This window comes from Cyprinodon tularosa, unplaced genomic scaffold (assembly GCF_016077235.1).
Source record: "Cyprinodon tularosa strain WSP-4 unplaced genomic scaffold, ASM1607723v1 ctg946, whole genome shotgun sequence".
In the NCBI taxonomy this organism is placed as follows: Eukaryota; Metazoa; Chordata; class Actinopteri; order Cyprinodontiformes; family Cyprinodontidae; genus Cyprinodon; species Cyprinodon tularosa.
In genome coordinates, this window is record NW_024039725.1 from 33,851 (window position 1) to 142,611 (window position 108,761).

The 108,761-nt window shown below is 37.1% G+C and overlaps 1 protein-coding gene across 1 annotated transcript; it reads left to right on the forward strand.

Moving 5' to 3' along the window:
* Positions 1-34,112: 34,112 nt before the first annotated feature.
* LOC119776622 (matrix metalloproteinase-17-like) lies at positions 34,113-96,475 on the forward strand (the record flags this gene model as incomplete). Its single annotated transcript, XM_038275163.1, has 9 exons — positions 34,113-34,245; positions 35,549-35,684; positions 53,718-54,004; positions 69,006-69,182; positions 69,635-69,737; positions 77,753-77,835; positions 81,220-81,372; positions 81,492-81,749; positions 95,156-96,475. Coding segments are annotated over 9 exons (1,656 nt in total), but the record flags the coding sequence as incomplete, so codon positions are not given.
* Positions 96,476-108,761: the final 12,286 nt, after the last annotated feature.

Sequence of the window (108,761 nt, forward strand, 5' to 3'; positions counted from 1 at the left end):
GTATTTTAATGTCATTTTAAATGAGATGCATACACAACCGTATTTATTGCATATTGTAAAATGATTAAGGCATTTTTTTATATATAAAATTCTAAAAAGTCTGTTTTTTATATTTATTCAGCCCTCGTTACTATTATACCGAAAGTATCCATCAGTTAATCCATCATCTTGACTCGCTTATCTGTAGGGTCGTGGGAGAGCTGGCCCCTAGCTCCAATGTTCAGTGGGCATGATGTGTGCAGGGATGTACCCAAGACAGACCACTAGTCCATTACAAGGGAACTCAACGACACTCAGAATAGACAACAATGCACACAAATTCTCATGAAGCAGGAAGAATCTGGGCTGGAGTTTCAACCTGAGAAATTCTTGCCGCAAGACAAATGAACCTGACTAAATGCTGCAATGTTCACTTGTAATAATGTCCCGTATATTAGACTTAAAAAACAATTTGATACGTAATCAACAAGACTATAATGAGACATATGACAAATTATGAAATGCAGCTTAGAAAGTAAACCTTGACGGGTTTTTTCTGTTTAATTATAGATTTAGACATTTAAGTATGCACAATTAAAATTATTTAACAGTTGAGCAGTTATTCTATACTTTTAATTAATAATATATGGAAAGCAAATTTTCCTTAAAAAAATGTTTGTATGATTTATTTATTGATATAGAATTTAAGTATAAATGTGAAAGAAAAAAAATCTGGGGTATGAATAAATTTGAGGTATTGTAAGGTTTGTTTTTTAAAGTCAAGTGGAATATTTATAACAAACCAAATATTAAACAAATATAAGTTTTTTTTTTTTTAAAGTCAAGTGGAATATTTTAAAAGACACAACTATGGTCCAGCACAATCACCCTTTCTTGTCTGTTTGTTTTTCCACATTGACATGACTTCTATGTAATAGGCCAATTTACTTCTTTTTTCTTTCCCAAGGATATTGTATCGGCATAGGTAGTGTTTGGTGTAAAGGGAAAACCTCACAGGCATAGGAAAGACAGTGAACACTATGTTCTGCAAGGAGATGTGTTTTATGTGTATTTTGGGTTATCATGCACAGATGCTTCAGCCAGTTCTGTTGCACCACAAGGGTTGTTTACTTTTGCTTCTTCCTGTACTTAGGCAGTGTTTGCTGATGACACAATCCTGCCAGCATCATAGATGTGAATCCAGCATAGAGATACTGCGCTTTGATAAAACTCAAAGCCCAAAACACTTAAACAATATTTTTTTGCGCTCTGTTTGGTGCTCTTGCTCTTACATTTTTAAATACAAGCATTTCTTGATGTATCCACCAGTCCAGTTGGGTCAACATGCTTTATGCTATGGTTAGGATATACAGTGAAACCCAGCCCAGAGCCTTAGTGTATTGTTATATATTGCTACAAAGGTGGAAATTTACTTTTTGTTTCTTTTAAAAAAATGTCTCAACACACATACCTGGTAGAACGATGGTGACCAAAAAATAGTTCTTATTGATATTAAGGTCTGACGCAGAGCAGAGATGTTTTAAAATTGTTAAAATAGTCTAACAAAAAACATGCATACATTTTCTTTGATTATTTGCACCCCTGTACCTTACCAAAATTATGGTAAGGTGGACGTTTCACAAAAATTCATGTTCAAAAACCTGAACTAAGCCTTTAAGACTTAGGGGGAGATGCAGCATTTAGATAGTAGATATAAGTGAAAATCCAGATATATTAAAGTGGTTTAGATAGAAGCACTATGTTTTAGTACTGGGTTAGACTTCACGATGGAGCAATTCTGCTTGGTGCCTGCATGTTGGGTTCTCTTTTGAAACCTCCTTTGAAAAAATGCACAATAATTTTATTGGACACTCTCAATATAAAGTAAGTGGAAATAAAACTAACCCCTTCCCTAACTGCCTGGACAACCAAATGGTTGACCATTTACTCAGTGAAATGCAGGTTGGAGGTTGACAAGGCAGTTGAAGGGATAAGGGGTATCGTAGTTGTTTACCTATTTACGTATAAACATATAATTTGTTTTCTGTGGAAGATATTGCTGAATATGCAATGACAAATCTTGTTATTTTTCCTTAAAAATGATTGTTTTTGGTTGGGGTTATTATGTTACGAAAACGAAAAAATCAAAGTGGTGAGAATTTGAAAGTTCTACTGATTTGTATAATAATAATCATCTTTTAGTCTCTATTTATACTAAGAGAAACTCTTTTTTTTTAAAATGTCAGATTTTAAAGTGCTTGTATGGCAAAAACCTATGAATGTTTTATACTGATCAGTGTAGTTAGCATAGAAACGAAAAATACGTTTGGGTGTCACCTTCCTCTCTGGGATTTCCCTCTTCTGTTTAATAGTACTGTAATTTGCAGGAGGACGAAAATGACAAAAATGCTTCTGATGATCTTTTAAGATTTAAAGTGAAAAAGATGTAATACCGATGTGTTTTATAGATATCCACTCCCATATTACAGTTTACAGTTAACACCATGTTGGATAAGGACTTTGCAGTGAGGTAGCAGGTGGTCAATAATAGCTTGTCCCACGCACACAGATAATTGCTTTCCTCCTCTGTTTTCTGTTTAAGTTACTGAAACGCTGAGATAAAGTGGAAGTGCAGATTCTGTGATTATTTGTTCTCTGGTGACCACTTTTAAAAGCACAATAGAACTCATATGTGCCTTCTTTGATGCCAACTTTTTATGAGATAATGACTGCAATATATCAAAATTGGACAGAGGGAGCACTATCATCAATACGATGCTTACAATCAGGTTTCTCTTTAGGTTCTCCCCAGAGTATATGCGAACCAGCTTACATGGAGGAAAATGTATTTCAAACCTATACTATTCCTTCCAGAAATGTACTTGACATGTATATGGGTTTATGTAAATGGTGCAGCTAAAGGAGGTTAAAACCCTGTAACACAATGGACCCATGTTCCCAAATGCTTTGTAAGACCAGGCAACATCAGCAGATCTCATCAGCTTGCAAAATATGTAGATCTTTAAGAAGAAAAATATATTTAGAATATATATTTTTTTTATTTGATTCAAAGTTAGGACCTTACAGTACATAACATGTACCTTTAACAAAGATGATGTAAAGGAGTATTATCTGTTATAAATAATGCATATCTTGGGAGTAACTCAAAGAAAAAGAAATTATCTAATAAATAGTTTGTTCAAATTGCTGATAATTATTTAAATGGATATTTTAAGGTTACACATCAAACTAAATGGCCTTCAGTAATACAAGCCTAATGTTATGTCTGAATCCTGTCCAAGGTTACAAATTCTATGCTTTTTAAGGTCCAGAAAATACTTAACACGTTCAATTTCAGTTAAAGTTAAGTTAAAGATTCATAAAAAGCTATGTTCTGCTAGTCTTCTTTTATTCTGCACAGTTTGAACGTATTGTATGTGACAAGCTGAAAATGCCTAAAGCATATGCCAGATTTGAACTTTTTTTAAATGAAATAATTCATGACATTGCAAGCCATTACCCATCATTCCCCCATTGTTGCTTCTTTTTTTAAGTGCTAGAAGTGGCTTGCTCTCAATTTGTGGCCCAGAGGCAAGAGTTACTTATTTGTATTCCAGTACCCCTTTGTTTCATATCAAATGTTTTCTTTTTCTGAGTTTATCTACTATACTGAGTTTATCCAAAGCTTTGTGCAGCTTTAAATATTTGTATATGTAAAAAACCACCACTATGTTGTGTAACTACGAGCATCCCTTCCTTACATGCACTGAAGGGTTTGTTTTGGAGCTTAGTTTACCTAATCCTTGCTTTTTGTTTATCTGCTACCTTTAATTTTGGTACTTCTTTTTCTGTGCACAAATTTAGCTAAAACTTTTAAAACCCTGAAGTTCTACGGGTGCACTGCTCTAGAGAATAAATAAAACGGGACAATTTATTTCCCTTTAAGTTCTAAATGTCAACTTCAAACACATTAACATTTTTTTGACAAATGTTTTAAACAAAATCCACATGATAGATGAACAATCAACTTCAGTAGGTGTTCCAGGTATGTCCCCTTTGTAGGAGGCATAGGGAATGGCCAAGGACCACTGGAGTGACTCTGTCTCTCGGCTGGCCTGGGAGGGCCTCAGGCTTCCCTAAGAGGTGCTGACGAAAGTGTCTTTGCTGATAGGGAATTCTTGGAGTCTCTTCTGAGAGTGCTGGCCCCACTAACCTGTCCCAGAAAAAGAACAAGATGATGAGTATGAGTACAAATGCAAGTACATTTAACCATTCTGCTAGATATGATGAATGTGGAACTCTTATCCTAGTGAGCAATCTGGGGATAAGGGGCTAAGTTTGAATCAGTTTCATGCTTGCCTCCTCAGAGTACATGCCTCTTCTCTAAACCACTAGGCCACCCCTCCACCATCGTTGTCTGCCTGGCACTATGGAGCATTTGTAATCCTTGACTTTTTAGACTAATGTAAACATAATCATTCATCAATAATTCACACACACCATTAAAGTGCTATTGACCACAGTTTCAGAGATGGTGTCTTTGAGCCTGATATACTGTGGCCTGTCTGTGAGGTAGCTGGAGATCCTACCACCAGGCAGGGCTCGATTCCCATTCTATTCAGTTTGTCTCGAGCAGGGAGGGCTGGATGGTGTTGAATAGACTTGCGAAGTCCAGGAAGAGAATCCTTGCTTTGGCACTTCCCTTATCCAGGTGGGAGTGGACTTGGTGTAGTAGGTAGAGGATGGCGTCCTCCACTCCTACACCTGGCTGATATGCAAACTGCAGGCGTACATGGTGTGTTGTACTTGAGGTCTTAGGAGATTGAGGATGATGTGCTCCATTGTCTTCATCAGATGTGAAGTGAGTGCCACGGGGCGGAAAAGAGTAGGATGGCGGTGCTGTGATAGCTAAGGTGGGGGGGACTTGTTCAGTTCATTTGCCCTCCCCATTGTCCCTTCAACGGCCCTGGTCTTTGTGTTGTGGCCTGTGATAGTTCCCACACCTTCCCAGATGGCTCTCATGTTATTCTCCCTCAGTTTCTGCTCCACCTTTCTCCTGTAGATGTCTTTGGCTTCCCTCACAGTGTTTTACCTCCTGCTGTGCTGACTTCATGGCCTCCTTGTCTCTGCTCCTGAAGACATCCTTCTTCCTGTTTAGGCAGCTTTGACTTCCCTTGTTATTCAAGGCTTGTTATTCGAGTAGTAGCAGACTATTAACAGGTGAGACCATGTCAGTGCAGAAGTTCAAATAGTCCGTCAGACAGTGTATTATCCCCACTCCTCACCATGCGGCTCAATCAGCACATCCCGCTCTGTGGTATTAAAGCAGTCTCTTGGGGCACTTCCCATCTCAGTGGACCACCTACTGATGCTGTGAGTTGTAACCGGCTGCTTTTGAACAAGGGGGGTCTACTATGGCTGTAGATGAACCAGGTTGTGGTCTGGGGGGAGGGGTGTGGCTCTGTATGCATCCCTCACATTAGTATTCAGGGAGATTATTTGCAACCAATTATGTGTACTAATTTCTAAGAGTCTGAGATATAATTTACTATAAATAATAATGAAATGGCTCAGTGCAACTGTTGCAACAACACTATATGATGCAAAAGAGCTCTTGTGATGTAAAAGTAACACATGCACCTTACTATGGACGATGGTCTAAGCTGGTGTTCTGCTAACTGAGGTATTGTAGGAGGCACCACAGCATAGCGTTACACTCAGAATATGTGAAACCTAGTGATTTTAGGCCAAAACATGACAAAATCATTAAAACTCACAGATACAAATTTTATTTCAGTTTTTTATGCCAAGCTCAATGTTTCTTTAAGGCTATAATACTAATAACAACTACAGAGTTAACAGATCAACAATCAGACTGGATGTTGTAATTTACTGGATTTTATTCCAGTAAATGACCACTTATGTCATTTACTGGAAGCAAGTACATTACATACATACTGTACATAAATATATACACACGAACAATTGTTGGTACCCTGCATTTAATGAAAGAATAACCCACAAAGTTCACAGAAATAACTTGAATCTGAAAAAAGAATTAATAGCAAAAAATTTCTATAAAAACTAACAAATTAATTAAAGACATTGTTTTTTAACCATGCTTTACAGAAAGGTTAACAAATTAAAATATTAAACAGGCCTGGTCAAAAAATGGTGGTAGCTCTAGAAACTACTAAAATAATGTGACCAAAAGGACGTGTCAAAACACAATTTTTGAAAAGAAAATCATAAAATTACAAAAAAAATACTTTGACATTATGTTTTATACTTTGCAACTCTTATTTTGTAGTTCTTAGAAAAAAATCAGTTATGTCTGATATCTTACAGCAATTAGTTTGGTGAACAAAAAACAAGTATAACACGATGTATTATAAACATGTGTTTTCACACTTGTTAATAAATTCCTTCCTCAGTTGCAGCATGTTATATCTTCCAGATCCTTTTTTCTTTAAGGAAAACTGTTTTGTCAATATACCCATTGTGTCTGCAAGACAGCTTCTCTATCTTACTTGCCATCATTCTTAAATTTGTCTAGATTTCCAAAGACAATGGAAAGATGGAGGGTTTCAATCTTTTGTTAGTTCCTATTCCCCTCACATATTCTCGGTTCTATTTTGGCCTTTAGTCTTTATCAAGTTGACATCCCAAGCAGCACAATTCTGAGCTCATATATCAGGCATCTAAACCTGGAGAAAGGACAAAGAAGATTAAAGAAATGTTGTTGGTTTCAGTGATCAATATATTTGGCCTGCTAAAGTATAAGACCCTCTACAACAAAGTTGCCTCACATTGTAAAATAAATGTCACATCGTTGTCTGCTTCCTCTCCAAAACAGCAACTTCATCACCCAATGCAGTGTTTTTGTTGTTTCGGCTAACGTTTTGCTCCCTGTGAGATTAGCAATTCTCATTTTAAGCAAGTTTATTGAACATTAAAAAATGTCAACTTGAAACATAACAGCAAATGTTAACACATGTTTTAAACCAAATCATTTTTCTTTTGGATTGTTGACACTCGACAAAAAGAGTTTTTAAAAAAATATTTGACTATTAATCCTTATCTAATTGTAGTGTTTGGGTATTTTTCTTTTTTTTTTATTGAATTTCATTGGGCAAGTGGTCTTAATAAAGGGTCAGAAAGCAAAGATAAGTGTGTTGGCAATAATTTTTGAAATAAAGATACATCACCAAAAAATGTGGTGGAAGGCTAGAATCATATTAAAGATTGGCCATAAATAATTAGTAAAATGTTTTTACAAATTAAAATGAAATCTGGAATATTAATCCAGTCTCTCAATACCTCTTTGTTAAACAACACAAGGTGGTATGACTGGTTTATGACTCAAATCTGTATCCCAGCAGCTCACTCAGGATGCATGCAAAGTTTGTCTGAAAAATGATTACCTCCTGCTGGCATTTTATTTGTTATTTTTGTATTTTAGACTTTCTGTTTTACCCAATTTGTTAGTAAATAAAGTCCCTCTGTGTACATTTACCATAACAAGACAATGTGACCAGGTATAACATTGCATATGCTTGTAACTGGTAAAAAAAAAACTAAGCAAGACTCCGGAGTGTGGGACTCCCAGTGGAGTTTTATAAATTATGAAGAAAAGGCTAAGATCCAGTGAGAAAATACGCAGGAAAAAAGATGTATTGCAATAGGGATAAGACTTCAATGAATGATGGTGTTCACTGAAGCATGACGTAAAGCTGCGAAGGCATTCAGATGTTGCTGCAAAGTTGATGGACGTGTGAGAAAACATCCATAGTAGACAAAACTGAAGTAATAGTATCTGGACCAAAAGAAGGGTGTTCAAAAGTTTGCAGTTTCATTAAATACAGTTAGAAACCATAAATCAGGCTTTTAATCTGGGTGTTGATGGATTCCGGCCGGATCCTTTAGAGCAGGGCCGTGCAGAGACCACTAAAGGGGCAGGTGCTCAAAAAAAAAAAAAGGGCACATCTTATCGCATTTTAGGACAGAATATTAACAAAGTCACATAGCTTTCAGAGTTTAATGAACAATGATAAATGACAAAATTGTGAGACATACAATCAAAGCTAAGGTAAACACAAGAACAACAGCCTAATGTCTGTATGATAAAAATACTGAATCGATAGATAAGAACAGCTTTTCCTCACCTGGCTGTCTCCTCCCGCTCAGTAGTTCTTCAGAGAAAGGCGCGCCGCGTCCTATACTTTCCTCCGTTTAAACCGCTACTCTTTGCTAAAGTAGAGAAATTATACAACGTTCAAAGTTTTCCGTTGTCTGACAAGTAGCAAGCCTACTCCAGTATTTTCACCAAAAATTATGTTTTTTAATTCACAAAAAAACTGTTCTGTAATCATTACAGAACAGTTTTTTGTGAATTAAAAAACATAATTTTCAATGAAAAAGACTAAAAGCCCTGAGTAAACAGTGTTTTAGATCAAACAATACTGCATCATCCATGGGGCTCATTTGGTTTCACTTACATCTCTATTCAGGTTGACATTGGAGAGGCGATGCAGACTGAAGACATAGCCATCCGTCCGATCATGGTTGATCTTGCTTAGGGCCAAATGAGCAGCGGCCACAGTGTAATGTGGAATGTTCGCTACCTTTAGCTCCGCAGTTAGCCGCCTTATCTGACTGTGCGGCACCGGCAAAAGGTCAAAGGTAACAATGTGACCGGAGGGCTTATTGTATTGCTTTTCTTGCCAAAAAAAAAGATAATAATAATAATTTCAGTACATGTGTCAAATAAAAAAAATTAAGATAAAAAAAAAAAAAAAAAAAAAGGGACCAAAAGGGCACATTGGGATCATGGAGCAAAAGGGGCAGGTGCTCAAGCCCCCTTAGCCCCCCCCTCTGCACGTGCCTGCTTTAGAGGTACATGAAGGGGATAGAAGTCAGCCTTCTATCACCTAAAGAACATCTCTGGGATTAAGGACGAATCTCTCAACAGGACCTTGAAAAACAAATTAATGTGTTCATCTTTAGTAGAATTGTTTATTTCAGTGGTGTTTTCATATGTCTACCTAATAAGTTGATCAGAAAGCTGCAGTAATACCGAATGCTTCTGCCCATGTCTTCACCTAAACAAATAAAGTAGATACATAACCCCAGATCTAAGATTGATACTCTATTTCCCAGTAGAGTACCTCAAAGAATAGATTTTTGAAAACTTCTGTTTATCTATAAATAACTAAATGGCTGAGCTCTAAAATGCATTACAAACTTTCCATCAGTGTGTCTACAACACGAACTTCTCAGGTATTCTGTCTCTAATCTACTTTCTACCTGCAACCATAACCAAACATGGAGAAGCAGCATTTGGTTCTTATGCTCAACAGATCTAGAATAAACTCCCAGAACGCTGTGAAAGTGCTGAAACCCTCAGTTGCTTAGAATTGATATTAGAAAAAAATGTGTTTAGAATTGCCTTTGACTATGCAAACAAAACATAATTAGTTATGTTTCCAGCATAACTTTCATTCCATTGTCTTAAAAGTTTGATATTTGTTTAAGAAAAAAAATATTAATCATTTAATAATCATTTTTTTTTACATATTTATGCTTCTATAACTTTTTTATGTGTCACTTTTGTTCTCTTGAACTACTTGTCTTACCTCCATGCCATTGGACTCTACTTTGATTTGCCTTGCCATTAAAATGTGCTATATAAATTTACTTTCCTTACCTTGCATTGCTTAGTATTTTTGATATTTGTGATGGTGATGCTATGTTAACTTCTCAGTCTAAGTATAAATTATAACATACATAGATTGAGTGAATGACAAATTTAAAAACCAGAGCGGGGGAAACCTTTCACAATGGCTGGAAACCAGGAGACTGGCATTTATTTTTGACTTTAGACATAGCAAGTTTAATTTTCACTCAATTCAATGAAAAGGTTTGAGCTAATACCTTTTTTTTATTTCATTGAAATAACATTGATACTTGTTTCGTGGATGCATTTGGTAGGAAGAGGAATTTTCTTTATTTTTTTTCTTTATTCTTTATTTTTTTTTTTCTGTTTGGAGGCTCTTGGGAGAATTCATTAGAACTTGAAGTTGCTTTAGATTAGGTTGGTCTTCGACATTTCGAAGTCTGTCATTTTACCACAAGGCATTGCAGGACTGTTAGGCTTTATTATTTAAGTAGCTACATCAATTGTCACCATCTGGCTTTCTGATAGTTCTGCATTCTGTCTGTGAATTGCAAGCACATCTGCTTATGCCTGCTCATTGTGCAGGAATGCTATTTAGGTTCCAAAAGGGGCTTGATCTTCAAATGTTTCAAATAAGAGGTTTTAAGTTGAGCAAGCGCAATTGCACTTTTTTAGTGTTTTAGTAAACGCACTAAGTGGATGTGTTTCAGGTGAGCTACAAAGATTGCTGAGCAATGTTAAGATGTCCATTCCATGGTTCCGCCCATTAAACTGAGCAGATCTTGTGTTCTACATGCATATTAAGAGTTGCCGTAAACAAAAGATGAGCTTTAAAGCTATGGATATGGTGGAAAAAGTAATTCTAAAAAAGTTAATCATAATGATAATACTAAATTATCATAGTCCACCTCGTAGCCTATCGCAGAGCGATGCAAACAAAAGTAAAAGAAAATAAAACATAACCATGTTCTGTGTTTGGTGAGGGAGAAAAAACATCCCTGTTGAGAAGAAATGTGCACTCTGTCTCTGTCTTGCATGTTCTCTAAAGTCGCAATTGTATTCTCTTTTCCCAATAAAAGAAAATCTGTGTTGTGCACCAAAGACCTTTTGTAACCTGTGCTGTGCTTAATTTCAAAGGGACAAATTTGTGGGCGCTCTCGTGTAGCGTCCATAAGTTAAATTTTCTCATGTATGTTTTCAGTACTGCAAGGATCTGCTTTTAGTCCGGGGTCATTCATCACATTGCTCTTAGTTATGTATTTTACATCATCTGTGTTTTACAGAGCGTCAGCCAACACCAGTGTTAAGTAAAAAGGCTTGCAGCATATGTTCATGCTCATTCACCATTAGTGGAGTTCTGCACAACTTCCTGTGGTGTTACTATACCTCTGCCTAAAGCAGGGCTTACAATGTGCGATTTTTTTGCCCTTTTGGGGGCAACTTTCCAGTTTTGCAAGAATTTTCCGATTGGCCCGCCTTTCACCCGGGTTTCGTCGTACAGGGAAAACATTCCCGTTCTTTAAATTCTGTGCTAATTTTTCCTGCCGAGGTCTGAGTGCCAACAACTAATTAGGTCAATAAAATTCTTTTAATTGTCTTTTCTTTCTGTGTGAGTTTTTCAAATTCAACAGAAAATACTACCTACCAGTATGGGCTGCCGAAATGGCACCACAAGGCATGAATCAAAGAAAATTGCCCAAGTAAATTAAAGTATCAACTGCAACTTTACTCTAGTATATATGGTATGTGTCAAGGTAGTCTTTCCATTTACAATTTAGGCTTGTTGTTGGAAAACTGTAAGCTTAGTTTTAACTTTTGATTCTACTATCCTTACGTAAAATCAATATAATAAAAGTTAAAAAGTCAATAACAATTTGTAGTTCAAAGCTTGAGGGTTTTATGCAAACTTTACATGGAATCTTATTCTACTAATCAAAATACACTACTTCGCAAGTGATACTTGTTGAATTCAGTTTTTTTTGTACCTCACTGTGCATCAAGTCTGCAAGTGTTAAAATCACACTAGCGTCACAGAGTGACACACTTAGAGGCTCATATGGCTGGAACATTGCAGATTAAAAGTGACCCAGGGATCAACATATGCTGCTGGTGTTGTGCACTTATGGCATCAGTGTCTGAGTTACACTCTATATCTCTCACTGAAACCATTTATACTCTATACGGTTAATGCTGACATATTTTTTTAGCTGGAAGCTAAATATATATACATCTGGATAGTATCTCTCCCTCCTCATATGCCTCAGTCCATGGCTTCTTGGCTCTTTTGGTTTTTTTGTTATTGCCTCCTTTATTATTTTGTGATTGACTGTGTGTTCATATAGAGTATGTTGACAGATCAATATTATAAATAAGCAAAAAACTTGCAACTAGCTCTACAAATGCAATCTAAAGGCACACAAATAATTCAATTAAATCTAGTTTTTGATAAACCCTTATTTACATGAATGGCATTAATTTACAAAAAGTTTTGTTTATTTTCATAATAATTTTGTTATGATTTCTCACCCTCTCTCTTAGTCATATCCCCCTGCTCTAGTCTTTATTTATGGTGTTCTCTTTGTTAATTGAAGTTTGGTTTATTTTGCACTCCTCATCTTTAGTAAAAACTAAACAGATTCTCAGCCCTGTTTTTTTTTTCTACCTGGGCACAGTGAGCATTCACAGTGCTAGTAACATTTTGAACCAAACCTCTTATAAAGAGCAAATTTCAGGTTTGTCTAGTCAACATTTGTCAAATGGATCATTTTTGCCACAGTAGCAAAGTAATTTACCAATATAACTGACATTTCTAAGCAGTCTCTCTAAAGACTGATATTTTTTTAACAAACACATGATTTGACTGCACCTCAGAGAGTCAGCGCTGCTTCAGCTCTCTGTGCAGAGTAGTTACTGTAGTTGTTTGAGTTTGGTAGAAGGTTGAGATTGTTTTTTATTATAAACATGGTTAAATATTGTGTTTGTGAGGGCTGAACCAACTCTGCTGAATGATGCTGAAATGAATGAAACTTGTTCCCTCAGTGGGGCTGAGATACAATTGCTGTTCCAGTCCAAAACAAATCTTCCTGGAGCAGACGGGTCAGTAAACAGGAGATCCCACACGCACTCACTGGATGGCTGATTGGGATCAACATGAATGCTGGAGAACCTTTAAATGAAGGGAAGAAAACCGGAACTATTTTCTATAGCGGCACAGCCTGCACACATGCAGAACAGCCAACATCGCCCGAACCGACGGCTTCTGTTTCTCACTCCCTACCTCCCGAAATTTTGCCCAAACTTCTATTTCCAAGTTCTTTAAATAGATCACAGTGCAAATCTCTCAGAATAAATGGTTCAGAAAAACAGCAGGCTGTTGCTCAACTAAACTATCATGATTAAATTGCCAATAAGGACAAGCTGCGACACTACTATGACACTCATAGTTATTTTGTAATAAAAATAGGAAAAATACGGTAGTGAATTAATTCTTTCCCCCGTTCTCTCTCTGTTCTCTTTGATGTGCTGCAGACTCATGAGTACAGGGTTGTGGTCCATCATATGTGTGCTTGTACACATTTAAAGTGAATTAGCATTGGTATCCATTGTTTACCGCTGTAAAGTGGACTGCCTGACCCTGCCCTATTTCTGATGTCCCATTTAAAATATGGAAGTAAAATATTTTCGCAAATTAACCCAAAAGCCTATTTCATTTAAATATAAGTACATTTTGATTCAAAAAACAATTCCTATTTTTCTAAACACTGATGAATGTGGGGCTCTCACCTGCTTTATGCTCTTTAAGGATCCACTCAATCAGGACAAATGAATCAATTCACACATCCCATAATATCAATATAATGTTAGTAGTGAAAAGCTAGTGCTTTCCTTTTATTTAATGGCTGTGCTTAGCTCTTCGCCACTGACTGCAACTTTAAGCTGTGTGACCAGCTGTTGCTTTACAAGCAACATGCTTTCTACATGGTCTGCAAACAGCAATGTTTTTCTCATTCGTCAAATGCTGAATTAAGAGACATTTGCGGGAAAGCTCACTGAAAGCAGGAACGTTTGGTCACGCTTTCATGGGCGGTCCTTTCCTGCATTGAAGCAGAGCATAAGCTTACTGTCTCTGGTGTACGTCTTCGCTCACGTAGTGAGCTGCAGGTCTTTCTGTGTGTGTAACAGCAGTAAGGGACACATGCTGTAACGACGGACTGCAGCGTATATCGAAATACCAGGATTCTGTTCAAATTTTATATCAGCGTTATTGAATACAATTATAGTGCAATATGAATTTAGATTGAATTATTGTCCAGCCCTACCTCAACCAGAACTCTGTGAATTGTGAGGCTGATATGCGGGAGTGAAGTTTCATTCAGTTTTCTAGGAAAGTCACAGTGCTAATTTCAAGACGCCAGTTGTGTTCTATGACCAAGCTAGATTAATGGAGATCTATTTATCCGGAAATGTAATTATATCAAACCTCTCTACTGCTCTATTTATTCACTTTTGTACTAACTAAATATAGCCACATTATCAAACTTCATATCGTAATTTAGTAGCTGAAACCTTTATTTTATGTATTATTAATCAGTCTTTTTTGAGGCAGTAAGAAAGTCCAACATCTGGTGGCATCACTTCTGTTGTAAACTTTTTAATTTTTTTTAGCTTTGTTCTAAGAATTAATGGAAATATGTTACTATACTGCTATATTTATGACGGCTGTTTTCCAGCTTGCTGGATGGGTTTGAATAAATTGCTACATTTTTTGCAATTTCATTGGTGTTGGTTTTTAGTATCAGACCCTTTGGAGCCAAAGTCTGGAAAGAGTCTACTGAAACACTTTTCCATCCCCTTGAAAACATGCTGCTGTTGTCACACTCAAGCCTAACCCCTCCTCCACTCTCTTCATGTTAGGTTATAGTTCAACCAACCATGGTTCTTACATCGTAAAGAGTATTACACTGCTTAGAGCCCCTATGAGATCTGGACAGATAGGACTTGCCTGATCCCTCCAAACCACATTCATTCTAGTGACAAGACAGAAAACCTAGTAGCCTGAAGCCATCTGTTTCCTATCCACCACTCGCTAACAGTGGCTCCTATCCTCCTACATCAGCACTTGTTAGTTGGATCAAACAAGGTTTTAGTGGCTAAAAAGCCCAGAGGGTGGTGTTTGACTTTCCAAAAAAGCTAACCTCTTAACATCCTTCTAATTTTGGGTAATCTTCACCAATTTTGCATACCAAAATGGAAAAGCAAATAACTTATGAACTATAAGCCCAAATTACATGTGCAATACATTATTTGAAAGCTAACACCCTCTAGTTTCATAATATGTAAAATTGGATGAGTAGGACACATACCAACCTGCATCAGTTCAAACATGACTCAAAGTTTTTGTTTTTTATTCTTGGAAATGATGGGTCTTTTTTGAACAGCAGTAATAAAGACATTCTTGAGAAAAAGCTGGTTTTATTGTAATAAATTTGTTCTACATCATGTCAACCACTAATGCAGAAAATGTCAGACCTCTAGCTATAACAGTTCCAGAGCTATGGGGCTTTGAACCTGTGGTGTCAGCTTGGAGCTGCGCACAATGGCTCCACCTGCTGGTAAAATTTTTACCGGTGTAATTTTATGCGTTCTGAATTATTACCCCCCACTTAAGGTCCACCAGGTCGCCGGCGACCCAGTGGGTTTTAAGAGGTTAAGAAACAATCCATTTTGTTTCCAAGTTTGGACTACGTTTCCAAGTTTGGAGATGCTTCGCTTCCCATCCAAGAAGTTAGCGTGGAGTTTCCAGCTTTATAGAGTAGCCCAAAACAAAGCCTTTTTTTGGCTTAGAAAACATGCAAATTGAACCGAAAGAAGCCTTAGGAATGGGGAGATGTTGGGATCTTTTGTTAGCCTACCATACCAAATATTGCCTCTTTGCCTCTTGTTTAAGACTCCAATTTTGCTACAGACAACCTTTAAAGACATCCCAATATTTATGAACCATGCTCTGAGACTATTTTACAAAAATCTAAATATATAGGGAAAATGTCACTCAGTAAAGCTATTTCCCAGACATTTACTAAAATGCTTTATTCTTCCATAATTATTATGCTTTTAACAAGGAATTACTAATAGCCAAATTAAGCAAATTAAAAATAAAATATAAAATCCAACTAAATATTGTAACCCTTTCCTAGGCTAACTACTAAGGTCTCAAGGGGAGGCTTTGGATTTTTTTGAGCTGACTTGTATCACAGATGCATGGTAGTTTTGAGGCCAAGGGATTTTTTGATTGATGAGGTTCCTTTTTCAAAGTCCAGCATGATGTCTCAACAGTACAGCTCACCACTTGCACGTCTCTCCCAGCTGTGTGAGTTAAGGGTTTGGTCCTTCTGACTCTACAGGGAGGTTCAGCATCAGCTTATTCTTTTTGACAGGTTGGATCAACCTCTCTGGTATGATCAGGCAGTTACCACCAACCGGTTCAGAGTCTCAACAGACTTTACGAGCTTTTAGCCCCAGATTGGAGCGACCAACAGGGTTGGGCAATGGATATTTACCTTGCTGGTTCACAGAGCCACAGTGGTTCAGGGTTTAACCACCGCCTCGCTCATTGGTCCTCTGCTGTCGTCTGTGATGAGACTAAGCCACAATCTGCTTGTCTTGTCTCCTAAAATACTAATCTACTCAATGCAGAGGTACCTTTTCATTGGACCTCCCCGACCTTTCCTAGCTGCTGATTACATGTAATTAGTCAAGTATAGCCCCTAATTACCTAGACCTCAGTAAAAAAAGGAAATATTTCCAGTATAAATATCTACATCCATATTCATATTACTCATATACCACGGGTCATTTTCAATTGTTTATTTTGCTACTGTCTTGGCATATTTTAAAAAGAAACTCACCTTATTGTCTTTAACTTTATTAATAAATAACACTTGGAAGACTTTTTCCACTATAAAAGAAGGAAGAGTTCAGGAATTGTTTAATGAGGTGCTTTTTGAAGAGGCCTTAGCATTCTTCATATGAACAGAGAAAACTAACATGAGGCTTCGGTCAATTACTACAGCTTTGGGGTGCTAATATTTCGTTCTCTTTCATGATCCCAGTGACTCTTGCAGGCAAGCAGGGTGTATCTTTGATCAGTTTCTTCATAAAGGTTTATTTCTCCTTTTTCTCCCCTTCATGCCCTAAAAAACCTTCGTCTTTGCACTATCCTTCGCTCAGAGTTGAGATGAGTCATGTTACTTTGCCGCCAGAGTTTGTCGTGCTTGGGTGTATGCTCTCTAAAGTTCAGCCCCAGTTTAGCCCTAGAATATCTATCTTAGCCGGATTAACACAAAGGTTACGTTTTATATTTTTTCTTATAGATTCATTATAACGGTGTATACATTTTATTTGATTTTAAAGGTGCTTAATACTGTTTGGGCAAATAGTTATTATTTCCAAAGCTTCTAAAATGGAAAAACAATAGAGATAATTCATTCTAACCCTCATTATCATCAATTAAAGTACTTTTTAAGTCAATTAATCTATTTGGCCAACATTTTAACTAATTACTCTAATTGAACATGACACATTGTGTGATCTTACAGCATGTAGACTTGTGGTAATTTGACAACGCCAAGCTTAACTTTTCCATGTATCCTCCCTTTCACTATTAGATGATAACTCCCACTAAGGCCCCTAATTGGACATTAGTTATGAAATCAATACTGCACTTTTGCAAACAAATCAAGTTCTCTCAGGAAACCCAATATTGAACCCGTCTTCTAAATTTCCTCTCAGTTGGTATAGTCAGGCAAGACACAGTGAATTTGGAGTGGTAATTTTCACAGCACTGCATGATTTATGGGATTTTGAGTGACTTTCAATTTGCAGGTAATGATAAAGTTAGAGTAAGGAAGCCAGGTTCTTGTTCTTTTTTATCTGACCTCAGCTCTCACAAGAAAACTCTTATGTGATGGGAAGTCCTGAGACGGAGTATGAGGATCATTTATTACAGAAAACGGATAATCTCGTGGCTCAGCTGATTCTCATTTTTTTTTTGCCCTCTCTTGCAACTAAAGCCTTTCAAGCATACCTCTAAAGGATGTGTAAAGATCACTGTATGTCAGCTGCAATACCTCTCTCCAGCTTTTTTTGCTTATAGTCGTTTCTGTCAGAAGCTCTGTAAAGGTGAGACAAAATCCTTCATTTCTGCTGCACATATATTTACTTAAGGGTCTGCCTGTGGCTCTCCTTTTATGAGGTCTTCAGTCAAACACACAAGCTGTCATCATCTGGCTGTTATATCATCCCAGTGTAATGCTTTAAGTAAATGATTTCACAAAATAAGATGGTGATATAAAATGGAAAGGCACTTGAACTGATTAGAGAATCATAGTATCGCTTCTGTTTTTGCATACACTCCCCGGCAGTAATGGAAATCTGCTTTGCTGAAAGCCCTTGCTTCATGGGCAAATTCACAGTATTTTGTGTGCTGTTCTTCCTTATTTCACACAACATTTACTGAGAAAACTTTAATTTAACCAAACCTTCCCTCCTAAATAAACAAGTCATATTGCATTAAGTCTTGGAATGCAGTAAGATCCGTTTTAAGAAACAGCAAACATATTCAGATGTTACATCATCTTCAGAGAAATGTGTTTTTATTAGCTGAAAAGTTTGGAAGTTTTTAACTTGTTTCTATGTTTACGCGATCAATACACGATTGTGGACATTTACCTAAACATCATCAATCTGAATGCTATTTAATCTGCTTCTGGCTAAAAATCTCTTTGAGAATTTCTTTTTTAAATTAGTTTTTATGTCAGTTACATGTATTAACAATAAAGCCAGTGAAGTGTTCTCATAATTGCATGTAGTATAGCAAAAAATATACATGGAGGCTCAAAAAAATCCCTACTTTTATATAGAGAAATGTCTATTAGCTAATTCTCAAATAAACCATATTTTATGTTTAATTGTGTTGTTATTACATAATTTCTATCTTTCTTTTATATTTAAACAATAAAGCACATCTTAAATGATTGGTTTCATTATAGTTACCAGCATTACAATCTCCAACTAACGATTATTTTGCAAAGTGATTAATCTGTCAATTATTCTTTCGATTAATCAATTAATAATCAGATAGCCAAAGGTTCTTTAAAGGGTATTTCATTAGGAAGTTAAACCAGTTAAAGCTAAAAATTTTACACTTGAGAAGTTCCGGATAAAGAATATTTACAGACGAAATATATATATTTTTTTTATCTTAAATGCAACTTTGATATAATTGCTGCTCCAAGTGGATTTCTCTGTCAGATAAAGGCATGTTTTAGAGTCTCTATACTCCTCTTAATGATTAACTGATTACTAAATTAAAGATTAAGATAAGATTATTTCAATAATTGATTAAACACGATTCATTCAATTAATTGTTTCAGCCCAAATTCATACATTAGTAATGGGTTATAAGCCTGCAAAACCCGTAAAAATCAATAAACTGTTGGAGAAGCCAGTTATCACCATGTTTCTAGATCTGGCACAAGCTGTCAACCTCTTGTGAAAGTAAGCTGAGGATTTTAATAAAAACTTGGTTCATCAATAAAAAAAGCAAAAGCTCCATATTGAAAACTATCTTTATTGGCTAAAGTAATCACATAGATGTCTTTCTTTACAGCACTGTATTCCAACACTAGGCAACAACATTAAAACATTCTAAATAGCATACAGTATACCTGAAAAAACAAAATAAGAACAGCGCAACACTATCCAGTCTTCATAAGCAACTTGGTATGAGTATTACCGCACATTGTCACAACTAACTGAACCAGAAGCAGTAGGAGAGGAAAAATAAGGCTTATTTCATTAATTCAAAAACTTCAATTTAGTCTAAGAGTTGCTATGTCATTATCATAATCTGTAAGAGTATACACTCACCGGCCACTTTATTAGGTACCCCATGCTAGTAATGGGTTGGACCCCCTTTTGCCTTCAGAACTGCCTCAATTTTTCGTGGCATAGATTCAACAAGGTGCTGGAAGCATTTCCCAGGGAGTTTGGTCCATATTGACATGATGGCATCACACAGTTGCCGCACATTTGTCGGATGCACATCCACCATGCGAATCTCCCGTTCCACCGCATCCCAAAGATGCTCAATTGGATTGAGATCTGGTGACTGTGGAGGCCATTTGAGTACAGTGAACTCATTGTCATGTTCAAGAAACCAGTCTGAGATTATTCCAGCTTTATGACATGGCGCATTGTGCTTCTGAAAGTAGCCATCAGAAGTTGGGTACATTGTGGTCATAAAGGGATGGACATGGTCAGCAACAATACTCAGGTAGGCTGTGGCGTTGCAACGATGCTCAATTGGTACCAAGGGGCCCAAAGAGTGCCAAGAAAATATTCCCCACACCATGACACCACCACCACCAGCCTGAACCGTTGATACAAGGCAGGATGGATCCATGCTTTCATGTTGTAGACGCCAAATTCTGACCCAACCATCCGAATGTCGCAGCAGAAATCGAGACTCATCAGACCAGGCAACGTTTTTCCAATCTTCTATTGTCCAATTTCAATGAGTTTGAGCAAATTGTAGCCTCAGTTTCCTCTTCTTAACTGAAAGGAGTGGCACCCTGTGTGGTCTTCTGCTGCTGTAGCCCATCTGCCTCAAAGTTTGACGTACTGTGCGTTCAGAGATGCTCTTCTGCCCACCTTGGTTGTACCGGGTGGTTATTTGAGTCACTGTTGCCCTTCTATCAGCTCGAACCAGTCTGGCCATTCTCCTCTGACATCTGGCATCAACAAGGCATTTCCGCCCACAGAACTGCCGCTCACTGGATGTTTTTTCTTTTTCGGACCATTCTCTGTAAACCCTAGAGATGGTTGTGCGTGAAAATCCCAGTAGATCAGCAGTTTCTGAAATACTCAGACCAGCCCTTCTGGCACCAACAATCATGCCACGTTCAAAGTCACTCAAATCACCTTTCTTCCCCATACTGATCCTCGGTTCGAACTGCAGGAGATTGTCTTGACCATGTCTATATGCCTAAATGCACTGAGTTGCCGCCATGTGATTGGCTACTTAGAAATTAAGTGTTAACGAGCATTTGGACAGGTGTACCTAATAAAGTGGCCGGTGAGTGTATATCTCAACTTGCCTTTGCATCACAGTGTCAGAGTTCTGGCCTTTTTTGTCTCTGGAGGACTGGTGCTATATTCCCTCACTTAACAAAAAATGTATTCCCCTGTATTATTGGAAAATCATGTTGGCTACATTATTTTTGTAAACAAATTGGCAAATTTAGATGATTGGGTTTCTAGGGAAATCAATTGTTATTAGTTGTAATGTTCTTCTATGATGATATTTGATTAAAAAATGATTAAAAAACTTTCTAATACTTGACTTTTGGTGGCTTGCTTAGATTGGTATAAACTACTAATTCTATAAACTGTGGGCTTCACCTTTTTTTGCATAAGTTTTGATACAACTAATGGACAGATTTCATATGAATTTGTTATATTTCTAGGTGTTTTGAATTGCACCATTAGACTTTCAAAAGAACATTTAGCTTATAAAGTAGTTTTTTTTTTTTTTTTTTACATTTAGTCCTTGACCACATCCCCTAATTACTCTGCAAAACTGGCACTGTTATGTTATTCAATTATTAAACGGATGCAGTTTTGCAACAACCTGGGATCAACTAAGATTCAAGTGCAGAACGCAGAAAACTACTAAATAATTAGTGTTTTTAACTCCAGTGAAGCTAGTATCACATCAAAATGGAAAAGGGTCGGGTAAAAATCAGAGACACTTCCTCCTAAATCAACACATTCAAGCTTAACTATTATTTTTGTCTACCCACAAAGACAAGCAAATATTGCAACGCTTACATTCAGACATAGCGACTGTGTTTACATATAAAGTATGCTGGCGGATTTAAGCTGTATAAGCTTTACATAAAAGTTTTGTTGTCATATTAACCGTGGCACAAGACAGTAGGAAAATAAGCACACAAAAAAATAATCCTTGTAATTTTTGGGTTAGCGTAAATTTATATTGTTTGATTTATGGAAAAAAAGAAAAACTAAAATTACACCAACATGTTCATCATAGTTTATACCCCCTCCTGTTGTGTAACATTCCTGAATGGTCTTAATACATACTTTCTGCCTGGTGTTGTTTTACATGGAGCTCCCCCGCATTTTCACCTTGTGGGACAATAAGAGATATTTCTATTCTAGGAAAGTTATACATATAGCTTAGATCCATGATACATAGCATGCATTTGAAAATAAACAGTTACAGTATACACCTGACAAAACTGAAGTGATCCTTTTTTTCAGCAAACTTATAAGAAGCGTTAAATGTCCTGCATTAGTCAGGTACTGAGCACCGTCACGCTGGAAAATCAGCTGTGTGTTGCTTTGGTTTCCCTGCTTCCTCTAATCCATTTCAAACACTGTTTTCTTCATCGTGCATGTAAACGCTCAAAGAGAGTTTCTGTTTAGCCAAAGGAAATGGGAAGTTTGAAAAGATTAACATGGAAAATTGAAAGATTATATGATATGAAAGGTTAAATATAATATAAGCAAACCATGATGTGGTTCATGATGGACACAATTGCTGAGCAGCACTGTGAAAAAAAATTTTAAGCAAAAAAAGGGGAACTTAAAAAAGTAATTGTGGGAGGAAAAGGTAATTGAAGGCAACTGGCATTAAAAAGCAGTGAAACTAGCTGGTAACGAAGTAAGGCTGAGGAATGTTGGAATTATGCTGTGAACAAAGAGAATTGGTAATCTTATATACTGGACAGAGTTGGAGAGTGAGAGAAAACCCCTAATCAAAGGGATGTGGAGCAGCTGAGATGTAATGAAGGCAGAGCAACTGGAGGAGAGTGACTGCTTAACAAAGTGGCACCTAGAGCATGGATAAACAGATATGATATCGAAGTAAAGCCCAAGACACAACAGGGGCAGAATGCATTAATTAACAAAGAAACGACATGCACAAGCATTAACTGTTAAGGAAAGACCAAAATGAACATAAAGAAAAATTTAGGAATAATGAACAGATGCACCCAACAAGACAATTTGAAGACAAAGTGCAGTTATTGTTTTTTTTTTTTTTTTTTTTTTTTTTAAAAGGGAATCAAGTTGTCTTATTAATTGTCAGAATAAACCATACGTTTTGAAACACACTCCACTACAGATGCAGGGAATCTGGTGGAGGTTCGTTCCACGAACATCCATCTCAATTCTTAATTTCCCCGCTGCTTTAGTAAAAGATCTTCTGTTTCTTTTCTTTATGTTGACCTGGGGGTGGTAAGAAGGTCCAGCTGTCTCTCAGTTGCTCACTGTTGTGTTCCTACCGTCTAACCCTCTTTCCAGCCCGTTTATTTTCTTCCCCCCCTGCGCCTCCGTTTAATGGGAAACTGATTCAAATCAGGTGTCTGCTGACTGACCCCATGTCAAAATGTGAAGGACCAACACTGAGCCATGGCACAAATGGGAGAGGTGAAATGGGCGAGGGAAAAAAATGTTGAATGGATGTGGACCAAAACACTTTGAGATTTTGCTGATATTTAATGTTGTGCTTGTTTTTTATTCTGTGTAAAATATGTTTAAAACAAAAAGTTGCATTTAACAGCCTGAATGTAAGCTTGTTCTAAGCTTAACCTCATTCATGTTTTGATGCTATAGCCTGCTGACTTAGCAGAAATATTTAATAGGCATAAGTTTGTGCCTTTTCGCCTTATTGGATTGAGAAGCTATCAATACGCGAAGGAATTGAAGTCTGTCCTTCAGATGGTTTTTCTTTTTTTTTCTTCTAAACAACTAGGGGTGCAACAACGAATCGATAAAATCGATAGAAATCGACTTTTAAAAGCGTTTTTCATCATCGATTAGTTGTGTCGCGCGATTATTGCGTCATCCGCCGCGCCGTCATCACTGCCTCTTGACTGAAAGAGGAAGAAAAAAAATATGGCAGAGCGAGTCAGCGCCGCAGGTGCAGTGTTGCCAACTCAGCGACTTTTCAGACCCCTCCAGCGACTATTTTTCAAAAAAGCGACTAGTGACGAATCTGGCGACTTTTTTCGGTGTCACTGGCGGCTTTTGGAGACTCTTACGTGAAAGCATGTATTGTTCCTACTCTGCCGTGGGGCGCCTCCCCCCACTCCCGCAGGAGTCCCTCTCAGCTGCAGTCAGAGCCTCAGCGTCCAGACTGCAAATGAAGCGCGCATGCACCGGGATTGACGGCGCAAATTGATCACAATAATTAAAATAGCCTGCGCTTTGTAAAGTGAAAAAAGTGATAACATGCAACTTTTTTCAAAAGAAATTAACATGGCACGGAACCACCATGTTTGTTTGGTTTTAAAGTGGGGAAACGTAACGTTAGTTTCTCAGGTAGCTCATCTGATGCTTTCCTTACCGTGTTAGTAGGTTACAGACAGTGATAAGGCTACTTATTTTACTTTTAATTTCATTTGAATTAGCTTAAGCAGCGTTTACATTTACTTTATAAATAAATTAACTTGCAAATTATGAGGGCAAGGCTTGTAAAGTTTAAATCTTCTGTCAAAGATAAAGTAAAGAAGATCCTGCAATTTATGGAAGTAAAGCAGAATAAAATCCAGCAAGATCAGTAATATGTCAATTAATTATATGCCACATTCCCATGTAAATTGGAGTCTTTGGAGGATGTGTTTTTTAGCACCCCTAGTTCTCTCATTTTTATTCCAAATACAATTTATAATTTGAATCACAGGGCTATTTTTATCTCTATGGTTCAGTATTTTCTCAAGTAGCAACTTTAACTGCTATACTTTCCTGTCTTAAAAGGCAGAACTCTTCTAGTCTAAAAAAACTCATTTGTTGAAATGGGGGGGCCTATTGTTTGAACCCCTTAGGGGCTTTCAAAAACAAAAATGTCTTTTTTTGCGCTTTATGAAACAAAGTAGCCTATATTTTGTGGATGTACAGCTACATTTCTCATGTAAGTTTGCGTAGTTTTAACACAAACATTTATTTTTCATATTGCACCAGTTAATTAGCAACCTGTACTTGTGTGCTTGTTTGTTCTGTCTAAAATGTTTATTTTGGAATAAAGAGGTTAATATAAAAATATTTTTTGTCCGATTCATCGATTAATCGAAAAAATAATCGTCCGATTCATCGATTTTTAAAATAATCGTTAGTTGCAGCCCTATAAACAACATAAAAATCCTAAATACAGCAATCAGGCTTCTGTAGAAAATATTTTCTTTACATGCTGAGCACAAATAAACACATTTACAGTAGCTTTTCCCCTTTTACTGCTTTGGTGTACCAAGAACTTGTATTCTCTGTAGGGTCTAGCAATGATTTAGTGAAGCTGTTATCATTTGATTGCAGAGGCCATGTGATATTTTGTTCTTAATTTGAAATAAAAATAGGGACAAGAAAATGTGTGTTTGTTTTTTTTCCTGAAGCTCTAGTTTTTGATTCCCAATCACTGTAGGAGTTATGTTCTTATTGAATTCCTCTAAATCTTAGCCTAATAAACGGGACTCAATTCTGAGAGTATATGTGTAATTTAGTCTGGCCCCGATAAATGACACATCGGAAGATTGTTGATGGGAACAACCCGTTATTTTTCAAACCATATCTGTATCTACTAGCCAACACACTGACCAATGAGCGCAACTGACTGTGACGTAGGAAGCGCGACAGAAAGCTGAGGGAAGAGTGTAAACAAACAGCGTGTCGGAAAAACGACGAATACCTCCTTCTCAAAAATGAATGAGCGTAGAGCCTCCTTCTGCTCATGTTTCAACAAAACCCCCAAGTCTAATCCTTGCAAAACTGATTCCAAAGCTGAGTCAGAAATCGCCATCATAGCCAGGGTTCCTTCACCCACGACTATGCTGAGAGAGGGCCGCTGCAGACGGGCTGCGATTAGCCCTGGCTGCCGTTAGCCTCAGGGGTCCACTGGTTGCCGCGGTCCTCTGAACTTCGGAAATAGTTTTTTTAATTATGCATGAAATCTGTAAATGGACCATATAGTGACACTTTAAATTATAATATTCTCGTCTTAAATTATCTTAAAACATACTTTTATTTAACAGCTGCAACAGAAAAAAAAACTTTTAACTTTAAATGGCGCTCCATTGAAAGCTGCTGCTGCCGCAGTGCATGCTACTATTCAATAGTTGTTGGCATCTTCCTTGTTGTGTTTTCTCCAGCGTCGTGCAGCTTTGTCGCCACACCTTAAAAACCCCGCCCGCTTTGCATTCAAAAATTAAAAACATCTCTGCGTTGTTTTTGACCTCGCAGGCAAAAATGATTTTGGCCGCTGGCGAGTGGGGCTAGTTTACAAGGCTACTAAATCCTATACCTTCACAGAATTATTTAAGACATAAAGGTAAACATTTAAGGTGCTTCAAAGAAAACTCGTAAAATATATCTGTGAGAAAATAGGAGTGCTGTTATTTACCTTTTTCAATACGGATTTTTGTCTTTTAAGTTATTTAAATAGAATAAAACATTTTAGTCTCTATGTAATTTAATAAGATGGAAAGTTTCCCTCATTTCACCCTACTATGTTGTTTTTATTAAGTAAATGGCAAGTTGACTAGACAATAAAATACAAAAAAAAAAAAAAGTATAGCCATATCCTGAGTTTGTTGGCTAGAAAAAAGGCTGTTAAGGATGTTTTATGGTAAAAGAAAGTGGTTGCATTAAAATTTTTATTAGTTTTTTGAATAGGAAACATGTTTTAATGACGGAAAAAAGCAATAAAAAGGCCAGAGGAACTTTCTAAAGCTGTCTGGCAGTAGATTTTTTGGGTAGACCCTCTCAGCTGGCATCATGATCCCCCTCTGGTGGTTCAGCTACTGCCTCATCGCCGACCTGCTGTTCCTCCCTTCTCTTCAACACCACATGTATTTTAGGTAGTTCATATAGAGAGAAATCAATAGAAAACATGTAATGGCCTGTGTTTCTAAGTGTGTGATAACAGCATCTTTTCTTTCTTCTTTTCCAGCGTTATTGATGTTCCCCATGCATGACTTGCATTTACACCCTCCCATTCTCTCTTGTGGTGTGTGAAATCATAGTCTGTGGTCTGGTTTGATGTTTACAAGGCCATAAAAGAGAAAGTTCCCTTAAGCATACGCTGATGTTGAGATGCAAGATATCTTGTTTCTCAATGCCTTTCCATTCTAACTTCTTTTTCTGTGTTTCCTTCGTCTGCTTTTACCTTTGGTTGTTTTAATGTGGGCAGAGTTTTCTCAAGTAAACTTTTGGCAGTTCGATTGATGAGAGACAGAATTTTTTTAGTGTAAAACAACAACTTTGCTTTTAAAATGCAAACACGCATCACAGTAAGGCACCACTTTCCAATAAACAGCCTCAAGGCCAAACATTTATTGGTCAGTTCTCAAAAATGTAAGTTTTTTTTGTTTTTTTTTTTGTTTTCAGAGAATTTAGAAAAGGCACACTTCAGAACTTGCATATGTTTGATTTTTATTTGTTGAATTTTTTTTTTTTCACATTCATTTATTATAATTGGGTTTTTTACCCGTCCATAGCACTACATCAACAAAACAAACTCCTTGAATGACTAAAAACCCTGCTTAGGAACAAATATTTAACTCAATTTCCATTTCTAAAAGTTTTTTTATTTTTATTAGCTGGTATTTATTTTAAAGTTTTTGATAATAAAACAAAGATAAAAGTTTATTATGCTTTGCTGTTGACCAGATGTGTGTTTCCAGACTTTGAATTAACACAAATTTACTTTTGTATTTTTTTGTGTATTTCTGTTTTACATTCTTGGGTCTTATGGATTTGCCTAAGACAGTGAATATAAGTAGGTTTTTTTTTTTTTCCATTTTAAGCCAGTAGTATAGAATTCAACATCTGCATGATAGCGAGCCAACAAGGCGGCACTCGGCACCACTGAAGCTGTTAGGCTGGATCTGATATCAGAAATTGGGCCATGCTCGGAGCATGCACGAGAAAGTGGTACATCTGCTCATTTCGGTTTCTGTGTAAATTTGGAAAAGGTACAAAGCAAATCTCCATGTTCAGGAGGGCTTATTAGTGGCATTGTAGTGCAATTACTGTAAAAAAAATTTTTTTTTTCCTGCAGTGCAGTGAAACCAATACCATCATATTAATTAAGACATGAGAGCTTGCAATGAATGCCTTGTTTTGTGCCTTGTTAAATTATTGGAAATTGTTCACATCATTTTTATATTACAATAAACCTTAATTTTCTTTTTTAGATTTGATCCAGTGCATTGGCATAACGAGTTCATTACTCTGAAGAAAAACAACATTATTTATTTTTTTTTTTTTATAAATTAAAACTCTTAGAAGTGCATTTGGACCTTTGACAGATAAGGATTTCTACATGCAAATGTTAAAACATAAAAAATTGATATCTATTGTAACTTTATAAACTAAAAAACCTTTTTACTCACGAATCTATACAAATCATTGAATTACGCAATTTTAATGTTTATCAAAAGATCCTTTTGGCAAAAGTCAGATAATACCAACCGCCTAAAGCTTTGTAGGACTACAAATTATAGGCAAATTTTTAAGCACCAGCAATGGTTGTACAACCATCTAACATAAAAAAATATATAAACTTTCTGTCCTTGGAAATATTTGAAAATAAAAGAGATTATTCGATGGTTGCAAAACATAATATTTCATAAAATGGGAATGATTGGACAAAATACTACAGTTGATATTATTGCTATAGAAATGGAACTTGTTCTGCATCTGTCCAAAGCCGAACCAAAATAAATTTGGGAGCGCAGGAATAAACTTTTTTTTTTTGTCTTCAGGTTACATTATTTCATCTTTGAACCCGAAACAATAAGAGCTTAAAAGCATAAGTTGTTGTGGTTTCTTATGGAGTCTGCTGCTATTTTACCGTAATTGTCTAAAACTAAACATTGGTGGCTGGACTCATGTGTTACCTTCTGCAATAAGATTGATGGGAAACATTTAATGAAAATCTTGCAACACTTCAACTCGAATGTAATGTAAACTTTGCGCACGGAACTTCTCAAAAACCTGGATGAGGCTTATCCTCACAGACTTCCTCTGCCGTTCTGCACACGCTGTCACTCCTACTCTCACCCTTCAGCTCTGCAATTTTTTGGCAAGCTTTTCTTTTGCTGTTCGCATTTTTTCCAGTTCTTTTGAACATGCCATCTTCTGACTCAAATCAAGTGCAACTCCATATTTTTCGGCTGCCTGACGATTTGATGCCTCCGCTGCATTGACCATCATTATTTTAAACTTGGCGTCATAACTCTGCTGCAAATGTCTGCAAACTTGTGCGACTTTTGATCCACTTTGTTCTTGGCAGCGACTCGCCATTTGTAGGATCCTGGTTAGTTCTTCTCTGTTGTGACAGAAAATTTACCCCAGCCACAGCGAGGTCACTGGCTTTACAAAAAACTGGCGCCCTTTGATGTTTTATTGATATATATATATATATATATATATATATATATATATATATATATATATATATATATATATATATATATATATATATATATGGCAGGCTAGTGGTTCAGCGTATCCCACAGACTGCCACTCTGGGTCCCTGAGCAAGACCCTTAACCCCCCACTGCTTCCCAAGGGCGTGGGTTAAATGCAGAGAGTTAATTTTGCTGCTCTGTACTTGTGACAATGTAATGACAATAAAAATGCTGGAATTTGTCCCGGGCCAGGTAGTATTGTCCTAACCTTGCCAGATTAGGACAATGCTAGAATTAGAAAAAGCATTGCATTAGTTGGAGGAATCTGTAGACAAGAACATTTTTCATCAGAAACATGCCACAAAAACACTGATAATGAAAGAAGGGGAATACCAAAACCATTATTGGTAGTTCAAATTTTCAGCCACATGCAAAATGGTGTGAGGCAGAAAGCGAATACTGCACATCATCTCAAAACAAAGTATTTTTACAGTAAAATGTTATATTAGTAAATTAGTCTATAAACGGGATTTGGGAAGCTGTTCCCCATTAATCATGAACTAAATAAAAAGCAATCTCAGAATAAAACAGTATAATCAGAAAGCATATTGCCAGAGCTACATTGGAATGGTGTAGAATGCTCCTGTCAAAGCCGAGATGTAAATTCAATAAAGAATTTAAAGTAAGCTTTAAATATTGATGTTCACTGAGGCTTCCTTTTACCTCTTACTGCTATCATTTTGCAAAGAAGAATAGGAAAAAAATGTCCTGGGCTGGTAAAGACGATGCCCAAAAGGCATTAACTCAGGCAGACTGAATACTAATGCCACACATAATTTTAGAGGATTTTCCTTATGAAAAATATTAGAAAACATTTATCCATCTACATGATCTTCAGAGTAATATGTAAAATTTTGCATATAGAATAAAAATAGAATTGTTTTATTTTTGAAAAAAGTTTTTTTTGTGTGTGTGTTATTTTCAATCAAGCATTATCTTTTAACATGTTTAACAAAACTCTTGAAAACCACCTATATGGTAACTGCTAAAATATTTTCTTTAGCTTTGCATTCTAACCCTGACAAGAAATTTAAAAAAAATCCATACTTTTTTGCCGAGCCTCTGCAAGATTTTATATAAATAGTTTTTTCTGATGAACAGAGGCACCATGCTTGACAGTTTATTATAAATGCTGCTTCCTCGTTTGAGAGAAAAGAATATTAGAATTAAGACACTGCTTTGTCTTGTCATTTATAGTGCCTGTATTTCTAGAAGGATGTGTCTTTTTTATTAGGTTGACACAGTTTCTGGAGGTCGCACAACTCTATTTTTTGCAGCCAGCTCTAGTGAGCTACTCCAATCAGCCCTACTCCATTCTGCTGCAAAATGCCTCTTTTGATATTATTAGCACAGCTGTGCTGCATTGCGAATGGGAACTAGGACACAAATTAGACTGATTCACTTCTGAAAAATGTTATTATAATAAGAGTAGCAAACAATATGTCGCTTGAGAGCTCACACTTACATTAAAAACTGAGATTGTGTTGCAACATACCAAACTGATCCATAGAGATAATCCTGTTATCACACTTTCAGGATGAATGATTCATTGCATTGTTTGATAAACTAACTCACACCAGATAGCAATGCAGAAAATAGACTAGTCCAATTATGGCAATTCCTACTCGTTGGCCCCTTATTTTGTTCAAATAATAGATCTACAACTTCCCTAATGCTTGTGAAAAATATAACACATTGATTTATGTATGGTAATGTTAAATTGAACCTTTTCATCATTTTGGTTCCTATTTGGATACATAGACTTTGGTCAAACATCTCTCCAGAATAATATATTTGGTCTTAACAGAATAGCATTGTCAGAACAGCATGCTAGTATTAGCTGGTCAATTAGTTTGGCTATCTGCACCTGTAGCCAGCCTGCAGTTAGCTCCTGAATGCAGGCGTTGCTCCTAGTTAAATAACATTAAAAAAGTGTGTTACTTTAATAAGAATGATAGATGGACACTGGCCATTTAGTTTACATATCTTGTATATCTATTTGTTTCTATTATCAGAAATATTTTCAAACAACCAGATTAACTTTTCTGTTCAGCCACAAAAAAATTGTAGTGTCCTTCTTTCAGCAAGCTGATGGGAAGAAAAACATCTTTTACACGTTTTTCTTTCTTCTTTTTTTTTTTTTTGGTCTGGCATTAGTGGACCTTTTTTTTTTTAGACGTTATAGCCCCCTAAAGTTAAGCTGCTGTGAAGTTGTTTCCTATCAAATATGATACATCCCATGTACCTTGCATCAGTCAAAACCAGAAGGAATGAAACCGGTGCACTTGTGATGTCCTTCGCTTTTTGCAGTGTGGCTATTAAGAACAAGGTACAGAGTACTGCTGTGTTTGGAAAAAGTCTGTTTCTCTTGCTGTGACATCCTCTTCTATTTTCTTCTCTTTTCTTATTGTTCACTTGACCACCCTGGGCTGAAAGTTCAATGCTATATGGACTATAGATGATTTAGAGGCATGATTTGTAGTTGAATGAATCAGAAAATGTGGTGTCCTTGTTGTGGATATTGTCCTTGCTGTGGTGTCACTGTTCATATAATGTAAGTTAGTCTCCATCATTGCAGAATGATCATTTTTGTACAATAGCATGAGATTGAGTTCATTTATTAATATGGTTGCATGGCATTATGTAAATTTCCTTGCAGAGGAGCGTGTGTGGTGTTTATATGGCGTTTCTGTCTTTGTATGTGTCATACATGATTTTTATGTATTCATAGCAAAGTTGATGCTGTAGCTATTTACTTAAAACTGCATATTGTCATAGATTATCAATCGAAAGGCATTTATTTTTTATTAGAGTTAAAATGAGTTCCCCCTCAATCAAAACAAAGTGTTACACATGGTTTATGCCACTTTAAAAATACTAATATTGTAAAAAAGAAAAGGTTTCTCACATCATTTGAATAATAGTAGTGCACTTGTATTCCCCTTCCAATTTATTTACTTAGAGTTGCCAATAAAAACGTGACCTTTGGTGTCATTCAATTTACATGTAATTATTTGTTTCAAGGCAACATTTCCATCGCAACTCACAGCCCCCGACTGATCTTTGACTTTAGACATTAACATTGCTTAATTCCTGTGATCAACTGCTGTAATGTGCCTTCTGGCACAATATACTCTACATGCTCAATTGTTATTGGGATAACTGGAGCTGGAGCTTTTCTTGGAATATATTTAACGAGTGAAAAAGAAGAAAAGGTCTTTATACACACCTGACTAAACTGAAATATTTTTAACTTTTCTTTTTCTACAGTTACACTTCCCAACATATATTAAGAAATCCCAAAAGACAATCAACATTTCATATAAAAGATGTATGCTATAAGTTTATTTTTAATCACAAAATGGGAGAGTAAATTATTTTATTCTGTAAGTTTTGTGTATTTGTGTGTTGTGTATTGGTTTGTGTATTTAAATTTTAGCCTCGACATTGAAATTAAGAGAGCTACTATTCTATGACCTTTTGCTGTGGTTTCCCAGGGAGAAGAATTTCAGACCCAAACCACAGCTGGAGTATGTTAAATAAAAACAGATTTAGTTGGGCTCTGCTTGTCTATAGTACTCTTAATTCATTTCTACAGCTTTCAAATAAATTTAAATCACCAAAAAAGCAGATGCTAACCGCACTGAATGCATTCTGACACTTTTTTAATGTCAAAAAGGTTGAGGGATACCTCTGTAATAATTATTTAGCTATGAATACATGTGGTACTGCATACAAAGAACCTAACAGTTTAATGTACAGAAAGGGTACAAAGAGGAGTTATTCTGAATATATCAACTTACATTTGAAACCAAGAGTTTGAATGCCAAAATAAAAAACCTAAACCTTACAGATCTTGTAATGTAATGTAATGTAATGTAATGTAAATCTAATTTCTGCAGTGGTTGTGCCCACAAAATTGGCATTTATCTAATGACAGATAATAGGAAGTCAATGAAATTAAATTTGATTGACACACTGCAAAATGTGAAATAAAAGTAAGGAACATTTTCATAATAGGTGTATTTGAACTTGATTTGAGTCAGTAAATAAAGCAACCTGCTAGTAAGAGTTTTGCACTTTAAGAAACAGCATCTCCATTATCTTATTTAAAGTGCCTTGCTCTCTGCTTTGCCAATAGTTGGCAACAGTGTTGGATGAGAGTAAGTTTGGTAAACATGTGACCAAAATAAAAGTCTACATGTAACATCCAAAGGGGCTATATACTGGGATTAGGTACCCATTGCTATTTACATTAATGCAAAGCTGCAGCACAATAGCTTTAAACCAGCAACCCCAAACCTTTTTTGTTTATGCAACATGCACCGGTTTCATTCCAGACAATGTTTTCACGGACCGGTCTGTAGCTCTAGTACTGACTAATGATTATGGTAATGTTAAACATGCCTTCTCAATAAAAGACAATAACATGGATGAAAACAGCCTGCTAACTGCTCATAACAGCAGCAAATCATTGGGCATTGAGTTTTGCTGCAGCTAGATGGCAGGGGTTTAAAGTGGGAGGTATCACATGACCTTTGGTGTTGTGGTGACGTTTCTCAAGAGTGAGTCAAAGATGGATGTAATGGAGAGAATCCAGTCATTTTTCAAAAAAAAAATTATACTTAGAAAATAAATCTGCTGGAAATAATGGACTTTAACAACAGTATTCACTTTAGAGCAACCTTCATCTTGTGATTAATATTCATCTCTGCTTTTGACTTGTTTAATTAAAGCTCAATTTATATTGTTTTTTCTTGTTTCTGTTCAGCACCCAACTATGTTAAGCTTGAAAATAAAACAACTGCATCTGGATTCAGACACATAAACGCCCAGAATCCTTTCCACCCACAGTGAACATGAAAAGCTGACTGTTTCTTGAAGTGTGTCTGCTTCTGTTTCTCTTCCAGGACTGGCTGAGTAGGTTTGGATACCTCCCGCCCCCCGACCCAGTGACCGGCCAGCTGCAGACCAAAGAGGCGTTGACCAAGGCCATCAAAGCCATGCAGAAGTTTGGAGGGCTGAAGGAAACTGGTGTATTAGGTAGGGATTCATCTATTCTACTTTGAAACTGCAGATTATATAAAACAAAAGTAAGAGTGGAAGAGAATACAAGAGGTATAATATAATGGAGTCCCACAAACAAAAAGCATGCAGTGGCAGCTTTAGAAGGGACTGAATCAATGTCTCTCAGACATAACACTGAGAGGTAATATTTATTTGGGTTCTATTTACTGGGAAGTATTACATTGCACAGCTTTCTACCCACCACAGGACAGCTTGTAAACATAAATCACACTTGCCGTCACAGAGAGGGAGAGAAGAGAATGACAATACCTCCATGTGCCTACTGTATGTGATTGATGATGCCTGTACTTCTGAACCCGAACAGTATATTGATTAAGGTGCATACTCCTATTCTCTCCATGCTGTACACTCATAATTTCCTTCAGCTCACTTTGGCAGTCTTTCTCAGTTATAGGCATCACAAGCAGCATCATTTTTTATCTCCACCAGATATAGTAAAAGACGGTAGGTATAAGTAATTTTGAGCTGTAACAGTCTGCAGAGATCTTTAGAACTGTCATTAAACATGTAAGCAGGTATCTTACAAAGCTTGTGTAGTTTGTCGTGTTCAAAATGCTTTTTATGGATGCACATTTGGTATGATTGCATACGACGACCTAGATAACCATCATTACTGGTGCAGTCATTTGTAAAAGGATGCTGAGCCACTGTAGTAAATAGAATGCATCTGTCTTAACACTTAAAGGTATAGAGGAGTGTTTTCGCAAATTTTTGAAAAGACCAGGGAGAGAACGACTATTATGCACGTGTTAGAGCATGCAGGAGACCATTTCTCCTCGTGCACGCTCTGTTTAAAAGTTGCTGTTTGCATCGCTCATACAAGCTTACATTCCGAAACAAGATAAGCAGTTTTCCACTACGTATGTCAGATTCACAACAGAGCACGTAGGATGGCCTTATGTAAACACATAACCGGAATGATTGACAATTAAGAGGACCAATTTATTTAATGATCCACCCGGAAATAGAAGATCCTCCACTATGCCTTTAAGCATTACATCTTTTTCTGTGCCATTATAAAAGTATTCCTTTGGGATAAAGGTTGCTATTACATGTATTTTATTGGGATTTTTTTATTTAGATATTAAGGTTTATTTTTAAGTTTATTTAAAGCATACACGATTTTAGTGACAACTCTTGAGTTCACATATTAATACACATAAACTCTTTTCTTCTAATCAAAGGTGGTTACAGCAGCTTGATCACAGCATGTCGTTTAAGTTTTAACAATTTTCTCTCACCCTTTGCTGCCCTTCAGACCAAGCCACACTAGGTCTAATGAAAACACCCAGATGCTCTCTGCCAGATGTCTCCGATCCCAATGTGACGACAGGGCGCAGGAAACGAAGCTTGAACTCACAGAACAAATGGAATAAGAGACATCTGTCATGGAGGTAGGAACATTTTAAATCATACCTGCATATTTAGCTAATGCTAAGTTGTGTATCCAGTAATTCTTAGATGAAAACTGAAAGGTTGCAAAGCTTTCAAGCAGAGAAAACCTTTTTCTCACAAAAATAGAATTATCTTTGTGTAATTTTGAACTGATGGTGTTGCTGTTGTTTAGACATTTGCTGGAAATCTATTCACATATTTTCCCCCAACTTTCAGCAAGCACTCAAAAACATACACATTGCAAACTCTTATCAAAACAAAGCATGGCAGCTCGTTATGCCTTTTACAGTGGGCGTTTATTTACTTTACTCAGACAATGATAATTACTAAGGATCAAAAGATAATAGAGAAATTAAGAATTCCCTCACTCATTAATTTCTGAAGATAAAAGCTTAGCTTAATCAAAAATAGCTTAGCTTTCACTTTTCATTCTTTTTAAACAAGACTTTGACATGCAGAGACAGGTTTAAAATCTGATTTTATTCCTTTCTTTCTTTTCATTTTGTTTGCTTTATGGTTTTCCCCTATAAAGTACAATTTCCTCAAAAAGTCTAGTGGTGGTTTCCAAAAGTTTTATTTTACTGCTACCTTGGGGTGATGTCAGCAAAATTCTGTGTCAGTGGAAAAACACACATATAGAAACAGAGACTGATTAAGTGGATTAGAATTTGAATGCCTAAAGTTTATTCTCCACTCCTGCTTTCCTTTCCATATCTGTTAATTTTCTCGTCCCTGTACTTTGACTCATCCCAATAAACAAAGAGAGGTTTAAGGTCTTCATTAGATCAACATAATGTAATGTTTACACAGCAGATATATGTTAGGTCTTCTGTGGAAGCTCAAATGCAAACTTGTCAAACTTGTCTGTGTGTCCTCTGTCAGTAAACCTGAAGATGTTTTTGGTTCACTGGGTTTATTGTCATCCTGAGTGCTCGTTTGTGTAGTCCCTAAATAACACATGTACTAAATACCTGGAAAAAGACCATCAATATGGGTCGTCTCATCGGATTGCGTAAGTGTGAAGCAATGTAATGGAGACATAATCTTGATTAAAAATAGAAGTAGTGGCATAACTATAACAGCAAACCGCTCTACACACAACCTCTTCCATTGTAATGTTGAAGGCAGCCTCATCTGTAGAGACACTTTATTCAGCAGAGACTGTAGAGCTGATCATAGCTGATGGGACGATAGATGGAGCTAAATGCAGGGAAATCCTAGAAGAACATATGAGAAAGGCCAAGTTGAGAGGTTAATCTAACTGTTCTGCTGTCACAACACCCGTTTGACCAATAAGTGTGAGCTATTTTACAAAGAATTGGCAAAAATATCAGTGCAAGTGTGGTTATAGAGAAATATGGTTCTGTGAACATTATTTTAAGTTTTTATTCCTAACAAATTAAATACAATGACATTTCCTTTAATCTCCACTTTGCAGTCATGCTTGTCTATTTCACAATTTTTTTTAAATTTACAAAATAAACATGTGCTTCTTCCAGATTTGTGTGTGGTATTTCTCCTTTATAACTTCAGTGGGCTAATGTTTTCAGTAAACACAGTAATATGTGCCTAGACTTAAAACTTTTAGGGGAGAAAATAACCAAGTAATAAAAATAAAAATCATGTTTTTGAAAAGCAAGTGATTATTCTGGTCTTCCTCTGCTGGTGGTTGTGTAAATTCTTGGTAGTTTGTGGCAAATCCTATATTTGTGGAATCTGTGCAGACAGTACAGTGTTTTTCTTTTTTTCTTTTTTTTCTTTTTTTTTTTTTAAGTTAATTTACTTTTTTACACTGCTTATGGTTTTAACTGTGTTTGGTGATCGCAGAATGGTTTTATGGTTTAACTCAGCTTTAAGCAAGATTCTAATGTATCTTTGAATAGCAAAACTGTCCGTGTATATCCCAGGAAACTAACAAAAACCAAGTGAAAAACATTTAAATTTCTCCCTGGTACTGGGTTAATGCTTAACTTACCTGTGTCTGCTCAATTTTAATTGGCTAGTCTTCTTTAAGCTTGTCTTCACGAAAAGAAATGAAAAAGAATGCACAGCCTTCAGTGGTTTCCTCAAATTAAAAACTTTTAACCAAAGGTGAAGATATGCGTTCATGCAAACAAGAATGATGCAACTCAAGTTCATCATTTATGTATACGTGTTCTTGGGCAAAGCAATGTGAAGGACTTATTTTTAACAATGTGAATGGAGCGATTCGGGGCAAAGAGAAAAGAAAGCGAAATCTGTTGTTGATGATAACGAATCAGCCAATAAGCCTTTTTTTTTTTTTCAAACATTCTGTTATTCTCAGAAATCAAGCCAGCAGAAAATTTGACCCTTAACTTAAACAAAAGGAGACCTGTTAAAGAAGAGAATAGGTTTTAAAGCAATAAGACGTTTTCAGATATTGTTATTCACATATTAAATATATATAATTGACAGGCCCAACATTCTTTCTTAACCCTTCCCTTTATGTGCTCCAGAGCGGTGTTATATCTTAATGTGTGTGCGGTCTAGTGCATCACTACAAAAGTAGTCCAACTGCTCTTAAGTTTATTTTGTATTATGTAGTCTAAATCTTTTTAAGTGCAATATTGTAGAATTCCTCCTTGATGTAGTTCATACTTCTGTGGGATGTTTTTGAAAATCTGTCTGCCCAGCCTCTTGTTTTGATCCCCTGTTGTCCTCCTTTGTCCTCATGTCACCGATCAGAAACCAGAAAACGTGGTTTCTAATCATCATCAGAGTGAGCAGATACAGCACTCAGATTAGAGTAAGACTGTTAGCCTGGTCGAGAGCAGGAAAGTGCACAGAATAAATTACCACTGTAACAACGTGTTGCTGCTTTGGTGAAACCGAGCTGTGGCTTTATTTGGCACGAGAACAGAAAGTACCCACTTAATCCTTTATCCTGGTTTTATAAAATATGGCCCTAAACAGACAGAAGGTCCATGGGAAGTGACCGTGATCCAGCCGTAGCTCCCTTGACCCCCTGAACCTCAGAACGCCACCACCGTTGTTCAGCTTTCTATATTATTTACAGCATTGTGACTCGCTCCATATAACCCAGGTATATCATATTGAGTTGAACAGAAAACAGGCAAGTGGATAGAAGCTCCTTTCACTTGATGAAGCGATAGTGTTGTCATACTAATGGGCAAAATGTCAAGAAGGAGCAACAACATGCGAATGAGGTGAAAAGTTTGCTTTAACCGCTTTCATTCTCAACATTTTACAGTTGCATTGTATCCATATCCAGCTCTTGTACAATCCTGCTCCAAGTGAACCTTTCTATTGTACCAATTGTTATGACAACCTCTAGTCTTCCCCTAAGCCATAACAATGAGTTAGTTGTTAGGAAGAGCTGCTGTATTAGTTTAATGTCTATGAATGCTATGGTGAAAACGTCAGCAGGCTGCCCTGATTTTGTTCGAAAATAAATTGGATCGTTTGGGTTGGTCTATAATTTAAATGCCAACATATACACTGGTGACAAAATATGAAGCTGTTCAATTGCTTTGAATTCCTTGGCAAGGTAGTGTAAATATTTTGACACTTAGGTTCATGACCAACTTAAATGTTTATGTAAAACTGTAGCTGAACAGTCTGGCTGATTAACATGCACACTGTCAGGGGAGACTAAACCTAGATGGGTTGCTCTAAGTTTATCCATCTTCCAGGTTGTAGAAAATGTGTGCTCTTGTGGAACACAAATCAGTAAAGTGTATAGAAATACATTTGTGCACCAAAATCAAACATATAAGAAAAAAGGTTTTTAAACTCTATTGCATACATCTACACACACATATAGAAAGAAAGTGAAATACAAAGACATGTAGGTAACCGTCCAAGTGAGGATAGATTCTCTAGGTGACCAAAACTCTGATTCATTTAGTTAAATAAGCAGAAGACTGTTTAAGGATAGGGTGGAAATACAGTATAAAGAGTTTATCTTTTTGTGATACCCTGACTTTCCTGTCTTAAACAGGACCTCCTGTCTCCATCCTTATGGTGATCCAGGAGTTATAGGGGTGGCTGAGTCCTCAAATGAGATTTTTTTATGTCATGAACCGGGGAAGGTTTTTCTGCTGTCACTGTAGGGGAGAAATAACATAGCACAACTTTTTTTTTTTTTTTTTTTTTGACTCCACAAAGGTATTTATCTCAGCTTGGACCTCACTGATGACCTTTCACCTTTCGCTTGTGACATTTCCTCTTCTGGCTAGACAATTCAGAAATAAGATCGTCAAGTTTGGAAAAAATAGAAAACTGAGATAAAATGTTAACCTTGCATAAACCGGATTGATACTGTGCAGAATTTAAATTGAACTGCACACTATCAATCTTCCAAGACTCCTTTAGAAAGGGTTCCCTACACGGAGGGAAACTCAGTAGAATTCCTTGAGCTGATTGGGTACAGTAGTGGAGGTTTAAAAGCTCCCTTTTCAGTGATGGGACTCTGACTTGGAGGCTTTTATGCTTGGCTGATCTTGGCTGGTAACCAGCCGTCATTTGGCTGTCTTTTAGTTTGAAGGGGAACTTTTAAACCACTACTACTCTACCAGCCTCCCATGTCCCAGCTTTTAGCCAATCACAGCAGTGGTAGCAGCTTTGAAATGTCATATGCTTGATTTTTTTCACAGAGTTAACTGATAAATCAAGCTGTTTTCCAATCCATTTGGGAGAATTGTGCAAACATCTTACCATCCACAAAGGCAAAAATTGTTTTTTTTTTTTTTTTGCTTATTTTTCATAAAGAAAATAAAGAGTATTCCTGCTAAAAATGGAGCCGCCATGTTTGTTTTGCTTCAGTCTTCAGCTTCTGGTTGACGCTTTGATGTCATACACGTCATTGCATTTCACTGACACGAAACCTTTCCGTATTGATGATAATTTATCCGTTGGCTTCTGGCAAGATGTATTTTCGTGAGTTTGTGAATTTACACATCTCACGACAGTTCATCTTGCTTGCAAGGGAAACGAGGTTTGCCAAATTTGGAAACATTTTATGGCATCAGAGGAGCGTTTATGTGGTTTCCATCATCCGTCTCCTTGTGCATTCAGAACTGCTGCAGTACAGTTTGCCCCAAATTAGCAGTATAGACTTTATTTTTATATCATATCAAGCCCAAACAATTAAAAAAGTGTTTTCCTTCACCCACATGTCGATCACACACAGTTTATCCAAACATTAAATTGCTTCTACTATTCAGTATCTTCCTATCTGTAAAAGTACATCATAATATATCATTTAATAGTTTTCCTTCTTTAATGTTATTTGTTGTGTTCATTTTAGGAATAAGATAAGAGTTGAAAAATAAATAAAATTATGAAAATCTAGTTAAATCATGTAGATCCACTGGGGGGGGGCTTACAGAGAATGGCATGTTGTGAGGTGTTTGTTTTAAATGTCATCAAAGTCTGACCATATTCTGACCCTTTGGAAGGTAAAGGAAAGAAAAGAAAAGGAAAGCATGAGTTAAGCCTGCTATATTTAACTACATAATGGCGTAACACAACAGCAGCACAAACAGTTCAATACCAGTACATCAAACTAGGCAAGAAATAAATATTGGCAGTACATTTAAAAAAAAAAAAACTCAACTGGATCTAACCAGATCAGCGTAAAGTGATATAACACGAAACATGAATTTTTAAAGGCCAATCCACCAAACCAAGAGATAATGAAATGAAGAGGCTTAATAGATCCAAGGTAGGACAGAAAGAAAGCAAAGTCGAGCACAACGAGGCAAGAAAGCAGGACATCAGGGCGCTGGAGGATTGAAGAAACAGGTCGATGAGCAGGAACCTTCAGCTGTAGGGAAGGCTGTTGGAACAAGGCTGGACGGCTTGTGCTGGTTAAAATCGGAACAAACAACATTAAAGTAGAGCTCGATAATGGTTACAAAGCTGTAGGAATAACCTAATGCATGGTGTATACGTACATAAGTTGTTACTTGGAAAATATGCCATAACGTTTTAGAACAATTGCCACATCTGTATAGTGTAAGGTTTTCAAGTGTCAGTTTATTAACAAACATATGAAAAGAAAGCAAGTAGTTTTTTTTTCAGAAGAAAGAATTAAAAGATAGATATGTTTTTTATTTAATTGCATCATATGTGTGGCTTAAGGAGGTGGTGTAATGGATTCAATTTTCATTTAGAAACTTATGTTTCCAATTAGAATAAATAAGCAGTCTCCCCGAATTTAGAAATCTAAGCTGGAGAGTCTGTTCCAACATCCCTGACCTCAAAATCCAATACGGCTGCCATGTATGCAATTTATACTGATAGCTGCAGACTTCTGATAACTTTTTTCTCATTAAATGCAAAGAATGGACTTCAACATTATTAGCTAGTGTTATTAGTGGTTAGCAGAAAAGAGTATCCCATTGGTTTTCTGATTTGCAATCAGAAGAGGAACTATGGTTTCTTATACCCACGTTCTGACTTCAGACTCACTTCATTATGCAGCAATGGCTCATAAAAATCAAGGTAGGCACCATGGCTCTGTGAAACAGCACAGTAGCTGATGTGTTTGATAGGCCACCCCCTGTAGCTGCAGTGGACATAAATTGAGGAAAATCATCCACCACTGATTCCCAGGGATACATGTCGGGCTCATCCAGCTGGAATGCGCTGAGCAGCGCAAGCGTTTTCAGCAGCTGCTCAGGCTGTGAGAGTGATGAGCTCAGAGGGATGAATCACCTGTCACCAGGGGCAAGGATAGTCATGGCTTATTGAAAACAAATTACCTGGAGACTCTGTCCCTGCAGGCGGGCCTTGTTGAAATAATCCCACCACATCTCTGAAGGCTCTCAGTCAGAAGTTCAAACTGTTTCTGAGGGCATCATGATGTGAGTGTTGTGTCAGTTGACCTGAAAAAAAGGGGCAACCATCCGTCGCTGCTCACTGTACTGGAGCTATGAAGTCAACATCTGCTAAAGGCGACCAGCATGGAGACTACTATGAGGTTTGCTGCTAAATAACTGCAGCGTTTAGCTAATAATCGACACCCTTCTATCAACTAACTACATCCAATATCCTAACCTAAACCACCTGCAACTTGGCTCCTGGAAAAAAAAAAAGGCTTTTCTTTTTTTATTGTAGAAGAAATAACCTGTCTACTTCTTGTTAGAGAACACAGAGCAGGCATGATTGGTTGAAAGAAAAGATATGTTTTCTTTAGTCTTTAAAAGGTGAAAATATGGGTTTTGCTAAGAAGGGAATTAAACATTTTAATTTAAATTATTATTACTATTAGTATTATGAGCATGTGAATCAACTGGAGTGTAAAACGTTGTTGTGAAGTTTCTTCACTGTACTATACAGCAGCTTACATGCAATACCCAAATCTATAATACAAAATGCTTGGTTAGGAAAGAAAAGTGTTGGACGATTTTTAAAAGTTTTTTTTTTTTTTTTTCTTTAATGGTTAAGAATAACAAGGTTAAAAAAAGTGGAATTTATAGGCAATTATAGTCTCAGATGCCCCCCGAACCCGTTGATCGTTAATCTCAATTTACATGCACTCATTATGGTTTACAGCATAATAGTTTTTCTCTGATGTTTTTTTGACTACACACTAGAACGATGTTTCCACTGAGTGCTGCATTTGGATCTTTGGTTCATACATCCCAACTACTCAGTGAAAAACCTTTCCGTAAACATCTGTAATAAGGGATTTATTTCTATAATCACTGTCATCCAATAGAGCTCATGAGCAGGAAAATTGTTCTCAAGAGTATATTTAGATTTTTCTTTATTATTTGGGGCAATTTAAAAGCATTAATGCCAGAATCAACCTTAGCTGATTATCTTGAATTTATAGCAAATTCATTTAGCACTACACCTCTCCTATGGTCCAAATATTATAGAATAACACCAGCATTGACTTTAAAGGCAAAGTGGAGGATTTTCACAAGTTTTTCAAAAGACCTGCCCTCTCCACAAAAAAAAAGCACACCCACAACACTGTACCCACTACTGAGATGCAGTAGTACTGAAATGCACATGCACAACTCTGTACCCTATTAAACACGTGCGAGAGCATGCACAAGCCCATTTCTCCTCGTGCACGCTCTGTTTAAAAGTTGCTGTTTGCATCACTCATACAAGCTTACTTTCCAAAAGAAGAAAATGCTTTCCACTATGTCGGACTCACCGCCGGTAAGTCAAAATGGGAACGTAGGACGGCCGTACCTAAACATATCACCAGAATGATTGACAATTAAGAGGACCACTTATTTTAATGATCCACCTGGAAAAAGAGAATCCTCCACTATACTCTTAAGATAGTAGTTGTTCATTCTTTAAAATGTTTCTTCAGCTGCTCTGCTTTGTCAATCCACTGGCATACAATGTTTAACCCCATTAAAAATTTCAACTCCGCCTTTTATGTCAGTTTTCTTCTGTAAAAAAAAGTTCATTAAATTGTTTTGTCTGTACCGTTTCAGAATTATTTGTACAGCCTGATTTTGGTTTATTTTCTAATCTCTATTTATTTTTCCTGCAGGAAGTACTGGAGTAATTTAATGCGCTCCACACTCAGAAAAAATATGTGCCAGTAAGGGGAACTTTTAGCCCTTTAACACAGATTGGATCAGGTTGTAAAAGGTGAACAAAATGTTCCTCTAAAGAGTAACAAAGGACAGAAGATTGTCCTCATCATGTAATGGTAGGGGGGAAAGTAAACTCTTTTAAGCTCTAACTTCTGAAACTTTCAGTGAAATATGGATGAAAATCTTTACCAAAAGTCCAGTTCATATTTAAAACAGCTGAAATAAAGATCTCCACCCAATTTACTTTTATAATGAACACAAAAAGGACCATGTTTGTGATTTCTGAATGCATTAGTATCAAGCTGCTGCTTAGAGTTTTGAAATAAATGCATAAATAACTGCAACTGCCTCCGGATTCACACTGTTACTTGCATATTTTATCTCTTTTCTTGCTTTTACCTCCAGCATTCCCCCCCAGGCTCTAACAATACTCCTATCTCTTTCCTCTCGCTCTTTTTCATCTGGCTCCTCTTCTTCCCTCTTTGCCTGTTAAGCTCCATAGCAAATGATCCTGGGTCCGTCCAGGACTGCGTGCGCTGTAGTGTCAGGGTGTTCTTTGATGTAAGCACTTCTTTATGTAGGTATTAAATTTGATTGATGTGGAAGAGTCTGACAGCACACTCTGTCCTCAGATATTTATTTGTAAGTCAATGATGCACTCTCTGAAGCTCTATTGCTGCTAAACAGCCCTCCAGCCACCGAGCAGCTGATGAGTCCTGCTTTGTGCTGGAGCCAAAAACTCTGGCGTCTGCACTTTTGACTAAACCATGCTTGCTAATGCGTTTATCACTATATAAGTTTGCATAAGTCATGATTAGAATAATACCAAGAAAACAGGCATTCAATTCTGTGATTAATCCACAGGCTTATTCTTGGAGAGCTGAATAGCAGCTGTCAGTGTAATGTACCATTAATGCTGCCCTCAGAAACTGACCGTATTTTATGGATTTTTAGTCATTCGGGTCACACTATGCTAAGTTTTTTTCTGTAGATATATTTCTTCATAACCAAACAAGATTATTCAGACAGCTCCCCAGGAAAATAACGTTTAATGGGAATATGCACAAATGTTTGAATGTGACCTTGTTTTTCCTCATGTGGTAAACTAGAGCAGATAGTGGCCAGTGATGATAATAACTCTTCCTTAGGGAAAATGGATTCTTTGCAGATGGATGTGAGAATTAAAGCAGGGTTTAATTAGCAGCAGCAACGACAGCAGTTTTGGTAAGTGTTAGTATGGCTCTGAGGGCAATGTTTGCAGCGATGAAACACCAGAGATCCAAGGAAAAAAGTAAGCAAACTGCTCATTGCTTAAAATATTGTCCATTTGTGAGAGTGACAATGCCTTTGTGGGTTCCAAACACTCAGACCAGAGATAATTTGCAACTTGCACAAATGTGCATGTCTACTGAAAGTAAGAAACTAATCTCAGACTCAGGAAGCTGAGGTTTTCTCTAAACTGTATACTTTTTTTATTAATCAATCAGTAAATGAGAAAACCCTATATTAAAAGTATTTTCTTCTGATTCTCTAACTTAAAAGTGCAAAGTCAGTGCAAAACCTACATTTAAACAGTTCAAATGTCAGAAATTTCTTGTTGCTTTGTTCGTCACATTTTTCCTCTCTTTAGCTACAGACTCAGCACAGCAACATCTGACTGCATCAGGAATAAACCACATTTAAAAGGCCACTTCTACATAAATAAGTGAAGTGGTTGTTTTAAATGAGTCACAGCAGAAATTACAAAATGCTGTTTTCCCTTTCATTCATTTGTTCTACCGTAAGTAAGTAGTTGCTGAAGTTATCTTGTATTTAATAGTAGGATTAACACTCTCCTTAGTCTCTAATAATGTTTGGCCCTAATTTTTTTTCAAAATAAAACACTTTGTTTTTCTTGACATTTGTATTAACCGTTTTTCATGTAATAAATAAAAAATAGGTTTTAAATTTGTATCACAGGATGTTGACTATTCTCCCATTCCTTGATGAGGACAGATCGTTATTACAAATAACTCTTATGTCTCACAGTTCTGTTTGAAGAAGCTCTCTGTTTGGAATAATATATATTGGAACATCGATTGATACAACGGTTTTATTTATTTATTTTTTCTTCTAAAGACATAAAATAATCTTAAATACTGTGTAAAAATATATATTTGATTTAAGGGTTTACTCATCCATCTTCTCCAGCTGATATTGTCAGGGCCGCAAAGGGGCCGGTGCCTATCTCTGGCAGTCTATGGGCGAGAGGCGGGGTACACCCTGGACACGTCGCCTGTCTGTCACAGAGCAGTTAAAGGATTATTAACAAAAAAACATTCCATCCAGAGATGGTTTATTCTGCTTTCTGGGACATCCCTACTCTGTTTTAGCTTAAATCCACAGCATAATAAGTAGTTTTGTCTCTCTATTTTTTTTTCTCTTCAACCAATATTACCACCATCGTTCACATTGCAGTATTTTTTCTCAAAATCTGTGTCATACAAAAGGTTTATTCAGCTATAACTAACATAAACATTTCTCATTTTTTTCTGTTTTGCATAAAATCCATGTGCAAAGAGATGCATTTTTTCTTTGTGTGACTTTTATTAGAAGCAGATGTGCAGAGCAAATGAGCATAGTCTCACACTGACAAGTCACATAGTTCACAAAGATTCAGCAAATGTGCATCGTTTTGTGTCACTTTACCATCTTTCATTTGGTCCCATTTCTATTTTTTCTTAACTTCCTCTTTTTTCTCTAAATATCCTAAATACAAATGAAAAAATATAACAATTATAAAACTCTTTGTGATGTATTTATTACATGTATTTCCTCAGATACCATTCTGAATCAAAATCCCAGTCCGACTCTTTTTTTTTTTTTATTATGATTATTTTCCCTCTATCATTTGGGCTTTATGCAACAACATAAAGTTGGCATTTTATCATCACTGTATTTGCTTGGAGCTCCTTTTTTTCTGAATCAGAATCAGGTTTAATGCCATTGTTAGTGAAGGAGTTCACAAAGGAATTTTTTGTGGTACAATCGTGCAACATGAAACATATAATATGGAATAGGTAAATAAAATGATATAAATATCTAAAGCACTTAGGTATAAGGCATGCATGAAAATAGACTAATATATACACTTAAGATAAATCACAAAGTGGCCATTTCTGAAGGCACAAGGTGTATTTAGCAGGACAATTATGGCACCATATCTACAGCAGTGATTTTACAGGAACCTCTTAGTAAATCAGTATACTTTAATTAATTACATACAGACTCATGTTTTCAAGCCTCTATTTCAGTTAATTATGATTTCTTCTTAAACCTAATTAAAACCACAAAATTAACTTTTCATAAATTAGAATATAACATTAAACCCATGAGAAATCCATGGGAATGAATAAAAATTATGTTTAATACTTGTTTTGAAGGCTGTTCTTTCTAAAGTATCCTCTAGCTTAAAAACAAGCCCAATCTGAATTAACGGTCTAATTTGTTGAATTATATCTGTATGTGTTTTCCATTTTTAGAAATAAATACATTTTATCATAGAAAGCAGATCTTTTGACTCGGGTTACATCGTGCAGGAAAAACAGGCAATGAAATAATTTTAAATATTCTTAATTAAAATGATATAATGTTGTTGTTTAAACTCTCATTAAAGCTCAATGGAAACAATCAGGCCATAAATACACAGTGGTGAGGACTTAATTAAAACTATCTGTTTAATAAAGATCAGATCTGAATGCATTTGGTTGCCTGATTAAATGTAATCAATAAGGCAGTTTGAATCAAGGTGTTTGACACACTGGTGAGTCCCCACTCTGAAAAGATAATCAAATTTAAAGAAGGCACTGTGGGGAAAGATGCTTACTTTAATTTTCATGCGAGGGTTGTCTCTGCATGTGAGCAGTGGCAGTTCACAGAGACTCCATAGTTCATCTAAGATGCAGAGCAGGAGTGCTCTAACCTTGGCAGTCTTACCTGTAATTGCGTTCACACACACACACTTTTGCACACTTATGCACACGGCATTTAGATGCACATACATGCCTATATCTGTCAAAACCATCCACTCTGTCTTTCCATTTTTCTCCAGCAAACATTCTCTTGAAACACACAGACATACACAATCAGCCTCCCTCGTCGATTTGAATTAAGACTAATCAGCAGGTGAATTGTCTGTGGAGGCGCTGATCCGTTTGCAGTGACCTTGTCTAACTGTAGTTAGCAGCGGCGGTCAAACACTCAGGCGGTACTGTATGAATAAATGGACTATGCAGTCCCATTTTGGCAAACAAATAAAGACAAAAGTTTTGTCACACTGTACTCTACAAGTCTCCCTCCAAACAAATGGTCCGATTACATTTAGCTGCAACTCGCTGACTACATTTGCATATTAATGGAAAAAACCCAATTTTCAAGTGCCCATTTCATTTTTGCTTTAAGCCAACATTGCATTCAAGCTACTCGCTTCCATCTGTTTTGTGACATGTTGATACAGACATGTTTGCTAATTAATGCATTAATTAGCTGCACTAATGAACTCATTTGCATCACTAGATGGGTTAAAAACGTTCTGGGAGCAGAACAACAGGCTTTAGACATGAAGTGAAACTATGGGTGTTGGCAAACTTTCATGATCTCTGAAGAGCTTAAGTGGAACAATTAGGAATAAAATTGTTGGATCTTTTTCTAAGTAAACATACTCCTACTCTCAATATCTCCTGCAGTGCGTTAGTGAAGTGCTTTTGCCAATTAAAATTTTTATTTTTTCACACAATCTGAATGGTGTCACACATTTGTACTTTGTAGATCCATATTTCACTGCTATTAGAGCTACTAGTATTTCAGATAATGTATCTCAGTTTTTCACATATACAGGCCGATATTTTAGCCATTCCTTTGCACAAAATTACCAATTTAAACAGAGCGTGCATGAGGAGAAATGGGCTCATGCATGCTTTTGCACGCGTGGTACAAGGTCGTGCATGTGCATTTTTTTTTTAAGGGGAGACAGCGGGTCTTTTCAAAAATTCATGAAAATCCTCCACTTTACCTTTAATTCAGAGCATATGTAAAGATCAGCTCTAGCTCAAACCCTGTGATGGATTTTGACTTTGGATCATTCTAACCTATAATTGAATCTAAATCATCCTGTTATAGCTGTTGGTCTAGGGCAGGAAGCTGAACATAAGATCGCTTTCCTCTAAAAGTCTACTAGTTAATGACTTGATTTGTGATAATCACATTGACTTGTTTTGCCTTACAGAAACCTGGCTGCAGCAAGAGGATTATGTGAGCATAAATGAGGCAACTCCTTCAAGCTATTTAAATTTTCACATCCCCAGAAGTTCTGGGCGAGGAGGAGGAGTAGCAACAATCTTCCAGTCTGACTTACTGATTACTCCCAAAACAATTAATACCTACAACTCTTTTGAACATTTAACCCTTAATTTCCCTGATCCAAATTTCAAGGCAAGAAAACCTCTTCTTTTTGTAACTTTGTATCGTCCACCAGGTCCTTACTCTGAATTTTTAGATGAGTTTTCAGAGTTCCTTTCTGATTTGGTATTAAATACTGACAGGGTCATCATAGTGGGAGATTTTAACATCCATGCTGACATTGAAGGCGATAGCTTAAGAGCAGCCTTTAATGCTATCTTAGACACTATTGGCTTTGTTCAAAATGTGAATAGTCCCACGCATTCTTATCTTCATACTTTGGATCTTGTGCTAACATACGGCATAGAATGTGAAGAAATAACAGTATTTCCTCACAACCCTGTCCTCTCTGACCACTTTCCAATAACCTTCAGGATTACTTTAACAGAGTTCTCCTCCCCCAAAAGAAGGTTAAATTTTAGTAGATCTTTATCAGATAGTGCAGTTATAAATTTTTAAGAATCTGCTTCACTTTCTCTCTCCTCTGTGTCACTGAGCAGTGCTGCAGAGTGCAAAAGCTTAGCTTATTCCCCTTCACAGGTTGATGATTTTGTAAATGGGGTTGCTAGTTCTCTGCGTATTGCCTTAGACAACGCAGCTCCTTTGAAAATGAAAACCGTTAAAAATAGAAAGCTTGCTCCTTGGTTTAATGCAGAGCTGCGTACTTTGAAGCAAAATGCTAGGAAACTGGAGAGAAAATATCGCTCCACAGGCCTGCGAGAGTCCTTCCTAGTCTGGAAAAATGGTTTACTGCTGTATAAGAGGACTCTTTGTAAAGCAAGAGCAGCATACTTCTCCTCATTAATAGAGGAGAATAAGAATAATCCTTGATTTCTTTTTAATACAGTTGCCAAACTCACCCAGAGCCATAGCTCTGTTGAACCGTCCATTCCACCTGCTCTTAGCAGCAATGATTTTATGGGATTCTTTATAAATAAGATTGATCTTATTAAAAATAAGATCATAAGCACTCCTCTATCCGCTATTGTACCTGAGGTAGTCATGGAATCTGAACCGGGTTTAGACTGCTTTGATCCAGTTGAACTCTCTGAATTAGCAAAATGATTGTCTTCATCTAAGCCTTCAACTTGTATGTTAGATCCAGTTCCAACCAGGTTATTTAAGGAGGTATTCCCTTTGATCTCCTCCTCCATTTTAGATGTGATTAATCTATCTCTGTTACAGGGATATGTACCTAAAGCTTTTAAGGTTGCTGTAATTAAACCTCTGCTTAAGAAACCGTCTCTTGACCCAGATGACTTGGTCAATTATAGACCTATATCCAATCTTCCTTTCTTATCCAAAATTCTTGAGAAAGTAGTTGCCAAACAAGTTTGCGATCACTTCCACCATAATGAACTTTTTGAAGAGTTTCAGTCTGGCTTTAGAGCTCATCATAGCACTGAAACAGCTCTGGTGAAAGTCACTAATGATATTCTCATGGCCTCAGATAATGGACTTGTATCTGTACTCGTCCTGTTGGATCTTAGTGCTGCATTTGATACAGTTGACCATAATATTCTTTTAGAAAGACTTGAATATTTTGTTGGAATTAAAGGAACAGCACTAGACTGGTTTAAATCTTATCTATCTGATCGAATTCAGTTTGTTCATGTTAATGATAGATCTTCAACACGCTCAAAGGTTACCTGTGGAGTACCACAGGGATCAGTGCTAGGACCAATTCTCTTTACTTTATACATGCTCCCAATTGGTAGAATTATTAGACAGCATGGGATTAATTTCCACTGTTACGCTGATGATACCCAGCTATATCTGTCTATAAATCCAGATGAAGCTAACCCATTACATAGATTACAGGCATGTCTTGAAGACATAAAAACCTGGATGACTCTTAACTTTCTGCTCCTGAATGCAGACAAAACAGAAGTTATAGTCTTTGGACCAGAGTCTCTGAAAAAGAAACTGATTAGCCAGTCACTTCATTTGGATGGGATTAAACTGATTTCAGATAATAAAGTAAAAAATCTTGGTGTTATTTTTGATCAGGACCTGTCATTTAAATTCCACATCAAAGAGGTTTCTAGAATTTCCTTCTTTCATCTGAGGAACATTGCAAAAATTAGAAATATCCTGTCCAGGGGTGATGCTGAGAAACTAGTCCATGCATTTGTTACTTCAAGGCTGGACTATTGTAATTCTTTACTATCAGGAAGTCCACAAACTGTAGTTAAAAGCCTTCAGCTGATCCAAAATGCTGCAGCCAGAGTTCTAATGAAAATTAAAAAGAGAGATCATATCTCGCCTATCCTGGCTTCTCTTCATTGGCTTCCTGTTAAATCAAGAATAGAATTTAAAATCCTCCTCACATATAAAGCCTTAAATGGCCAAGCTCCATCTTATATCAGAGATCTGATTGTTCCTTATGTTCCTAACAGAGCACTTCGCTCTCAATCTGCAGGTTTACTAATGGTTCCTAGAATTTCTAAAAGTAGAATGGGAGGCAGATCTTTTAGTTATCAGGCTCCTCTCCTGTGGAACCAACTACCAGTTTTAGTCCGTGAGGCAGACACCCTGTCTACTTTTAAGGCTAGGCTTAAAACTTTCCTTTTTGATAAAGCTTATAGTTAGAGTGGCTCAGGTTATCCTGAGCTATCTCTATAGTTATGCTGCTATAGGCTTAGACTTTTGGAGGACATAGGGACCCCCATTTCATCATTCTGCTTCATTCTCTCTCTGTTCTCCTATTCTGCAGAATCTGTTAGTTCAATCTCTAACCTTCTGCTCTCTCTGCTTTTCCTCAGAGTAGCTTTGCCTCGTCTGTTCCTGTTTGGCTGTGACGTCATCCTGGAAAGAAACATCAGCTGTGCTGCTTCTATCAACACCCTTGTTTATAGATGTTGGAGATCGGCCTGTTTTCCAGTGTGGTCCTGTTTCTCTGACCGTGACTGAGTGGATGTGCTCTCTTCGTCCTCTGGCATGGGAGCTGCCTTGGAGCTCGTCTGCCTGGCTGCGTGTTTCCTGGACGGGGCCGCCTTTTACAGCTGCTTTTTGTATCTCTGCTTCTGTCTCCTTGAACCCCAGTCGGCCTCGGCAGATGGCCGCTCACACTGAGCCTGGTTCTGCTGGAGGTTTCTTCCTGTTAAAAGGGAGTTTTTCCTCTCCACTGTCGCTACAAGCATGCTTAGTGTGGGGGATTGTATTTGAGTCAATGAGTCATTGCAATCAACTGGTTTTCCTTAGATAGAAAACTTTGTATCAATTTGACTGTATGATCTGGTTGAACTGTAAAGTGCCTTGAGATGACATGTGTTGTGAATTTGGCGCTATATAAATAAACTGAATTGAATTGAACATCTGCCCCAATCTCATTCTAGTTTCTATAGAAATGAGAATTTACTTTAGAATTTGCCATATAGTCACTTTTTTTTTTGCTTTTATTATTTCATAGCCTTTTGTCCCTTTAACTGCTTAATAGCAATTTCCAATTTTTCTATTAAGTTGAAATTTCAATTAAAAATAGGTCCATATACTCTGTTAGAAAGCACATGCAGTTGGATTGGATTCCTGTTTGTTTTGCATTACTTTACCTGTCTGATCACTGATAATTACATTTAATTAAGAATATGCTGCCGGCTCTTGTAAGGCTTACTGTAACTTTACTGCACTGAGTCGATTTTAAATACTGCTGGGGGAAAAAAGGAACTGAAACGCAAATATGCAAATATCCCCCGACCTGTGACAATCATTAGCTAAAAAGTGATGGCTCAGAAATACATGCTGTGAAATGAGACGTTAATGAATACCGTCTGCAATGCTCTGAAATATGTAAAAAAGAAGAGTATATATAAAAATGGGGACACAACTATTCAACATAAACACTTAAGATTTTTTTTATATTTTCACCTTTTTTGTGGAGCTGTTGTTTATGGATAGGTTAATAAAAAGCCAATATCTGCATTTATTTACCCACACAACAGAAACAAATTGCAAGGTCACTATGTGTGTGTTTCAAACTGTTAATAATGATGAACTCATCCCATCTCTTATCATTATATGACCTCCTATTTTCTTTCTTAGAGTGAGAACCTTCCCCAAGGATTCAGCCTTACTGGGCAGGGACACAGTTCGGGCCCTCATGTACTACGCCCTGAAGGTCTGGAGTGATATCGCACCTCTGAACTTCCATGAGGTGGCCGGCAGCGATGCAGACATTCAGATAGACTTCACTAAAGCCGACCATAATGATGGATACCCCTTCGATGGGCCTGGGGGCACAGTGGCGCATGCTTTTTTTCCTGGGGAGAGGTTCACCGCAGGCGATACACACTTTGACGATGATGAGGCCTGGACCTTCAGATCACCAGGTGAGAAATAAAGACTATATAAATACAAGTGCTTAAACCTGAATGTATTAAGTTAAATGCTAAGAAAAATGTCGGAATCTTGAGAAAACTTAACACAAAGAGGATTTTGAAAAATTTTTATGACTCTATAAAAAAAGAAGAGAAAAAAATAGACTGAAGAAAAACCAGGGGGAAAAAAAAATAAAGCTTTTGTTTTTTAAACTAAAACTCTGGTTGCACCTGCAAGGCAAGCTGTGCCTTTGTCTAGTCTGGTCATGATTCAGATTTTATAATTAGCTTTTCATTTGTTTGAAGTAACAATATAACATTCAATGGTCTGTGTGTGGCGACTAAAGGAGCACTGATTTTTATCACAAGCTTATTAGGAAGCATAAAAGGCATCCTTTTTATTTTCCGCCGCTGCCAGAAACAAACAGCTCACACGTACACGCCTGCTGATAGCCATTAAATCTGTTTTTAGCAATCAGCAAAAGTAATTGAATTTCACTGTCAGCTTTCATCGATTCCAATTTGTTGTGCCATGGAGATTTGTTGAAAGCCTGACAGCTTACATTTCTGTCTTTTACCTTTAAGTTATTGGGATGAAAGAGGTGACTTATTGTGTCTGAAATTTGCATTTTACATGGACGCCAACTTTTTAAATGGATAATATTAGAAGCAACTTTAGTGAAATAGAGTTTCTAGAAGCATGGTCAACAGTAAGGTCACCTGGCAGCTTTGCTATAGTTTGATAGTCTGCAAAAGACTGACACAGTATGATAAAGAGATTTTCCAAGGTTTTGAATATTAGTATATCAAAGCTTTTCTTTTTCTTTTTGAGGTAAAGGCACATAGTGCATGGAATCCTGCTGCCTTTATATTTAGACCTAGTACTCCATTATCTGCTGCTTTCACTGTCTCACTTCACATCCAGTTTTTCGCCTTAGTCTGCATCAAGGAATTACTCAGCAAACTGCAAGACAGCACTTTTAAAATCATCATTACCATACCTATGACAGAGAAGCAATTCTTCATCCTGCTTCAGGAAATGACTCTCCACAGTAGTGAAGTACATTTAAAAGGATTATTTGGAAGTATAAAATCCTTTCTTCTACTTATTTTAGCATCATATATGGATAATATTCTAATAAATGTGGCTCCTTGACAAACTTCTTTCAATGGTCTCAGTTTGTATCACCATTTTAATGGGGAAAATGACCATTTTGGCTAAAAACATCCCTTTGCACCAGACAGCTGGTAACCAAGAACTATTGCAGACTTAACAGTCAGGGTCAATCGTCTGAGCGCTCTTCATGGATGTGTGCTAAGCACCCTGATTGGATTTTTATGGCATATCTTTTGTGCCACCAACCTGATCGACGTGCAGCGTGCCTCAAAACGTGTCTTGTGCACCCTCAAATCTAACAAACTGCTCTCCCATTTTTGCCCCTGCTTCCCTCCTTTTCTGCGTGCACTCGGTTTCGTCTCTACACTCGGTCTCAATGCATGCTCTAACTGGTAATTTTGCACTCAGGCTGGTGGCACAAAAAACAGAGATAGGCGATCTGGAGTCAACAAGTTATTTCTGTCATGTTTTTGTTCTACCTAGCCACTGAACCTGGTGAGTTCAATCTACATAGATAAACCAGATTGGAATCACCTGGTTCAGAGGCTGGGTAGAACAAAAACATGACATAGAAATGATTTGTTGACTCCAGAAGCCCATTCTCTGACAAGAATCACCCCATAGACCTCAAATCAGTTAAATCAGGGGTCTGCAACCTTTAAAATCCAGCGAATCTTTAACAAAGTCGATTAGAGATGCAAACATCTCATAAACTTTTGATAAAAGATAACCAAGTATTCTTTTGTTAAGTATCTGAAATAGTTTTTTTCTTTCCATTTTCCATTTCAGGTTTTAGAATAAAGAAAAACATATAACTCCTGCATGGACTAAATGTTGATATTTGTTGAAACTATCTAAAATAAAACATATGGTTTCTAAGCTAATAATGGACAAATGTAATTTTTTAATCGCATTCTGCTGTGGAAAATCAATATACTTTGAAAAAACTTCTAAAAATGACATTGGTTATTATACTGTGTTCAAAACCAACACCTGGTCCTTAAATAATTCAGAATCGATTAAAAGCCAATGTAGAAGGTTAAAAGAGCCATTCCGTGAATACTCTGCGTCATTGTTCAACCTATATATCCTTAAATGTGAAGCAGAAGCTAATTACTGAAGTAGGCTCATCGAACGACCTTGTTTTGCATAAAAGACTATCTGCAAAAGTTTTGAGATCACAAATAAAACTTTGGCTAAAACTTATAGTGTGCTGCAATATTGCTAAGAGCAAAGTTGTTCTCATCAAGAGTTTTTACTATATATCTTTACTATCACTCTCAGGTGTCTATTTGTTTGCCTATAAATGTTGTGAATCCATTAACGGGACACGACATAAAAACATGAAAAGAAAAGAAGAGACATGAGGACGAATATCTTGCCTTTGATGTTACTGTTTATGGTAATAAATAAAGGGAGACATTTTTGCTGTGTCTGGCAGCTGAAAGTGTTAGGCTGAAAGTAAACTTGATAAGATTATTTGAAACTTTACAACTCATGTTTATCACATATTTTTGTAGAAATATTGATAACTAGCGCAAACGGGAAAATTACCATAAAACAGCTGGTCAATATTCTCTGTCAGTAGGACATAACAGATCCATAAAAAGGTTTTAAAAACAAAACGACTGCTCGTATATTCAATAAAGAATAACACACTGAGCCAACAGACTGTAATAAAGTGTCCCTCGCTAATGAATTAGAACCGGAGAGTTTCCATGTAGTGATTTTTGTCCTTTTTGGCCAAGGATAAAAAATAAACATGCTCCATTTCTTGGTTAGCTGATGTTTTGGGGTTATTTCAGAAAGATAGACCCAGGGGTCTGCATTTTCCTGAACTAATTATTATCCAAAATAAAAAATTATAAATAATACAAAAATATCAATTTCTATCTAACATTGGCAAAATGTTCTGCTGATGACCTCAGCCACATCTTCATGAACTGCATCCATAGATGTTTCATGGTTCTTGGCAGAGAATCAACAAAAAGTATCATATGACCTCTGCAGGGTTGCTCACTTGTTTACCTCCCTTGTATAATTCCTCCATCTTCTCCTTAGATAAGTGCCAGGAATGCTCCGGTTTATCTACATGATTCATCAGTCCAAGCCACCCTCGTCCATCAGGTCATGGTCTGATTCTTGCGATCCCATTACTTGCTTGAAACACACTTACATCCAGACAAGGGATAACTACTCTGTGCCACGAATGAGAATCAGTCCATGTCTTCCCTTAGGTGTCTCCAATAACTAGTATTAAAGTTTCCAGCAGTACATTTTACCTCAAATTGAACCACATAGGTCAGGCTTTACTCCCTTTGTGGATCATTAAGGTTCCTGCATCTGTGACCTTAGCCGTAATCACGGCCTGTCGGGAAACGCCAGCAACACATTTAGTTTACACTTTGACCCGCAAGTAAAAATCCCAGGAAGTCATTCAGATCCTTATGTTTTCTCATTTTAAATTCCTCCTTTATACAACACATTGCAAATGTTTTCTTATCCTATTAACGTTTTCACATTTTGTTGCAGTAAACCCACAAACTTCAATGTCTTTTTTTATGTGAGTCACATGTAATAAACCAAAGCAAAGTAGCACATGAATCATTTTTTTTTTTCACTTCAAATATAGCTGCAACATTATGCAATCTTGAATCTTGAAGCCTTGCACATGCACACCGTAAAATCTTTGTCCATTTCCATTAAAGAATATATGTCTTTTATTTATTTTAAAATGGAAATTTCCCCCCCAAACACTGTAACTTTTCTGTAAATGTTTCAAATTCTACAGTAATTTGTAGGGATGCACGATATTGGGATTTTGGCCGATATCCGATATGCCGATATTTTAAAACTCATGTAGCCGATAACCGATATCGATACCGATGTTAAAGCTGGACAAAAATAAGTAGTCATTGAAAATAGCAGTTTTGTTAACCATTTCTGACACTTTAAAAAAATAATATACTCAAATATATTTTCATATGCTGATATCAAATTGATTTTTAAAAACGCGATATCGATCTGTTTTACTTTCAAAATCTCGTGAAATTTCATTGTTCTGTTACAAACTCTCGTGATATTTTGCAAATTCTTGTGAGATTTTGTTAGTAAAATATATCAACATCTAAAAATATGGCAAAATTTCGTGAATTTTCGGGCGATTTCCTAGCATAACAATGACATATAGCAATATTTCATTAGTAAAAGAGATTGATATGGTGTTTTTAAATGGCAACATATCAGCATATTAAGATATTGTGATATTTTAATGTATCAACATTTTTTCCCTCGTCTTTAGAAGTTTTTAAGTCTGTAAAAAAGAAGTTTTTGAGGAAGAAGAAGAAGTAGTATTTTTTTTTTTTTTTTTGACTTTAGAAACTCAGAAGCTGATCAAATATCGGGTTAAATATCGGTAGGGTGGCCGATGTCCGATATTCAGTTTTAAGGCCGATATAGGCCGGTACCGATAGGGGGCCGATTATGTCGTTCATCCCTAGTAATTTGGTTTTGTAGAACAAAATAAAACAATAAATCAAATTATTATTAAGTTAAAACAGTACAGAAAAGTTACACAAACCAAAGATAAAATTATAAATACTTCAAAAAACTCGAGGTCAGTTGTATTTAATGGACAGCATATTGAATGTGAGCAGCAATTTTCAACTTTTGCTCTTTTACCTGGTTTCCAGTTTGTAATTAGATTAATTAATTAAATCACATCAATACATTAGACTGTGGCTACAATTTGGTTCATGATCTGATATGTAAATCCCTTTATTGTCCCACAATGGAGACCTTCACCTCTGCATTTGACCCATCCCCTTGGGATGCGGTTGTGTGGCGCCCGTAGAGCGGTGTGGGGTTAAGGGTTTTGCTCAAGAACTCAGAGTGGAGGATGTGGGGATTGAACCGGGTACTTGCAACCTTCTCTGAGTACAACTGCACTGCTCTGACCACTTGGCCAATACTCCCTACAATTCAGAATGAATTGTAGGGAGTGTTGTCCAGGAAAGAGGATGAACCTCTATCCTGATTTGGCGTCCGGTGCACCCTATAGAATATATCCTTCCAGGTTTGCTGTGTACATTTATTTACATCCACAGTTCTATCATCCTCCATTCGTTTAAGAGGAAACTTTGATCTTATCTGACCACATATTCTTCCAAACATTTATTGTATCATCTGCAGTCCTTTTCTTTTTCAACAATTTCCCATAAAGGTTAAATCTGTGGAGTCAACAGTGTTGGGCACGTTACTTTGAAAAAGTAATTAGTTATAGTTACTAGTTACTTCTCCCAAAAAGTAACTGAGTTACTAACTGAGTTACTCCACAATAAAAGTAACTAGTTACTAGTAAAAGTAACTATTGCGTTACTTTTGCGTTTCTCGCCCCCGTAAACCTCACCACCCAGCCCCCACCTTCTCGCCGTGTGTTTCCAAAGCCAGCTGAATAGAGAGGACGACAAAGACAAGAACCTGCAGACAGTTTAGCATTTATTGCAACTCAACGTAAATGACATCAGGGGGAACGCGATGTGAAGTTTTATAACAGGACATTCAGATCTGGTGAGTATATGAAATTAATAACTGGGGATGTCTAATTCTGAAATCCTGTGTGTTTGGGTTGTTATAGATACTGCAACATCTATCTATCTATCTATCTATCTATCTATCTATCTATCTATCTATCTATCTATCTATCTATCTATCTATCTATCTATCTATCTATCTATCTATCTATCTATCTATCTATCTATCTATCTATCTATCTATCTATCTATCTATCTATCTATCTATCTATCTATCTATCTATCTATCTAGATGTATACTCTGTGTGTGACATAAAATATGGATCTCCATCCCTGCCACAAAGGCCATCAAATAATGTTTAAAATAAAAAATACAGTAGGTTGAGAAGGCAGAGCATCCATCCATCCATCCATCCATCCATCCATCCATCCATCCATCCATCCATCCATCCATTCATCCATCCATCCATCCATCCATCCATCCAGATTTCTCCCTTTCTCCATATAGGCTATCATTTCTGGCTGTTGTCAGGTTCATTTGATCGTTCACGCTCTCCATACTTCTCCTGTGGCGCGAGCACAGAGCGACTGTTGCGCGCCTTTAGCGAGCATGCGCGTTTACTGTCGCTTGCGCGGTGACTCGTGCCGCCTGCGCTGTGTGGAGATGCAGAGGAAACCGTTATGTGATGGGGAAACGCAGCTCTACGTAACACCGGTATTTCCATGTGGAAAACGCTGTTTTGCTGCTGGAGTCATCCTCACTCTCCATCTCTCTGTGTGTGCTGTACGTTAACACCCGCCAGCAGAAACACCCACCTATTCAACTGACAGACGGAATCTCGTCCTCCCCTCTCTCATGACAAGGCGCGCACCTCTGGATGACCTAAAATAAATCTTTAATATCTCTTAAACAAAAGTAGCACAAACAATATTTTTTTCTGCACAAATCTGCACTAACGTTGCACTAACCATTCAGTCTATTTGCAGAGTTTTTTGACGTGGGTGGGGTGTCAGCTTCACGCAGCTGCGCACGAGTCCTATCATGAAAAAAGGTTCATTGCGCGACCTAAGTAACGCGCAGTAACGGGGTGCCTGCAATGGTAACTGCGTTATAGTTACAGTCAAAGTAATTAGTTAGATTACTCGTTACTAAAACAAGGTAACGGCGTTAGTAACGCCGTTACTTTCAACGCCGTTAGTCCCATCACTGGGAGTCAACGACTTGTTGTTGTCTTCTCAACCAATTTCTCCACCTGAGCTTTGATCTCTCCAGCTTGTTCAGCGTTACCATGGAGATTTTCTCTAACTATGCTGTCCACTTTGTGTGAATTGATTCATCTCTGCATTTTTTTAGAGATAGACTGAACCGTGCTTCAAGAGATGCTTAATGCTTGGAGTATTGTTTTATCAGCCCATACTGCTTTGAACTTAAAACTTCATCCCTGACCTGTCTTGCATTGTTCTGAGTCATTGTGATGGTTTCTTCTTTAATGTTCTCTAACAAATCTCTGAAGGCTTCTTATAACAACTGGACTTTTTCCGAGAATGAATCATTTAGGGTGGACTATAAATACTAAAGTATAAAGAAGGGGGACAGGTGGACTCTCCAAAATGTATTTAGGGGAATCAGAGTAAGGAGAAACAAAACAAAATGTATTTATTTATTCATTTTTTTTTTTTTTTGCCTGACAGTACCTTCCAATTATCCACTATTTTGTGTCAGAGAGTTACATCTATCCATCCATTTTCCATCATGCTTATCCCTGCTGGGGTCGCGAGGGGTGCTGATGCCTATCTTCTGCTGTCAATGGGCGAGAGGTCGGGTAAACCCTGGACAGGCCGCCAGTCTATCGCAGGGCAACACAGAGAAAAAAAGGACAAACAACAATTCATTCACACACTCGACCCTAAGGAGAATTTAGAGAAACCAATTAACCGAACATTAGAGAGTTACATAAAAACTCAAATAAGAGGCATTTAAGTCTTTGAATATGGTATTGCACATTTGTGAAGGCTAAAGACTCAGAAATACTTTGCAAAGCTCTGCATCTGCAAGTTTACTACCTGATATAATTCTTCAGCCATATGAGAAAGAAAGTACATCTCTTTTAAAAGGTCCAGGTTCAGTTTTTTTTTTCAATACAAAGTAGCGTTTTTGTTTGTTTTCCAAAATTGTATGCTATAGTTAAAGGGCCTAGTTACTTCCTATGAAAAATAGAAATATTATGGTAGTGTTTACTTGGGCATTTATGAGCTTGGAAAATTTTTTTCCACAGGATGAGAACATCAGCTGCCTTATGACGTCTATATACTCTGACATCAATTATTTTTCTGCCCTTTTTTACACAATTGATCTTGCACTTAACGTCTTTCTACACTCTGCTTTGAGTAGCTGACTTGCTTTGCTCCATTACTTTTTTTTGTTTTCTATCTTAAATTATGCCTGATATTGTAACTTCTGTATATCTTTCTGGAAGGCCTCTACTTGCGATTTTCAGTTTTTCTTTTATTCATTTTTTACAGAAATGTAGAAATAATTTATATTTTCATAGGATGCTTATATAAAAGGCATCCATATACGCAGATCAATTGCAGATAAGTACTTGCTGCACTTTGTAAAGAAGTATTGTATTGACAGGTAATATAAATGTAAGCAGAGCTGAAAAGAAGGAAGGAATCGGATGTGTGTTTATGACCGTTATCTATTTATCCCCTTAAATACTGCAGCTGACTCGATCCAAAGACAGATAGGATAGTGAAAATATTTTCTGTGTCTGTTCTGAAAATAAATAGCAGTGGTGAGAAAAAAGCATACTTCTCCACTAAGAAGACTAAAACATATCAGGAGCGAACCATCTGGTTTCCCCACGACAAAGCTTTTATCCACTCTGTAACTCTGCATTATAAAACCATGTTAGACATTTTCGTCCACATAAGTAGTAGACACGAATGACTAGACATAGGGATTCCACAGAGATTTAAACATCCCTGAATTACCGGTGAGAAAGACCTATATCACCTCACATTGAACTTCTTAAACCTTCTACATTTACAAGTTTCACCCAAAGCTCAGTTTTCTGCTCGGTGACACTTACTGATTTTTTTTAAAGCCATTTAATTATACTATTTTGTAATAATAGAATGTTTTGCTTGTGTAGAAATGTTTAAAGTAATGTAGTATTGACTGTAATGCAAGTGTAAAATAACTTTGATAATAGTTGGTATGATTCGAAAAAGAATCTGAGAGGTAGTTTAAAGTTATTGATATTTTCACGCGTATTTGTAGCGTTCACAAATTTAACACCTATTAATTAGCTCACAGTCATTTCAGAAATGATAGTTGCTTTGTGTGCTTTTAATTTGAAGCCATATCTCTGAAAAATAGTTGTCCCAGAATGCAAATTCAGTTGCTGCATATTGACATTAACATTTAGAAGCAATGCCTGACTCAGTGCAGTAGGGTACATTATGTTATTGGCTGGTTTCTGCCAATTTCTGCAAATGTGTGGCATGAAATTGCAAACAGGATTCTCCAAATGTAATTGATGTAATTTTGGACAACTGTCATGCATATATGGTTTTACATATGTTCCACTCAGTCCTTAGCTCGATGACAGATATTGAATGGGTAATATGTACCCTAATTTACAAGAGTTTGAGAATCTAGCTAATAATTTAGTTTTACATCTTGAAGGCCTGAAAAATTTCATCACACTTTAATTATTTTTTCAAACTTTTTCCATCTCACCAGACACTTTTTTCATAAAGTTCTAAGGATTCAAGTCTCTTCCAGTAAAGAAATATCAATATCAGAAATTGAGCTCAGCAGGAATGGGAAAAAGATAAAGCCTTCATTGTAGTTTTCAAAAGTCATGCCTCGCTCAACTTACACAGAAAATACAGCAATATGAGAAAACATTTTAACGGCAGCTTCTTATTAATCAAATCCATTTGGGGGGTTTTATACCGGTAATAATCAAGGTTGATAGAATTTTTTTTGTGAGTTTAATGTTTTGTTAAATACATGAAGAGAAGTTTTCAAAAATGTTTGCATTTAGGATTTTAGCATATTATGAAATACTATTTGTTTGTATAGATCAAGGTAAAAAAAAGTTTTTATGTCTTTACCAATTGTTCTTTTTGCTCCCTTTACCCATTGAAACCATTGTCACCAACAGAATGAGGTTGATTCCAACACTATATAAAACAAGTGGAAAGAGAGTCTGTACAATGTCTATTGTAACTTGAGAAAAAAAAAATCAATAAACACACCATTAATTTCTCAATACCTTTCACACCAAGTCATATGTGCGTTTTAAACCACTGCTTTTCTAACTTTCTGTAAGAGCCAGCGCTTCTAGTTGATAACTATGCAGAGTTGAGTGAATAATAAATATTTAAATATATTTCTTATCAGGAATGTAAAGAAGCAATTATTTCTTTTTGGTTTTATGGGAAAAATTAGAAAAAATCCCCCAAATATTTTTTCCTAAAGGCCGCTCTGTCTGAGAATCCTTTTTGAAAAATGTCTTTCCTTCTGTTACTTTTGTTGGTTACGCAAGATAAAGGTCATTTCATAATGATTCATATCCTGCAGCACATTTAAAGTCAATCTAAGGTTCCTTCAGGAGGACTAAAATGATCATACAACCTGTTCAGTAAACTTTAAAAAGCAAATCTAGATATTTTGATTTTTCTTTCTTTTTTTTTCTTTTTTTTAGAATGCTGAAAATTCCTAATACACTTCTTAATTGTTTTAAAATCTTGATTGACATACAGCAATCAAACTCTTCTTATAATTGCTCATAGTTTTGCATGTTTTCACAGGTATAGTGATGCTCCATCTTTTGCAGCTACTATGTCAAAATGTGACTTTAAATAAATCTGTCAGGGGTATGAATACTTTTGAACTGAACAGCCTAATAAAAAAAATTTACATTTACTTTGGGTTTTTGGTTTTTCATCACAGGAACATATATTGCATTTTATGTTTCTTAAAGGTAAATAAAATTAATTTCGACATGTCAAATGTAATAAAGATTAGCAGTGTGTTTTCCTCCTGTTAGTTCAGGCTAATATCCGTCAGTCTCCTTCACTAACTTCCTCCTAATCCGAATCTTGGAGGACTGATGCTTATCACCAGCAGTCACTGAGTAAATCAGTTATCAGTTCTTGCCTATGCCTTAATGATTTTGGATCTTAAGATGAAAGGAATTGAATCCAGGACCTTTTTGCTGTGATTCAAAATTGCTAACAACTCTGGCAACATTCAGCACCACTGTTCAAACTTGTTAAGTCTTGTTCATCCTCTAGAATTGTAATGACATCTTTTCGTTTCAGACCAAGCTCTCTGTCTGGACCAAGATTATATCCAACTTTTCTCTCTTCTCTGAATGGTTCCTTAAATTAGGATTGGCTTCTTGGCCTCTAGATATCCCAGGAGCTGCAGAAAGAGGTGTACCTCTTCACTCGTCCTTCATTTTCAATGGAGCATAACAGTAAAATGCTCCTAATTTTTAAGGCCAAAGTGAGGTTAACAGAATGCAGATGTGTTCTTTACCACCAGGGAGTTTTAGGCTAGCTTGGTATGACACACATGCTCTCACGTTTTTGCAAATCTTTATCCAAACATCCATGGTTTTGTCTTGCTTTGCAAATCCAGACAAGGAGTTTTTGGAAGCTTTGCTTTCTTTTTTTGGCCTTACATCCATGGAAATGTGCTCTAATGGCCCGCAGCCTCTTTGGATATCTTTCCACACATAGATTTTGATTGGCAGCCCAGGGGCTCAGGCAGTATTACTACAGTTATCTCACTCCGGCACATCCCAAACAGCTCCACCGGAGCTGTCTGTCATGTCGGTTAGTTTGCAACCCACAGACATCAGAACGTAGGGATAAAATTGCAAACCTAGGCTGAGCCGTTTCCACTAAAAAAAACATTAAGAGACACTGTGATATTCATCAAGCCTGAGGAAAAAAAAGTCAAAGGTGACTCCTCAAAGGAAGTTTCTTTGAAACCACTTTAGATTTTTTTTTTTTACCTAAGTAGTCCATTTTGCTGTACTGGCCACCAGTTTGGAGTTATTAAGGCTTGAACACATACATTAAAGGAATAGTACACCCAAAACATGATTAGCCTTCATTTTCTACTCACCCCCATGCTGAACAATGCAGCCCGCACGTTCACGACGCTACGGAAACCGCGGCAGACCAAACCAGATGAAAGTGTGCATTCAGCTCGGCAAAGAACTCATGCTCTTCCTCAACACTGAAGTCCTCAGACATTTTTCTTTCGTTGTTTCTTTCTTTGCTCAGGTAAACAGCACATTTCTTCTTCTACGCTTGCATTATCGGCAGAGCAGACGCTGAATGCGCACTTTCATCTGGTTGGTCTGCCGGCTTCCGTAGCGTCGTGAACGTGCGGGGGCGCACTTTCAGGAAATCCTATACACTACTGTTTATGCTCTAAAAACATTCTAAATGACTTCGTTTCGAGTAAATTCTGGATGCTACCCACTCAGGACACTTGGAATACATTGGACGAGCAGTATGGAGGAATATTAACACGTTTTTTGTGGACTTTTATGGACCTTTCTGTCTCGGGCGCCATAGACCTCCATTATTTGAATGTCAGCAGACAGCAAGAAGCCTCCCAGATCTCCAGATGCATTTGAGTTATCAAAAAAGTACTCCAGAGTGTTGTTCAGCATGGGGGTGAGTAGAAAATGAAGGCTAATCATGTTTTGGGTGTACTATTCCTTTAAGCATTTTTTTTTCTTAAAAAAAAATGTGGTCATGCAGCTGCAAATTGATGCAAGGAGGTACTGAAAAAGTTCAGACTTAAATTCAATAAGTAAAAATCGATTCTTCTGGTTTTTCTGTGGGTATGTCCTGGCCTTCCCTAAAGTGATTCAAATGTATTCAAACTGTGGCAAAATGGAAAATGCCTTGATATCGCATCTTTAAAAGGCTCTAATGAAAGATCATTTCCAAATGAATCCTACTGTTGATGTAAATTCAATACATTAAGGGATGAATTAAAAGGAAAACAGAAAAATTGAAAAAAAAAAAAAAAGTAACACAGCAAACAGTGAAAAACAGGTGATGGTTTGACATAAGCTGCCTTCCCTGCCTCTCCCTCTGAGCCCTCTTCTGCCGCTGCCCCGTCTTCAGCTGCTGCTTCTTCTCAACCTCCCTCTGGCTGTTTCAGTGAGGTAGAACATTCAGGTTCATCTTCTGAACCACTGCCTTAACCCCCCAGCCCCCCCCGCTTTGTTTAGTGGCAGGTTGCCTCTCAGGAGACTCCCTGCTGCCTGAAATATACAAACAAAAACAATGTCTGGTTTTCTGTTACTCAAGTATGAATATATGTTTGTTAAAACACTTTGCATGGGTAAACAAACAAAAAATTAAGTTTTCACACATGCAGACCCAAGAGGAGATGTTAGTTATACCAATCCAACACCCACAGAAACAGGACACAACACAAAGAACCACGTTTATTACTTGCGTCATAATAAATTTTGCCTACTGCGTAAAGGACACTTTTTTTTTAACAAATTAACTATCGAGTCCCATACCAAATATACCAAACATTTATGTGTACACATGTGCACACAAAGGGCTCATGAGGAGCAGCCAAAATGTCCTCCTTTTGTTAACATGTCCTCACTCCAAAGGTTAAAAACGGAAACTGCTCCGCACTCTTCTTTTAAAACAGGAGCATACACTCTCGTCTTGCTACATGCATATATGCGCGCATTATCTCCAGCTTTTTATTTGATTTGCACAAAAAGAAACAGCTTTAGCATTAGATGAGTGGCTGTTCAAAGCAGCATTTACTAACTCATCAAGGACACATTTTTCCATGGACGTTTTGTCTGCAGAGAAATGCCTAGGTTTGGTCCTCAATCGAGTCCACTAATAAAATATTGCTACTTCATTCTAATCTGTCATCATAAAATACTCTCTCCTCATGGTGATCAGCTGTGCCACTACTTTGGCTTTCTATAAGAAGGTTTTTATAATGTTTCCTGGTGAAAATGTACTTCTAACAGCTTTTGTGCACAAGAATGTACAATATGTTAGACCCACCAAAATGATTTGCTTTATTCATCCCTTCACTCCCCAACAGTCAATCTGATGATAATTTAATCAGTTGCAAGTTACATGCATGAGCATCTGCAATGAAATGCCAAGATGGATCTGGTACAAACTACGAAACCAAAAACATATTACGTCAGAACGTTGGGGTCCTCATGACGGTTACAGGGTTATAGTGTGTCATAGGAAAAAAATGTGTTACCAGCAAAGACTCGTTCAGTCCAGGTTGGACTTGTTCCAATATAATTTCTATGATTTTTGTTTCCTAAATACTTAAATGAACCTTGAATGTCCTTGTATTTAAGGGGATATAATGTCAAAAATATAGTGAGAATGCTCTACTTTTTACAAAAATGATGGATTCATAAGTTCAGTTTTAAAGAGTATTATTAGTGCTAAACTATCCATCTAAGCTTAATTCATTCAAAATATTTTAAATTGTGAAATAAAGATTACCAAACACTGTTCAAGCACCAAAGCAGATCATGATTTTAGCATTGATTAAAGCTGGTGGTTTACCAGGTGTAGGTATTTAACAGAGCTCACAGATTTCAGTTTGTTTATTGTTTCATGGCCATCGAATAAACAGTATTTATCTGTTCCACTGTTTGACAGGTGTTCTGTCAAAAAGTGGAACCATTCCTTAAAGAAAATTATACAAGTCTGAAATACTGAAAATATGTTTGACATGAGATTATTTGACATATTTATGAATTTAAAAAAAGACTTTCATAAAGCCATGTCTCACTGGAGGTATCCCTTAAAATTGACACTCCTGGTGATGGGATGACCCTAAGATGTCTCTATATGGCAGTAGTGAGCTTTGAAGATATTTCCTTTCATCTCACCTTCCTCCGTACTTTGTTTGATACCAGGTAAACTTGTGTCTTCTTTCAGCCCGGAAGGATGGTTTCTGCTGCTTTAATTGTTTCTGATGATGGTTCTGAAAATGAATGTGGGCAAATTAACAGCTGGCTCTTTTTTAGAGCAACACATGTTGTCTTGTTTTTCACATTTTAAAAAGAGGTTTGGATAAAATGTTGCATCAGTGGTTACCCCAGGATTACACATCAAACTTAACTTTCAAGCACAGTAAAAAAAAAAAAAAAAAAAAAAAAAATTTATCTTATAGATTTGTTTAAGAGATATGTTCTACCTTTTCAACTTTACCCTAAATGTCCTAAATCTGGGAATGCAAGAACTTTAAAAAGGTACGATTCATTTAAAGTCATAATTATAATCTTTCATGCTTTTCTTTCAGACTCTCATGGGATGGATCTCTTTGCAGTCGCAGTCCATGAGTTCGGTCACGCCATAGGCCTGGTCCATACCTCAGCTATGGAGTCCATCATGAGACCGTACTACCAAGGTCCGGTGGGAGACCCTCTGAAATATGATCTTCCCTACGAGGACAAAGTCCGTGTCTGGCAGCTCTATGGTAATAAGAGGCCTTACATTCCCCCCATGTTTGTGTGTTTGGCTATGTGAGAAAGGAGAGTATTGACTCCTGTGAGGTGAAGTTATTGATTAATGAGAACATGGATGGAGTTAATTGGAACTCTTTATGGTATATGACCTTATCATACCTTTCCCTGCTATGGGAAGAACTGCAACTGAGAGAATAATGATCTTGAAAGGCTTCATGAAAGGTGAGAGAGTGTTGAAGGACAAGGCTGGCAAAAAGGATGATTGCTTTTAAATGAGGGAAATTAAAGATAAACGCAATACAAGACTGGCAGACATTGTTGCTGCAAAAAGATTTTAAAGAGTAAAATAAAAAACATCTGTCTTGTTGTTAGGATTTTATTTACATGCATTGAATCGACTGGACTTTTCTTTATGTTTAACAGCTGTCTCTTCTCTGTCTGGAATACTTATCTGAATGTGCAGGTGTCAGAGATTCGGTGTCCCACACCAATCAACCTGGTAGTCCCTCTCAGACACCTGAGCCTCCCGTCCTTCTTGACCTTCCTGAAAACAGATCCACACTCCTGTGAGTAAGAGAAAACTTCCACACTTTAAGTTAAGCTCAAGAATGGAAGAGAATCAAACATGAGATGATCTACATACATATCTTCAACTTTGACATGTTCCTATTGTTCCCTTTACTCTCCAACGTAGATACACAGATCAATCATTATTTAGCAGCTCTTTTCATGAGTTACAGAAAGGATGTTTTTAAAAAATTCTTAATTTTTTTGTGCTAGATGTACCTTAAACAAACAGTGGGTTAAGGTTATTGTTTGTAGTCATGAAATGTTTCATGTTACAACATCAGCCAAGTATCAGTAGCAGGACAATGATATAAAAAAAACATATATGACTAGTGTGACATAGATTTATAATCACCTTGTAGAGATTCAGAAGACAGAGGTAAAAAGTCGGAGATGGTGAGTAGATGTAAATCTGATCTCAACCAACTCTAAGGTTTAAATAAGCGCATTGACAGAACAATTAGATACAGCTTCTGCTATGATGACTGAAGTAAAGCCTACATGGTTAAATACGGAAGTCTGTTAAAGGTATAGTGTAGGATATTTGGAAATTTTTAAAAAGACCCACCCTCTCCACTTTTGAAAAAAAAAAATGCGCATGCACAACCCTGTACCCTATCCTTAGAAGGAACGCCTATTAAGCAGGTGCAAGAGCATGCATGAGCCCATTCTTCCTTGAGCAATCTCTGTTTAAAAGTTGCTGTTTTCATCACTCATACAAGCTTACTTTCCAAAAGAAATGTTTTTACACTATTGGGACGGGCACGAAGGACGGCCTTCGGTAAACACATCACCAGAATGATTGACAATTAGGAGGACCACTTATATTGATGATCCACTTGGAAAAAGAACATCTTCCACTATACCTTTAATAAAGTTTTATTCTGAAAACAATACATCTAATTAGAGTCAATGTTTTTTAGAACAACATACATATTTTCCTTAAAATTACAAGTTAAGGCTTTTAGATTTATGTCTCTTCACTCTTGTGCTTTTTTATCCTGTGAGAAGCTAAACCAGAACCTCAGCCTGAAGTGTTTTAAGCCATTTTTCATTCACTATCTACCTTATTATGCTAAGCATGATTTTGCCTCTACCAGAGATGTTATATTATATATTATTATATATTATATAGGCTATATTATTTATAGTTTTACTTTTAAATATAAGCCAAAGGTTTGATTTTGAGAGCACAATCTTTCACATTTTTGAAGAGTTCTTATAGCTTTCTTTCATCATTCGATAAAGGCCAAAGCTGACGAATACACCATTAAAACAGTGATCTGTTAAAAGTGGACCTCCAGAGTTACCAAAGTACTCTTATATGATCAACGCTCTCCTTACCCAGCCTGTCACTTTAGGAATAATCAGTGTAGCCACACGTTTTCTATTTTTACAAATAAGCTAAACAGCTTTCCATTTCACAGTTCAGAAATTGTGATTTTATCTCCACAAACTTTATTCCAAACCTGTTCGGTATGTTAGTTGGTTTTGCTTCTACAGCCCTTCTGGGCTGTCGTATTCTATATTACGGCAAGGACAAAGACAAATGTTAAACTTTCTAGACTGTTGTCTGCAAAGAAAAAAAAAAAAAAAACACCACGTTTATGTTCTTCTTTATTTTGTTTAATCACAAACAATCCAATGGAAATCCACTGAGGAGTGTAGTTATAACATGCTAGATGGGGGGAAAGGCTTTTTTCAAATGCTTCTTCAGTTCACAGTAAGAAACTACATTTGGGAACCCCTCTAATGATAGTAAAAGAGTTTAATGATTGACTGAAGCATGTCATTAAACCGTCTGATTCAGATATTCTACATCTCATGAGCTGGAGGAAATATTAGAATACTCGCATATGTCACGCCAATGTGCTCCTATGAACAGCTAATGGGGTATCATTGCTAATTTCACTTTCCAAATTTTGTGACCATCTGGGCATTAACTCATCATTTGGTTTCAGGGCCAAATGATGAGTTAAGTCTTGAGAGGAGGAACGTTCCAGTAAAAATGGTCAGAAATAGCCAGTGAAGCATAAAATGATTGGTGAATATGTATTAGTGGAGATTAAACTACAAGAACAGGACAGATCCCATTAAGAGCCTTTTCTCATAGTTCGGTAGAAAATTTGGCTTAAGCGTTACAGATGGCTGACATAAAAACTTGTGAGGAATCATCAGACGATATCAGTGAGTCGGCCCGATTGTACGCTGTCTTGACTGAACAGAAAAGAGATGAGAAAGATATGGAGCCTTTTAAAGCCTTCTGCTGTTTAACACTTTTTGTATTGTGTTGAATATCATGGTTTTATTTTGCATTCACACATCATGTTATTGTGGCTTTAGGTAACAGGCTGACATAAAGGCTTGCATAGTGGCAAAACAGGAGAAAATAATCACGTTAAAAATTATTATGTGTATTTGTATCCTGTCCCTTTACTGTGATACCACTAAAGAAAAAGTCTAGCGCAGCCTAAGGCCACCTACTTGTGAAAGGGATTTCACTAAAGTAATTTCAATATAACTCCTCTGCTATGACTTCAAATGTTTGTTAAAGAATAATAGCATATAGATGATGAAGGAACACAGCAAAAGAAGATTAAAGCAGACGAGATTATTAAACAATACCACAAGTTTAACCTATCCATTTTTTTTTTCTGACACTCTTAATCCCAAGTGGGATCACAAGGGGTGCTGGTGCCCATCTCCAGCTATCTACGGGCAAGAGGCAGGGTCGCAGTCGCCATCGCAGGGCAACACAGAGACAAACAGGAAAAACAATCATTCACGCACACACTCACATCTAAGGAGAATTTAGAAAATCCAATTAACCTAACAGTCATGTTTTTTGGGGCTGTGGGAGGAAGCCGGAGTACCCGGAGAGAAGCCACACATGCTCAGGGAGAACATGCAAACTCCATGCAGAAAGACCCCGGGCCAGGAATCGAATCCGCGACCTTCTTGCTGCAAGGCAGCAGTGCTACCCACTGCGCCACTGAGCAGCAACAAGCTTTTATCGTTTAATACCTTCATCATTCAGTCTGTCGTTTGAAAACGTGTCTTCAAAATTACCAGCGTGGTTGTGGTTGCATCGTGACTTGAAGAGGCTTTTTTCAATAGAGGAAAAGGTAGAGTTGATGTGTAATATTATATTACTCTTATAAATTGTACTTTTAGCAGCTTTTTTAAGTAGCACTTCTCTTACTTTAATATAATTTTCCTCTACCCAACACCACTTATCTCACTAAATAACAAAGAAGCTTGTTTTTAGCTAAAAGGCATCATAACAGAAGTACACTGACAGTTTATGTACAGCGAGTCATCTTGCTCCAAACATTAGCTGAACCCGTTGTACTATTTAAAGGTCAAGAGAATATATTGTAAACTGTATATATTTTTTAGTATTTAACACCTGATTTTGTCAATAATTTGGTACTGAATGTGTTTCTTTTGTCATCATTTGCTATTTTATTATCTAATTATATGTTTTTACTGCATTTCAAAATACTTTATAACATCTGTCTCATTAAATCGTTTTCACAAATTGAACCATATGCTATGATCAGTGTTTCTCAGTGCTTGAGTAGCCATTTTTCTAACTACTATTTTTCTTTTACTTGAGTAGTTTTTCGGATCACTGTGTTTACTTCATAGTAAATAAGAATATGTTAAAGTAGTGTTACTTGAGTAAAACTTTTTGGCAGGTAAAGAAAGCCTGTTTAAGGTTACAATATACTTAGTCCATCTTTCAATTGGACAATAACCATAAGTATACATGCAAATTTACTATAGAGGGATTTAGATTAAATCATATCTAGGAGTAAAAATTTCCCTGTCAAAATCCAGAGCAATATTAACTAAGAATTTGTAGCAGGACTTAAAAAAATTGCAGACACTCTACAACCAGTATGTCTGAGCTGCTTAATTGCATTGGATTAAACATCTTATTAATAAGGATGAGAAGAAAAAAAACAAGGAAAGTTCCTATATTATTTTCAACATTACATTATATATTACTTTGTGTCTGTCTGTTACACAAAGTCCACCTAAGATTTCATCAAAGCTTGGGACTATAATCTGATTAAATCTGAAAAAGTTTACGGTATGCGGTTGCCCTAGCAACGCATTGTACCATACAGCAAAGCACTCTACAAGCATATTTGTCTCAAGCATCAATGTGTTTCTGGTGGTATAGCAAAACCTCCCCCAAAAAGCAGAAAGTATCTTATGTCTTATCTTTTTGAAGGCCGTTTCCAACTAATAAAATGCAAAGCCTTGTGTTTATGCATTACCATGAGACTGCATTATGCTGCGTGCAGACTTCAAATTTGGTAGCTCCTAAAAATCATTCAAATGCAAATACTGTTAAATATATGCTGGTTAACACGCTTAACATTCCCATCACTGACTAACAGCGTTACTCTCCTTGGAATAACCTTGTTTACTGCTGTTGACATAAAGCACATTTATAATCCGGGTAAACAATACATTAACCTTCATTATATCATAATGCTGAACAAATGAAAAATAATGAATCCAGTCCAGATATTCTTAAATACACTTTTATTCTTTACTCATCCTGTCAGAAGAACCTAGAACAGGCATGGTTATGAATATCAAATCTTCTTTATGGTATATAAGTAAATGTGCACTGGAATACCCCTCACTCTGTAAATGTGAAATATTTCAGATCATGGTTTAATATTGAAACAGAAACATCAAAAGGTTAGGCCTTCCTGTAAGCTCGAACAGTGTTTCACATCTTGAATCGGTTTTACAGCTTAAAGAGGCGAAAGGATTAGCATACTGGACTCCAGAAGGACCAGATTTGTTGCAAGTCCGGAGTCTTATCCAGCTTGAGGACAAGAGTTGAAATAAAGTTGAAACCTACACCTGTGAAAAAGAAGCAGATACATCTTAGATGGATGCAGCCCTTTCCTGGGAGAGACGCTATGAAAACTATGAACTGAGATATCTCAGAAAGGTCATTAAAGGAGTTTTCAGGGGCTAGCTTCAAATATGTACAAGAAAATCATAGGTTTGGGTTAGAAGTATATGACTTTTACTCAGATAGTCTTTTTTTCTTTCTAACTCCCTCATTCTTCACTTCTCACTTTCTCTACTTCACTCTTTACTTCTCTTTTTATTTCTAATTTTTACACCTTTTCTTCAACTGAGCATTCCCTCTCTTTTTCTCTCTACTTCACTGTGTCATCATCTGCCTTCTTTGTTCAGTCTTCCATCCACTCCAACACATAGTCATCCACTCTCCTATCAGCATCTGTTTCATTCCCTTCCTCTCCTTCAATATTTCAATTGTCTCCTTCCTTCAGTCTTTCTGCCTTCCTCTAATCCTATTTTCTTCTTTCAGTAATCATCTTCTCTTTTTACTCTCTTCTCCTCTTTCCATTTTCTTCTGGTTCATTTTTTTTCTTTTTACTCCATTCTTCTTTCTCATTTCTTCTAACCTTTGATAACTTTGTATTTGTCCCCTTTTTCTCATTTATTCATTCATCCCATTTTCACTCTCCTTCCTTCCTGCCTCCCTTCCCTCCTTCCTTCTCTCCTTTTTATCCTCTCCCACCTTTAATTCAATTCAATCGGTTCATTTATTTATATAGCGCCAATTCGCAACACATGTCATGTCAAGACACTTTACAGAGGCAATACAGTCAGATTAGTTCAGCATCCAGCCATAGACTTGCAAGATTTGTTCCTCCTGGATGGGCTTACAGCCACGATTTGACTTGCATTTTGTCATTGACTCTACAGCAATCCCTCACATTTTCCTTAATCCTCTCCTTCACTTACTCATGAATGCAGCTTCCATTATTTGCATGTAGGAAAATTAGACAAAAATTTTACATTGGAAATAGCTCTGTGATTCATCATCCCAATGATGAATCACAGTGGTGGCAGCATCAATCTGTGGGGATGGTTACCAAAGGGACTTCAAGAAAGTAGATCAGAGTTGATCAGAAGATGAATGGGACTACAGCAGACCAGTCCAGTATGATTCATTCTCTGGCCTTTTCTGCTGTTTAACTTTTATCCTTTTTATTCTTTTCTTGTATATTTCTTTCTTCTTAAGCCTTCTTACTCTTTATTATTTGAAACTATAATGTCAGCATCTGCTCTCCTCTAGAAGAGTAAGCTAATTACTCATTCAGTCCAGCACTGTAGTTTTTGTTAATTAATGAACCATCAGTGGGCAAGTTCTTGGTTGTTAAATGACATTTTGTGATCCATTATAAATTTGCGCTGTTAAGACACATATTTAAACGTGCTTGGCCTTTTTTTAATTAATGGTTTAAAACAGTACAGGCTCCTCAGAGAATATTCATACTATGCACTGAAATGCACTGATAAAATACCCAACACATTTAATCAAAGACTTTGCAACTTAATAAAAGGGGACAGGGGATACAGCTCAGACATCTTTTTTCAATCGACATTTGTTTTATACGTGTGGAGAAGTTAGAACTCAGAAAGGTAATGAATAATAAGAATCACTGTCTTGATAATTCAAACAGAGAGGCAGGAGTGGTTGGTGATGGCTTCATCTTTAGTAGACTGCATTAGTGTTCTGAATCGCTTACTAATGAAAGATTACGTTGCAGCATATTACCTCATATATGAAGTTGTTTACTCAAATAAGTCCAGCACTGTGTAAATCCTGTCACAGCACTGCTTATCTGTCTTGCTTTTCTTTGAAGATTCACTTCTTTAAGTAAATAACCTTCTATTTCTGCACTCCTCACACTGTAAAATATGTAGTTTATTCTGAAACTAAGCCAGACTATCTAGAATTACCATGTGGCATGTTGATCACATTTTGTAGATGCAAAATACTGTGCTTTAAACATGCACCTCAATTGCAACACAAATGTTGCAGCATTGACCCAATAATTACAATTTGCAGCACTCTCTGTGGCGAACACTTGAAGCGGCTAAAACACAAGGGGAGGTCCCATGATTTTCTCCATAATTCAGATATAATTAACGACACTCGCAATTCAAAGAGCTCACACTGTGTGCATTGAACATAATATTTCCAGCCAAAGACATTCAACTGATGATTAACTGTAGAAGAAAATGCTTACATATCTGCAAAAAGTACCTTACTACAGTACATTCCTTTTGTGGTCACACACTGTACATTTTATAGCTTTTATCCTACGGGCATACATGGACTACATGAAAGAAGGACAAATGTGTGTTTGTAACAGAATCATACTTTATACATTCACCTACAGTGTTGTCTATGTTCTTCCTGGATTTGTTTTGCTTTATTGTTTTGTCATTAGTGTTGCCATTAATTTTGTTTGTTTTTTTAAGCCTTGGTCAATTTACTGTTTTTTAAAATCTTTTCCCCTATTTCTTACCAAAGAATTGTCATTTTTTCCCAAACCTTCTTCTATTTCACACCCATGTACTTTGCTGTTTTATACCAGAATTGATTTTTCTCGTTAGTTACATTTCTAAAGGAAATGCATAATCATAAAATCCTTAAATCTTACATAAAAGTAAACATGTTTGTAAATAACTAAGCACTTTGTATTGCACCCTATTTCCATTGATCGTGGTATTGATCACCACTTCTATTTAAGAAAATAAAGCAGATTATAAAATCTGTTTAACCTTAGTGAGTGTGAATGATCTCCTACTGGTGAATAAATATTATTTACTAGAGTCACATTTGCTAGATTTCATTAAAAAAGGCTTTATGCAGATTAAATAAAATTACCTCTAATCATCCGTTGTCAAATTGAGTATTAACTGTCCCCAGAGCAAATACAAATACATTTTAGGTGTTCATGTCAAACAGGTTTGTTTTATGGCTTAAAAAGCCAGATATGAAAATAAAAAAAAAATGAAAAAGTCTGACATGGAAAGGGACCAAATTGACCAGCTCCAACAATATTACATCTATTTTTTTTTTTCTTTCATTTGTGCTCCTCCGTTTTTGTTCTGTCCTTTTGTTTACCTAATATCTCATTTCCTCCGTCTTTCTTAGACTGGCACAAGATGCCCCAGACAGGTGCACCAGTCACTTTGATGCTGTGGCCCAAATAAGAGGAGAGGCTTTCTTCTTTAAAGGTAATCAACGTTTGGTAAGGGGTGGGTGAGCTGTGTTTTTGAAATTCTTATCTACCTATTTATCAGAGATGTAAATGATGTTAAATATATTAACTAATGGAAAATGAATGATGTTATACGTGAATAGATTAGTGTTATTGCTAACAGTTTTGTAAAGATTATCAACCAGGGTTCAAACGTGATATATTTCATATATGCTGCAATAAATGTTGAAGTATAATAATCAAAAAGTCCGTTGCTCTGATATCAACAGAGAAGAAAACATGTGTCAGGATTAAGCTTCCAATATTGCATGCAATGGAGGGATGCTATGATGTGTTTAATAAATCATAAATATAAAACTGAAATGATGAAGAAGAGGACAGCTGTGTTAATGAGAAGCACAGTTTATTGTTTTATTTCCCTGAACAGATTTTCATATTTTCCATGTTGCAAGGTGATGCATGCAAACAAATGCATATTTATCTTAGGTGCTTCTAAAACCGAAGACATGAAAGAAATCCTGATAGAAAAGGTCCAAAGACTAATCCCTATGAGTCACCCAGAGTTGGATTATATTACAATTGGCCTGCCAGGGCAAGTGATGAGACTCTGATAACTTTGGTAGAGTTGAAACACAGGAAAGCAAAAGCTTTTTTTTTGTAAAATACATTCTTATTCAAAGTGTGGGTGGTGCGCCTTCCATTCCCACTGGTAGATCGCAAAGAATAAGCAATCCACAGGTTTTAGTTGGTGAAGTATGATGTTATTCATGCAGAAAGCAAAGGGTGATAGTTTCTGTGAGAAGGGTAAAGCTTTTAATTATAAAGACTGGAAAAAGACTAACAGAGATGCTGAGTCATTATGCTGGCAGAAAGAGAGCCATATGACCAGCAGGGCTGATTGGATCAGGCTTGCAGGTGAGGCCAATCACTCACTCCAGGATGGCGTGTGAAAATTAGGCAGAAAGGGGAGAAGAGGGAGAGTAAATTCCCCTGCCAGGGGAGCTAGTAGCTGGCAGGTTCAACTGTACACCTTCTCCAACAAATGCTTTTTGGCACCACGTACCAGGGTTACAGCAATAAAAATCACTAAGGGAAGGTTCTCTTTTGGGATAGACCATCACTCTTCTGGGCCATAAGCTTTTCAGTTGACCAAGTATTCAAGGCTGTGGTTAGGAGCTCCACTGACTGCTTGATGAGAAAGACAAACTACTGGTGACTGATAGAGGCAGCTTTGAACCGAATTACATTTAAGAAGGGGTAATGGTAAAGGGGTTGTAAGTAAGGAGTCAATTTCTTTTTTGGTGAAAGTATTTGTATTCCTTTAACTTTTCCACCTGTTGGGGTGTTGTAAAATACATAGAGTAAATGGAGATTGCCATTTCTGCCTTTTGTTCTGAAGATCAGTGAGGGTAGATGGAGAGACTCAACAGCAACTTTTAAAGTCTTGCTACAGATTCTTAGTTAGATTTTAGTTGGAAATGTGACCATTTTATTGTTACTTTTGCTTCATGTTTGATATTCTGGAGGAACATCTTGCAGGCCAGGTTCTAATTCCTGATTGGTCCTCATGTTTGAGAAAGTGAGGCTAAGGTTTTGATCTTACATGCTCATGAAAAGAAAACAAAAATAAGTCTTTCTCATACAGGAACCACTGCTTCACTGAGTTGAATGTACTAGAACCGCTTAAACAGTTGACATTAACTCCTGTCAATGCAGCATTAATAGGAAGATTAAATTTTTTGTTATGTTGCTCCTTATTTAGTTGTTTTATATAGTTGTCTTTATACAAAACACACGACAGAGGATACACAAACAGTCATGTCAGGATTATTTATTTCACCATCCCCCATGTTAAAGGCTTATGTCTCAGCAAATGTCAGTAATTACCCAAGCCACCTTTTACCATCAAGCCTACAGCTATACCTCCAGCTAGTGTTGGGTTTAGTCAATCTTTTGAATGCACTTTAATTCTGATATGTGTTAAATCAAATTTATCATATTTCTTTCCCTTAAACCAATTAATTCTGTGCAACATTTTCCTCATTCAGTATTCATCCTATAAGTTCGTCATCTAACACTAAAAGAAAAAAAGCAGGAAATCATAATGAATTATTAGCCTCATTAACCTGACTTATTCGGTTTTATTATATTTATATTTGTTTTCCTGCTGAGGACTCAGTCATACTGTACCTTATGACAAAATATTAAGCATTAAAACATGGGAGATTTTCTTTAAAGTATATATGTTAGTTCAGATTATGTATATTTATATTCTGATTCTTCGTGCTTTTATTTTTTGTAGACAATTTGTCTTGATTAGGTAGCACCACAAACTGATCAAGGGGAATGTAATCTGAATTGCTTCTCCTTATAAAACACTCTCAGATGTTGTAATTGGCCTGTTTTCCATCACGATGAAAGAAAGTCACATCCATCTGGGTTGAGAGAATCCTGTCGGGTGTTTTGCAATTTAGAGAAAATATTGGTTTGTCTGCTTGTCTAAGATGTTTGGAGAGGTTAAGGGTGTAACTCTTGGAGCTTTAGATGGATTGTACCTGAAGGAAACAAATGGTCATAGTAGGAGAAGTCAAAAAGAACAGCATGGAGAAGATAAAAAGTAAAAGTCTAAAGGGAAGATAATGGAAATGACAAAGTGCCACCCTGAGGGTGAGTGCAAGGGAAAGCAGCAAACACTGATACAGTGTTGTGAATCATTGTATATGAGAACCTAATTTGTAAACAAAAGGGAAGTAGAGTTTGGAAACACCCACATGGATGGCAGGATAGCTGCCTTAAACGAACAAAGTGCTTTATAAGAATCTTGTCTTATCTTAAAAATAATATTAAATGAACACTACCTGTTAAACCTAAAAGGGTTGCACAGTGGTGCAGTGGGTAGCACTACTGCCTTGCAGCAAGAAGGTCCTCTCCGGGTACTCTGGCTTCCTCCCACAGTTCAAAAACATGACTGTTAGGCTAATTGGCTTCTCTAAATTCTCCTTAAGTTTGAGTGTGTGTGTGGATGGTTGTTTGTCCTGTTTGTCTCTGTGTTGCTCTGCGATGGAGTGGCGACCTGTTCAGGGTGTACCCCGCCTCTCGTCCGTTGCCAGCTGCAGATAGGCTCAGCACCCCTCGGAAGCCCAGCAGGGATAAGCATGATAGAAAATGGATAGATGGATGTTAAGCCTTAAAATTATGATTCAAAATAACTATGCTCTTTCAACACGCCTTCAAATGTTTTTTCTTCTTTTTCTTTATTTAATGATTAGATGAAAGCAATGGAAAGAATATTTAGCTTACATTCCGGACAACATCTTAACCCGTTCACTTAAAACAGTTTTTTTCAAATAACTTACACTTCTGTTTAAAGTTCTGACCCAGCCTCTTCTGGTTCCTGTAGGAAAGTATTTTTGGAGGCTAACAAGAGAGAAGCACCTTGTGTCTCTCCGCCCTGCTCACATCCATCGCTTCTGGAGGGGACTTCCTCCTAATATGGATAGTGTGGACGCTGTTTATGAGAGGCCAGGGGACCACAAAATAGTATTTTTCAAAGGTAAATACTTATCCTGAATTCATAAATCTGACTGCCTTTGGTTTCACAGTCTTTCAAAGACGATGAAAATGAATGTGTGTTTTAATTATTTAATTGTAATCTTTTCGCTGAACCATTAGGTCAGAAGTACTGGGTATTTAAAGACAACAATGTTGAAGAGGGTTACCCCCGTCCCATTAGTGACTTTGGCCTGCCTGTGGAAGCCGTGGATGCAGCATTTGTTTGGTTACACAATGACAAAACCTACTTCTTCAAAGATAACCACTACTGGCGATATGATGACCACTTGCGACACATGGACCTCGGCTACCCCAAAGACAGCACGCTTTGGAAGGGGTTGCCGCTCCAGCTGGATGATGCCATGAGGTGGTCTGATGGTAAGCAGCCAGAAAAGATGAATGCTTCATTATTTTTCACTGAAAATTTACTTCAAAGTTTTGCATACATGGTGAAGATTCTCAGTCATCCCAGGTCATGGTCATTCCAAAAAAGTAAAAAAAAAAAAAAGAACGATCCACTGGACTTGGTTTCTAAGTTTGAAGAGGATTTGTTTCCCATCCAGGAAGCTTTTTCAATTAAAAATGTTAGTTTATTAACAGATAACGTTTTGCCTATTTTCAAGTGTTAACTGCTGAAAATATAATTACTTGCCTCTAACAAAAAAAAAAAAACTTTAAATAATTTAAGATTATAACGTTAGCACCTGACCGCTAAAAACATGAACTAGTGGCCTTCATTTAAAAGGAAGCTGACAGGAGATGAGGTTGAGAGAAAGAGGGGAAGGCATGCAGCAAATGTCAACAGGCTGAGATTTGACACTGTGACAGCCGCTTGGTGGACTAAGGCCTCCCTACATGGGCCTTGCCCTTTACCTCTGAGCCACCACTGCATCCAAGGAAAACATTTTTAATCCGCTATTCATCATCATTTCTGAAAAAGTATGACAGCGCGTTATTTGCATGAATTAAAAAGTTTAACCCACCCTTCAAATATAGGGATATTTCTGGCACAAAGTTTGGTGTCATAATAGTCAAAGGTTAAGCCTTTATCTTGCATTTTTTTTATTTTTTGCTAAATCATCAGTGTAAGGACATTCCCAGCATGTAAATCATGATTAAGGACCTTATTTGGCCTGTGTGTTCTCTGCTGTTTGCATTGTTCAGATTTAGACCAAAACATTTCCTTTGTGCTCTTGTCTCGTTCTTTCCTCTGATAAGCTTATTGAAATGCATATGAATACCTACAGCAGAGAGGTTTATATTCTATTTTTTCATCTTTTTTTTCTGCTCCAGTTTCAATCAGAGTCACTTCTATGTTGGCATTTATAGAAATTGATCCCAGGTAAACTGCTTCAGAGAATGTATTTGCCCGCTTACAGATTCCTATGGTTTTTGCTTTTTGTCACACTTTCTTGTTTCAGATAATCAAACAAATCTTAATAATGGGCACAGATAACCTGAGGAAATAATAACAAGCATAACAATATACAGTTTTTAAATAATTTTAAATAATTGCTACAAATAAGTTAAATAATATATTGATTTGAAATAGTTATTCAAATCAACCTGGTCTACGAATTATACTGATCTTTTTTCTACAGGTTTGAATTTAGTTGGAAATGAGTGGAGCTTATGAAATGTAATAAAAGAAAAAGGTTAATCATGTTTAATTCATAATTTAACATTTCAAACAGACCAAGGTCGAGCTGTCTAGCTTGTTTTATCAGTAAAATTCTCATTTAGAGCATGCTTAAAAATTACCTGTGTCAGGAAAAGTGAAGAATAAAAGCAGAAAATAGGAAACTTAAAATAACAAAAATGCTTTTCGGGTGAGTTGTAGAGTGTCCTGATAATTAAACAAGTTTTACCTAGTTTTTTGCAGTGAGTTAAAATCTTAACCTTTGCTCACTCTTTACTAAAGTAGGAACTAATCAAGATTCACATTTTTATCCAGAGATTTGTTTAAAGATCTCAGTTTGGCTCTGAAAGAACCTTGTGAAAACCGATGCAGAAATTAAAAGTACATTTAACAAGTAGTCTGAAACAGCACAATTTACTACAAATCAGGTTTTTAAATGTGGTAGAGATATTGGCTCCAGTTGCTGGCAGATCTGTTCTTTAACAATGAACCCAAACCAAGTTGCTTCCTGAACATTTTGGACTTTAAAAAAAAGCCTGTTAAATGTTTGCTAATAACCATAATTGCTCTGTATTATAGAACCTATTGTTGCATTTTTCCACAAACAGCAGTTAGTGTACAAGAAGATGAATTGACTAAATGCACCACAGCCGAAGCAATAAAACATGCTGTGGTCTTGGAAAATAAAATCTCTTGTCTTTAAAGCCTCTGAAACTAGCTGCTCAAGTTTGAAAATGGAAAAGTTCTGTTTGGGTTTTTTTCCAATTACACTTGGTCAGAGTATTACAAAAGGTTCATAGGGGAGGAATCTCAGATTGCTAACAAGACCTTTGGCCTTTTATTATAAACGCAGTAAAAATCTCTTTCAGGTGTCATGAATCCACAAGGTAGCAGTGTGAGCTCAGTGGTCTCACAGGGAGCACAGATGTTAAAAAAAGATCTAAAATGAGGTGACCGGTTTAATCAAAGCAGCGAGAGAGACCACATTCCTTCAGCCTTAACCCCAGCACAAAGTGGAGACCGTCATGATCTTCTCATCCAGATCTGTCTGCCGTTGCTACGACAGGAGAGCAGTAAAGCTTGCTTCAGTCTGTCACCACAGCAAGACAGAAGGCTTTAAAAGTAATGGCTGATTTTACTTGGTGGCTGCCTACTTTGTTTCAGCTCTTCAGCCCTCCGACTCTTGAGTAGACCCTTTAATCACAATCACAGCTTCCACCCACACGGGCAAACAGCAAAACAAACACTCTTATGCTACATTGTGCTGATCAGGCTGCTATGGAAATCAGAGGTTTTGGTATTTATTTATTTATTTTTTTTACATTTTTATCTGCCACTTCAGGTTTTTATAAATCGTAATTGAAGCTTTGCTATCAAATTTTGACCTTTTAACTTCAGCCCTTATTTTTACAATTGCCTGTCATTATAAATGCATGCTGTGTTGTTTATTCTGGCTGGAAATGCAATAACTACTGTGATGGTAGCCTATTTTTTTGTATTTATGAATCAGTTAACTATTTAGTGTAATTTTTGCTTGGGTTCTAAACTTTTATAACTACTTGTATGTAAAAAAAAAAAAGAAAAAATAACTTTTTTACAACTCTTATCTGGGCAGTAAGCCACAGTAAAAGCAAATAGTAAAAAAATAAGTTAGAGGGATACATTTTAATACGGAAAGATAAAAACAAAGTAACAAAACAAATTGAATAGCACATTTATTTATGTATTTATTAAGAAGCAGGTGCACTGATCAGAGACTATTATTTGCCATCAGTTATTTAATATAACCCCTGGGATCAAAGCATGAAACTTTTTTGTTTTTTGCAACTAATTTTTTCATATAAACTGAAAAGATAAAGGTGCATTGTAATACATTTATTGGAGCATACATTTTAGCTGTTTTTAGATTTTTTTTTAATGATATGCAAAGGTAGTTTTGCCAGTGATTATCTTGTAAAGAAACTGGTTCTAATGCAGCAGTTTGGGAGGATACTGTAGATTGATTGCCAGAGTTGACTGCTGAGTGCTGAAAGGGGCACCTGTGACAAAATGGATTTCAGTGTGATAGATGACAACTAGTTTATGGATGGAGACGGTTTTGGAGGCATTCCTGTAGATAATGTCACAATAATCTTGAGCAGAAAGGATTGGCATTTGACCAGGGGTGTGCTTTTCTGAATGGGTGAAGGATGATGAGCTACGGTACAGGAAATTAACTGTCAGTACTAGTTTTAATGAGCCAAGACTTATTTCGTAGTTAATAAGATATATTGTCATACTTTTTTATATTCCTTTCAGAGCCCAAACCTTTACTGAAAATTGAATAATATAAGATGAGTGTTTCAGCAACATTTTTTCTTTAATGACCTTTCCGAGCTCTTGTCACTCCTGGTAGAAAATTAACATCATTATTACAATAGGTATAAATTCATTATCATGCAAAAAGGTAGAGACAGACTTTAAGTATTTGTCAGTATTCCACTTCCTTAGAGAGCAAAAAATCAAAAGCGATGGTTTAAAATAAATGGAACAAATTCACTCCTTTTTTTGCAGTGCTGATTCCCCCATTGATTAATCCCTGAAGAAGAAACATGTCATATTTGACAGGAGGTTTGGCTCCAGCAGTCAGAGCAAAGAAAAAGACCTGCAGAGAGAAGAAAGCTTGAGATGATGAAGAGAAATCTGCTCCTATGCTAGTATTTAGGGGGATTATTAGATGCCATGGATTTGAAAAGTCAAATGAAAAGTTAAATTAAATATACATCAGGTAATATAATGTGAAATAAGGGGTTGGCAGCAGTTAAATAGCCTAACTCCTGTGTAGGGTATTTTGATCAAGCTCTTTTTCTATATTAATTTGTATGGTACACACTCTATTTATAACTGTATTTTTGAATAGGTGGCTGTTGTTGGGACTTGAAGGCCCTCCATGTGCTGTTGAATCAGTATAGCACTGAATCTGCTTAAAGCAATGCCCAACAGTAATTATGTAAAGCAGGGATGGGTAACTCCAGTCCTCCAGGACCAATGTCCTGTAAACTGCTAGAGGTGTTCTTGGTCCAGCACACCTGAATCAATATGCATCCTCCATATGCAGGATTACCAGGATTCTGAAGAGTCTTGGTAATTATTTGGTTCAGGGACACATCTAAAAGTGTCAGGACACCAAGTAGCCCATCCTTGCCGTGACGCATTGAAGGTGTAAATGTTCAGTATAGCTCTGTGAGACGGTATTTATCCCATGCAGACTTCTTTTTTTTTTTGTCTTTTGACACAGTTATCCAGAAGTTCAATTTTGGAATAAAATAATCTAAAGAAAAGCAGAAAGTAGGTTTTTAGGAGTTTTTGATTTATCAGGGAGAAACTAACATCCAAAGTAACCTGGCTATATGTGTCATGATTGGCTAATGGACTTAACCCACATGGAGAACACCAAACTGGAGACAGAGGAAAATTTAACAATGTTTATTAAGGACAACACACAGAGTTAAGGAGGACTGGTTCTGGTGCAGGTCCGGGACTGGTTTCACTGATATCTGAAGAGATGAGAGTTTGGTTAGCCAGGCGGTTAGATGGATTGACGAGTGAGTAGAATTCTGATTGTACCTTGAAAAGGTTCTGACAGATCCTTGAGAGAGGGGAACCGGTTGGGTCCAGAGACTGTGGAAGTAGCAGAGAACTCGGCAGCAGGAGCTTCTAGCTTCTGGCTAGAGAGTCTCAGACTTGGGTTTAGTTTCCTAGCTCTTCCCTGAGAGCTGAAGGGGGAATCCAGACTGTGATCTTCAGGTTTAGCTTCCTAGCTCTTCCCTGAGAGCTGAAGGTGGAATCCAGACTGAGATCTTCTGGTTTGGCTTCCATGGGCAGGCAGGCAGGTTTCCAGGCAAAGCTCATCCATAGCTTCAGACTTCAGCCAGGCTTTCTGTGAGTAAAGAAGACAGAGGCAGGTTAGAATCCAGTTCCTCTCTAGAGTCTACTGTGATTCACTAGATTTACAGAGGCTTAGGTTTGCTAACCAAACTTGGTCAACACTCCGGCGTCGAAGGAAGGTCTGACTGCTGCTTATGTAGGAAGGTCTCCAGATGGGCTGATGAGCTTCAGGTGTGCTGGAGGCTCCAGCCCAGGAGACCCACAGCGCTCTCTGCTGGAGACAGATGGTAGATCTCCAGATCCCAACAGTAATCTCAGTCCCTAACAGAAAACAGAAAACAGAAGAGGATCCTCGGCGCCCTCTGGTGGGCAAAGCCTCAGGATCCCAACAATATGTGATAAAGTGATTGCTCCTAAACTTCATAACCTGTTATGATGCTTTGAGTGTTTTATATAACTAGGGTAGGGCTGCCCTCTCTTCTCAGCAGAGTTGATTTGATTTATCCTCGGTGCTCGTCCAGCGTTTTTTAATTTAATCCTGCAACATCTCAAACATGTTAAATTTCATTACCCCAGAATATGTAACTTTTTAAGATACTTGTTCTTTTCAGAAAGGTTCTAAATTGGTTGCTTGATTCTGTTTAAGCAGTGATGATACCTTGGATTGGTGAAAATACAACCAAAGAATGTTGTTTAAATATGGTTAAGTCATAATTTAACAAGAAGGGCACTTAGGGAGAGTGGCGGCCTAGTGATTAGGGCATTACGCTTGGAATCCAGAGGATCTGAGTTCAAGCCCCACTCCCACAGACTGCCACTCTGGGTTACTGAGCAAAGACCCCACACTTTTCCCCAAGCGAATGGGTTAAATGCAGAGAGTTTGCTCTGTACTTGTGACATTGTAATGACAAAAAAAAAATAAAAAATTAAAAAGCTGGAAGAAAAAAAACATACTTTTCACATTTATAAAGCCATTGTCCTCTAATAATTAAAATTAGTATTTTAGAATCTAGAGTTGGAATTTTGGACTTTAATCTTTTCAGAAGCATTTTACTGAGACATAAAAGCAATGAACAGAGGAAATCTGTGGTTAACAATGTTTTCTTGGCAGTCCTATGGTTTGGTACAATTACCAAACACACCGAGGAGAAAAAAAACATCCTCTCTGAATTGGATCACAAAAAACAAAAAAATATATTCTATTAAATATAAAGAGGCAATGATTGCAGCTGGTAGCTGTCTTGTTTTTATTTTTACATGAGGCTAATAAAAGTGCCTGTCTATTCTCAAATCCATTTAGCGAGTTTGAGGAAAAGTTTAGAACTCCTTCATGCAACATTTTGTAAACATCCAGTGGTTATTTATTGATCCAAAACTTTGTTCAAATCTTGAGTCATTGCTGAGACCCCCCATGTCCGTCCTGGCCTCGGCTGAGATAACCCACCCGGGTTCGTTATCTCTAAGCCATATTCTCTAAGAACGTTATTCAAGAGAGGATCCTGAGAGATCGTTATGCTGATCGGATTCGCCGACCATCTTACTGTCTTAATTTTTCAGGCCCCACCCTCTTGCAAGAGGCAGGTGGACGACCTAGCAGCCGACACTATCCATTATCTTTCTGTCCGCCTCAATTCACGATAGTTCAGACCAGATGATCATTACAGGTTCCTTTAAACAAACCTCATTTCATTTTATAGAACCCTCACCTATAGCTGTTCCATATCTCAGGATACCATCAGGAAATCAATGAGTCTGAGAATGCGCTGACCTAGTTGAAGTATAGTAATCTTTTATTAGCAAGTATCTGGCAGTTATTTTAGGGATGGAGAAATGCTAGACTTAGTTCCTAAAACTTTTAATTTCCACAGGACATCAACTTTGTCTTTTCGAAGAGGAAGTTACCTGGTAAAGCAAATCACTTCTAACTTTGTTTTGTTGTAAAAACGGTTTTATTCATAAGGAATAGTATCTTACCGGTAGCCAAGAAAACCCACCTACTTCTCAGCCATAAGTGCAAGGAGAGTCTATAAAAAATGTAAGGCTGGATTTCCCTATTAGCTCTCTGGAACATCTTTGAAGCATCAAGGGCTGGTTATACTCCCTGCAGCAGTGTGTCGCGGTGAGCTTGTCGCAGATATTTTTGATTTATGCCCAATATAGAAGCGTGGTCGGCGTTAAGTAATTTGACGCCACAAAGCAAGAGCGACAATCAGGAACTAGCTGTGGGTCTAGATACGGCCAAGGTGGTGAGGAAGTGGGGGCAAGTTTGTGTGGCAACACAGGGACATGAGGGTGAAAAAGAGCAGGGATCCAGGTGGAAAAAGGGTCCCTGCGTTCTTGCGCACCTCATTCTTCTAGCTGGTCCAACTTAATGAGTCGTTTTCCACAATGGTGGTCATACAAACAAAACAAGCAGGTAGGTACCAAATAGGAAATAGGCATAGTGTAGAGCAGATGTAGATTTGACCAATCAGAAGCCTCCTGTCTGCGGCACTGTCTGTTTTCGCCTACAATTTTGGAGAGGTGCAGCAGAGTGTCTGCGGCAGGGGCGGGGGCACATTGGTGTTCACATAAATTCAAACAGGTCCGGTCTTCTCCAGCTTTCACCGCCCCTCACTCAGCGTTTGCTCTGTCACCTGGCAGCCCTGACGGTTGATTCACAAAGCAGACAAATAATGGATGTCGAACTGCTTACTACTGTTCTGTCTGCTTATTTCATTTCTGAGGAGCTTCAGCTGCACCTTAGTCGCAGATTTCAGATTTATATTCCCCTCACTGCACAGATATTGGAATGTGAGCTTAAATGTCAGCTAAACCCATTTTCACAGGGACAGATAAAACCTTTCAAAAAAACAAACTTTACCTCCACATATCTGACTCACTAACTATTTAAAACAACTGTTGTCATTCATTTCAGATGGAACAATTCACATACTTGTATTATATTAAACTGCAATTAAAATATTCACCACCGTTCATTGCCATTTCCCTTTTTCCTCTGAGCACGGAGCAGCCGTGTTGCTTGGATCTGAATGAATCACAAGATACCCAAGGCTAGAGAGGACATAGCAAACCCATCCTTCCAAACGGACAAAATGATGGCTCCATTTGTCAGCTGCCCAATGAGTCTTTGAATCCGAGCAGGCCATGGCGCCACGCTTTATCGGAATCGGCCGACGAATCTGGCCTTTGGAGGACTCAGCCGCCAGATTGAAACACAGCCACCAGTTCCTCATTCTGCTCCAGACAGTCAGTTATAATGTCAGCTGATAATGCTTCACGCAGAATTGTGATTTCTATATTATTATAGGATTACTTTGATAATTCTTTTATGGGGAAACAAAATTAGGCCGGAATGAACTCCATATCAGTTTTACTTGACAATATTTATTTTCAATATACTGATGAAAAATAGCCTCTTCTTTTGAATGAACCATCAGGTGAGTTCATGGAGCTCTGATTTGCATCACCTCTTCGATAACATATAAAACTGCATCTCGATATTTCTCTAAAAGGCGGCCCTTTGAAAATTGACGTTATTTCTCAATTATTGAAACTCCAATCATTCTTCTTGTGTTGTTTCTGACTTTTCCTGTATTTTCAACTCTTAGGTTATGTTTTCGTCTAACATTTGATCCAGTATGCTGCAGCAGTGCAGTTGGGGTCATTTTAAAGCCCTCATATCTGCAGGGGGCGCCGTTTATCAAAAATAATCCTGTTTACAATTTAGAAAACTAAGTTACATTCATTTAGATTTTTTCCCCCCAATAGTTACAAAAAATATTTATTTTTCTACCAGCATTGTTTGGTGTATTTACAATGGTAAGTAGACTTTCTGGTTCAAAACAAAAAAGTAATACAAAGCATATGTCTTTGTTATTTTCTGAATAGAAAGGGTGATCACCTGTGAATGAAATATTTGTTGTCTGACTGGTTCAGAACGAGCAAATGTCCCGCTACAACTCTAGAGAGGCGTAGTGAATCATTTATTTAGGCTACAGTATGATGAACGCTTACTACTTTAGAGTTTCAGGGGGTTTGTGTTGTTTGTCGTTGATGAACGGTGTTAGATCTTCAGTGGGTTGACATGTTTGCCATTGTCTAGCCCATGTACTTTTTCTGAGATAAATTTATGGAATATATTGGAAACCATTATAGCTTTCACTGAACTGCTGCTTGTTTCTCTATACTTTTCCATAAAGGCTAGATTTGTAAAGTCTATAAATAAAAACTATAAGATCGACAGGTACTCATGTTGGATTGAGGAGCTCTACATTTCCTACAGAGTTTCCATGGATCTTTTTGCTGTTGCTTTGATTAATCCCTTCTTGCCCAGTTTGTCAGTTTAGGTAGATGGGTGTTTGGTGGTAGGTTTGCTGTTTTGTCTTACTGTCATTTCAGATATCAGAATTCTTTTTATAACCTAATTCGGGTTCATCGCAGAGTTATTAGCTGCGTTATTTGATCTTTTTCCTGTTGTTTCTAATAAGCCTCAGAGACCTTCACAGAACCGAGGAGTTTATAATGAGATTAAACAAATCAGAGGTGGTCTGTGTGTAGTGGTTAGGTAACTTCTGTAGGAAGCTGGTTGCACTGGATTTTATTGCAGGTTTGAAAGTGAAGGGGGCTCTAATAAAAGATGATTTTTTTAAGAAAATTCTGAAACAAGGCATTATTTTTGATAATTAGTGATGCAGTACTGTTACTTAAAGTCATTTTAGGCTGTATTGAGTGAATCTGAGATTATAAGCCATCAAAAGTTTAAAGGTTAGGAAACCTTTTGCCACTATCTTTATATTAAAGATCTCTTTCATGTCCTCTAAAAGGAATTAAGTAAAATGTATAAAACTACTATTTGTTCTCTACATCAGTTATTGCAATGATTAAAAACCAAAATAGTCACTGTTTGCTATGGTTTTTAAATTAGATTTTGTTTTGTTCCAACTTTGCTGCATTCAGACTTTTGCTACTTTTCTAAGATTTTCCAACTTACAAGATGCATTGATTCATAAAAACGTTTGGTGCATGATTAGCCTCCCCTCTCACTCTGCAGGTTGTAGTTTTACAGCTTGTGGTTGGCCACAGTTAACACTCCATTATTTTCTGCACCTATATGTTGTCACCAAGCTGCTGAGCATGAAAAACATTTCATTATCATAGGTGCTTCCTTCTGTTTGTTTACGATTAATCAGGTCCCTCAAGAGGATTCTTTTTCTGTGAAGTTTATGAAAATCTATCATGGAAGGAGTCTGGGAGCCAGATGGATGGCAGCTGTTTTGTTTACTTCTAAATACCACAAACCGGTTCATAGTTTACTGACAAAGTGCTCGACAGTTGTTCAGAAAGGTCATCACTAATCCCTGATGGCCCCTTTCGAACATAACTCAGCCTTTTGTGATCTTTTCTTCACTGAGGCACACGTGGTTAACAGATTTCCTAAGCAATGCTCTCTGCAGGGACTGTAGCGTTTGCATTTTTCCATTTAATAAAAAGCAGCACATTGTAAGCCAGGTGAGGCAAGTTGATTTTGAAGTAATTTTATCAAAACCCAGAATATAAAATAAAAAAAAAAGGTGTTATTATAACTGACGGTGTAATACACAGATTTCTTGATTTTAAGAATTTACTGTTTTCTGTGTCTGACATGCAGGGGTTCCAAAAATTTCCACAAAAGGTTCTTGCTTTTTTTTTTTTCATTGTAGCCCCGAAATTAATATTTGAAGCGGAACCTGTTGATTCATCTAAAGGAGGCTTCTTTTTTTTCTTCTAAATGAGCTTATCTGTTGGTTAAGCTCTTGGTAAATGGTCTCCTACTTATAACCTTCATCTCACCATCCTCTTTTCCCTTTATACTGATAAGAGGACAAGTAGCTAAAGGAGGTAATGAGAGTGTTACCAGGGCAAAGTCTGTACATGTGACGTTTTTTGTCTTTTCTCTTATAAAGAAAACAATTCTGTTTTCAATATGAGATTAAACATCTAGAAGAAAGGAAAATGTAATGGAAAGGAAATAAACTGGACTATATAATGGGATCTGAATGTGACTTAATGATTAGCTTAAATCGAAAAATTTTGATTGATTTCTGAAGCGGCTTGAGATAAAAAAGTTTATCACTTAAGTAGTTACGTTATAATTCATGCAATAGAGACGCATTGACAAAGCATTGACAAACCTGTTTTTTTTTGTCAGAAGGGACATGCTGATCTGTTTTTTTTCCTATGTTAGCTAGGCTTAGGATGCTTTTCAGCTGCAACCCCATCAGTGTGTTTAATAGAGCTTTATGATAGTCCGCTTTTGACATTATATTTTTATCTGCAGTAAACATTAATAGATGCATTGTTGTTTTTTGTCTGATTTAGGGGTTTGAAAACCAGCCATCAGAAGTCTCTCTGCTGTATTTGCAGAGTTTCACTGAGAGGAGTTCTTTATTATTTTAGTTTATCCAGATCATTAGACTTTAAGAATCAAGTAATTTAATGAACATCAGTATTATCAGTACTAGCTTTAAGAAACTCTCCAAATGCTTCATCACACTTTGCTTGCTGCAGCAACTCTTAGTTCAGTGATCTGCTACCTACCTTATTCGCTCCACTTCTGCATGTTTTAAATCCGCTTTTTCAAATTATTTTATTTCCTCCAGAGGATGTCAGCAAGTTCTGCAGGAGCCTTTTAGAGGGCTGTCAAAATCTATTATGTTAAACAAACAGGAGGGTCAGAAAAGTAAAGAACTGAAATATTTATAGTTCTGCTTGATGCTAAAAGAAATCTTTGTGCTTTTAATGCTGTGTAAAAAAAGCTGTATTTGCCCACGCTTCTGTCCATCGCTCTCTCCATCAGTTCTCTGATTTCTGAACATACATATTTAAACTCTGACCAGTGCAGTATTTTTTTGTCAAAAATTCTGATATGAATCTTGGATGCTAACATAAAAAGCAAATAAAAGGACATAAACTTATCCAATTTGAAGCTGGAAAAGCAAATTTGATATAAAAGTGTAGGAATAATTAAATGTATTTTGAATTTTTATGTTATGTGTCAACAATATAGGTATAAAGTACACAAAAATATGAACTATGGAAGATTTACTTAAAGTCTGCATCGCTTTGGTAGAGAAAGAAAAATCACCCTACAGTAGTTTCCTTTGGAATATTATCTGTATGAACTGAAAAGCATTGGTTTGGTCCAGCTGGATGTTATAAAATAAAATAAACAAAATCAAACATGACTTAAGATTGCAGCTGCAACCCTGCCGAGCCCCATTCTCTACAAATCTGGGTTAAGGTTATTGATCAACTGAACACTATGAGGAAAAACTGCTTATTTGGGTAATTATAAGCATAACAAAGGTGTACATTTTCAGCTCAGAGTAATTAGTCTGCACCTCTTTCAGCTGTCATCCTCCTTGGAATTCTAAACACATGCCATACAGAGACTGACTTCATTAGCAGTATTCATTAGACATCCCTAAACACACACTCACGGCCACACACATCGCACTATTGTGAGCAGTCTTAAAGAAAAATGGGAATTCATTCCTGCAGATTTAGTCCAAACTCTCCAAGCCTTTCTAAAAACCCAGGTCTCTGACCAGCTCGCTCATGCTAATAGCTCATTATGGACACTGAGCTAACTAGCGCATTTCCTTTTTGGGATAATGATCATTTTCCTCTCATTACTTTTGTGATTTTTCTTTTTTTGCAGTTCTAGACACAAAATCAGCTCTTTGTGTTGGTCTCCTTGTAAACTCTCATTTTGGGGTCATTTTGTTCTCCTCACCTTTCTGAAAATCTCTTTAATGACATCACTCTAAAACTCCAACTAATGCATCTACGTGTGCAGAAGTTTTAATGTGGAAACAGTAGCTTTGCTCCTTCTCTGCAAACTGTAAGTTTTCATAAGTCCCTGAGGAAAAAACAAATTTCTCATAGAGGAAAAAAAACAAAGTGCATAAAAGGCATGAAATTGATATTTAGTTTTTGTTTTATCTAATATTTTTGCAAATAGAAATCTAAAGAGTGTTCTAGGCTTTTATTCAACCACATTGACTTCGCTGCAATTACACGTAAAAGTCCTTTAGAGTATGTTTCTGTCAGCTTTGCACGTAGACAGAGATTGAATGAAACCTTTTTAGATGCATTGATGCTTGTGATGTGATATGACAAAAGAGTGCTTTTTAAAGTTCATGATTTCTTTTTTTTATGTTCTCTTAAGTTTTTTTTACTTTCTCAAATTAAACCCTAAGCCAACCATGTTTTCTCTCTCAATCTCTGTTTATAGGATCCTCCTATTTTTTCAAGGGAAAGGAGTACTGGCGAGTGCCAGGCAGTGACATGGAGGTGGAGGCAGGATACCCCCGCCTGATTGCGAAGGATTGGCTGCTCTGCACCGAGATGCAGTCGGACTCTCCAGACACGGAAGCCAAAAGCACAGAGACGAGGGTCAACGTGCACCGCCACCCGGACCATGCAGAGAACGGATACGAGGTGTGCTCCTGCACCTCTGACACCGCCTCGCCTTCAGCCATCCACTTATCCCCATCTCCACTTTGGCTTTTGCCACCTCTTTGGACGCTTTCACTGACCTGGCTCTCTGAACTCCTATGATGCTGAAGCACAGGATTGAGGCCTTGTCTTCAGTTCAAGAGAGAGACTAATTAGTGGATGCTCAGCAAAAAAACAAACATATTGGAAGGATTTCATCATATAAATACAGTTTATTTAGTTTGTTTTGTTCTCTTTTTCTGTTTATTCTTGGGGGTTATTTATTTCATATGCCATCTTCTGGCCACTTAAAGAGCCTTGCAGTAGTCATTCTACAAACAATTATCTGTCAACTGACAATGACAGAGTTTGGTGTTTCAGAAGCTAAGTTGCACACAAATATAAGTTATATTTACTCATGGCTTCATCCATGCTGAGAGGGCTAAATAGAGAGGAATGTTCCCATAGAGGTAGTTTTATCATTACAGATTTTAACGGCGACTCATCTAAAGAATGCAGTTATACAAATAAAAGGCTGGAGGGTCAAACTGCATGAAGTTGAGAATATTCACATCAAAACTGACACAAAGGTTTGGAAAGTACAGCTTCTTACCAAAGCTTCTTTTATAAAGAAGAATTATGGTAATTTATTGTCCCCAGAACATAAAACTGTAATTCTAACTCAGTGGGTGATTTGCTTGCTGTCTTTTGTTTGGTGCTCAGCAAGTTTATTGCAGTTAAAATTAGAATGAAATCCTTCTTTAAAACAACAATATTCTTCTGATTTACCTCCGGTGATGTCTGGGTCTGCTTTGCTGTTTTCTTTCAATGGTAGGCATGGGCCAGTTACCACTATATTATATAAAAGTTAGTGTCACAATCACTTTTCATTGTACATTGTACTCCCCATACAGTTTACAAGGATAGGATAGCATAGGTTACATGTTCACAGGTGAATATCAGTGAGTTTATTGGTAAAAGTTTCCTTATCCACAGCTGAAAAACTAGTTCATAAAGTAAACAAACCTTGGTATGCTAACAAGATCATAAAATCTCCGCTAGAACAATCTAGAAATAAGTATAATTTTCTTAAATTAAGTGTATTTGCCCCTAATTACAGTAGGTAAATAAGATGTTTTGCCAATGGAATGAGTATATATCCTACTAAAATAAGGTAATTAGATAACATGCACTTGAAATAAGACAATGCAATTGTTTTTATTATTTCAAATATAAATTGTCTTGTGTCATTGGCAAAGTGTCTCTCTTACCTTCTCAATTCCAGAAAAAGGAATAGGATATTGCAAATTCACATTAGGGCTTTCAGTCACAACTGTGCAGTCCTCAACTGCTGCTGCTTTAGAACAGCAGTTGGCAAATATAGCAAGCTTAGAAATAGGCTTGTTAAGTAGCAAGATATCTGAGAAAATAATATCTATTCTTTTATTTAATTACCCAATGCTTATTATTCTGGTGTTGATTTTATTCATCTAGATTTTTGTTTAAGCCCATCCAGTGGCGTAACGACACAACAATAGGCCCGTAAGCAACATTATCTGGGTGGACCCCATATGAAGTACAACAAATGATAAAGGTTCAGGATATGGAAACAGTTCCATAAATCAGCCAAGAAGATTCAATTATGCAATTCTCAGTAGTATATGATCACACATCACAAACGGAAAAATAGTGGCCGTGCACCCTGAATGGAACTATTGGTTATCAGTCCCAAGTTCCAAAAACTAATTTCAAGGAGATGCTTATCGAACATGGTTTTTTTAAGATCTTTATTGCGGTTTGAAACATATAGAGTGTATTTTTTACCAACCGTCTAATGAGCTATACACAGTTATTAACATAGTAATTAAAAGTACCGCTGTCTGCTTTGCTATTGGTGTCGTGTTTAAACGGCTCACCATCATGTTGAAATCTGGCAGGTGATGCGGTATAAATACGGTCCGGTGCGGTCAGTCACTTCAGTATCAGGTGGGTTTAAGAGGAATGTTTTGCACCATTACATCTGCAAAGAGATGTCTTAGTCTACAATTGTGTAGGGGGCCCACCAGGTGTCAGTGATGGGACCCCTAAGAGTTCATGGGCCTGTAAGCAACTGCGGTCTCTGCTTACCGATATTTACGCCATTGAGCCATTCCATTAAAGTGTCAGAAAATAAATTCATTATGATGCATTGCAAGCATATTATTTTAGCAGCAGTAGAAATAACTTTGTTCTCTTTTAAATGAATATAATAAATTAAATTGTGCATTTTTTTTTTATCCCATACAAAAAAATCTAATTTAAAGGTTAGTGTAATTCCATACTGGCCCATGCTTACTGTTCAGATTAACATCCCAGAAGACCATCAAAGAAATTATGGCAAAAAATGTAATATAAAAACAATTTGAGAAATATACCAAAAATAAAAAATAGAAGCTGAATCTATAGCTATAATAAAAAAAGAATAACAGTTACACATTACACACAGCTTTTGAAATTTTTCCTTCTTGTTCAAGAAAACAGTAGTCTCTATGTAGCCACAATGTATTATTCAAAACACTGAAGGAGCTGTACTTTCTTAAAGATTTGAGTAAAGCTATATCCAACCTGGGCTGTCAGTGTCCAGATGTTTTCCAGTCCACTGGGATGCCACATGTTGAACCTTTGCATATTCTGTCAGGTTACTGAGACTAACCTGCGTGTGTTTCATTGGGATTTTCTCTCATAGACAAACACTAAGTGGTGAATAATATTTATTTATTTTAATTTTATTTTAAAAATACTTTGTTTAGTGTTACCCTGCGATGGACTGGCGACCTGTCCAGGGTTTACCCCGCCTCTCACCTGCAGGCAGCTGGAGATAGACACCAGCACCCCACTTGGGATGAAGCGTGTCAGAAAATGGGTGGATGGATGGAATACTTTGTCTAATCGACTTTTTCTGCAAAATTAGAGCTGCAAATATTTAGTAAAAGCTGTCTATTAACGTTGGAGATCTGGATAATTTAATCTATGTCCATAGATTGGCTGTGAAGCTTCAGTCTTCCCATATATTCTAAATTTGATTTAGGTCCCTGTTTTGACAAAATCATTCTTACAATATACTTTAATTAAAACCACTCTATTAAGGCTCTGGATGGAAGTTTAAGGTCGTTCTGCTTTAAGGGGAACATCTGCTGCATTCTAAACTCTTTTGCACCTTTTAACAGGTTTTTTTTTTAAGAACTGAATTGTATTTAGCTCTATTCATCATCTTGTCAACTCTGCCCAGCTCCCCTGTCAGTGCAGAAGAAATGCTTCCCCAGAGCAGGATGCTGCCCATGCCTTTCCTCATGGGGTGGATGTTTTATAAATGATGTGCAGGGCTAGTGCTCCACCCTAAATTGAGCTTTGCATGCAGTCTTTCTTTCTTTTGTTCTTTCCTACTTACCTTAGTTTTTTTGGTCTTTCATTATTTCATTCTTTCTTTTGTTCTTTCTTTCTTTGGTTCCTTCCTTCCTTTCTTCCTTCCCCCATTTAAAGTTTTAATCACTGCAGCTTTTGGTTGGTCAGCCTTAGTAGTAGATGTAGTTTGCCCTTTTTTTTAAGTTTGCAGCAGAGCCATAATCTTTCCATATTCATAAGAATTTTTCAAAGATAAGCATTCTGTAGGTAATAGTTTTTTGAAGGCAGATTTTTTTTTTTTTTTTTTAGAGGTATCAGAGTAAAAACAAAATGTTTTTCCAATTTGTGTTGGTAAAACATATCATTTTCCATTCCCTTGCCTATTATTTGCTGGTCTGTGTTGGTCTATAATACAAAATCCCAATAAAATACATGAAATTAATGGAAACAAACGTTTTTGGAGGGGGGGGTATATATTTAGCACTGAATGACCGCCGTTGATATTCAGATCAACCAATCCCAGAGGGAACGATTGCTATTAAGCCAAATATAGACTCTAACCAGAGGGAGGAATGATACCCTGAGGTGTCAGTCTTCGACAGGTGACTGTCACTGCAGCACCCGTCTGTGCAGACAGGTGTAATGTACCTTGGGATGTATTGCAGATAGATGCTTAGGTTTACAGATCAATGGCTCTGTGGGAGCTTGACGTGAAGAAGACACATGAGTGGCGTGCTGGTTGTCAACAGCAAGATGCACATTCGCGGGGAAGACAAGCGAACATTAGAGACTGTTGGAGAAAACGACAAATGAATGTTGGACAGAACATTCAAAGCCAAGATTCCTGCTGTTGCGTAATCGACGTTATCCTTGCTTTCAGTCCTTTTCCTGCACTCCCTTTTCACATCGAGGTGATGCCCACACAGTGCTGCATTCACACCTTAAGCATTCCCCGCCATTAACCAGAGCTACAGTAGTATTGGTTTGCTGTATTTTTTTGTATTAGATATAAATATATATTGTGAGCCATGGCTTTGATGAGACAACAGCTCATGGAGCATTTTCTGACACCTGCTGAAGCTCAATTTGATGACATCCACTGCAGACCTCACAAAGGCAGCAGATTTATTATTGTTGCTGATATATTTACCTACAAGTTTAAATATAGACAGATATATTTGAGTCGCAATGTTCCATGGTTACTCCAAAGCAGGTGGAATGTGTATATTTGAAGCTGTGTTTTCTAATGTAAAATATTTTTGTAGAAAAAAAAAATAAAGACTCCACTGGTTTTCCTGGCTAATTACGGTGAAGTGAGAGAGATTACTTGAGTACCCTGTCTTGTGTCTGAGTGTGTAATTATTTAGTGCCATTGAAAAACAACCCATGCTTGAAGACAGATGAAGGTAATAGAACAGCTTGTAGACATCCACCGGGAGTTGATGTCCATCTCTGTGGAGCTCTTAAGAATGTTTTCTTCTTACTTTTATTTTGTAATTATGAGTCTGTTCATGAATATTGCAAACGTATTATGATAATCACCACACACAATCACTCTGGCAGAAAATGTTACTGTCGTTATTTTGGGCCTTAATGCTTGTGTTAAAAAAAAACATAATGTGGCTCCTTAGGAAGCGTAGGCAGCTCCCTCATTTAACCATATAATTAAACATACTAAAGAACATTTCTGCACTATTCAAGCTATCACAGTGGCAATATTGAGGAAACAATTGCGAAAAGATACATATTTTCAGGTAATATATCTTCTTCATATTCACATGGATGTGTTGTAGGTCCTTTTGGAATTCTTTTTTTCTCATTTGGGAATTTCCTTTCAATGAAAACATGGTGAATTCTACAAACAGATTTTCCCTTCTCACCTTTATCAAGGTTGTGAGCCATCATACCAGAGTTACTTGAAATACTCTCTTTCCACATCATATTATAGGCTGCAACATACTGTATCTAAAGGCGCTGTTCAGCACTAGCCAGCATATTTAGATGTATGAAGAATGTGGCAAAAACTGTGACGTATGTTAGATAAGTTATGGGTAAGTTTTTGTATAAGTTATGAGCACACTGAAGCATGTCGACATACAGCAAATGCATCAAGTAATATTGAGTATGCTCAAAATTTCTTGATGTATGTCAGTGTTTTGGCCTGTTATGGACTGGCGACCTGCCCAGGGTGGACCCCGCCTCTCACCCGTGGACAGCTGGAGACGGGCACCAGCACCCCTCGCGACCCTGCTTGGGATAGATATGACGGATAATGGATGGATGTCAGCGTATGCCATATGTGGGCCATAAGTTACAGGTAAGTTATGTGATCATTTAATTGTTGTAAGTCACTCAACAGTCCTGGTGTCTTGCCTATCCAAAACCTATGAGTAACTAATGCATAACTTATGCGTCACTTGTCAAGAACGTATCTCCAACACATATCAACGGGTCTGATGTGTTCCAGGCAACAGCTGAACATGTTTCTAACTTACTGCTACTGTATAATGCCGTATTGGCAGCGTTTTTAGGTTTAAGAGGGGGTTCACAGGAGGAAACCGTCAATACTCCTCCTGGTTCACACCCACGTTCACGACAAACAAAGTCCTAGCAGACATGACGCTGAATCTGCTGCAACTGCAAACCTCCTTTCTTTCTTTTTCTTTTTTTTTTTGCTAGATGGTAAACAGCAGCTAAGTTAATACCACGACAGCAGTTTAGAGAAATCTTCTTGTGCTTTTCAAGGACACTGGCACCTGAAAAGTAAAAAAACTTGAAAACTGAAAAAACATAGAAAGTCTCAGAATCTTCTAAAATTGTGTCATACGCTGGCTAGATCATCAAGGTGTGACAGTGCCATTAGCTACAACCATACATTGACCGTCTATCCATTCATCCATCCATTGAGGAATCTATCAAGTTATCTATTCATCCAACTGCTATTCATTCTTCCATCAGTCAACCATTTATCCATATATCAAACCAAATGTCCATTACTCTGATCATTTGTTAGCTAATCCACCCATCTATCCATTAAGATTAAGATTACAGCTTTATTTAATCTGTCTTTATTTTTATCAAAAAAATAACTTTGCAACTTTAAAAAAAGTGCTAACAAAAATAATCATCCATTCATGTATTATAAATTAACTTAATTGGTATTCTTAGTACATATTTCTTCTGACACAACTTGCAGGCCAGTGTGACAGCATTGAGAGCGTTTTTCCCTCTTCTTGACACTCTGGAGTGGTGTTAATTAACTGGTGTGTCCCGGTGGCCACCAGGAGAGCACAAACTCCCTGAAGCGAAAACGACATCAGGTCACTCTTCATCAGTTTGTCCAGCTGATCCGGTCTGAGCTGGATGCCACATTTGAGATGGTAGTGCAGGTAATGTGAGCACTATAAGGCTGTTTGTTTCTATCAAGATTGAAGAAAAACACACAAAAAATAAATAAATAAATATATATATATATATATATATATATATATATATATATATATATATATATATATATATATAATTGTACTGATCAAACCCAACAAATTGAATCATTCACAGAAATTCCCAGTCTTTGGAGTTACCTGCACTGAGGCTGAGGCAACTTCCTTTTTATCATCTCAATATTTTTTTTTCACCTACTTTGTTTACTCTAAAGAATATTATTAAAACATAGAATTTTTTCCAGTGTCAAATTCTTCCACATAACTCATGTTATTCATGTTGCTTATCATTCTACAGTTGTTCACAGATGAAAAGAATAATTGGATTTCTGAATATGTTGCTATTTATTGGAAGTGAAAAACTGAAATATGACACTCAAACAGCTTAGTCATAATTTAAGACCATATTTTTCCCGAAGGGTTGCCCCAAGTTTTTAGGAGAGGATTCTAACAGCTTCCCTAGGGATGTTTTTCCTCTTAAATTTTCAGACATTATTACTGTCATTTCAGGTCCCATAAATTACTCCAAAATGAAATTCGTTCCATGGTAGTGGGATTTCATATAAAAAATTTAAAACCAAACAATGCAAAATGAAGAAACTGAGTTTGATAGGGAATGTTAGAGTGCATTTTTTTAATGGATGTGTTTGTTATGGACTATATGGCTCCCTGCCAAGGGCATTGTTCCGTCTAAAGCAGAGCTAGTAGACTAGCATAGACAAGGATTAGAACCGCAGTCGTTGGAGAAAATGTGTTACTTAAAATCTCTTTTAAAAAATGGCAATTGAACTATTAAGAAGTCATATTTGTGTTTTTTGTGATAACTAATATTGAAGACGGATAGTTTCTTTATTTAACTAAATAATAATAACACATTTTATTTAAGTGCCTTTCAGGACACCCAAAGACACTGAACAACAAACAATCAACAAAACACAGTATCAGACCATATACTCTATATTAAAACCAGTGGAGACAGTCAGTGCAGGTATGCAGTTTTGAAACAGATATAAAGTTTCAATATAGCAAATATCAGGTGGGAGGAAATTCCAGAGGTTGGTAGCAGAGCAGGAGAAAAGGTCTGTTCCCCCATGTTGACCATTCAGGCAGGAAGCTCAACAAGGTGGATGGAAGAGGAAGATCTAAGGGTAAGGGAGCGGGAACCAATCTGAAGGAGGTCTGAGAAGCCAGTGAAGCTCCTTTAGGACTGGGGGGATTTGGTGGAAAGAGGTTTTGGTAAATAACAAGCTGCTGAATTCTTGACCAGCTGAAGTTTATAAAGAGATTTCTGGGGGAAGACAAAAAAAAAAGATAATTGCAGTAATCAATGTCAGAGGTGATGAGGCTGTGGCAAAGTTGGTACCCAAGGCGTCATTTTTTTTTTACAGCGAATAAGTAAACATTGGGAAACCCCCTAAACAGACTTTCTTTAAAGGTAAGAGCAGTTACCGGTACACAAATAAAATTAAAAAAAATACTATTTCCAATTGTATGGATGACTCTCTGAACTGGTTAGTTCTGCATTGTGACAGGGTATATCTCCACCCTCATGAGAGAGAAACACCAAGATGAAAGACGATCGGCATCTTCATTACCAGTGCTGAACATTTCACCCATTCACTACTACCTACCCCTGTACTTTTGATTGTTTACATCCTGTCACCTTTTGCTGATCTCACTCAAGTCATACCAAGAATTGGATTTTTTTTAACTCAACCACAAATATTTTCAAGCAATTTCCAGATCCTAAATATAGTCAACCCCTGAAGATGTTTGACTTCAACACAAAATGTCACTTTAAATTAAAAGTTAGGTCACATTACATTGTAGAGCAGAGATCATAATCGTTCATACTTTATTCGAGGAAACAGGCCAGAAGTTATTTCAATTCATTTCAATATAGCTCCTATGCACATGCCATCTCAAAGCTCTTCACAGAAACAAATCATATAAATAGACTGACTGAAAGTGTTCTATCTAAGGAAACACAGTAGATTACATCATGCCATTGACTTTGCAGCAATCCTTCACACCAAGCATGCATGTGGTGACAGTGGAGAAGAACAACTCAATTCTAACCAGGAAAAAACACAAAAAGTACATGGAGGAACCTATCTACTAATACTTTCAGTCTTAGAGAAGGTAATGGTAGACTGGCCCTATAGGTGGCACTGTTTGGAAAACAAGTACACTAAAGCAAATTATCTCTGAGCCAGTTATCAGGCCAAGAGGAGGAAAGAAAGCGAGTTCACTTAGTTGCAATAAAAGCCAAGCTTATAGATATGTTGTGAAGAGAGACAAAACATTTGAGATTTGGGTTTATGACAATTTACTTGAAAAATCTATACAGATATTTAAATACAATAAATCATAAATTCATATGCCATTGTTTAAATAGGCTACATGTATTAAATGGAAGGTGGGTCCAAAAAGAGGGGTATGAATTGCTTAGGGTGGAAACTGATCCGGAGGTCAGCATTGTTAATCAAAACCCTTTGCTCCTAAAAAAAACAAAAAAAAACAAATGCGCAATGGTTTAGCACATAAATACCAAATGGTTCATTAATGGGGATGAAATATGCTTTACAGTTATATGATAAAATTTGTGAGACAAGCAGATAGGAAAACTTTTATGGTTTTGTAGCAACTGGAGCTAGGCACACACTGTGGATTATCTGTTTTCTTGCAAAAATGTCTAAAAATGAGCTCATATGACAGGCGCTCAATCCCAGTTTCTGTCTCAAGTACATGGCTTTGGGCAAACAGAGCCCAACTCCCAGACTATGAGAAATAATGCAAAGAAAAAATGAATTTCTGAAAGTGTGTGAAGAAAAAGACTGACCCATGGACTGAGTATATGTGTGCGGCAGCACTCAGTGGAGATGAGATGTCAGAAAGCTTAGCTTTGTTTCTTCTTCTTCCATTTTTGTTGTGCCATTGATGGAAGACTCTGCAGACTTGTCAAGCTCTGGCAGCCTGAGCTGTCACATTCCAATAAAGGTCATATTGGATTCAATTCCTGCCCACACAAAAAGCCAGAGGATATGCCAGGACTCAGCCCAGAGTTTGAGCAGAGGTTTCTCCTCCACTGTGGATGTACGGAGTGATGGAGGGATTGACACGGGAGTCCTCACCTTAATGAACCAAGAGTGTGCAAAGTAGTGCTTTAAAAAAAACAAGAAAGGATGGGCTTTTCTGCTGGACACTGTGGCATTTTAAATCAAGTAATGAGCAGTTTGAAACCCTCTGACCATTTTAATTGAACTGAGATAAAATGGGGGCAGAGTCAATGGGGACCAATTTCAGTGAGCCACCATACACAACACTAGCAACCTTAAATTAGTCCAGCGAAACAGAATGCAGCCTTTATTTGTCAGAGGCGTTGGTGCTCATCCAGAATTAAATTGCCTAAGAAGCAAAAAGAAAAAAAAAATCCTATAACAAAGTTTGTTTCACCTGAAAAGCGAGCTACTTATCACCATATAAAGGTTTCATATCCAGTTTATGAACACAGAATGCCTCCCCCAGGTGTAAGTCTCCCCTGGTTCTAGTAGAGAGTATTAAATTTCCCCGAGATTCTTGGTTTAATTATCTGGCATGACCTATTGGCAGGAATTACAAGGTTAAGTGTTGCGGTGCGTTGTGCAGACAAAAGTGTTATGCTGATAAAATCTTGTACGTGCATAGCAATACAGAGGTAGGTTTGAAGAGGGTTTGACCTTCTTGGCCAGATTACTAGCCATCTGTCTGTAGGAAAGGCTGAAGAGATGAGTGAGGCACTGCATCACAAAAGCCAACAGTGATTACTGGAAGGGAGAACTGCAGAAGGCAGTCACCCTTTGGCAAGCAGTGAGGGCAATAAAGCTTATCATAAACTGATAGGGCAGTAAAAGGCACAAGATGGGCACCTGGAGGGGCTTTAGAAACAGGAAAGGAACTAGTTTACAGATTAAAGTTAGCAGGTGTTCCTCTATTCCATAATTAGTGCAATCAGAATAGTTTGAAATAGTTTTGTTTGTTTGCAAAGGATAATGCTGCAAGGTTAATAAAAAAGCTCAAGCTTTGTGTTGTAAGGATTTCCCTATCAGCACATAATTAAAATATCCTTCGTTCCAAGCTTTAAAACTAAGTACATCGACAAACAAAAACAGTGCATGGCATATTTACCCATGTCTATCCATTTTGCAAAGACTTCTCGAACGTTTAGAAAAAATAAGGGCACCCAAGGGACAGGTAGCTGTTAGAACCTCCTTCAGTGAAAGGTTGGTTGGATTCTATATGACTTTATCATAAAAGCGAACCTACAGAAAATAAAAACCTACAAAAAAAGCCATAACGAAGACAGGAAGCTAGTACTCTCTTACCATCTTGACATTAATAGGCCTACTCTGCATATTAGAAAAGCTTTGCACCATATAAGCCATTCCCTTTGAACTAGACACAGAAACTTTAAAATATGAGAAAAAAAATGAAATTTCAGATACTGATCTGAATGCCTTTGAGGTGTAACAATGTTGGAACTTTGTCCCCCTCTGCAGCAGCTTCTTTAGGACATTTTGAATTATGGCCCCTGATGCACGGTCAGTGAGCAGAGCTTAGAGGGATAGTGTAGAGAGGTTCTGCATATAACTTATGATACATTACATGCACTTGCTAAATCTTAATTTTTTTTTCTTTTCTTTTTTTCTACTTGCATACATTTAGGAGGATAAAGCTAATAGCTAGCCATGAGGCATTATGTTGGCTTGTAGTTTTTCGACCCACATGCAGAATCACGCAGAGAACCAGCAAAAAAGCAACAGTTATCCGGAAGAACTGCAGGAAGTCAGCTGAACTTCGTGGTTGGTCTGAGGGGATAAAGCAGACTGATCAGGAAGGAGTTGGTTGATGACAACTGATGACTGACTGATTTGCTTATGTGAGAAATAAAGGGGAGGTTACATGGATCTGTAGGGGTTTGATTCATGGGCCTTTGCAGACTGTACTTCAGAAGTCGAGGAGAATGCACGTGAGATCCGATAGTGTTGATACTTGCAAGAGACGGAGTGCTGGAGAGTGGGCAGGCAGGTGATGAAGACAGAACTGCTGCACACAGGTTAAACCTTTTCCATGAAGATCAGAGACAAGCTGGGTTTCACAGGTTGTCTGGAACATTAAAGCTACAGTGTGTAATAATTACAGGGATATACAGTCAGAAATGTAATATATTATACATAACTATGTTATTTATCATCATCTACGAGCTCAGCCTCTTAACCTTAATATTTGCGTTGCCTTAGAATTCGTTATTTTTAATTACATAGGAGCTGGTCTCGCAGCCATGGAGGCAGACATCTTTGCGCTACGGCAGCGCAGAGCCAACAAACTAGCGATTGCGAGATCGCCAAAACGTCACAACGATGTAGAAAAAATAACGGGTATATTTATTATCTTAAGTCTACATGAAATCTACACCCTACACAGACTAATGAAATACTATCTGTAAAATTATCTATGTAAACAAACCTCATCACTTGAGAAGGTAGGTGATGAGGACGTCGTGGAAGACATTTTGTCCCGTAACGCTGGCCGTACTGTTGGGGGGGAGAAGCGGAGGGGGGGAGATGTTCATGTTGCTGCAGTCTGCAGTCTGACCGCTAGATGTCGCTAAAAGTTACACACTGTAGCTTTAACAGAGTCCCCTGACGGCTGGAATACCATCAGGGCTAATCATCCATCATCCGAGGAGAGACGGTTACCTCCTTATACACGCTAGTCATCTAGACTGAGAAGCGTTCTCAGGTGTGCTGCAGCGTGGGTCACCCAGCCACCAGCAAAGATCCTCTCTGTGACAGGAAGCTCACTCAAAACAAAGGAAAAAAACTCAGAGACCCTTACAAGAGGAGCCCAAACCAAAGGAAACTTCTACCAACTTGAAATGCCTTTACTCACAAAAATGTCATCACTGTTTAAGGAAAGGAACTGTCGTAGGAATGAATCACAATATTTACAGTGGGTGGTTATTTGCAAAGAAATGATTATTGTCCTTATCAAACATAGAGTCCTGGAGCAGTTTTCTACCGCTAATCTTTTTGTGTGAAACGTTCACTTTATGCAGATTGTGTTTTCAGTTACAAAGTTATCTGACACAATAGGGTTGGGCATTCATAGTATAATGGTCCAAGTTAACAAGCTACTGTATGAGGAACTGCTTGGTTTACACAGAACCGACTTTTGTTTATTGTTAACTCAGCTCCTGTATGGGTGTCCAGGTAAAGCAGCAAAATAACTCTGCCTTTTTGAGGGTTAATGGAATCCTAAAAAGCTTTACATACCAATCAGTTTCAACTCATAATCTCTGAAAGGTCGATGGAAGTTTTGGAATAGCTATGACATAGATCAGCTGTAAAACTGTCAGAAGTTTTGCAGATTGACCTGAAAGGGGCTATTGACATGAGAATGAATCTGATTGGTTTAAAGAAGTTTTGCAATGTAGAGTAGACAGTTTTACCAAATCAAGATGAGCCATACTGACAGACAACTTAAAGCTAAAACTAAAAAACATAATCAAGTATTATTTTTATTTTATTTTTTTTTAAA